Here is a 144,179-nt window from a genome sequence, read left to right as displayed (position 1 = left end):
GGGTCTCTTCCCATGAGCCTCTGGTGCTCCTAAATCTCTTGTGTCTTACTTGTCTGGCTCAAGTCACAGGGGAGCAGGGTCAGCTTAGGGCAGGGGAGGGGTATGTGGAATTGGGGACAGGGGTTTTTTCTTACACAGGTTGCGTGGCAACAGGGAGCCAAGCGTGAGCCACGTAGCATGGATGCCTTAACCACTAAAAATCTATATTAAAAATAAAAAAGATCAGATGGAAGGGGAGGAGGACCTCCCCTAGCAGTGGACTTGGAAAGGGACAGGGAGGAGAGGAGGGAGGGAGAGATTGAGAGGGATTGAGGGAGGGAGCTACAGCAGGGATACAACGTAAATAACCTGTGATTAATATTAAAAAAAAAATAAAAAATAAAGAATTAGCAACTTTGCTTCTGGAAAATGTTTATTGAGGTGAGAAAATTTAATCACTATTATTATCAGTTTTTTTTTGTTTTTATTTTGGTTTTTTTATTTGTTTATGTTTTCTTAGTTTTTTGAGACACGGTTTCCTTGTATAACCTTGGCTGTCCTGGACTTTCTTTTTAGACCAGACTGCCCTAGAACTCTCAGAGATCCACCTGCCTCTGCCTCCCTGAGGTTGCCCCAAGTTCTTAGAATATAGCCCTGGCTGGTTTAGAACTGCATTATAGACCAGGCTTGCCTCAAAGACAGACAGCCTCCTGCCTCTGCCTTTTGAGTGCTAGGATTAAAGGCATATGCCTTTAATCCAGGCCTGGCCCTGAAGTCTCTATCACACATTGCAAACAATCTAAAGACGACGGACATCTGCCCTAGTTCCTTCCTGTGTGATCTTCAGGGATTTCTGTCTTCTTCTCCCTTTTGTTTTTCTGGGTTTCTCAGGATCCCAGGCTACTTCCACAGTCATAAAAACAATACAGATTACAAACACACCCCAGTGTACAGGCCCAGCACACAGCGATGCAGGTGGGCAGAGCCCCAAACCTACACTCCTTCACCCAGGCTCACTTTTAGGTGTGGCCCAGGCTAACAGTGAAGACCACAGCCACAGGTCACCTGAGGCCTGGAGAGTGTGGGCTGCCGGGTTCTCTGGGCTAAGGAGGAGATGGTCTAAATGTGCCCGCAGCAGGCTAGATGTGACCCTGTGGATGGGACCTCTCTTTTGCGGACGTTCACATTGAACATCCCCTCCTCAGGCCTCCGCTCTCCTTTCCCCCTTGGCTTGGGGTGGGGAAGACAGAGCTCAGAGAAGCTAGCTAAGCAGAGGGCAAGGGGCCAGAGGGCTGAGTTCTGGTCCCAGCCTCCTAATGGTTCCATGGAGAGTTGGGCCTTGCCTCCCGAGCTCTCAGGCCAGAACTGCAAAGGTTCTCCTCTCAGCACTCAAATCCACTGCTCCTCCAGGCCAGGTTCACCCTGAGGAGTCCGATAGCCTCCCTTTAACAGGAACAGTTACTGTCACCTTTCAGATTTACTCACAGCCAATCTTGCCTCAATCCACACACCTGGGGTCTCTACCATTGCACTATAGGAGAAGGAGCTAACTTGTGGAGGTAGGGGATAGTTGGCCTCTGGTTGAGGCAGATGAAGGTGTGGGAGTGGGCAAGGTGGTGGGGAAAGTTGAAGGAAAGAGACAGGGCACTCAGTCATCCTAACTCCTACTCTGTAGCGGTTTTTTGGAGTGTGTATATGTGTGTGTCAGCGTCTCCTCTGTAGCCCAGGCTGGCCTGAAACTCACATCAGTCCTCCCTCCTCAGCCTCAGCCTCCCACGTGTGCTGGGACTACAGGCATAGGCTACCACCAGCCTCTGATTTCCTTTTCTTTGAACTCCTCTTCCTTCCCCCTCCTCTCTCTTCCTGAGCTCTCTCATCCCCCACCTCAGTTGCAGATGCTCTGGTTCACAATCCCTCCCCACCCCCCAAACCCATCTTCCTCCTGGGGTGGCATTCTGTTCTCCTCCCTGATCCGGGAGCCTTGGGCTCCACCAGCGGCAGGCAGACCCTGCCTTCCCAGTGCAGAGGCAGAAGGCCTCCCTTATTGGACACTGCCTTCTCTTTCGGGAATGCTTCACAGCAGGCCTCTAATTTACTCAACTGTTCCCGAGCCTCTGCTCTCCTGTAATCACTGGCTGCCTCCCTACCCCAGGCTCTTAGGAGCCTTGCTGTATCCTCCCTGCTCAAGTCCCAGAGGGCCCTGTGAGCTCTGCAGCCCATGCTTCGGCCATCACCGGTGGTCTCCACTCAGGCTCCTTCACTGGGTCCTGATGCTGCTTCTCCCAGTGTGTCAGCTCCTGACCCCATTGGATGCTGCTATTCTAGGAACCTCGTGGAACCAGCAATTTTGTGCTCATAATTGTGTGTGTGTGTGTGTGTGTGTGTGTGTGTGTGTGTGTGTGTGTGTGTGTTTTAAAACAGGGCTTTGGAAACAGAATAAGCTTCAGGGCCCAGAAAACCCGGATCTACCCTGTCTCTTGTTCTGGCAATGGTCACCAAGCTGTTGTCCCATGTTCAGTGTTCCTGCTTCAGAGACCAAATCTGGGGGTCCAGGCCTAGGATGATACAGGACATTTTGGGGTGCATTTGAATTCACCCTTCAAATGGAACCTTTCTCCCTTGAGCAGGGGTGGGCCTCAGAAAATTCAACAGCCACTAAAGCTGCCTCGAGGCAGTGAACAAAATCCACAGACCACAGAAGAGTTTTAGAAAATCTTCTACAGAGAGAGAGACAGAGACACAGACACAGACAGAGACACAGAGAGACAGAGACATAGAGAGACAGACAAAGAGAGAGAGAAAATAGCTCCTATGAGATAAGCGCTGGTCCGCACAGATGGGATGCCCTCAAGATGGTGGTCTGTTTGTGGGACTGACGGCTAAAACTGAGTCAAAGCATGGGGAGGGGGTCAGTGAGCTGCCCAGGTGCTTCCTCTCAGGTCTCCTCCTAGCTCCCAGGCAGGAATGTGAAAGAAGGAACCAGATCTCTCCACATTCTGGCCTCCAGCAAGGACATTCCAGATTAGGATCCCCTCCCTGCCCTACTGGGCCAGTTACTATCTCCTGTTCTCATCAAGGCCAATCTCCTGTCCTTGCTTTCCTCTCCCCTCCCCTCTCCCCAGCCCTATTAGAGGCTTTAGATAAAATCAGAGATGCCAGTGCACAATCAGCCCGGAGGAAGATATTTCTTGCAGGGTGTCTGATTTCCAGGAGACCAAAAAGCCAGATCTGAATGGGTACATCCTAGCCTCACTGCGGACGTGGACCTCCAGGTGGGCTGCTTAACCCCCTGAGAACTGGGCTTAGGGGCTCTGTGCTACTATGGGAGGCCACAATGACAGGTTTCACATAGACTTGTCATTTAGAGACACACTTAAACCAGTCCAGATTTCTCCCCAGTACACACATGTGTCTCACCCAAAGATGGGCTGAAATCTTGACCTTGAATGAGACCTTGTTTGTAAATGAGGTCATTACACACTTAGTTAAGGTGCGGTTTTCCTGGAACAAACGAGACCCCTAATCCAGTAAGATACATGTCCTTATGACAGGAAGTGAGGAGACAGAGCACAGAGGCTGGAGTTGAGGAGCAGAGGTCAGAGAAACACGGCCACACACTGAAAAACACCAACAATCTGCTTCCAGCAGGAGCTAGATGACACAGGAGAACCCCGGCACACACTGATCTCCAAAGGAATGTGGCCCTGCACACACCCTGACTTGGGACCTCCATCCTCCACAGCTGAGGGACAATGCATTTCATCATTTAAGTCATCAGACTATGGGGCTTTGCTCCGGTGGCCCCCAGAGAGTTAATACACAAACGGTTATTGTGACTTTCTGGGACACACGCCCATTCAAATCACCCATGCCCCAAGCACCTCTCTAGCCTGTGCGCGGCTCCCTCCACATTCAGCTCCAAGACGAGCTCACCTCTGGGAACACGGAGTTCCCCACAGCTGACATCCAGCCGTGGACACATCTCTCAAATGGAGATTGGTGTTCTCTGAGGAGTGCATGGCTTTTCTCTGTCCCTCTGAGCACCTGTGGTTCCTTCTTTCATGGGGGCTGGCCTTGGGCCTCCAAGGCCTTCCGGGTTAATGCAGACACGTGCACCACCACTGGCTTTGCTGAACCATGGGAGCCGCAAAACGTCCAGAGGTCTGCACCAGCAAGAAAGCCTGTAATGCTCAGCTCACAAAACTGAGGAGCCTTTGGTTAGAGGTGCTCAGGAATCGAGACAACACAGCCCCATGGAAACAGAAAATGTGCTGTTTGTGCCAGGGTCTGCCATGTTCCTCTCCATATGTAACAGCAGCTCTCGGGCTGTACTCAGCCTTACCTTATATTATCGTCTCTCAACAGACAACAGCAGTGGCCCGAGTTATTCCATTTAGAGTCTAAGTTTCAAGAATGACTCAACATCTTGTTTAATACATCAATCACACCTGCCCAGTGCTAGGAGGCACAAGGTGATAATTGCTAGTATATCGGTAAATAATGGCACCTGAGAATCTATTAAATTGGGTCAGGAATGCCAGGCATATGAGCTTGTCAATCACTAGATGGACCCCTCACCTAGAACATGAAAAAGAAAGAAAAAAGAAAAGTAACAGAACTTACTTTCCAAAAGCCTCAGACCCTCTGTGTCTTTTACTTTCTCTTCCCCTCCTGCTTCTCACCCCCCCCCCCCATCATTCTACCTCGTGGATGGCCTTAGAAGCTAGAATACACCCCACCACAAGGTGAGTCATAAAAAACAAGTGCTTTTCCCTACAGACAACTGTAACGTCTAGAAATAAGACTGGAAGTCTAGAACAGTGGCAGAACACTTGCCTAGTGTTTTCCCTAGTACGCAGGATATGGCTGAAACAGCCACAGGAGTCCTGCTGTCTGTTCCCTGAAATTTGTGCACGTCATTGAACCAAGGCCTTTCCAGTTCCACAGCTGGTACAAACTAGACTGGGTGGGCGGTGGAGGTTCTCACCATATCAGGAACTGTCAGCAGAGTCATCTTGTAGAACATAGGAGACTCCTGGAAAAGGACATCCAATGGGCCAGAATCACCCTGAACAGGAAGACTTGGAGTTCAAAGCCACTGAGAATAAGCGGAAAAGGCACTCACAGTTCCATTCCTAGAACAGGCAGTACAGAACCATTTATGAGGCATAGCTCAATCTTTCCAGGTTAATCATAAACAGGAACGAGCCAAATTTGTTTTTACTCTAAGATGGCTTTTAAGATGGAGGCAGGCTGGTTCATCACTTCCTGTCACCCAAGCTCCTTTCCTTTGGCTTAGCTGGTATGATTGATGTGTGTGTAGTAGTTCTATTGACAAAACACCAAGACTAAGACAACTTATAGAAGGAAGGGTTAACTGGGGCTTATAGGTCCAGAGGGACAAGGGTCCCTCACCATCATGGCAGGGAAGAAGCATGGCAGCAGGCCAGGCATGGTAGCTGAAGCTGCTTAGAGCTCACATCTTAAACCATAAGCAGAAAGAACACTGGGAATTGTATGAAAATGAGGATGTGACCGGTCCTAGGTATGGTTGAGGAGAAGGATTTTATTGTAGATTATGAGGGAGAGTACAGCCAGAGGCATCTGGAAGAATCCAGAGCAGGAAGCAGTAGACTGAAAATGACCAGTAGAGTGAACTGGGCCATGACTGGGGGGGTAGGAGAGAGAGAGAGAGAGAGAGAGAGAGAGAGAGAGAGAGAGGAAGAGAAGAGAGATGAGAGAGAGCCAAGGGAACCTAGAACTGACAGGGTTATATAGGAAAGAGAAGCGGGGCAGTTGGGTGAGGAAAGGGAAGCCCCTGGGCTGGAGAGATTTAGGGGAAGGGGGTAAGAAGAGAAGAGAGGAGACAACAGGTACTGAGCGAGGCTGGCTGACTTTGTGTGCTTTGGTATGCTAAGAGGTGCCACAGTTTGCCACTTTCCCCAGAGCTTCTTTGAGACCTGATGGAAGTGGCAGAAAACTGAAAGCTGCTCCAAGTGGCATATCTCCTCTAGCAAGGCCACACTTCCCAATCCTCCGCAAACAGGACCTCCAATTAAGAACCAAGTATTCAAATACCATAGACTATGGGGGACATTTATCATTCCAGGATAATGTCCATAAGCCATTCGCCCACCCTTGTGAGTTGCTTGTGGGCACTCCGACAGGTAAGCAGACGTGTGAACCAGCTTGTAAACTTGTTTGTCTTTTTCTTGTTGATCTCTCTCTCATCAGACAGGTGGAGGAAGAAAGGTTTTCTTCTCTGTGAATTTGTGCTTAAATGCCTGTAGTGCCTGCAAAAAACAGACTGAGGGCAAAAACAAAGCCATCGCCTCGAGGGCAGATAAAGTGATATAAAATGGCAGAACCAGTCTGTTGTATATGCTGGCAGGGAAGTCCCAAGGGAGTATGTGAGTGGGGTACCACAGTTTATTGTTGTCTTTGCTTATAGATGCTGACTCAGTTTGCTTTTCACTGCTGTGATTAAAGACCGTGACCAAAATCAGTTTGGAGAGGAGAGGGTTTATCTGTGTAACACATCCTAATCATTGTCCCTGAAGGAAGCCAAGGCAGGAACCTGGAGGCAGGAGCTGAGGGAGAGACCACGAGGGATGCTGCTGACTTGCTTGCTCCTTATGGCTTGCTCAGCCTGCTTTCTTACACACACCCAGGGCCATCTGTTTAGGGTTGGCACAGTCCACAGTGGGGTGGACCCACACACATCAATCATTATTATTATTATTATTTTAATGCCTCACAGACCTGCCTACAGACTAGTGTGATAGAGGCGTTTTCTCGGTTGAGGTGTCTTTTTCCCAGATGACCCTAGCTTGTGTCAAGTGGACAAAAAAAAAAAAAAAAAAAAAAAAAAAGGAATCTTAGAGCCATGCCATGTTCAGAGAGCCTGAGATCAAAGAAGACAGTGGGTTAAGCATTGTAAATATCCATCGTTCATCTCATCTCCAGCCAGCATGTTAAAGGTGGAGTAGGAGAGAGTGGGAATATAGTTGGTCATTCTACAGCCCTCTGGCCAGGCGGTCAGGTCAGCCTGGTTCTGAGACCTGTGATGCCTGCATTGCTCCTTATCACTTTGTTGTTGTTTGTTTGTTTGTTTGTTTTCTTTAATTCTGGGGATGGCTAGGCTCGGGCACTCTTTATTTTACTTTATTTTTATTTATGTGTATGTTTGTGTGTCTCTCTCACTATGTGCATGCAGGTAACCATGCAGGCCAGAAGGAAGAATCAGACCCCCTAGAACTAGAGTTATAAGTGGTTTTGAACTACCTGGCATGGGTTCTGGGAACCAACCTCAGGTCTACTTTAAAAGTTAACACCCAATCTTAACTCCGGAGCCCTCCTTCCAGTCCCTAAAACAGCACTTTCTCTTCCTTCTCTTCTTCCTCCTCCTCTTTCTTTAAAAATACATGTATTTTTAAATTTTTCCCAGGTGTGGTGGTGCACACCTTTAATCCCGGCACACAGGAGGTAGAGGCAGATGAACCTCTGTGAGTTTGAGGTCAGCCTGGCCTGCACAGTAAGTACCAGGACAGCCAGGACTATGTAGAAAAACCCTATCTCAAAAAGCCCCCCTGCCATAAATAAATTTAAAAAAAATTATTTTTATTTGTATAGCTGTTTGGCTTTCATGTATGTCTGTGCACCACGTGTGCACCTGGTCCCTCTCCGAGGCCAGAAGATGTGTCAGATCCCCCGAGATACTGGAGGTACAGAAGATTGTGAGCTGCCGTGTGGGTGCTGGGAGTGGAATCTGGGTCCCCTGGAAGAGCCTCCAGTGCTCTTAACCATGGAGCCATCTTTTCAGCCCCTCCTCAAACACTGCTTGAAATGCTGAGTCAAGTCAGTGTATGCTGCTCTTTCAACCTTACAGTGCTCCAGGGGCATCTGGAATTTGGAAATGGCCTCCTCCAGCCCCGCTAGCCGCATGAACATCCCTATGGCCACCCAGAGGGGTCAGTGTCAAGCCAGGTGTCTGGAGGCTTGCAGACACCCAGCTACTTAGAGGGAGAAGGCTCTATCCTCTTGACTCTGGATTGTATGATTGTCATCTTTCTTCTCCAGGAGGTGTGGGACAGGTGGAGGTCCCAGGGCGCACCCCAGAACAAGCCCTTCGGGCCTGGCATCAGCTGTTGGGGCTGCCTCTTTTGTACTTGGCTGCTATACTGTATTAGGCATCTCCAGTTTGGCAACTCTGGCTGTTGAAATCAGAGCTGAGTCCTCCCCAAGGGGTTCTGTGTCATACAGAAGCTTGCCACTTACTTCTAGCAGGGATAGGACTGGCTGCCCTGGAGGAAAAGAAATGTGTTTTCCAGTCACAGCCTTTGCAGGTTATAAACGTTACAGCCAGGCTGTGGGGCTTCCTTGCTGCTAGGACCTAATATTCCTTTGGGGTTTAGCTTTGGTCTGGTGTCTGGAAAGATTTTATTTCTCAAAGTGGCTAGTGGTCTCCTTCCTCCTCCTCCTCTTCCTGCTCCTCCTTCTCCTTCCCCTTCTCTTTTCTTCTCCTACCCTCTTCTTTCCCTTTTTTCCTCCTCCTCTCCTCCCCATCCTTCTTCCCCTTCTCTCTCCTTTTCTCTTCCTTCTCTTCCTCTTTCCCTCCTCCTCTTCTCCCCCCTTCCTTTCTCCTCCTCCCCTTTCTTTCTCCTTCTCTCCTCCCCACCCTTTTTCCTCTTCTTTCCCTTTTCTCCTCCATCTTCTCTTTCTTATCCCCCATTTCTTCTTAGAGACAGAGTCTCACTCTCTAGCCCAAAGCTGGCCTCAAATTCAACTCTTGTAGTCCAGACTGTACTTGAATTTAGCAATTCTCCTGCCTCAGCCTGCCGAGTGCAAGGATTACAACCTTATGTCTCCATGTTGGCTTTCATCCCCTCATTCCTCAAGTTGGGGCTGTTGTTCCAGTTTGCCTACAGCCATTTTGATGTTAGCACCCAGAATCCTCTATTGTGGGAATAACCTTAGGTTTCTGGTCTGGAGGCCTCAGGGCTCACAGAGGAGGTAGGTTGGAGTTGTTCAGTGGATGTGGCTCAGCATTTTCTCCCAATCTTCTTTTTCTGTCAGCAACAGTTAAGCTTTTATGGACAGAGCCAGCTGTCAAATTAAATTTGGCCCAGCTCTGGCCCTATGCATAATTTAAGTTTGGCTTAAAGGTTTCTCTTTATATCACGAACTAATGCAGGCTGAACTAATCTTCCCTAGTGCTGACTTAAGAGACAAACTGTGAACTGAGTCTTTATAGATCCTGACCAGATTCTCTTCATGATTCCAGAATCCAGCAACAGTCTGGACCAGTGATGTCCGAGACTGAAGTCCTTCATCAGATGGACAAGTCTGAAGTCAGAGAAAAGGAAAGGACACAGAAAAGGGAAGTGAGGAGGAGCCTGCCGGATTAGGTACAAACTGCATCTGTCTGCTTGTGCTTGGCCAAGCCTCTATAACAAGAACTCCACAACCAATGAAGACACTAAGAACAGCAGGCTCCAATTCCTGGGCAGCTCTCCCCTCAGCACTGACCCAGTTCAGCACCCCACCATCGCTACGCAGAACCTCCACTTTCCAGGACCTGTCTTAGTCCATCTCTCATTCTGCATTCCCACGCTTGCTCCTGAGGCATCTCCCTGGACAGTGCCCAGGGGAGGGAGCCTCTAAGCCCTATGGATTCCCAGGGCCATAAGAGTATCACTCATGGTGGGCTCTTGGGACCACAACTAGTAGTTGCTGTGAGGTGATTTTCTTAGAAAATTAAGTTATCTTAGAATTCAGGGTGAGGACTAGTACCACAAGAAACCAGTGTGTCATTAGAAGGTTTTTGTTTTGTTTTGTTTTGTTTTGTTTGTTTGTTTTTGGTGGTGGTGGGGTGTTTGAGCCAGAAGAGGGCAAACCAATTTGGAATGTGGGGTAAGGGATTAGTAGCTGAGTTCAGCTATGCCTGTCAGTATGTAATGGAACCACTGTAAAACCCAGACATCGAGGCTCTGGCCGGACATTCAAGCATCCTCATATGGCCATGGTCTTTGCACCTGTCACATTTCAATTTGATGAGACCCTGAAGGCGGAAGAAGCTTCCTGTTGGGAGCCTACTAGTTTCTCCCCAATCTCTTTCTTTGATCAGTTCTTATCTATACCTGTTTGTTACAAAACAAACAAACAAACAAAAAGCAAGAACAAACAGGGCTGGAAAGTTGGCTTAGGGGGTAAAGCAATTGCCTTGCAAGCCTGACAACTGAATTCAATCTCTGGAACCCAAGAAAAGGTGGAAGGAGAGGACCAGTTCCAGAAAGTGGTGTTCTAACCTCCACATGGACATAAAGGCACACACCCACATCCTACATCCCCACAATAATAATAAATAAAGTTAAACCAGCCTGTCAGTATAGTGCATACCTGAGTCCCGTGACTCAGTCTAAGGGAGTATAGGAACTGGGGAAGTCTGTGGAGACCTTTTCAGTAAGTCAGCTGAACTAAAGTGAAGTGGCCCGAGACCCCTGAACCTGTAATTGCTGTGTAAATAAATCATTATGTCTTTAGCCTTGAGTTTGGCTGACTCTAGGTAGCACCGCTTCTCTTGGAGACCTCATCTTCTCTGTCTCACTCCACAGCAACACTGACCATCAGTTTGGCCTCATGCCTCCTCCTTTCCCTGCCATATTCTTTCTACCTATTGTGAGAAGAGATTGTTCTAACACTCTAACAGGGCCTAGTACCTCTGGCTTCCTCTGAAAACTCCTGTTATCCACTGGGTAAAGTCAAAACTGCTTGCCCTGCACATGAAGACCTATACTGAGGTCTCCTGCTGACCTTTCTCTTCCTCCAGGACAGCCTTGGAACTCTACCCTTGATTTCAGTCTTCCCTGGTAGATTCCAGAACCTTGTTGATACAACATAGGTCCTAGCTCCACTTTGACCTTCGAAATTTAGCAACTGGCTTAACTTCCTCTGGGAAGTTTATCTTTGACCCTTTCCCTATGACTTAAAGCCACTTCCCTTGCCCCAGCTCCGCCAACCCTCAACTATATTTGTATCCTGTGATGGAATTTCTGGTTTGCCCTTTGATGACTGAACTGTGAGCTCTCAAGGGCAAGGTCACTGTCATCCAACCTTGTGATTTCAGCCAGGGCACAGTCATGGGATGGATGGACCCATGAGTCATCCTTTCTCAAGGATCCTTCATGATTCAGTTTCTTAACAGAGTAAGGTTTACAAATGTTTATCATGTGGATTATTTCCAGTACCCTCTTAGCCATAGGTCAAGTTAACATTGCACGAAGAAGACTCAGACTTCCACCCACACCTTTTGTATCATCATGTGACATTTATCAGCACGTGTCCTAAGAGGATCCACTATGGAGATACTGGTCATATCACCTCATTTTAAGTAGAGCAACTAAAATAGAGAAGTGACTGGGCCTGGCTGGAGAGTTCACTCAGTCGCTAACAGTGCCGGCTGCCATGACTGATGACCTGAGTTCTATCCCCAGGACTCACATGGTTAAAGGAAAGAACCAACTCCCTACAAGCTGTCTCGTAATCTCTACAGAGATGTCATGCTATGGCACCTGGTGCATACAAGCATCTACACACACATACTTGAACACACACACACATACACACACACACTTCATGTAAAATGTTTCTAAAAAGAAAGTGAGATGATGACTGGGTAAATTTAAATTTTAAAATACAAAGTTCAGGGTGCTTTCAAGTTGCTTAAAACATCCACGTGCCAGGAAAGATGTTCTAGCTCCGGAGACCCTTCTGATCTTGCTGATGAACCTCCTCATCTGGCTGGCCTCTGGCATCCTCTATGAAAGAAAGCAGAGTGTTTCCCTGAGCCCCAAGAGCCCTCCAGTGGGTGAGCCTACCGCACTGAGGTGTGGGGACCGGGACTGTATGTGCAATCAACCAGGCGAAAGAGCGGGACTATGGCAACCCCATGTACATCAGCCGAGGGGGCAGTCTTCACTGGACTGAGGTCTTTAATTTCTGAAGCCTGGGGCTAGCTCCAGATAGTGTCAGGGTTGGATTGAGATGCCTGACATTTAATTGGTGTTGAGAATTGACTGTTGGTGAGTACAAACACAACTCAGCAAAATAGGTAAGCCGAGCTGTGAATCACAGAAACCGTGGGAAGTGAATCAGACACGATGTCAGTCACTTCTATTTCAAGTGTGTGGCTTCAGAGCTGCTTAGCTTGCTAAGGAGTTTCCTGCCTCTCCGTAGGTGCCATGCCCCAGATGAAAGCTCATGGAGCCGCTTCTGTTAGTTAGTTGCATGCCTGAAAATGAAGCATCCAGATCCAAGACAAACCTCAGCATGGCTCCTGTTGCTTGAAGTACCAGGCCACCCAACTCTTCATAAATCTTAAGCATTTAACAGAAACAGTTGAGAAATCTGTTTGGGCTCTTTTCAGCTTTGTTTTGCTTTAGCAGAAAATGTCTAGGAGGCAATGACAGTGGGCAGGTACTTAATATGGACTAAATAACAAGATGGTAAAAAAGGTTGGTAATGCTCATGAAACACCACTGAAGTTGGGGAATTGGCTCAGTAGCCAGCTTGCTTGCTGTGTGTCTTAGTTAGAGTTTCTATCGCTGTGATGAAACACCATGATCAAAGAGCAAGTTGGGGAGGAAAGTGTTTATTTGGCTTACACTTCCATATCCCTGTACATCATCAAAGGAAGTCAGGGCAGAAACCTAGAGGCAGGAGCTGATCAGAAGCCATGGAGGAGTGCTGCTTACTGGCTTGCTCCCCATGGCTTGCTCAGCCTGTTTTCTCACAGAACTCAAGGTCACCAGCCCATCTACAATGGGCTGGGTCCTTCGACATAAATCACTGATTAAGAAAATCCCCTAGAGGCTTTTTGTAGCCTGATCTTATGGTGGTAGTTTCTTAATTGAGATTGCATATTCTCAGATGACTCTGGCCTGTGTCAAGTTGATATAAAACTATCCAGCACACTGTGCAAACATGAGGGCCAGAGTTCAAATCCCCAGAACCTACACAGGAGCGAGGCACAGTTGTATGAGCCAGCAGCCCCAGTGTTGAGAGACAGATTCTGGGAGATTCAGGAGGCTTGAGGGTCAGCCCGTCTAGCTGAAATGACAAGCTTCAGGTCCAGCGAGAGACTCTGTCTCAAAGAACAAGGTGCAGAGCAATTGAGGAACAACACCCCAAATCGGCTCCTAGCTTCCATGCTTTCCCCCACTGGTGAGAGTTCAGGCACACACATACTACACACATACGCACAATACATTAAAATTTGATAAATTAAAAATGAACAAATAAGCTACTATTAAGGGCTAGAAATGTAGTTCAGCTGGTAGAGTACTTGCCTAATATGCACAAAGTTCTGGGTCTCATCCCCAGAACCACCTAAACCTGGGTATAGGAACATATACCTGTAACCCCAAAACTTGGGAGACCTAGACAGAAGGATAAGAAGTTCAAGGGTCATTCTTGACTACACAGGGAGCGTAAGGTGAACCTGAGCCACATGAGACCATTTTTTGAAAAGAAATAAAAACCCACTACTGTAAAAGAGAACAATCAGGGGCTCAGATTTTTCAGGGAGAACTTCTCTAGGTGCTGAGAGTTGCAACTGGAGCTGAAGAGGTTGGCTTTTGTTGAGAGCCACTGAGGACAGACAGGGAGACAAAGCATTTTCTCAACTGTAACTGACTTCTTCAGGTAAAAACAATGTGTTATTGAAACTCTCAGAGTCATTGAAGTGGCATTTGACCTGGAATTTAAAAAGAAAAATACAATCAGGATCCAGTTACAGAGATAGGCCAGGAATTCATGGCCTTGTCCCTGAGGCAGGGGGAAGGAAGGACACACACTCCACGGGGCTGTCCCTGTGATAAAAACAGGAACTTAAAGCAGACATGGATTTTTCCAATGCTTTGAATTGAGGGAAAGAGGGAATAAAATCTTTTGTTCCAAAGATTCACAGATGATCAGGGGACGAAACATTAAAAAGATTCAGTGAGTTTAAGACAAATAAACCAAAGAGTAACCTTGTGGACTCATTGACCTGTCCTCTCATGTCAGTTGGTGTGGGTGGTGACAGTTCCCTAGATTCTGAAAACACACACACACTCAGGCACGCACACACACACATACATATATACACACTCACAGACACACAGAGATTCCCTCAGGGAAAAGTGATGGGCTCGTCCTAAGAAAGTAACCATTGGGCTGAGAATACAACTCAGCCCTGGTTTCATTTTCCAGTACCATAACAGTTTCAAAGTAGAGGAAAGCAACTGCTTTATTTACACAATTGAACATGCTGAAAAATCTGTTAAGAAATATTACCATGCTGTGTAAACAATTAACAGTGTCCAATAAGAAAAATTCATATCTGCACACCTAAAACCTTGAGACCAACAAGGGCAACAAGCTGGAAAGCACAATTCTCTGATTTAGAAGCTATTTCAATGAGGAGAGCAGGTGGGTTTTCAACACAGCTATTAGAAGTATAAAAACTGAAGCTGGGCATGGTGGCACACAGAGAGAGACAGACACAGAGAGACCGACAGAGAGAGGCTGAGAGAAAGATACACACACACACACACACACACACGCACACAGACCCAACCCAAACCTCCATAGTTAATTTGCAAAAACAAAAGACTGATGTGGGGAATGGTAGAAAGTTAGTCACATTTTTAGAGGAAAACAACTGCTGGATTTAAAGAGAAGTTCAACCTGGTGGGCAACTGAGCTCTTTCCTCTTCTCTCATCGGTATCTTTGGCTGGGTAGTTCTCATCTACAAAAGCCATCCAAACCAAATCTGAAATAAATCAAAAACTTAGAAGCATACCTTCAGCTCAGTAAGCAAATTTCCGAAGCTGGGTTCTCTCTAAGGAAGGGACTGTTACCCTCTGGCAGTGTTCCATCACTAAGACTTCACTGTTGAAGAGGTCTCATGCCATTAGTGAGGTCACACATTTGAATGAGTGGAAGGCAGTTACCACTCAGCCCCCACTCTCTGTTTTAGTGTAAATTTCAAAAACAGGTATGAGAACAATAGCTCATGTCCACAGTTTGCAATAAACATACAGTAAACATATAAACATTCCTCCAAGACACTCTTTTATGGCCCATAATAATCTCCATCTCACCTACTTTCTAAAAATTAATTAATGAATTTAGTGAGTGTGTCTGAGTGCGTATATGTGTGCATGTACCTGCAGTGTCAATGGAGGTCAGAAGAGGAAATAGTATTCCCTGGACCTGGACTTCCAGGCAGTTGTGAATTACCATGTGGGTGCTGGAAACCAAACCCAGGGCCTGTGAGAAAGAAAGCATAAGGTGATGTTAATGTCTGGGCCATCTCTCCAGCACCATAGCTGCATTTTCACACCGTGATTCGGCCTGTCTCCTTGGGGAACAGTTTCTCAATTTACTTTAAATGCGGGCTTGTGTGGAGCAGTAGAATGCAAAGAACTGTTATGTGGGATTCAGATCTGTCTCTGATATACTCAGTGTCTGCATTAGTCTTTAGGGAACTCATTCTTAGAGCCATGTAACCATTTAGCAGAGACAGGGGCTATTCCATCCATCCCTGCAATCTGAGTTTACGTGAGTAGATCATCTTGGATGCCCCAGTCTACAAATGACAGCAAGCTAAGCTGTCTTTGTCAGGGTTACTGCTGCTGTGATGAAACAGGGTGACCAAAGCAACTTGGGGAGGAAAGGGTTTATTCAGCTTCTGCTTCCACGTCACAGTTAATCATCAAAAGCAGTGGGGGCAGGAACTCACACAGGGCAGGAACCCGAAAGAAGAGCTGATGCAGAGGTCATGGAGGAGTGCTGCTGACTGGCTTGCTTCCCACGGCTGACTCAGCCTGCTTTCTTATAGAACCCAGGACCACCAGCCCAGGGATGGCACCACTCACCATGGGCTGGACCCTCCCCCATCAATCACTAATTAAAAAAATACCTTATAGGCTGGCTTATAGCTAGATCTTACAGAAGCATTTTCTCAACTGAGATTTCCTCCTCTTTAGAGGACTCTAGCTTCTTTCAAATCAAGGTAAAGCTAGCCAGGACGCAAGCCAACACCACAGGGTACCAAAGACTTTCCCTGCTGAGCCCTGCCCAGGTTCCCAGACCTGCAGAGCTGTGGCAGATGAAACAGTAGCTATTGGGAGACATTGAGCCTTTCAGCAGATGTATGTGCCGCGTGAAATCTTTAACTACAGGGTCTACCTGTGTGGCCTAGGCTAGCCTCAAGCTCGTGGCCCCTGTGCTTCAACCTCCCAAGTGCAAAGATCACAGCCTATATCCCCATTCCCTCCTCTGTGTATGAGTGTATGGTTCATTAAGTATCACATACCTTCAGGGTGTTGTATAGCCATGGTTAGCATCCATACCTAGAGCTTTCTCATCCTGATCTCACGTTCTACACCTCCTCAATACCAACTCCTCATCCTCCTACCTCCAGCTGCTGACAACTCCTACTTAGCTTCCTGGCTCTATGCATCTGTCCACTCTAGGGACCTCAGGTACCTGTTTGTCCTTTTGTGTCTCCTTACTTCACTTTGCCTATTGTCCTCAAAGGGAAGCCATCGTGCGGGTCCCACTCTCCATCTTTTCAAAGGCTTTAATCGTATTTCATTTTCTGTTTCAAATGTCTCCCCCCAGACTATGCCACAGCTTTGTTGCTCTGGCCAGGCTGCGTCACTGTCACCTTCCCTTCTCCCAACATGCCTTGCTTATTCCACTTCTCCCTTCTGGAATGTTCCTCATCTCCTCAAGCCCTGCCCGTGTGTTTGCAGTTCAGCTCAGCCCCAGTTTCCTGCAGGAAGTGTTCTCCCCATGACAGCTGTGCTCCTGGAGTGGCTCTTTCTGTCTCCTACGGTCTCTGAATGACTTCCACGTGCATCTGCTTCCCAGCCACATGCCAGCTCCTGGGAGAAAAAAAAAAAAAAAATTGATGTCACTTTTTTTATACCTCAGCTGAGCTCACTATGAGGCTTTGTACACAGCAAATGGCTGATAAGTAAACATGAAATGCAGGGGTAGGAATGACCTTCGCTTTAACAGCCTAGTCCGTTCTGAGGTACACACAGTACCTGCCAGCCCATTCAGCCAGCCAGAACCGTCGTAGCGTGGAGTACATGCAGTTCAGATTGAAGGGCTAATAGGCACAGATTCAAATTCCTTCTGGGCCATTCAGTGGCCATTTGAGCGGTTGATAGAGACCCTGTAGGAAGAATCCTATGTAGTAATTAGCTGTGAGAGGCTCTGCCGGGTTCCGATAACGGCTAATTTCATGTGTCAGCTTGACTGGACTAAGGGAGACTTGGATAGCTGGTCGAGTATTATTTCTGCTGTGTCTTTAAAGAGATGTCCAGAAGAAACCAGCATTTAATTTAGTAGATGGACTGACTAAATGAGACCTCCCCTCACTTGAGTCTGTAGGCACCCAGTAACAGAGCAGACCAGCCAAGGGGAAACTGCTCAGCCGGGACAGCCATCTTTTGTCCTTGGATGTTGAAGCCGCAGGTTCCTAGGCCCTTAGGTTGAGAATGGACTCCTGGCCTTGCTGATGGAGGTCAGAACCTCTCTAATCACAGTCCAGCTTCTTTTTGGTCCCCCTGTTTCTAGATGTGTCCTTTGGCCCCGCTTTCCTGGAAAACCTGCTCACTGAAGTCAGGTCCTCAAGGTACATGGCCTAGCAGAAGGCACTTCTCTCCCCACTCAAGCCTGGACCTGGGGTCCCACCCAGGAAGTAGCTCCAGAGCCCTGAGGCAGCAGTCTCCTTATGGGAACAGTTTAGTAGCGGGAGAGAAACTCAGCAAAATAGGGTAGTCTCCAGCCCCACCCCCAGAACGTCCATCTGGATCGATTCTCCCGTGCACTGATCAGTCTTCATGGATGGACGGCCAGCTTCAGCCAGCCCCCAGGCTCACACACTCCCCCTCACTAGATCTCAGTTTCATAGAAAACAAAACCAAGCTGTGCCCTTGACTCCTGGTCACATGACAAGGGGTGCATGTTGGGAGCTGGGGCAGTCCTGAGTTCAGAGGAAAGGATCATCTGATGCCCGTTTTGATGTGAACATTTTGCTCCAATGGGAGGACCTGAAGCAGCTGGAGTTACTGATGTTTTTCTTAACAGTGACCTTTTGTCTGGTGAAGCACATGGTTGTCAAGTCCCATTCTCAGGGAAGACAGTAGACAGGGTCCAAGAGTTGGATTTTACTTGTTACTGGAAAGTCTACTTTAAATGATTCTAAATGGTAGGGGTAAGAAAATAAACTTTTTTAAAAATATGGGCAATACTGATGTGTGTGTAGAAAAATTGAAAGCATCTCAACTTCCACCTGGAGCCTGCATTCGGAGAAGAATCAGGATGAGATTCTAATTGGTAGAGAAAAACATCCTCCAGCTTTTTCACCTCTAGATTAGACCCAAAGAAAAGTGACCCTGTGACCCTCATAGATGGTGACCTGTTTATTCCTGTCACTGCAAATGCCTTGCACAAGGGCAAGTGTCGTGCTGCCCTAGGCACCCTTCAGCTTTCAGTGGCTAGCAGGATCTTACACTGCGGCCATCCCACGTGTGGAGGTCTGCGCCACTGTGGGCTCTGCTTCCGTCTTGACCTCAGCCCTTCCTTCCAGGAAGCCTTTCTTTGCTCCCTCTCTGGCCTGACGTGTGGCCTCACTCAAATGACCCTTTGACGTGCAGCCAGTGCTCCAAGTAGCAGCCCCCGGGGCCTTCCCATCCGGAAGATTAGATCAAGAGGTGAGGTCATTTGGGCTTAGCACGACCAGGACCAGCCAGGACTGGGTCAGAAATGAGCTCTGCATCCCTCAAAGGGAGCCTGTTGGGAACTGTCTGTCACAAGGCAATTTTTAGAAGGAAAGAGGAAGGGGTTTTGGAGATGGTGGGAAGTCATTTTTCAGATTTTTAAAAGTGTACATCAAATCAAACCAAAGCGATTACTAGAAGCCATATGCTACAAGGAGTGTAAATGACTGTAAGGGACTGTGTCTCCAAGGAAAACCAGTCAGAGTGGTTAGGCATGGCAGTCTCTAGTCAGAAGATTCTAGAGTAGTGTCATCTCACGTTCAAGAGACTGGGGTTAAGGGACGTAGCTCAGTTGCTGGGGTGCTTGTGAAGCATGGGTGAAGCTGGCTTTACCTCTCAGCACCATATAAAAAAGCAGGCATGATGGTGGAAGACTGTGATGGCAGCTCTTGAAAGGGGAAGGCAAGAGGGTCAGAAGTTCAAGGTCATTCTCAGCTAGGTAGCAAGTTCAAATCTAGCCCAGAGCCATCCATAGAGATCTAACTCAGACTGCCTTTGGAGCTCCATCACAGTGACCCTCAGAATCTCCACACCTCCTGTTTGAAGAGATCCATGTACGGGCACTTGTCACCTGCATGTCCTTGTCTTTAGTTCTTCAGCTTGAGCTCCAGTGTGCCTGAGACACAGCCTGCTTTATGCCAGGCAGGGAGGAGCTGGGGGACTGAGGAGGGTTTGCCCATTCCACTGTCACTGAGGGATGGCGACAAATAAGCCTTTGCCATCCCCAAGGAGGTGTGTGCATGTGTTAGACCTTGAAAAACAGAGACCCTTCTGCGTGTCAAGGGACAGAAACCCCCAGAGAAGGCGGCGCTGTGAGGGGGGTGGTGGAAGGGTGGCAGGTGCCATCAAGGAGAACAGCTGAGGGCTTGATGGCCTGGGTCACTGCTCTTGAACGCCGAGCCATGGGCCATTTCTCCATGGGAAGCTCCACTCTGCAGCTTTCCCACTCCCGCCCTGTCCATTCTACAACCCTCAGAACCCCAGGGGCACACCACAAAAGCACACACTGTTGTAGGCAATGGGGTGTCCCACAGCCTGAAGGACAGCTCTCCCTTTTCCTACCAGACTCCATAGCTCTCTGGGCTCTCCTACTGCAAAGGTGGGATATGGAAGCCCTAACATCACTGCAGTGAGGTGGGCCGCAGGCATGGGGGGTTGGGGCCTGCCACGGCTGTGGCAGGGCAGTCAGACTCTCGGGCGGGCAGGCTACACCTTCAGGTGACCTGCCCAGGCTCTGCCGGCTTTTTCCATATTTACCCATGAACTTTCCTTTAACAATCAAAAGGAAATATTCTCAACCCCAGATGGCCAGGATACACGTGTCTACAGCTTTTTCCAGGGAGGGAGCCGCTAGACCCCGGGGGCACTGGCCACAGGAAGGAAACCTAACCCTCGCCATCAAGGAAGCAATAATCCCACCTCGCTTGCTTGACCGCATAAGGCAGCTCATCCTCCAAGTCCGGAAAGAGAGGCATGGCGGGCAGCCGGCCGGGACTGCAAACCGTGAGAGCTGAGTCCCCTGGGATACTCCTCTCCATGCACTAGTAAGCGTGCTCCTTATATGCCGTTTGAGTGCCCCCAGCCTCCCTCCCTTGGTGCCCGGCGGTTTTGGTTAGGAGGGGGTTTTGGATTCCCTCTCTCTAGACTATTCTTTTTCAGCCTGATTTACAGGGTGGAACTTCAGCCTCATAGGACCACTGTCCTCACGGGATTGAGGAGGAACAGTGAATGCTTCAGGGTGTGGACAGAGTAGAAAGTCTCCCTCTGGAACCACAGTCCCCTTGAGTTAGATAAGTGCTGTGATTAAGGCCTCCAGATTGCTGGCTGGCTCACTGTCACGGCAATGAATCACCACCAACCGATGGCTTGGACACCAGTTTATTTTGGTGTTAGAGGCCAGCGGCCCCGGTGCAGTAGGGCTGGCGCTTTCTCAGGCCAGGAGGAAGGGTCTGCCCCAGGTCTCTCCAGCATCATCCCTTTGGTGACTATCTTTGACATGAGTCAGCTTATGAATTTCTCGCTCTGGTTTCTGCTACCATATCTACATGGTATCTTCATCTTCTGTGTGTGTGTGTGTCTGGGTCCAAATTTCACTTCCTTTTAGACACCAGTCCTATGGGATTGTAGCTCACCTTAATCACAGAATCTTAATTTGATTGTCTCTGTAAAGATCCAGGTGCTGTCGGGATGTAATATTTGAAAGAAGAATAAATATTTGGAGAGTCTAGGGGAACCGAACTTAATGTGCGAACTTGCCGGGGATGGGGGCGGGCAGAGGATGGGACACAATTCAGCTCCTAGTTCATATGTGAGAATCCCAGGCAATAATTGGAATGTGGTTTCAGCTCAGGTTGCTAGGCTTGGTGGCAAGCACCTTCGTACCGTTCATAGAATCCTGTGTGTGTGCCTGTGTGTGCCCTGCTCTCAGGAAAACCTGTGCAGGTCACAGCAGCCTGAGCATGAGGTTATCAAATCAGCCTACCTTCAGAGTTGTGGATTTGAGTTTCATTAAAAAAAAAAGCCCGTCCCTGCCCCCCCCACTCCACCTCCACCCCACTCCACCCACAGCTAAAGAGATGGTTCAGCTTTTGATTTGTATTCATAATCTATATAATCTATATACTATATTTATATATTGTACATACACATACTATATATTTGTATTCATAATGTTATATACTCAAGGTCATGTCAAAAATTTTCAGATAAAAATGGACTGTGATTGCGGTAGGGAGAGCTGAGCCCCAGCAAGCTGTCTTAGCCTCAGTGGCATCTTCTGCAGCTGGAGTCTTGACCCAGAGCCTGGCTGACTGGGCTGCATTTGTAGTTGGCAGCCAGCAGCCCGAGCCTCCTGCCTCAGGCACACTGTGCTGAAGGAGACATTCAACTTGGCCTTGGCCTAGAAGAGGGCCAGAAGCATGAGCCCAAGAACAGTGAGAAGGTGTTCATCATGCCTCCCCATGCCATCATGGAGGACTGTAACACCCAGACCCAGCTGGACAAAGAGGAGCCTGGTGTTGGCATGGTGAGCTTTGGACGTGCCCTGTGAGTGTCACTCTGGGAGGAACATACCTGTGCAATGACCTGCAACCTCAAAGACTATGCTGCCATACATGCCTCCTGTATCTGCCCTAGCTGCTTGCTACCAGACCATGAACACGTTGAGACCATTCTGAGCTGCCATATGGGTACTGGGAACTGAACCCAGGTCATTTACAAGAGCAGCAAGCACTCTTAACTACTGAGCCATCTCTCCAGCTCCTGTTTTGTTTAAAACAGGGTCTCAGCATGTAGCCCTGGCTAGCCTGGAACTTGACGTGTAGATCAGGCTGGCCTTGAACTAAGAGATTTGTGTGCCTCTGCCTCTGGAATAGGATTAAAGGTGTGTGCCACCATGCCTGGCTCACTGATTGTTTTTTTAAATCTTATTTCATGTAGGTAGCAAAGACAGCTTCATTCTTTTTATCTTATTCATTCAATTAAATTTACTATAAGAGAGAGGAGGAGGGAAAGAAAGGAGAGAGGGAGGGAGGAAGCAAGGGAGACAGAAAGAGAGAGAGAGAGAGAGAGAGAGAGAGAGAGAGAGAGAGAGAGAGAGAATGGAGAAAGCTTAGCTTAAAGAACCCTACTCCAGAAAGATACTTGGAGGCCTGGATTCCTTTCGTGTCTGGGTTCTTCCACATCCCACCGAGATGCTCTTAATTTCACAAATGGGATCAGCACACTTTTAGTCCAGATTTTAGAGGAGAAAGAGGGAGTGTAGCAAGTCACTGCTCTTCTATCTAGGCATGTGGACTCTGCTACATTCGGTTGGTGCAGACATGCCACGCTCAGCTCCATTTATTTGCCCAGCTATTCCTTCTGTGGGATGAGAGAAATTCCAGGCAGTTAGATGCTAAAGCACACCTGACAGCATCGGTCAGAGTGAAATGTGAGTGGTCCCCACCACTGGCCACGTCACCAGGCCACTTCTGGCTGTAACTACTGCTAGTTTGGACAGGTAGTTTATGAACTTGCACTCCTACAGAATGGAGATGCCTGCTTCAAGGGCCACCGGAGCGGCTCCACGTGTGCCTGGGATATTCTGGGTGCACCACTATGCCAGAATTTAACAATCTGTTACTTATCCTCACAACCTTGAAACGACCATTCAGTCCAGATGGGTGAATGTTTATTGGGTACATGTTAATATATAAATACGCTGGTACAGGATGGGCACTTCCTTTGTCGGCCTGAAGCAAGGCTCCTAAGACTGTCCCCCCTCGGGCATTCATTCACCACGTTGGTCTTGGGTTAGGAGATACAAAGCAGAGGCCTTCAGTCACGGAACTGACACTTGACTTAATATGGGGTCCTGTCTCCTCCATGAGAGACAGCTACTTACGGTGCCCACTGGTGAACACCCCAGGGCAAGTCTCCCTACCGGGAGAGACTCACTGGTGCTTTGTCTTGGTAGCTTTGACCTTAAAGTCTGAAAGGCCAGGTAGCCTCTGCACTTGCCTGTGGGAATAGGACAGAATAGTCTGCTGTGCCTGGAGGGAGCCAGCCAGAGGCCAGGATGGGAGAAGGAACATGACAATCATAGTGGCCCTTTCCTGGGAGCCCAGTCTAGCTCGGGTTACCGGAAAAATCCTGCAAGCAGCTCTCTTGAGTGATGTCATCAGGGCTGCCTGGGTTGGACAGCCCGAGGATCTGATGGCCTTAGTGGACATGCTGTCAGTTTTGGAAATACTGATGAGTCCATTTATGGGAGCTGGGAAAAAGCAGGCACCAAGTGGGGCACTGTACGCTTAGCTGTCTCCAAAGGTCCTGCCTTAGTTTAAGTTACTACTGCTGTGCTGAAACCCCATGACCACAGCAACTTTGGGAGGGAAGTGTTCGTCTGGCTTACACACCCACATCACTGCTCATCATCAAAGGAAGTTGGGACTGGAACTCACGCAGGGCAGGAACCTGGAGGCAGGAGCCGATGCAGAGGCCATGGAGGGCTGCTGCTGACTGGCTTGCTTCCCACGGCTTGCTCAGCCTGCTTTCTTATAGAACCTAGGACCACCAGCCCAGGGATGGCCCCACCCACCATGGGCTGGGCCCTTCCCCATCAATCACTAAGTAAGAAAATGCCTGACAGTTGGATCTTTTGGAGGCCTTTTCTCAGTTGAGACTCCCTCCTTTCAAATGAGTCTGGTTTGTGTCAAGTTGACATAAAACCAGCCAGGACAGGTGCTCACCAGAGGTGGAGAAGATTTGGGTGGGTTTGACTCTGACGTTGCCCCTTCTATTCCCAGGGGCTCTACTATCCCCAAACTGGGGCTCTAGTCACATGTCCACTTCTGCCCACTCCCATTCTGTGGACTGCACTCTATGCTTCTATGCTCACCTCTAACTAATATGTTCTTGTTGGACTGTTTGCCAGAAATATAAAGAACCTGGACACTGATTATGGGCTACCCTGGAGACTCCCTCTAGTAAGACAGGGAGCAGGAAGTAGCAAAGAAGCCTCCCAGACCGCTCCCCACAAATTTGATTCCCTGTTGCAGCTATAAATGCAAACACAGGTACAAAATAAACACCAGAACAGGGGACAGTGTCCAAAGCATGTAAATAACTTTCATAAGGCAATAACAATAATAAAAATATGAACCATTGGGCAGTGGTGGCAAATGCCTTTAATCTCAGCACTGGAGAGGCAGAGGTATGCAGATCTCTGAGTTTGAGGCCAGCCTGGTCTACAGAGCAGGACAGCCAGGACAGCCAGGGCTACACAGAGAAACCCTTGTCTCAAAAAAACAAAACAAACAAACAAACAAACAAACAAAAAAATATGACCCAACTGGAAAATGGGCAAAAGGCTTGGGGAAAGATGCTGAGCAGCAACAGGAAAATGCGAATCAAAGACACAGGAGGGACCTATGGGGTGGCTCAGTAGGTAAAGGTGCCTGCTGTCAAGGTTGGCAACCTGAGTTCGAGCCCCAGGACCCCTACGGTGAAAAAAAGAGAATGAACTCCTGCAAGGTATCTTCTGACCTACATGTGGACACACAGACATGCACACTAGATAAAAACCACAGAAGCTCTTCACTAAGTTGAACAGCGTTCACAGCTGCGCAATGCATGCTAGCCAGGAGGGAGCAAGCCAGTGTCTCCAGGAACAGAGGGACAGATGGGCAGAACGCGGTATGCGTGCACACACCGGGGTTATTACTCAGCCGCAGGAAGGAGAGACATGCTACCATGCTACCACCGAGATCAACCTTGAAACACAACACGGGTAGTGAAATGAGCTTAGACATGAAAGGTCAAGACTGGATGGTCCCGTGAGATGAGGCAGCTGCTCAGTGAGCAACTAGAACAAAGGTCACCAGCAGCTGGGCTGACTGGCGGTCAAGGAGTGCAGGGTGTGAGTGGGGCAGATAGCAAAGCTTTGGGGATGTGCAGTGTGCACATACTTAGTGCCACAAACTTCATGCTTAAAAACGGTTAAAGTGGGGGCTGGGGGCATGGTGGCAGCTAAAGGTGTTTCAGGAGGACCGGAGTTCTCATCACCCACCTGGGGCAGCTCATGACCATATGTAACTCCAGCTCCTGGGGACCCAGCACCCTTTTTTAGCCTCCATGGGAATCTGCACATGTGGCATGCGCGTGCGCGCACACAAACACACACAAACACACACACACACACACACACACACACACACGTTGACACATACACATATTCACATTAAACATTTAAAAATCTTTTCAAAAATAGTTAAAAGGTCATTTGACCCATACCCCAAGCGGTGGTTAATTTGTCAATTTGACAGGATCTAGACTCTAGGAGACAAACTTCTGGGCATGCTTGAGAGAGACCTTCTAGATTGAGGAGCTGAGGTAGGAAGACCCACCTAAATGTGGACAGTCGGATTCCCTGGCTGGGGTCCTGGACTGAATAAGGAGAATGAGAGCTGAGCATCAGCATTTGCCTCTCTGTTTGACGGCAAATGCTGTGTGTTCAGGTGCTCCATGCCCCTGCTGCCAAACCTTCCCCACCGTGATGGACCCATGCCTTCTTCACCGTGATGGACTTATGCCTTCCCCAGCATGATAGACGGTACCCCCGAACTGTGAGCCAAAATGAACCCTTTCTTTCTCAAGTTGCTTTGGTCAGGGACTTTGTTGCAATGAACAGTGTGAAGTCGCTGAGCTGGGCCTGCTTCCTAGGCACGACAGAAGAGGTACCGCAGTGGTGCGGGAGGCTGGCTACACTTCCTGGCTCTCCCTGGACCTGCAGATCTGGCTCCTTCAGACACTGGCCTTTTGCATGGAAACCACTTAAGAGTCAGGGGGGAAATTCAAGTTGAGTCATTACTTCAGGATGTGCAAAGGCGGTGCAGGACCCCCAAACTTGGCATCCTTGGAGGAAATGATTTTGTTTTGCAGCCTCCCCTGTCACCTAGCTGCTCATCAGGGACAACTGTGTTTCCTAATTTAAGACATTTCCAACTAGGGCGTGCTGGCGAGCACTTCTGCAAACACATCCGGGAGGAGCCTGCCATGCTCCGGCTCTGGGGCCCAGTGCCTCCAAGCTTCCACAGGAAAAGGCTGCAGCTGGCAGGAAGCCTGGGGTCTCCTAGTTTGCTTTCTGGAGTTGACCTAAGCTTTAAAAAAAAAAAAAAACAAAAAACAAAACTAAGTACCAGAATGGAGAGGGCCACCCAGTCCCCAAAGGCTGCTCAGTCTACCTGCTCTGGATGAAATTGGAGCCCCAAGGGGTCCTATTTGTGTTTGTGCTTCAGCCTCCTCCTTTCCCTTCCTAGGTGCCCAGAAACCCACAGATCTGCTGACAGGAGTCCCCTGAAAGTGCCTTCTAGCACAGCAGGTCTACAACATGAGCTACAGCCTCTGCCCCAACCTCTGTGGCATCTTCTCTCCACCCCACTTCCTCATCTCCCTTCTATCTCGGCATTTCCAAGACCACAGATGTCACCTGCCTGACCAGAGCCCTGACAGGGAAGGATGAGGACAATATTCACATGGATTTGCTCACCTCTGGACATTTCCCACTGGTTCCCCTTTGTTCCCCTCAGTTAAATGCAAACCCATGTATCAAACCTGCTCCTTTCCCTAGAACTGTGTGTCCTCATCACTGTTCTTGGGGCTCTGCAGGTGAGGGCACAGGGTGGGCAGTGGCAATGCTGCCAATGGGACCACGATGGTGACTGGGAACCAAAGGGGAAACCATGTCTCCGTAGTTGGTAGCACTCACCTCAGGCAAGCTGATAGCTCCCCCAGGAAGGAGATGTGTTCTGTTCCAGCCTTGCCCATTATCCCTGTGGTCACCTATTATCACTTGGCCAGGAGTCAAGCACACAGAGTCTTCTTCCTGGAACCTGTCAGTGTGGGGAGTGGCCAAAGTGACGGTGATGTCAAGAGCCAGGCCTGTCAAGAGAGGGGCTAAGACTTTAGAGTAACATCAAAAGGAGAGCAGTGCGGGATGGGCCACTCTGGGGTGTTGCCCCGTGCTTTGAATGGGGCCCTGAGAACTCCCAGCCTGAGGGCAGTCAGGGGAGATGGGGGTGCAAGCCATAGTGGGTTCACAGTGCAGAGTCCCCGGCCCCTCCCCTCTCCCTGCCTCTCCTCACATGGAACTCTGCTTGGTTACACGAAAGGCAATGACCCTACTCTGTGAGGCCAAGCCCTGAGGGGAAAAATCATTATTTTTCAGCAGAATCGTCTTCAGTGACTCTTCAAAGAGTAACTTGTTCTCTCTTCCTCCATGGGTGAGAAGCTCACAGCAATGGAGCAATAACCTACTCCAGGCTTGAGACTCTTCCACCAGCTGGTGCCCTAATAAAGAAAGCTCTCTCCACATGTTACCCCCCCCCCCCCCGTGAAACCCCTCCCCTCTCAGGCCTCGGTTTCAGCCTCTGTTTCTTGCCTGGTGCTCTGTAGCCCCAGGGTTCTGTGCTGGCCTCAGTCAGCTCTCTCTGAAACACACCTTCTCTGTGGGTCCTAGCCACACAGGGACTTTATTGCCATTGCTTTGTCCAGTCCCCAAGGACTTGCCCATTTGCCTCACGGCTGGCTCTCAAATCCCAGCTCTACCACTTACCTGCCAAGATTTCTTTGTTCCCCATCGGAGTTCAGTTTCTTGGCACAGCCACTTCATAGACTGTGCCAGGCAGGGCCCAGCTCTGTCTGCTCCCTCCCTTTTTTTTTTTTTTTTTAAACTTGTGAAGCCTTAGTTCTGAATCTATGACAATTTGTGACACCCTAATGTCTTCCCAAGGTGCGGTGGGGACCTCAACCCACGGATCTGTGTCGAGAGGAGTGCTGCAGGTGCACAGATGCTGGTGTTCCCTCCCTCTTTCCAGGGAGCAGGCAGATGTGGCCAAGTGCCACACGCAGGAGCCCAAGACCTGCACACCTGCTTGTGGTGAGGGCTCTGCCTGTGGTGAGTGCTCCGCTTGTGGGTGCTCTGCTTGTGCTGAGTGTTCCCTCCTGGCTTGTGATTAGGACTCTTGCTTTCAAGGCTTGGGAGGAATCTGTGTAACCCCATGAAGTTCATGCAGACAGAACACATTGCATAGTAGCAAGAACTCCCAGCCTGGACCACACCAGGATCCGAGTGGGAAGGGAGAGCAGCCCTTGCTTTTCTCCGGTCCTGACCTCACCGTTTTCCTCAATGTCTCTGAGAGGGGTGCTTTCTATTCTGAAATTTTGCTTCTAAAAACCCAGTATTGAGTTTTACAGCTGGTTCCCAAACCTACTTCACTGAGGTACCAAACACAGCCAAAGCACTGGTACCTGCTGAAGCCGGTAGGCAGGCTCCCCTAGGTCCATGTGCCAGCCGATTGACAGACTATTTCAAAGCTGGAGAGAGAGAGAGAGAGGGAGAGAGGGAGAGAGGGGGAGAGAGAGAGAGAGAGAGAGAGAGAGAGAGAGCACTGTCTGATGCTCTCCCCTGGGTCAGCACAGCACCTGAGGATAGCTGGAGAAGGTTGCTGACATCTTGTTGCCCAGAATAGGCAGGCAACAGGCTAGGTGCCCCGTGGTGTGGGCTCAGAGAGGGTAAATGGGTAAATGATGTCCTGAGGTTTTTTGTTTGTTTGTTTGTTTGTTTGTTTGTTTGTAACAGCTCCAATTATTTTCAGACTTGGCCTAAAACTAATGCAGGTGGTTGCGGGGACTCTTGAGGGCGGGTTGCAGACACTTATCTGCCTCCATTGGTGGTGGCTGAAGGGTTGCCTAGGTAAGCACTGTCCACCAAACTCACAGCAGCTCCTTCGCCTGACTTAATTTTCATGGACTTTCTCACTTTTTTTTTTTTTCCTGCGGCATCAGGGAACCGAGGGTTGTGCCACACCTCTAGCCTCTGACTTCCATGCGCTCACATAAGAGGATGGTTTTGTACACTGTGCACTCAAATGCTGATTTCTATGTGCAGAGCTGCTGTAGCAGTCTGACTTCGGCATTGTCATTTTTATGAAGCATCTCCTAGCTTGGTATATTGTAAACATTGCTCTCCATCGCCTTCTGATTGGTTAAATAAAGAGCTGAACAGCCAATAGCTGGGCAGGAGAGGATAAGGCTGGACTCTGACCCAGGGAGAGGGTCTCATGTGGGGACCAGAGAAAGTCACTATCCGACAGGGATGGAGAAGGAGTAGCCAGGGTGAGAGTAAGATGACAGGTAACGGGTCACATGACTGGGGAGTAGGCCAGGTCGTTATTGTCAGGTTAGAATAGCTGAATTCTGCCCAGCTCTAGTGCCTGGAGTTTTTCATAAATGTAACAGGTCTCCGAGGCCATTACTCAAAGCGAGGGTGTACCTAGAAAAGCCATACATTCACACTCCCACATTCCCTTAATACCAACTGTGGAGACTGCGGGGCCGCCTACCTCAGTCAGCCTCCCTCCCTGTGTGCCCCACCAGCTATGTGCTCACTGCTCCTCAGAGCCTTACTGCCTCTGTCTGCTAACCTAGGCCTAGTCTTGGAAGCTTCTAACCACCAATCTAACCTAGGCCTAGAATGTTTTCAGCCTCTGAGACTAACTACCGAATAAGCTCACCCTTCTAATTCTCTCTGAACTGTGGCTGGCTGGCTCAATTCAGCTATTCTGGCTCAAGTCCTCCTCAAGCTGACTGATTCAATCTGGGCTTCTCTCAGTTTCTCACTGAATCTCTCTGCTTGGCCTCAAACTAACTAGCAACCTGCTCTAATCTTCTGGCTCCTTCTCATTCTCTGGCTCTTTCTATCTTCACTTGTGTCTAGCTTGTTCTCTTTTCAACATTGTCTCTGTAAAACTTGCTGCAAAACTGCCTCTGAATTCCACAAACTGAGCTGCCACAAACTCAGCTCCACTGCACTGTCCCTCTACTCACTGACTCAACTGAACTGATTAGAACTCAGAGATCTCCATAGCTCTGTCTCCCGCATACTGGGATTAAAGGCCTGTATTACCGAACCTGGACCCAAGCTTTTCTTTAACTGAAACTTGCTCTCTACCAGGCTGGCCTTGAGCTTAGAGATCTTCTTGCCTCTTGGATTAAAGGTATGTCTATATTCCAGCTGGATCACACAGACCTAAAAGGTCTTTGGATATGATCTCTTGCCAGAGCAGCCATGTTCTAAATTAAAATTCCTCTACATCCCGTGACATGCAAGGGTGGTGAGCTGGCTAGCTGTTCAGTGACAACTCTAAGTATAGATCGTGAGGCAGAATCTGTTCTTAGTTTCACCCTTCAGGTGAGGAAATGAAAGTCCAGACAGAGAAGAACCTTGCCTCAAGCCAATGAGCAGGTAAATGAGCTCAGCTCCAACCTGACCAGCGTCAGATGAAACAGCATGGAAACCATTTAGCTCCAGGTTTGTCATATCATTGGCTATGGCACACCTCAGGTGACAGGCAGTCTATGTCAGCATGACTGGGCCCCATCCATACACTGAATAAGATGATGGTTGTGACCAGTGATGCCAGACTCAGCCAACCAAGGTGTGGGTGGAAAGGAAGGGTGCTGTTGACCACCGTCCCGCCAGGATATCGGTCCCCTTAGGTGGGGTGTGTCTGAAACACCAGCTCCCCCTAGGCCTGCAGCCCGTGGCCAGTGGACTGCAGTTTCTATCATCAGCTGCCCTGGACCTGCAGCTTGCGAACTGCAGACGCTGGGGGCTTCCCAGCCTCTCAGAACTCCACGGAACAACTTTCTAGCAAATTCTGTTTCTAGCAAAATTGGGACGGTATCTCCTCCATGCAGCCAGCAGCCACCCTGAGCCTGCGGCATGTCGGGTGCTGCAGACTTACTAACCGACTAACGTTCATTAAGAAGCGCCAGGTGCTCAGGAGGGGTACCGTGGTTCCTGCCATTCATCAGCGTCAGTGGCTGTCACAGCGCGAACAGAACAGTCCTTAGCTGTGAGACTCTGCCCAGTCCCCAGACCCCTGGCTGTGAGATTCCGGACCCCACTGTGACAAAAACTAACAAAATGAAATTCACTTCTTACTGCAGACTTACTGCCTTTGAAACTCAAGTTTTTAAAGCAAACCCATTGTCATGGTAACCCTCTTAAAACAAGATGCGACCTGGCTTGGAGAACATGCAGGGTAATTACAATAGTGCTTTGTATTTAGCTCCACCTTTCTTCTGAGGGGTTTAATGGACCTCACTCATTAAGCTCCACAAACACTCTCTGAAGTCTTCAGGGGACAGATACTATTAAACCCATTTTACAGATGCACACACCAAGGAACGGCAGCTTAAGTGGCTGTGCCACTAACTGGCAACTTAGCTGTGAGCAAGTCTAGACCAGACCCAGGTCTCCTCTTGTTTCCTCTGTTGTCTTCACTAACAGACTCCATGCTAGCTTTGGAAAGCCTTCCATCATTAAAGGATTACAGTTTCTCTCAGCCTGGGCTGGGGATCCCCGACTCTGCCATCTGCGTACAAACCGTGGTGGCGTGCAGGGGGAAAGGGAGGAGCAGGGGCTGTGACCCTGGGACCATAGAGACGGGAAGGTCTGCAGAGGGCGCACCCACCCGAGACTGTGGAGCATCGCTCATCCTGGTGTGGCAGGGGACACAAAGCTGACACCGAGCCACACCTGCTCCAGTCTGAGTCCTCTGTTCTGTGCCAGTCACAGTGGCTAAGGCGCTGTCTGTCCTCCCTGAGCCCCACAGCAAAGCTCACCTTAGCCTCTGCTGCAGTGCTTGGATTCCCCAGGCCAACCCCAGACATTAGAAACGTGTGTTTTCCGGCCTCAGAACTGTCCTATAGTCTTCCGTGGGGGCCTCCCGTGGGGGCGCACACTCTGACTTCATTCAGCTTTACTCTACAGAATAATTCACTGTAGTTGCCTGCATCTTTTTTGGGGGTGGGGTTGGGAGTCAAATCTGCAACTGCAAGAGCAACCAGGGCTCTTAACCACTGAGCCATCTCACCAATCCTCAAACTATTTTTCTATTTTTTCCAGACAGGGCTTTTGGAACTCGCTTTGTAGAGCAGGCTGGCCTCGAACTCAGGGATCTGCCTGCCTCTGCCTCCTGGGCTGGGACTACAGCCCGGCTGTATTTCCTGTGTTCTTGGGACTCTTCAGTCTTCCCGTGCAAACAGAAGCTGCACAAGAGCAGGGCTTCCATTTGCAAGGAGCAGTCAAAGAATCCACTGAACAAACCATGGTTTTGCTGTTAGGTGAACAGAGAAGAGGAAGGAAGGACAGCATGGGGCGGGGGAAGTGATGAGTTTTACTCTGGGTACACTGAACTAGAGAAACCAGATGGCTACAAATTTGGAAGGTGGCTTCAGAACATTGGGAAGAGATGACATGACAGACACTCTGTAAAGGAAGGAATGAAGAAGGCTCGAGGAAGGGACCCTGGAGCTTGTCCGCTGCGTGAAAGAGAACTGCAGGGGCCAGGCAGGTCCAGACTAGAAGGGACAGTCTCAGAAAGAGGCAGCCACTGACCAGGCAGATGAAGCTTGGCAAGACCGGGGGGTGGGGGGTGGGGGAGTGGGGGAATGGCGTTCCGATAAAGGAGCAGAGGTCACTGGGAGTACAAAGGCAGGAGTCAGCCCCTGGGGAGGAGAGATTCCAAGGCTACCCTGTTTTGCTAGAGAAAGAGAAGCTGTGGACTCTGGGTCAGTATGTGAGCAGAAACTGCGCAGTGAGCTGAGGGGGGGTGGTGGTGGCTAGGGACAGCCAACTGGGTAGGTGTTCCGGCCAGCTGGACTTGAAAACCCCTCAAACCCTGATTCGAGGATTCAGCACTTTGTCCTACATCTGAGAGAAACTCAGGGCTACCTGGGAATATAGCTGGACGCTGGACTCCTTCCCATCTGTCAGCTTTGAAGTCCTGTTTGGGTTGGGCTGGGAGCAAGGACCATCAGAGAAAAATTTCCTCTTCCATGTGGGGTGTGTGTATGTGTGTGTGTGCGCATGCGTGTGTGTGTGTGTGTGTGTTGGGGCAGGGGGTGTTGACAGGCATCTCACTGGTCCAGAAGTCCGGGAACAGCAGGTAGGACCTTCCTGTAACCCCTACTCCGGGCTGCCATGCCTCTACAGAAGCCCGCTCACTGGCCACTGCTGGGCCCTTTCTCACCTGAGGTTCCCTCTTCGAAAATGACTCTAGTTGACAGAAAACTAGTGAGCACACCATCCACTTGCAGACACCACCCCAGGAACTGACTTCTGTATTGCATCATGTTTTCTCCTTTAAGTTTTTATTATAACGCATGCACACACGCATGGACTCACCCACGCACTCACCCACAGTAGGTTAAGGTTTTCTCTTAAGGTTTTCTCTTTCTGCCATGTGGGTTTCAGAGCCCAAACTGAAGCATCTCACCAGCCAGGCCCTCACCTTTGCTTTCTTGATTACTCCTAGTGGCGTGCTAACACACTGCCACTTCTCCCATCTTACAATGCTCTCTTGACCTATCTCATACAACCCATTTTCTGTTCCCTTCTATCACACCCCCCCAATTGTTATTTATTGATAATGGTTATTCCCGATTCCCTTTTCTAGTCTTCCTCCAACCTTTCCAATTTAATCTTTTTAGCATCCCACCCTCTCTGAGAGCTCTGGTGGGAACCACTCCTCAGGCATAAGGTTTAACTTCCGACATTAAGTACATGGTTTAATGTTCAGTTCCATCCAGCTCGGTCATTTGTGACAGGACAAGACAATGCAAGGGTTCCACCATCTTGTATTTTTCCCCTGAGGCCACTTTAGGTTTAACTAAAATTTGATCTCCTTGATGGAGAATCCCCTAGAAAATAATTACCCAACTCTAAGAACCCGAGGTCAAGATGCTCCAGCTAATTTATCTTGGCTTCCGTTAAACTGCTTTCTTGTGCAAACCTCCCTGGCAGCTGCCAAGCAAGATGTCAGGATGTGGTTTTGCCTTAAAAACACTCCTTATGCTAAAGGCTTGGTGCTATGCTCGGGTCCCAAATACCTGAGTGCAGTCCCAGTTGGCTGGAATAAAGACTTCCAATTGGCTACAGACTATGTTTGAGTGGTCTTCTCTGATGGGCACCCCATAACAGCTTAAGTAAATAGCCGTGATGGGCAGACATTGTTCTAGAAATTAGATACACAGCCACAAACAAAACATGGTAATTAAAACATCCTCTAAAACCCTTACATTATGGGAACAGGAGCCAACACTGGACAAGACGGTGAGGGAGCTCCATGGTGCTGGGACATGCTGGTTCGTTCAGCTCTTCTCCCTCCACCTTTATATGCATTTCACATTTCCCATAATAAGGTTATAAATTTATTTTTATATTTATCTGTGTGTACTCGCACATGTGCGTGTGCCTGTGTGTGCGTGTGTGTCAGAGGATGATTTACTGTAGTTGGTTTTCTTCTCTCAGTAAAGTCGGCTTGGTCTTTCCTCACTGAGCCATCTCCGTGGCCCCCACAGTCAGGTTTTAAAAGCGTCTTTACATGGAGTACCATCTGTGATCTTGGCGTGCTGGCACAGGGTGTGACAATTTAAACAGGGCAGAAGTGACCAGACAGGGAGAAAATAACCTGAGAGGCCTCGGGGAGCATTCTGAGCTGAGGGGATGGAATGTGTGAAGGCCGAGAGAATGCCTGGAATGTTTTACAAAGAGGAAGGTCAGCGTGGTGACAGAACACAAAGGGAGTCTGTGCCAGGCAAGGGTCCTTCGGGGACTCAGGATGTTACTGATTGAGGAGACAGCCACGGCAGGATTCTGAGAAGAGCAGGAACAGGATCTGGACTCTTTCCAGGAGCCCTTCTTGGTCCCTCCCCTGGGCCTGCACTTTCCGCAAGCTGCCCAGTGTCAATCATGTCCCTCCTAGCTTGCCTCCTCCTCTCCAAAGACCACTGTTGAAACTACTTGAAAGGATTTAGGCACTGGGTCTGGGATACCAAAGTTCTGAGAGGGACCTGAGGCAGAACTCCCAGGCCCCCAGACCCCCAGGCCCTGGGGCTGCACTTCTCACTGAGAAGGAAAGCTGCTAGCAGGGCTGGGAGGAACAGCACCACATCCTAGGGCTGGTGCCTAACAACCATAGCTTAGGGTTTGAATCTGAAATGTCTTGTCTTCCACAGGCCTCTGACCTGAACATCTGTCCCTAGACAGTGGTTGGGAGGTGCGGGGTGTTCTTGGAGGTGGGGGCTGGCAGAAGTCAGCCACAGGTTGCTCAGGGAATTTCATGTCCTTGCCCACAATGAGGTGAAAAGCCTCTGCGCATCAACACCCTCTGAAAACGAGCCAAGATGAATCCACCCTTAAATTGCCCATATTGAGCATTTTGATGACAGCTCTATGAAAGCAACTAACATAAACACAGAAAAATGACAGAATGGGATACCCAGCATGCACAGAGAGTTTAAAACAGGGAAACTGCAAGGAGGGGAACAGAGGACGCCTGGGCCTCAGCCCTGGAAGGGATCAGCTTAAGGAGTTAACAGGTGGGCTGGGTGTGTGCGCGTGCGTGCATGTGTTCACGCACGACCAGCCAGCAAGTTCTTGAGGCTGAAGAGACAAGGGGCCACACTGAAAGGAGACAGTGTGACATGTGACCACATCCCTAACACTGCTGGGTGGGATGCTCTGAGGCCACCTGACTGTGTAACAAATGTGTCCCACCTGTGGACACACCACAGGTACAGTCCAAAGAGCTCCTATTTCATCTGTACCCACAGGAAAGTCCAAACTACGCAAGCCGAAGTGGATTTTTAAATTTCCACAGGCAGGAGACCTCCTTAGAGAAGCCATCCAAGTGAAAGCGTCCCCTTTTATAAGCTTTGCCCATCTCAGTACTTCCTCAGAAAACAACCACGCAATTTTGTGACAAGTTAAAACAAATAGCCAGTAGCATCCATTTATTATTTATTACCATTAATTTATACTCTTGGTACAAAAATAGTTTAAAAAGTCTACCAAAGGGATATAAAAGCAAGCAAGTACGCCTGCCAACATAAGCTCATGGACATAAACAGGGTCAATCAGCAGACACCAGGCAAATAGGGTGGGCCTTCTGTGCGGCTTAGTCCAGAAGGGAGGAGGACACTGAGAGAAGACATTCTGGCTGCTCAGTGGTGGTGCAGCCCTTTAATTCCAGCACTCAGGAGGCAGAGGCAGGCAGATCTATATGAGTTCAAAGCCAGCCTGATGTACATGGCAAGTTCCAAGACAACCAGGGCTACATAGAGAAACTCTGTCTCAAAAAACAAAAAACAAACTAGCCAACCATGCCTACAACATGACAGTCCCTGTTTGCAGCAGAGGATAAACTTTTCATTTCATGTGGACCTTCCCAATATTAGAAATGATGCCTGCTTTCCCCAATCACCAGTGGGGAGAAGACAGTATCTAAGGGGCAACAACATAGAAAAAGCGCTCGGAACTCCTGGAGCCGGGTGGTTGCCTGGGCAACCAAGCACCATGCACATACATCTGCATCCCTAGCCTGGGTATGATGCCCTTGTGAGAATCCACAGGGAGGAGCGTTGCTTCCTAGCCGCACACAGGCACACTTCTCTGGTCAGTGAAAGGGCCGGCCTCTTCTGGGTCTGGACCTCAGGTGGCCAGCAGACCTACGAAGCTTTTTCCTCTCTTGGCGATGCAGTTTCTCAGCCTCCTGTTGCTTCTTTTGCTGTTCAGACTAAAAGAAAGTAGGATGAGTAGAGGAAAGGAGAAGAGAAGGGTTTGCTCTACCCCTCGGTATATAGCCAAGGGCGGCCAGTCATGGAGTCCTGGGACCCACACCGAACATCATGCTCTGACTGCTGGATAACAGCCTTCCCTGGTGTTGGCAGCTGGACAAAGACCAATTTCTACTGTCAAAGGAGAAATTTTGAATCCCTGGGCAAAAGGAGAAGCACCCCCACACACCAGCCTGACCACAAAGTAGGGGACTCCTGGGATTCTCTAACGGGACTCAGGCCTACTTGTGCTTGCACACTCGAACTGTGAGCTCATTCACACAGACTTAAAGGCAAACAAATACTGTAGTTTATCAAATACATATCAAACATATGTATTTTATCAAACACATGTAAAAATGTGTTATGACCTACACCTGTTAAATAGCTCACTCATTAGGATTGGCTCTAAAGAGCTTTTGGGTGCTAGTGGGAGAGGGAGAGAGAAAAAGAGGGAGGGAGAGAGGGAAGGTGGATGGATTGAACCTCCCTGGAAAGAACAGACTTGCTATTATTAACCCCTGGCAGGCTTGGCAGGTGGCTCCAGGCTCACAGCTCTGAGATGCACCAAGCTGATGGATGGGACAGTTTCCATATGAGTTTTCTATCCTCATTTGCCTACCAGACTCCACTTGCTCCCCGTGGCGCCCGTACCCTCGGCAGCCGATTAGTACAGAATCCACTCAACAGAGGAGCTATGGAGTCTGAGAACACATTGAAGCTTGGTGGCTAGAGGCAGGCTGTTGGGTGGCTGGACAGGGTGAGGCCTGGCCCCACAGACCCCAGTACCCGCTGCACGTGGAGCTTTCATAACATTTGATACAATGCAGATATTCAGCAGTGTTTCCCTTTTGAAGAAACTCTCTGAGTGCAAAGAGTGGGTGCGGGAAGTGAGGGAAGGAAAGCAACTCCCGAAGCCAGAAGAGCCCATCTCCACATTCTGGGGGCTTTCTGCCTGGGCTTCTAAATATCACTCCAGGACCATTCCTGATGATTGTGTCTCCCGTGCATTTGCAAAGTAAACCCTTCCAATTCAGTGTGGAAGCCTCTCTGTGCTCTGAGGCTCCCTTCTTTACTGGGTGGGGGTGGGGTGGGAGCCGCAACCATATCCTCCTGGTTCACTCCTTCGGTCACAGCCAATATGTGCTTTTAAAAATAAAAACATTATGTCAGCCTGGTGAGGTGGCTCAGTAGGTGAAGGTACCTGTCCCCAAGCCTAATCTGATTCGATCCCCAGGGCCCACATGTGGAGAGGAAATGACTCCAACAAGGTGCCCACTAACTTCCACATGCATGCCATACACAAATAAATACAATCTATAAAAGATGCTGTACATCAGCTTGGGCATCTGCTTCCTGACACTGATTAGCTTGCTTGCCATGGGCTCACAGGCACCTCCTCCTCTGGAGTACTTACTTGGGCTGATTCTGTAAATGTGTCATTTGCTCTGTTTCCTCAGCAGAGAGAACTGCAGGGAGACCCAGGGCAGAGCCCCGTGGAGGTTCAGAGCACCACACTGGCTTCCTGTGTTAAGGAGACCCCAGAACCTGGGAGCTGCACCTGCCCTGCAGACCAAACTGCACATCAAGACCCTTGCAGAGATAGCACAGCCTTTTAATTCTGATGAGTTTTGTTTGTCTAGGTGTGCTCTGGTGAGCATTGGGAGCAGGAGCAGAAGAGGGGGGGGAATATTCTGCAGCTGTGTATTAATAAGTTTCTCTCAAGAGCCTCCCCACTCCTGAGACAGTGTCTATGTAGCCTAGACTAGGCTCACACTCATGCTCTTCCTGCCTCACCCCACGAGCCTGGATTAGGGTTAATGTTTGCACTATCATGTCTGGCTTACAAGACACATTTCTTTAGATACTTTTGGAAATGATATGCTGAATCCAGATAGATAGGATGCTAGGAGCTGTGAGGTAAGGGCTTTCTGGAGTCTTCATGTGCAAGTGTGGCCCTGTTAGAGCACTCAGCAGGGCAGCAGGCAGCTCTGGGCCAAGAGCAGCCAGAGGAGCTGGGAAGAGGCCTCTATTGTTCTGCAGACAAAGCTCCCTGCACACAAAGGGCTATCATTAGCCTCTCTCCCCAAGGCTGCCCTGGGGGACCATGCCACTGTGTCACCCACTAATCAAGATTTATGGGGCAATTAGCTCTTCTCTAAGTCAGCTTTTCCTCCTTCTCCTTGTTCCTGCCAGACTACCCTACAGCCCTCCGAAGGAAGGGGAGAGGACATTCGCTAGCTGCTATCACATAAGCAACAGCTCTGATCTGAGCATTCCTGCAGACAGCCTTCCTGAGAATTCTATCGGCACTGCAGAAAGCACCTATGGACAATACTGGGAAGCTCCACGATTTTATCTGATATACAATAAACATAGAATAAAAAGAAACTCATGTAAACAAATACACAAACATGTCCCTAAACAAATTAAAGCAGATATACTTAAGTAAGAGCATTCCAATCAAGTAATAAAACATATAAATCAAACATTAATTGACTTAGTATATTCTCCCAAAGAGTATATTCTCCAAAGCCTCCATTTGATTCAGCTCTGATATCACTTCAAGCAGTCCCCCACAAATTTACAAAGTGACATTCAACTTGGTGCCTTCTGACTTAAAAGTTCTGTGAAGTGGGGAGGACTGTGTTTCTCATTGTCCAAAGCCGGGGCCTCTCCACCAGCATTCTCCCACTGAGCTATCTTCCTAGCTCGGAGACAACAGTTACAGTGAGATGGTTACAGACTTAGTGAACATACTAGAAAGCCCTGATTGGCTTGTTGAATCTGGGGATGCAGTTCAGTTGCAGGGTGTTACCTAGCGTGTGCACGGCCTGGAGGACCAATATGAAGCACAAAAAGGAGAGAAAAAGAAAGAAAGAGTGAGGGAGCAACATGGGTGTGGATGTCCTTTTCTGTTGTGTTTTCCAACCTCACTCAAAGATTTAAGCCGATTACCAGCTCAAACGGCTCACGGCTACTGCCTGTCTTACCCTGTGCTTGGAGTGGGGGTGGGGGTCTACACATGGCTGTAATCACGGAAGAATTGCAGTGCTGCACTGCAATCAGCCGGTCAGAGCCACAGCGAGAAACTGTGGGTCTATTCCTAGAGATGGGTCCTGATCAAAGGTGAGATAAACTTACCCTTTAGAGATCACATACAAGAAAATTAACAATAAGCCTTGTCAACGTAGGTCGTACACTGTTCATTTGATTTCAGAAAAGAAGTCCAACATATTAAGTAGTTTTAGCTTAAAAATTCTGATAATATTTAAAAGGACAAACTACAGACTGGCAGAGTTTTGGAAAACTGCAAGAAATGCACTGCTAAGTCTGTGTGCCTGTGTGAAACACACAGCTTCTCCTGTGTATACTGTTAAAAATTACAGAAATACACACTTAAAAAAAGAAAAACTAGGGGTGCTTTATGGCAAGTACATGACATGTCAGTTTAGAAAAGAAGCCGGCAGTGGGACCGCAGCTGCTGTTGTAGTCACTCTTCTTACCTGATGACTTTGTTGAGGAGCCTGACTGCAAATGAGAAAATTCTTTTTGAGAAGAGACCATGTTGTTTTACTTATGAGCTAAGGGCGAATACTTAAGCATCTTAGTCCTCCCACAATGTGCAGAGGCATCATTGCTACAGCCAGCATAAGAAATGGATCTTCAGGACAATTTAGAACAGAGTACTGCTGGCTGAGAAAACATGCTTGGAAATGGCAAGCCAGATGGGACCACAACAGAGCTAATCATTTTCTAGTCTTTTCTAGGTAACTACTGGGTTGATCCCCTTTCTTAGTCCGGGCTCTTATGTAGCTAGGCCACAGAGACCCGGAGGAACACAGGTTACCGAGCAGCGCTGACCCCAGCATGAGGCAGCCTTTCCCCATATCTTCTCTGATCCACATCACCACTTTCTTGGCTGTCACCCAGCAGGGGCTCCAGCTAAAGGGAAGCACTGGAGTAGGAAACAGAGCTTCCTCAAGGGGAGAAGCTTGGGAAAGCCAGACACATACCCATAGCTTTCCAGCAAGACACTACTTACCTTCCTGAGAGTAAATGTCAACTGCTTGCTGCCAACAGTGGTGTCTGATACATTCAATGTCCCGTGCTTTGCTTCAAGTTTCAACCGCTCTTCAAGAGTCTTGCTGTAGGAGATTTAAAAGAATGACACATTAATTAACATGCTTTGACTTACCGTTTGGAATAAGATTTAATTAGGATAGATCACATGAAGAAAAGTCTTTCATGCACATGGTAAACAGTAACACTAACAGAACCGAGAGAGATAGACACAGAGAGAGAGACATGGCTGCCCTCAAACTGTCATTCTCTATAAGTACATTTTAAAAACAATGGCTGACAAAAACACTAATTGGTTCAATATTTAAGAGACTAGACCTCAATGGCTGCCACTTATCTCACTGAATTATATTTTTGAAGCTAAAATGCAAGGCGCACTGTGTCTGGCCTGTGGTTTCCTGTGATAGTCTGCAGCAATGGCGACTCTAGCGTCACTCTGTATTTGAGCCAGCGAGTGGACGTGCAGGCCCCTCATTCACCTTCCACAAGGCACTGGGCACAAACTGAGTTCCCAGCCTGAGGGCTACTGATACTTCCGGTTTTTCCTCATCAGCCTTAGTCAATCCCCATCTTCTGCACAGTCAACTGAACACAAATCCATTTTTTCTTACTGGCAGTGAACAGAAACAATTTCACTTTGGTAAACTCTATATGATTTCTTTCCACTGAGACATCTGCTAATATCTTTAAGTTTTTATTTATTTATTTATTTATTTATTTATTCATTAGTTTATTTTATCTATATGAGTGCTCTGCTTTCATGTACACTGGAAGAGGGAATCAGATCCTATTACAGTTGGTTGTGAGCCACCATGTGGTTCTGGGAATTGAACTTAGGTCAGAGTTTTCCAAAACTCTGCCAGTCTGTAGTTTGTCCTTTTAAATATTATCAGCCAGTGCTCTTAACCACTGAGCCATTTCTCCAGCTCCTATCTTAAGGTTTTAACACACTTTATTCCAGAGCTGAATCTCAATTCACTTCCTGACCAGGTTTTTAAAACTATTCTAGCCTCTTTATACAATAGCTGTCTGTTACTGCTGACTGATCTGTGATTAGTTTTCTTCTTTATAACTAAAAATCCTTCCACTGATCTCCAGTGCTGGTGTGTGCGCGTGCATGTACACCTATACCGAGACAAAGACTTTCACTCTTTAGTACAAGCTGGCCTTGAACTCTAGGCAATCTGGCGTCAGCCAGCCTAGTTCTGGGAATATAGGAATGCACCACCATGTCTAACTCTCCAGGATCAATATCACACTCAAATTCCAAAGCAGCGAAGATATACACATTACCTGCACATTACTGAAATGGTTTATCATAAATCAGAACACCACTCCCTCTCCCATTAACTTGTTTTGTAGTGGGAAAGCTGAAGTAAGCCTATTTATGTGCAGTAAGGTTCAGACTGCCCCAGAGTGGATGCAGCACACATCTGCCCCTCTGATGAGACCCCAGGAGCACAAAGAGGGAACCGGACAGGAAGACACTGGATCCTTTGCAATTCAGTGTCCTCCTCTTCAAAACAAGCAAATTCGAAAAAACAAAAGGAAACGCAGGGACAACCTCCCTTCCCCACCTTCCCTCCTCAAGGGACCATACTGAGGACCCCTTACTGACAGGACAGAAAGCAGAGTCGACTGTGAGATGTGCTTGCTCCCTGGAGTGATCTCTGTGACTAATTTTGGAATGGAACCCTGCTCCTGGGGCGCTGCTGCACAATGAGGTTCCCCTGAGACTTTGAAGCCGATGTTTGATGTTCACACCCCGAGAAATCGACCTCACTTTATAACTACACGTGGCATGCAAGGCACACCTTCCCCACAGTCTGAGGCGTAAGTGGTTAGCATAAAAGTGGTGCTCTTTTCTAGGCGATAATGTTATTAAGAAGCACTTTTAAAGCACTTTTCATCTTCAAAGTTCTTTACAGACTAACTAATTAATCCTTTCAACATCGCTGAGACAGAAGTATTTATCCTTTATAGATGGCAAAAGGGAGGTAAATGTTAAATGACTTGCCCCGGGCCATATGTGGATCAAGTCTGAAATCAGGGTTCTGGGAGGGAGTCTGCCTTTCAGGTGTGTGTCAGAGTCCAGATTTATGCACACCTCTCCAGGAGACATGCCCAGCAAGTGTTCTCAGTGACAAGTGTCCACATGACAAACTGGAAGAAATTAAAATCCCGTTTCACCTTTTTAAATAACCCCAAAGTGAGGCGTAAGCTGACTGCACTGCAGCCAACTGTCCACCTAGGCAGATTCCTCAGCCTGTTCACGTTTGTTCTTTTTACAGCTCTAAACGGTGAGCTTCAAAGTTAACAAGGATTCTGTACAACCATGGAGCCACCGAGACAAAGTGGGCCACAGAGAACCTTAATTTGGGAAGTAAAAGACTTTTCAAGTCAATTGTGGGAAATTACTACTCTTTTAAGAATGCCCTGACTTCCTCCACTAGGGCACATAACTGCCTTTCTCCCAATGTTCTCTCCTCCTGCGCCTGTAAAAACTTGTTCTGTCTAGGCTGCTCCGAGAGGCAAGCTGAGTTTTAGGATGAGCCATGGCAGAAGATCAGAGACAGCTGGGGATGGTGTGCAGACTTCTACATTAAAGCAAGCGCGGCGCCCTCCCTTTGAACATCGGCTTGCTGAGTGTGGCTGCCACCCAGCAGGTCAGTGTCTGCTTCTGGAGTGTGATGGTCAGAGAGAAGGTGAAGGACAGACACAGCTGCAGCAGCGCCTGGGACAGGATGAGGAGAAGCTCGCAGGAAGAGGATGGACTGGCTTCCTTTCAGGCCCACCTTACATCCTCCTCCCCAGGCACTTTCTAATTGGTTTAGTTATGTATTTCAGGAAAGAAAATGTAAGCAGGACAAGGTAAGAAAAACACTATGGTGGTGGTTGCAAAAGGAAGACACAGGAATTAAGATTAGAAGCTGAAATACCCAGCTTCCCAGGGTAGGACATAAGGGCCTATCAGGGGAAGAACATAAACGATTAGCAAGGACACCTTAATATAAAAAAGAAAAACGGACATAAACTACAAGGGGGGGGAAATCAAATGAGATACTTATTAATTCCCCCGGGAAAGGAGAACGACTTACTTCTTTGAGGTTTAAAACACACACATACTTTATAATTTTTTTAATTAGCAACATTTAATTAAAAATCATTCCTCAACCAGGTTTTTTAATCCCTCTGCAGGGGAGGGTAGGCCGAAGAGCAGAAGGCAATGTGCCTCAATGTTCCTCAACACAGAATCCATGGTAAATGGAACCAAACATACACAGTGCTTTAGTATTTTAAACAATTAATTTTAGGTACCCTGAAACAACTAATTTTAGGGGCTCAGTGGCTAAGAGTATTTTCTGTTCTTGCAGAGTTCAATTCCCAGCACCCACATCAGCAGCTCACATCTGCCTGAAACTCCAGTTCCAGGGGACCTAACACCCTTCAGCTCCCACAAGCATTGTGCACATAAACTTGTACAAGCACACGTACTTACAGACTAAATAAGTAAAAATTTTAAAACAACTGACAAATCTCTGCTTTTCCTATAAAGGTTAAAAACACTCTCAAAATTGCTAGTTTGCAAATGGTGCTTCAAAGGCTCCAGTGAGGGGGATCAATTCTAGCAGCCAAAAACCAGGATGCCCCATTTCAGCACACTTAGCACTCAGCAGCTGCTGCAGCCATGGGAGAGCATGCACTCTGCTAAGGACAGCCTGGCAGGATCTGTGTCATGCACAGCTTTTGATCCAACACAGGTCACGGAGAATATTCTGAAGAAAAACACTCTGAAGAAATACGTGAGTACATTCATGCCCATGAGAAATGGAAAGGCACAACCAACCTACAGACACACCAAGCAGAAAGGCTACATAGAGAGCCATCCTAAGGGCTATTATGCAGCCACCAAGTGGGCTGAAGATACTCACAAGCAAAATTTCCAAAGCACACTGTGAGGAGAATAAGTTAAGCAACATGACACATGACCTGTGCATGCTGAAGGAGGAAGGCACTACTCATGGGAATAAAGGAGGATGCTGTGAGCGCACTGCAGTGCTTCCTGATAGGTGCACTCTTTGAAGTTACAGTTTGTGCTCATGTATATGACTGGCACACGCTATCACACAGTTCTTAAAATATGGGACTAATGTTAAAATTACAGCTCTGAAGCTGGTCCTTGTCAAGAGTGCCTGGGATTTCAGCACTTAAGAAGCTGAGAAAAAAAATAAAGGAAGAAAGAAAGAAGTTGATGCTCTAAGTGTTTTCATTTGCGGTCAGCTCTCTTTCACTATCAGTGAAGGGAAGCTGGCTAAAGGGTGACAATGTGCTACAGACAGATAACGCGATCACCCTGTTAAGACACTCACTAAGATCTGCTAAACATTGGACTGCAGATGAGGTCCTCAAAGGCTGGAAACACTTTAGAAAATCTATGAATTCCCCAAACCCACCCCAGAGCACCAATTCAAAGAACAAACACCTACACAGTGGAGAAGTCACTCAGCAGCTTCTGTTCCTCTGTGTTGTGTCCTGCATGTCTTGGTTGCCCCACACACCCCAAGTGGCCCATGTGCCTAGACCCCAGCTGAGGCCAGCAAACGTGGTTCTTCCCATCCTCTGGTCCCCCAGCTCTAAGGACGCACACCTGCTCTGAGGCTATTTTCTTGCCTTGGCCCTGCCCCATTGCTACCTGCTTCTTTAATAACCCACTGTCAATCAACTTCCTTTTCTCACTTCTCTACTACCCAGTTCCTGAGGTTGAGTCTTCTGCCTGTAACAAACACCCTTTCAAGCCTAAAAGATCTTCCCCAACAAGCTATGCGCTCTGAATCTTCATCACCACACCTTTTGGGATCAACCTCACTGTTTATGCTTAAGATCGACTGGGCACTAACCAGTTCAGTCCAGTCAGTCATTTGGTTTGAGAGAGTCCCAGAAAGCAATCCTCAGCATGACCCTATTAATCTCTGCCCCACGGCCTCGCTCCTGGTTTTCCCTGAGATCTGCTCTGTTCCCTTCCTACCTCACCCTTGTTGCTCTATGAATTGCAATCATAGACCTATACACAATTAGATGGTGGCATCTCTAAAAGTCAATGCATTACTCTGCACATATTATGTTTTCTAAACAGATGTATGACTTTTATCAGAATCACAAATGCATTTTCCCGAGGGTTCTACTCTTACCACATTATTCTCAACATAATACAGACTTTCATGTCACACAAAAAGGGCTAGTGTCTCTCAAACCAGCACATGCCATGAGCCCAGACTTATGTCTCCATTTGCCCACTGGACAACACCAAGAAGACAGAGGCTCCATAGAATTCATATCCGGAAAACCCAGCTCCATGGTCTGACTGTTAGATTTGCTTCACTTCACAGGGAACTCGCTAGACACGTCAATGCTACCCTCGGCTGTTCCATTCTGTTTTGGGGTGGAACAGTGCTGTAGTTGGCGTCTGGCCCCCACCCCAGGGTCTTCTGTGTAGCATCCTGACTCTGAATCTGTCAGCTCCTCCTGCCTCTCAGGTTTGGCTCCATCTCCTCTCAGACTCTCTGACAGTTTGAGTGGCTCCTTAGGAGAACTCTCCCATACCGCTGTTCCAGAGCTGAGGTATTTTGCTATAGGCTTATGAATAGGGGCCTCTTCTGCTTCTGGGCTTTAATTCCACCACAAACACTCAGTGTTGTTAGAAAAAGTGTTTGTTTATGGAGGGGCTGACGTGGATGGATGTGGTGATGTTAATCTCGGCTGGACAGATCTCCATGGCTCTCCAGGGCCTGGCAGGACCAGTCCCCACTCCACTGAGTATTCAGTACCTTTCAAAAAACCAGTTCCGACATGACTCTCACAAAGACTTTCTTGGATTTTCCCTAAATCAAGCCCTTTCTTTCTTCTCTGTCTTTTGCACACATCTCTGACTCAGAGGACACCTGCTAGGATAGGAGCAACACAGACATGTGTCCTTCCTTCCTGTCCTTAGGGTCTAGGAGGGTCTTAGCTCATTCATACCAGGCACTCCTTAGATGGTTGATGAATAGACATTGGGCGGGAAAGCTGATTAGTGGATGAATAACTCACAAATATAGTTAGCAACGTGCAAAGCTGAAAATTTGTGTTATGGGCAGGTGTATTTATCTAAAACGTGCTGACTACTGACTGCATTTACTTTTTCTGTTATAAAATAATTTTCAAGTGGCCAAGTCTAAGTGAATACTCCATTTTGATGCTGTCTCTTCTGGACTGCCTGTGGCGACTCGCAGAATTAACACAAGGAGTCACTTCAGCTCTCTGAAGGGTAATGGCTCAATGCTCTATTAAGCAGTGCTAAGATCTGCAAGACCAGGATTTGCCACAACAATCCAGTCCAGACTAGCATTCAGTGAGCTGCTTTCGCCAATGCTAGCCAACTCCAGGGGCTTAGTCCTTTAAGTACCATGGCCTTTTTAGGATCATGCAAGCACTCTTAATTTTACCAGCTCTTCTCAGAGTGACTGTTTTACTAAGAATGCTTTACTAAGAGCTGAGGTGCTTCCCCCCACCCCCGACAAGAGTTTCTTTGTGTAGCCTTGGCTGTCCTGGACTTGATTTGTAGACCAGACTGGCCTCGATCTCACAAGTGATCTGCCTGCCTCTGTCTCCCTAAGTGCTGGGATTAAAGATGTGTGCCACCGAGTCCAGCTTATTGTTTATTTTTTGTTTAAAAAATAGTTTACAATATTTTTTTAGTGTGCAGAGGGAGCATGTGTGATACAACTTATACTAGCCAGTTCTTTCATTCCACCACATGGGACCTGGGATCAAACTCAGGCTGTAAGCAAGTGTCTTTACGCACAGAGGCATCTCGCTAGACCTGCTGTTTATTCTTAAATTTAAAAATGTATGTGTAATCTCTCTGTATGTGTGCACGCACACACACACACTGTGTATGGAGCATCTACAGAGGCCAGATGAGGAAGTCAGGTTTCCCCAAAGCTGGAGTTACATGTGGTTGTTGAGCCTCCTGATGTCAGTGCTGGAAATGAACTCAAGTTCTCTGAAAGAACAGTAAGCACTCTCAAGCATGGAGCCAATTCTCCAGCTCCATTAAATAAAAAATTAAAAAAACCTTTAAGAATTAAAAAAAAAACAATTATTTTGTGAGTCTCAGTGTTTCACCTTCATATATGTATGTGTACCATGTGCAGGCCTGGTTCTGCAGAGGTCAGAAGAGGGTTGCAGATCCCCTAGATTTAGAGTTTCAGATGGTTGTGAGCCACCATGTTAATTCTAGGAATTGGATCCCTGTCTGTTGCAAAAACAACACGAGTTCTTAACTTCTGAGCCATCACTTCAACCCCTAAATACAAAGTTTTATCCTATTTGTTTTTCACATTAATGTCTAGCTCCAGGCCACAGGAAGAATGTTAGTGAGCTCAGTCACAGTCCCACCCCCAAATGTGGCCAAATTCCAGTAGTGACACTGAAAAAAACAAAAACAAAAAACAACAAACCACTGCAGTTTCCTATCAGTGGTTACCAGGAAAATCAGGTCTTCTTGAGCAGACCACGAAGAGGAAACTGGCAGTCCGTCTGCCCATCCAGTGCCTATTCTGGTCCAAGCACTCACTGGGAGCACACGAAGCAAGACAAACCCAGCAGAAGGCCTAACAAATAATGCACTCTGCAGACACTTCCCCAGTGTCTGTCCAAACACACGGCCAAAGAGGAACATCTAGACAAAGTAAGCTGCACAGCTGTGTACCCGCCCTACAAAGCTATCTAGCAGCTTCTCAAAAGGCTAAGCACAGAAGGCAATGGGACTGCACTTCTGCTCAACGTAGCTAAAAACATATTCCAGCCTGAGCTACAGTTAAGCCTGAGCCAACCTGGGCTTTCTGTAGAGTGAGACTCTATCTCTAAAAAACCAAAACGAAACAAACAACAGCCCCCAGACAAAACTCTATGTGCGACTGTGTATGTGTGTGTAGTATCACTAGCTTCTTTACAATGCACCTTTATTAATTAGAACACAACACATGTGCTCCTAGATGCTAAATGCTGTCCCAGGCACATGTAGACAAGCTGTTCAAGTACAGAGATGAGAAAGGCATGGCTGAACCCCAGAAGCAACACAGATGTCATCCCCACCTCACCTTTTCCTCCTGCTCTCTCTCTTTAGTTTTTGATTTTTTAAGACAGGGTTTCTCTGTGTAGCCTTGGTTGCCCTGGACTTGCTCTGTAGACCAAGCTGGCCTTGAACTCACAGAGATCTGCCTGCCTCTGTCTCCCTGAGTGATGGGATTACAGGTGTGAGCCACTGTGCCAGGCCTCCTGGACTTTCTACAAACCATCTTTTCCTAAATGGAAAACTGGGTACTGGAGAAGCTCAAGAGATGGGGTACTGCCTCTGCCTAACTACCCTGGCTGAGTCCTCTTTGGCCTCATAGCTGCTCCCAAGGGCATCCCAGCTCTTCTCTTCAAAGACCATTTAGAGCGCCCAACATTATTTCAATGATCTGCTTACAGAGTATCGAATGGAAGATGCACCATTTGATACTTGACAACTGAAAATTGCTCAAAACAATACAACTCTTCTAAGGGTTGATGTTTTTCCATTATGGTCAATATTTATAACACAGAACCATCTAAACCATGGAAGGGGGACAGCTGGGAGCACTCGGCCTATCACATTGCCGCACAGCTATCACAAGCAGCAGTATCTCCAGGACAAGCTGTCTTCCCATGCTGAAACTCTGCACCCACTAAACATTCCTCTTTTGCCTCGGCTCTGCTTGGCAGCCACCACTCCTTCTGTCTCTCTGCAGCTGACTAATCACCTGAACTTTTCATCTTTCCATTCAGTTGCAAAGGGCTTACGATTTCTAGCAAATTTGTGAATACTTTTCTAATCATCAGGTAACTGCGATAGAGTAAACATGACAGGATTCTTATATTCGTTTGGTGTATTTGCCTATGTGTGTAAGTGCACATATATAGGTGTGCACATGTGTGCACAGGCTGGTGGCCGAAGCTGAGTTTCTTCTTCAACCACTCTCCACTTTACTTTTTAAATTTTATTATTGTTATTTGGGTTTTTGGAAACAGGGCTTCTCTGTGTAGCCTTGACTGTCCTGGACTCTCTTTTGGTGACCAGGCTGGCCTTAAACTCACAGAGATCCATCTGCCTCTGCCTCCTGAGTGCTGGGATTACAGGCATGCACCACGCCTGGCTTAAATAAATTATTTTTGAGATGAGGTCTCTCTATATAATCCTGGCTGACCTGGAACTTACTATGAGCCCAGGTTGGCTTTGAATTTGTAGTCCTCCTGCCTCTGTCTCCTGACTGCTGGGATTAAAGATGTATGCTGCTATACCTAGCTTCTTCTCTCTCTCTCTCTCTCTCTCTTTTTTTTTTTTTTTTCTTTTTTGAGGTATGATCTCTTACTGAACTCAGTGTTTACAGATTTGGCTAGACTGACTGGGCAAGCTGCAGGAATCAGTCTGTTCCCAGGCACAAACAATTGCACCCAACTCTTTTGCATGGGTGCTGGGAAATCAAATTCAGCCCCTCACACTGGAACAGCAAACACTTTTCCAATTGAGGAATCCCCCAGCCCTTCATCCGGTTGTTAAAAATAAATTCTGGGGCTGGAGAGATGGCTCAATAGTTAAGAGCACTGACTGCTCTTTCAGAGGCCCTGAGTTCAATTCCCAGCAACCACATGGTGGTTTACAACCATCTATAATAAGATCTTATGCGCAATTCTGGCATACAGGTGTACATTCAGACAGAGCAGTCATATACATAAAAATAAATAAATAAATCTTTAAAAAAATTTTTTTTGTTAGCTTATAATTCCAGGACTCAAAGTGAGGTGGAGAATGGAGAATGCAAAGTTTAAGGCCATCCTGGCCTTCATAACAAAACTTTCTCAAAAGAAACAAATTAACTAAACATCACTTTGGTTAAAAGGCAAAAAAGGTGTTGCCTCTGCTACTGCTGTCTGACCTGGAACAAGGCAAGTGCCTAGAGGTCGGGCATCCCAATAGAAAACTAGGGGCAAGAGTACACTTTCTGGAGGCTAGAACATGTTAATATATAAAAACTTCAAAAAATTGTTTAACAAGTGGTGAGGATCCAGCGGCTTTACCAGTGAGTTTCCTGCTGGGTTGGGGGTGGGGGGCTTCCCTATTTTACATCCCCACAGTCTCCTCTGGCACCTACCACCCTGAGAGAACTGTTGCCATCTTTGGGGTGATGTGTGAGGAGGGAGATCATGGCTGGAATCCACAGTGCTACTCACTTCATCAGTCTCTGCTTGGTGGCGGACTCTTTGAAGCTTCTGAACTCTTCTCCTGCTTTGATCTCATAGAACTGGGGCTTCAGGACTGTCTGCTGGTCCTCCTTCAGCTGCTCCTGCCGCTTCACTCTTTCTTCTTGCTGCAGGAGTCTGCGTTGCTTCCTGACTTCTTCAACCCAGTCTTTTTCATCATCTGAGCTCTCTGAACTTTCTGCATCGCTGGGTTTTCCTTCTGGTTCTTCCTCCTCTTCCTGAAATTAAGAATAGCGAGAAGAGCTCTTCCCCCAGCCAAGCACAGTCCATTAGAGGTATCAGCCCATCAGAGTATGTGACAGCTGCTACGTAGCACAGCAAAAGAACTGCCTTTAATTAATAAGATATACTCCAGGCTGAATGTCAAGCAATTAGTATGCAACTAATTACTTCTCATGTACAATCAAAGGCTTTGTAATTCACAGAAAACTGTATGTTAAAGAAGCAGTAAACATATCTGTCTTTGTGAAATGTCATGTTTTCGCTCATTTGAAGTCTTAGATTTTATATGGAATACACTTATGTGCACACAGAGAATCATGTATGCACATATGACATTAGAGTAGAAATATAACTTTCTAGTGGAATAAGCGGACTCATAGGAGAGGAAGGGGTGAGAAAGGTTGGAGGTATGGGGAAGCCTGATCAATGGAGACTTGAGTCAGAGTGTCCTTATGTGACACAGTGCATGTACAGTGCAGAAGAAAGGACTTTAAAACAGTCCAGCAACAAGAAGAGGCCACCCGAGCACAGCGAATGGTGAGCCTTACATTCTTGGGAAGCTCCTGCTGCTCCAGGAGTCTCAGCTGCCTCTTCCTCTTCTCACTAATCCTCGAGACAAGCGGGTTGAGAAGCCTGAACTCCTCACTCTCCTCATCCACCTGGAAGTCGGGGTTCTCAAACATGACTTTAAATCGGTCATCTGTGAGGATGTTAGGGAGGCTCTGTGAGAGAAAAAGGGACCAGTTTAAGTCAGTACCCAAATAAGAAAAAAAATCTCATTAGAAGATGGTTTTACAAGACTTATTCCATAAGGTTTAGACTATTAACATTATAAAATGTCCAAAATTTCTTTAGAACTGGTTTCGAGAGCTTTCTAAGTGATTCTAGATTTTACTTTCCACCAATAAAACAAATTCTATTGACATACTTAACAGCTGATTGATAATTCTTGGCCATTACACATAATGATCTAAGAATGAACTGTTGAGCTAATGTTTCTTATTATATAAGAAAGAATTTTCTTGGCTTTTGTTTGAGTCAGAATCTCTCTGTGTAGCCCTGGTTATCCTAGATCTCACTATGCAGATCAGGCTGGCCTTGAACTCACAGAGATGTGCTTGCTCCTACCTCCCAAGTGCTAGGATTAAAGATGCATGTCACCACTGCTAGGCTAGATATGGCTTTTAAACTATAGCTACCATACTGATCTAAAATAGGAAAGCTTTCCAACATCACACTCACAATGTAAGAAGTTTAAGTTGTCAGCTAGCATGGTGGCATAGCTGGCTGTAGCAGTTTACTGACTCCAACTAAGGAACTATGAAATTCCCAACTATGAAAGCTGGGACACAAATTATAAGGATAACTCATTGGCTTTTTTGGACCATGGATTATTCTAAAGGGCACAGTACAATCTCTACATAAGAAAGCTTTGGCTACTTAGATTCATTTGCATAACTCAGAACTGACATTAAATTCCTTTTTATTAGCTGGGCATAGTGGCACATGCTTTCAGTCCCAGCATTTGGGAGGCACTGGCAGAGGCAGGCAGATCTCTGTGAGTTGAGGTTAGCTTGGTCTAAAAAGCAAGTTCCAGGACAGCTAGAGCTACAAACAGAGAATTCCTGTCTCAAAAAAAGCAATAAAATAAAATTTCCTTTTTATTTGCACTTTTTAAATAGGAAGCTTTCTAACATGTATAATAAATACAACTGCTCACTGACACAGATAAAGGTCATCTCACACTCAGGGCCTGGAAGCCAGTAGAAACCAGCCACCCAGGAATGACTGATTATAAATCAGAGTAACAGCTTGGAACTGAGGAGGGAAGGCTAGTGTGTTTGTGATGGCTCTCACTTCACCAAATAGACTTTATTTCACTGGTTGATTCTCCATTTCTGAACTAAATTCTGAATGACACACCTCTATGGCAGAGCTACATAAAAACACGGCGAATCACAAGACATGGAGGAGTGTGGCCCAATTACTACCTGCATGAAACTCTAAACTGATAATCCCTTAAGTAAAATTCCAAGAGAGACCAAGTCCAAAAGTCTTTCATGAGTAAATATCATTTCTAAAATAAAGCAAGGAAAGAAAAGATATAGTTTTGGACCCCAACTTCAGAGGCACAATGTGTTTGCTAAAAAGCATGGGTGAAAACATGTTCAGAATGTACAAAGGGTGTTCAGAATGTATGAAGGATGTTCAGGTGTGTGAAGCATGTTCAGATGTCTGAAGCATGGTTAGGTATATGAAGCATGTTCAGATGTGTGATGAACATTCAGGTGTGTGAAGGATGTTCAGATGTATGAAAAGTGTTCAGGTGTATGAAGCACGTTCAGAGGGAAAAAAAAGGGGGGGGGGATCCAATAGAAATATCCAAGATGGTATCCTGAAGACATGGCATGGAAGAAGAGACTGGAAATTTGAAGAGAGGGACTGGATGGCTTAGTGGTTAAGAGCACTTGCTATTCTAGCAGAGGATCTAGGTTCTGTTCCCAGCACTCACACTAGGCAGCTCACAACTAACTATCTGTAGCTGCAGTTCCAGAGGATTCAACATCTTCTGGCCTCTGTGGTTACATGAAGGCAAATAGTGAATAAGTGTGTGTGTGTGACATATATACATACACACACATACATACGTACATACTCAAGCACATACATAAACACAGTATAACATTTTTTAATTAAAAAGAAATATGAAAAGAGCATTTCAACTGACTGAGAAGTAGTGAATCATCTGACAAGAGCAAACCAGCAAACAACCAATGCCAGACTATAAACACTCTCAGTACGCTATGACTGCTCTTCCAAAGACTCTATTCAGAGAAAGGGGCAGGAGAAAGGAAGACACGATGATAAAGCTAGAGTGCTTTGGGGACTGCGGCAGGCACGGAATTGTGCTCTAAGAGGCAGCAGCCGCACAGCGGGTGGCACAAGGCTAAGGAATAGACTAGAGCCATTGGAAGATTCAGAGGCATCCTAGGCAATGATGAAGAGAGGCAGGGCCTGAATTAGGGTGATGGAAATCAAGGAGTGGGACTGACACCAGCTAGGGAGCAATCACTGTGAAACACATTTCTACAGACGCAGTAGCTGGTGAGATGAGCGTGCTAAGGATTAAACACAGGGTTGGAAACAACTCCTAGCTGTCATCTTTTAGGATAAAAGATGTGGGCTAGAGCAAAGGGCAAGAAACGACGTTCACTTCAGTCTAAGTATGACACACACATCATCCACATTCTGACTGACACTATTCAGTCTTGGGAACAGTGACTCACACAGGGTCTCAGGACACAGGAGGGACTCCCAGGCAAATTTTGGAGTCACCTATGAATGTGCGAAACATGATGCTGGCAATAACCAATATTTCAACTCAAAAAATATGTGCCTATTTTTAGGTTAAAAAACAAAGAAGGAAGCCAGATGTGGTGGCACATGCCTTTAATCCCAGCACTCAGGGAAGCAGAGGTATGGAAATTGATGTGAGTGACAGCCTGGTCTACAAATCAAGCCAGGATGTTGTGGATATAAACATCAAATATCCTGAAACAAAGGACTACACAAAAAGAAGCCCTATCTCAAAAAAACTAATCAGCGAACCAACCAACCAACCAGGCAAAACAAAACAAAACAACCCCCCCCCAAAAAAAACAAAGAAAAATATTTTAAAAGATATTAATATTAAAATGTATTTATCAAAATTATTATATTTAAAATAAGAGACTGTTAAATAGAACATGCTGTTGGTATTTTAAAGATTTTCCCCCATAATTTACAATTAAAAAAACTATCTTAACTAAAGACAAGAGTGCTTTAGATGAATGATTATAAAATAAAAACTCCTTTGACCCAGCTGTAAAAGTATTTCCCTAGGGACTTTTTCTTGTCTAATTGCTTATTTTCATAGCTGTCTTAAAAGAAAAAAAGAATAAGATAGTGGTGTTCTTGAAGAAGTTTACAAGTGTCTGGCTAGTGATCTGCCTTGTAAACACACACAAACACATGCTCAACACTAGCTTCAGTGTTTGGAAAACACGTACGTGTGGTGTTCAGCACTGCCTCAAAGACTCACGTTTGTAGATCTGAGCAGACACTTATTATTATCTTGTCCCAATATAGAAACATACAAAGACTGTCTGCTACTTAGAGCCCTCACTCTCTAGCCCCACCTCTGGCCAAAGAAGGAGGGAGGAGAGGAGGTCTAGTCCGAGTGGGCAGCACTGTGAACAGGAGAGGAAATGAATGCTGTCACCCTAGGGGGAGGGGCTCTCCCAGGCTGTGGTGACAATCCTCAGTTTGCTGAGGCTAGAGCCTCACCTTCCAGCAGCTTTACTGAGTTGCTGAGGAATTTTTCATGCAGCACTCTAGTCCCTGACCCCAACTAAGAACAAATAATAGTAATTTTTCCTCAAGAGAATTCCTCCTCTCCCCACTTCCCCCCAATTGCTAGGTTTCTAGGCTGAGTGGACCACGAGAGCTTTGCCAGGTCATTGCTTGCCCTATTTCAGGAGTAACCCCTTTTTTACTGCCTGGGGAGAGACCAACGGAGTGTGAAATTGCTGTGAGATCTTGCCTCTTGTATTTGGCCTCGTGAGCTCTCTCTAGGCGCTCATCTGGTAACTGGAATGTACTCAGGTAGAAAAATATATTCCTTCAGAAACCAGGGCTCTTCCAATTCTTTGCCCAGTCTAGAGGACATGTACATAAAACAGAATAAACCCCAGAATTTGAAGGTCATCAGTCCAGAGAGACTCAGAAGTGAGTTCTTCATGAACAGTGTACAGACAAATACACCTGATACACAGACTCTTGCCATGAGGTCCAGACTTGTACAGAACAAGGGGCTGGCTGAGCAGTGATTAACAACACAGAGACTTGAAAGGATTCCTAACTCTAGAGGAAATCAAAGCCATGTGAGGTGACTCGGCTACAAAAAGCATCTGCATAGTTATAACACTGTAAACACTCAATATTGACTTAACCAAAATAACTATCTGGCTTCAGCGGGAAGGAAAAGTCAGCAGCACAGCCCACAGCAGGAAAAAGTTTTATACCAAAATAACCAGCTAAAGAGGTGGAAGCATGTGTGCAAGCAAGGCAGGAAGGGGAGATAGGATGAGGCATGATGTCCAACCCCACCTGTGGGCCCTGCAGAAACAATCTAGTTTTAAATGTTCATATCACTGTCATTAAAAAGAGCACAAAAATGGCAATAAAAAACTTTAAATGATAAAATTCTGTTAAAACTGTTTGATTTTACCCAGTATGTCCTCACATAATCATATTCTGTTCTGAGTGACGAATTGTTACTTTACTATAGTCTTAATGGTATTTCTTGATCCCTGAGACTGAGACACCTCTTCTGAGGTTGTCGAGGCTCAGCACATGTGCAGCCTCCCCTCCACAGAAGCCAGGAACAACACAGACTATGGCGACAGAGGGAGACTGGGTAAAAAGGGCTGGCATGTACAAGATGCTGTGGGGAAAATGGCTCTACCCACCTGGACCCTTAAAAGCCTAATGGGGCACAGGTGCCTACGCATCTCAAAGCTGCTTGTGCATGCGGCAAGCTCCATTTGTATAAACTGAGAGGCCACTGGAATTGATGCCACAAGTTCTTCCTTCCGACAGCACCCAGACAGTGCTCACTGACGGTCTACATGGTACACTACATGGTTCGGCACTTCCGTTGTGGGCTCAGCATCAAGTGTAGGGTGAACAGCTTGTTACTCTATGACATTATCGGTGGGAGCAGTAACTGGGAACAGCTCTCACCGTCGGCTCCATTAGGCTCCAGCAGCAGCCACGACAGTGATGCTCTGGAGGTTCTACGAGCCCTGCTCACAGGTGGAACTGATGGTCTGCAGTAGTCTGCAACTCTTTCAAGCATTCTGTACTGATAAGGAGGGGTCTTTTCCTTAACTTGTGAGCAGTCTGGTTTGCAGATAAAACCATTAGATGACAAGTTATACAACTGTCTAAGAACAGATTTTTGGGAGAGAATATATTATGTCTGTATTTCAAGAATAAGCCTGTACTCTCATAATAGGGCCTGATTTAGACTAAGTCAATAAAAAGCAATTCAGGGCCCATTTTACTAATAGAGCTTCCTAGAAGAGTTTGGTGACTGGGTGAGGTGGCTATAAAGAGCCAGGAAGAAGGCACTGCAATTGACAAAAGAATGTAACATTTTTGAAGCTTCTCTTCTCTGAGTCCAGCACAAACAGTTCATGCCCAATAATTATCCATTTATGCCAGACTCTAAAGTAAATGCATGTATTCCTGGCTGTGAAGTACAGAACAGGTGCTAGCAGGAGTTAATGCTGAGGGAACACAGGGAACAGGTTGTCTGGAAGTAACATCCGGGAAGCTGGAGCCCACAGATTAAGTTAGACACCACCAGGCCCTTAACAATTCAAATTTCAGTGACCTCCTGTGGTATCGGCATGAAGTGTAAACTCCCACTCTTCTGTGAACAGGAGCCAGGCTCATGACCAGCAGCCATGATGGTGCTTCTTTCACTCCTCTTGGTGATGTGCCCCCATGGTCACCACTTTACACTCTACATGGCATGCTGTTGTCGGCACTTGCATGCCAAGTTAAACCCACTTCGCAAAGCTGATAATTAACGGAGAGGAAAAGAAGAAAATCTAGCAGGGGGAAGCAAGGAGGGAGGGAGGGAGGAAAGGAAGAGAAGGTACAGGGGAAAGAGCTAGGAGTGGGAAAAGGGACATTGCTACTGGCTAGGACTTTAGACGCAAACTGAGAAAACAGTGTGAGGTGAATGTCTCAAAATAAATCAGAAAGCACTCCTAACAGAAGGTAAGTATCTCACTTGGAATAACGCCAGCAAAACCCTTCATATTAAAGGACTCTCAAAATGGCTAGAATGGGGCTCAGTGGCGCAGGGCTTGCCTGGCATACATGAGACCCTTGGTTTAATTCCAGCACTGCAGAAACAAATATGCTCTTAGAGACAGTTAATGATATTAACAGTGCCAGGGACAAAATTTTGTAAAGAAACAATTTACCAGGACAAAGAAAACACTAGGTCCATACTGAAAGTGTAGGAAGAACACAGCAAGCATTTTTCAAATTATTCTTGACAGCTTTTACAAAAGTTAAACGCGAGGGCATTTTCTACTGTTTTGATTAACAGCATAGCAAAAAGGCTTCAGTTTGCCTACTTTCATTTTCCTGGACCAGGAAAGAGTTCCTGAAGTTCTGATAAGACCATTGGGGGAGGAGCAGTGGTAATTCTTCACTGATGATGAACACTTCTTTGTGTGCTTCCAGCTTTCAAGGTCATTTCTACCATTCTGTATTACACTGCCTCCACCCAACCTCAACAAGAGACTTCCAACCCAAGTGTGGAGGAGATGCTTCAGTTGGTCAAGCGTGTCCCCCAGCACCTACATGAAAATCTGGGCATGGTAGTGTGTCCCTATAACCTCAACGCCGGTGAGGTAGAGACATTCAGAACCCAGGGGCTCACTGGCCACCTAGCTTATCATAATCTATGGGCCCCAGGCACCAGTGAGACAAGAGTCACAACCATCAATATGGATAGTGTCTGAGGACTGCCTGAACAGTCAGTGTGTGGACACAGACATAACGACCCTGCCCCGACACACAGTCTCCCAAAGGGGATGATCAACTTCTGCATCTTCATCATCAGTCTTGTTAGATTGCTCTGCCATACCCCATGCTGCTCAAAACTGCAAAACTGAATTTAGTCCAAGTATTCTATGACACTGTTGTGCCGAGGACTCTGATCACAAAGAAAGATGTACATCTATAGTCTAAATTTGCTCCACTCACTTCCTCTAGGAGCTTGAGGCCAAGAAAGTACAATGATCACTTCCACGTGGCCTGTAAACTAACATTGTGAAGCTGAAAAAGTCATAGGCCAACCATCCTCAGGGTCAGCTAACAAGACCAGCGTGAGTACTCTGGGAGAACGCCAGCAGAGCCACATATTTGCACCCTGGGTATACACACTGGGCACACACTCTGGCGGACATCAGGAAAGTACACAACTACAGTACAAAAATGTAAATTTAAACGAGTAAGTTCAAGTCATTGTTCAGTGTTGGTTTATTATTCATGCAGTAGAAACGGAAACATAAAACCATCTATGTGTTTTACTCTAAAAAGGCTTCTGAAAATTTAAATAATTTACTTGAAGAATCTAATAGGCCTGGATGAGAGGCTGCTGGGAGAGGCTAAGGAAGAGAAGGCACCGAAATGAAGTCTAAGCTCCCACAGAAATCACAGTGCTAAGGTAGTCCCTACCTGTGCTTACATGTTACAGCTAAAAGGGAGGCTGAGGGGGGCATCTAACCTCAGAGGCAGCTCAAGCCAGCCTCAAATAAGAGCCTGTGTTCTGAGGAAAGGAGAGAAGCCAAAGAGCACAGTGGGACTCACGCAGCTGTACCTTGCATTCACCCACCTGGTCGGAGAGCAGAGAGGACAAAGAACAAGCTGCCAGACACAGGGCCTCCTGGGAATCCCCAAAGCTCAGCCCCAGGCCACAAGGCCAGGTCCTCACCCCAGTCCTGAATGCTCTCAAGGTGGGCAGGGGCTCGGGGCAGTATGCATACCACACTGGCTCTCTGCTGCCTGCCTCTGCAGATGAGGGCACAGGGCTGGGGAGGACCCCAGAGTCCTCACAAATCTGGGAAAACTAGGCACATCTCCCCACCTCAGGACAATACTAAAACTGTGCTAACTTTTATTATTTTATGGCTATTCCCTGTCTACTGTCAACTCAGAAAAGGCAGTTACTTCTAGAATTAAAAAACTCTTGACCCAGAAAAAATGTACAAAATCAAGCAATTCAGGAGGTTCACATTGTCAGAACACCCAGGCCAGGAAAAGCCATCAAGTATCTGAAAGGTGTCACTTTAAGAAAGCAATGCATGCTGTTTCACAGCAGAATGGTGGAGTAATGAGGGGTGATTGGGCCACAGTGGGGTTGGACACAAGTCAGTGGTACAAAAAGAGTGCTGGGTTCAGAGAATAATGCTAACAAAGCGTTCATATTCTCAGGTCACTGACCACACAGAGGGCTAGTAGAGATGCACTTCTGAGCATTGAAAGCTCACAGTGGGTTAACCCAGATGCCAGTTTCCCTGCCACATGCAGACGGTCCTAACCTAAAGAAGGTAACTGTTCCTGAGCACAGAAATAAGGTCGGCATAAAATAAATGCAGATAAAAGTAAAAAATAAGACCAGAATAAACCCAGCTGGTACAGGAAAAAAAAACCCACAACTATTTAAGCAACAAAAGGCTTAAGTAAATTATAACATAGAATATGTAGCCATTTAAATACATAGAATTTAACAACCTGGGAAACTACCACTGTTATCTTCTAGAACCAGGACAGTTCGGCATATACCCGGTGATCTCCCTAGTATAGTGTGTAACTTCAAGAGGATTAACACAGGGAGGAAATAGGTCTAATACTAATGCTTTCCCCCTATAAAAGATTATAGGAGTGTGGCTTTCAACTTGACTTTTTTTTTTTTTCCTATTTTCCAAAGTTCCTATATTGAACACATTTTATCTCAAAAGCAAGGGGTGGGGAAGCCCAATAACAAAAAGATACAAATTACTACCAATGAAATGCAAAGCAACTTACTGATACTTTTCTGCCTTAGGACATCTTACCTTAACTTTCTTTTTCAGTGTAGACTTTTGTTTCTCCTCTTCCTCTTCAATTAATTTAAGTGCCAGCTCCTTGTTAACTTTCGGCAGTTTCTGGTAAACAGATGGTAATGAGATGCATTGAGATGAACACACTCTGCACCAAAGGCTAGCAGCTCTGTGTGTAATGTAAGTTCACAAGGGCAGCTCATTCTGCTTCTTAGTGTATCACCCACGGGAGGAGAGGACACAAGGAACAGCAGCAGGTGTGCCAAATGGCGCAGAATTGTGGGCATGGTCTGTCACTGGCATGTGCTCTCTCCATGCCTCTTCCCACCTCACTGGGAAGGGGCCTGGAACCCTTAGAATTACAGCTACCAGCCCTGCTTTCTGCTACAGTTGTGGGCACCTCTGAAATGTGGCTGAAAGCTCACTACAGTGCTTCCTGCTCCCTAACGGACAAATTCCCAGAGAATTCTGGATGGGAGCTTAAGGACTCTGGGATAAGCGACAGGCTACCCACTGTCTTCTTTCATATCATGGTCCATTAATGTACTAAGTAAAACATAACCATGGCAGGCACACGCACACCCCCTCCTGCTAAAACACACGCACACTCACAATCTCTGCTATTGTAAATTTTCAATAAACTGTGGAAAATGGAACAAGTATTGAGGTAATCTCAGGAAAGTCACTAGTTTTTTGTTGTTGTTGGTTGTTACTGAGGGTGTGTATATTACATATATTCAGTTATAAATATTTTATCACTCAGTGATTTGACTTAATGGATAGGATGCCAAAGAGCCAGGAAGGCAGGAGCAGGCAGACAGGAAGCTCTTCCCTGTCTACTCATGGTATGGCTGGAATTACCCAACAGCAGTTTTTTACCGTAGGAACAGCGGGTGGCTCTGGAAGCAGTGGTGGACACCAGTCTATAGTTTTCAACACACCCAGGACCATCCTCAAATCCCAAGAGCACAGCCTGCAGCCCCTTAGCAGTCTGGGTTCTCCTCAGCCCACACCTTTCTTGCTGCGTGGATCTAAGTTACCATCCCTCTTTTCCCCACCTCAGTGTTTCTGTCTTTTGGGTGGACACTAAAATCTCTCCATTAATACAACTGGTGTTGTTTGTTTGTTTCCTGTCTCTGTCTACTAAGCATCCTGGGATGCAGAGAACCTGAGAACCAACCACATTAGGATGAGAAGGAGACAAGTAGATCTCTAACATCTATCAAACGGAAAACCTCTGGAAACTGTCATTAGATGTTATCTCTGAAGCCCACAGCAGTAGCTGTAGATCATAGCCCAGTATGTATTGGTCATTTGATTAAAATCAAGTATGTATTCCCCAAACACCTGAACACCCACCGTCATGACAAAACATACCAAGAAAGCAAAAGATGTAAACTAAAAGATGGAGAACTATGGACCCAATGGCAGACTTCTTCAGAATAACACTCAAAATGAAGATTAACTATTTTCCTCTGGTAAACTCAATGCTGAGTAGAATCGTTACCTTTAATTGGACTCTCTGTGCACGTGTTTCTTCTATCTTCTGTCGAATTTTATCTTTCCTATATTCTTCATAAGCAAATGGATTTACCATCAATTTCACCTTTTCAAAACAAAACAATGAAATTAATGAGAGTTAGTATTTGGTAGCATGTATATACCATGATTACTGTATAAAAAAAGCAGACCCCTCACAATGCAGAAGTGTGCTTGATGAAGGCAAAAGCAAAGCAGAGGCAGCTATGGATGTTCTCCATCACCTGAAACAGCTGTTGCTTGTACTTACCTTGTGGTATAGTCTGATATCCATGAAAAACCCATGCATATACGCGCGGAGGAAAGGCGATCCAATGAGATGCGTGAGCCCTGCCAAAGTTAATCAGAAGAGGGTAGATTTCAAGAAGTCGTCATTAAGATTTAAGGTTTTCTTTCTTTCTTTCTTTTTTAACCTTCATTTTTGCTTTATGTGTATAGTGTTTTGCTTGTATGTGTATGTGTACCGCATGCATGCTGTGGCCATGCCATGGAGGCCAGAAGAGGGCGTTGATCCCCTGTGACTGGAGTACAGAAGGTTGTGAGCAGGCACATGTGCTGGGGATTGAACCTGGAGAGCAGCCAGTGCTCTTACCTATAAAGCTGTCTCTCCAGGCTTTAAAGTTTTTCGTAAACAACACTTTAATTATGACACAGGTTTCTTCAGAATAAAATAGTTGAGGACTGTTAATCTTGAATATTCAGAGAGGTACACCTCTTGCCAGCCTTTTATTTCTTATTCTGAGATAAAGTCTTATTAAGCATTCCAGGCAGGCTTTGAACTTGTAATCTTCCTGTCTCAGTCTTTCAAGTGAGTGACACTATTGGCCACCAGGGTATTTCACTATTGTTCTGAGGGATATATATGTCTGGACTGACTTCCATATTTAGACCTGAAAATTAGACTGGGGGGAAAAAGCATAGCAGTTTAAAGTAGTATGCATTTTGGAACAACAAAAAGTGGCAAAATTAAACTTACGGTGCTTTTTTATTGTAACTATAAGAATTAACCAGAAAATAGACTTCAATAGGTTAATGCAATTACCAGGATGGACTTTTGCAGTGGAGCTGTAACTGTAATGCAATGTAAAAGCACACAACTTATGTGTCTGCATGGACTTTGCATCTGAAATCTCCTCAGAGTATTGTTAATGATGTAATGTGGAAGGTCTTTAGGGAATTGGGGATCTTGCTCTTTAGTGATGGGCCTTACTCCAGGTCTAAAGGCCATGAGTGTGCCCACACCCAGACTACAAAATCTAAGCACCTTGATCCAAAATAAAGCTCTTTGATTAAGTCAGGTGTTTGCTACAGTGATGGAAAGCTGTGTATCTTTAATTTAAACATTCAGGCTCGAAACCCTGAAACATCTGAGTGTCAAGTCAGTGCTCAGAGTTCTGAACTTTGGGGCACTTCAGATTTCAGGTTGGAATGTTTAGCCTGCATTAAGGGTCTTCTTCTATTGGAAGGTTTGAATCCTAAGTTTTGTATTAGGTCCTTTATGCAAGATCCAAGAACCATCTGCTTACAGCCTGAGAAATTTCAGAGTTCTTACACTTACATTTCTCTCAAACCCACCCTCTGCTCACACAGCCCTGAGAAACACCAAAGCCTGGGGACAGGCTGTCAGCGTGCTAAAAGGGAGTCTCTTGTCTCTCCCAGCTAAGGCACAGAGAGCTTTAGCCAGTTGAACTTACCAAAGCTTCTCTGAGCAGAGATTATAAATTTGATCCATTAGAACATTTTGATATCTGCTTTGGCAGAAAATGGACATTTAGAAAATCAGGTACAAATGGCTCAGTTGATTCTAATGTTCAAAACTCATAAAAGTGAAAATATGACAGTTTCATAAACATTTTATCATATCTTACCTAAATTTTCAAGGTCTTTCTTGGTGACAAATTTGTAATCATCATACACTGTGCTCTCTGGGTTCTCCTCTAACTCTTCCGTCAAGTTGTCCAGGAAGGAACACCACCTGGGAGCAGGACCCAGAACCTGGGGAGATAGTAAAAGGCCAACCACACTTCACCTTCCCATCAGAGTTCTTTAATCACAGTTGCCAAGTATTTGTTTCAACCAGAAGAAAGATAACTACAATATGTGTAAACATGGCAGGGAATATAATGGAAAAGGAATAAACAAAGCAGAAGAATTTGGACTTGAAAGGAGAAATATGCCAAGAATTGCACAGTTACATTAGAACTATCAAAATGCAGACAAGACATTCAGATTCTTATAATAACTTCTGTCCATTTGGCTGTCATGTCCCTCATTCAAAACAGTGCTGCAATTCTACAACATATATTTAATATCCAGATTTTTAAGAAGCTTGTCAACCCCAACAGGCAAAAGTAAGAAAATTACCCCCTTTAAAGATTTCTCACAAATTACTTGATAATTTCATCCTATTTTATGTGGCCCACTTAATTACCGATAAAGTGCTTAGCCCACACAAGCATAAGGATCTGAGTTTGATCCTCAGAACCCATGTTAAAAAAGCCAGGCGTGGTAGCACATGCTTGTAAGTCCAACACTCAGGAAATGGAGAGAGGCAGACCCCAGCGATCACTGTCTGGACAGCCGAGCCTCATCTCTGAGCCCTAAGCCAAGCACAAGTGTATCTCCAAACAAAACAAAATATGGGTGGAACTTAAGAATCTGTATTTGAGGTTGACCTCTGGTTTTTACACATATGCACACACATGTGTATTCAGCACCCCCAAACACATATAAAACTAAATTCTAGATTATACTTAATAGCAATGTATTATACGCTCAAAAACAATTGAGAGCTTAAGAGATTTTAAATATTCTTACTAAAAACTGTATGGGTCTAGCTAGTCTTTAATAAATAAACAGTATAGAATGTACAAAGAATGTTATATATAATTAATACACCATACATTTTTCAATTTTCAATGAAAATTTAACATTTTTCCCCTACAGACTCCTTCAGACCTAAGTCCTGGCCCATTAGGCAGCCCACTAAAATGCTAGACCAGTGCACAGAGCTTACAGCAAGTTACCACAACAAACCCCACTCTTCCCCACAATACTGTGATTGCCAGGTAGCCTTTTTGTTAACAGTATCTTTCCCTGCACCACGCCACACCCATTGAGGTCAGTCAGTGCTTATTTCAAGGGAAATTTGCTCATTCCCTGAGGATACTACAGACAAGAGAACCCGAGGTCAGCATAATGGGACTCCCAATGATAGCTTGCCTGTTTACTTCAGTGGTAATTACACAGGGGAGGGGGAACAGTCGAACCTTTTTTGAGAAAGTAGGAGGAAGATGCATAGCAAAGGAAAATAGCCCCTGTTAACACCTTCTTCAATTAAAGGGGAAGGGGGGGGGAGCCAAACCACTACTGAAGAGGCCGTGGGGCTACGAACATGAGCATAGAGGAACCTTACCCATCAGTTTCCTAGCACCACAATTTATCCTACTACTTCAAATGATAAATGAAATGGTTTGACTCCAAACACAGACAAACTTTCAAGAAATGCAAGGCATTTTAAAAAATTCATAAGGATCCTCTTAAACTGCTGTGGTTTTAGGTAATTGTGGGGTGTTGGGGTAGCAACTTGAAATCAACAGACACTTATACTCAACATTACAATATATAAAGCACTCTTTGGCCATGATCCCTCTGAAGTTTGAATTCTACTCCCAGAAAAAAGACATAGACGGTGTGAACCTAAGTACACACACACACACACACACACACACACACACACGCACACACACATTTGACTGTGCCACATGAAACCAAAGCAATGAACCAAGTCCCAAAAGGAAATGCATCTGCAGGGACTTCAGCTGACATAAACAATGTGACAAGTTAGAAAGCTCAGGATTCCCTGGAAGAGCAGCCGAGAACTTCTGCACTTGCGAGCACAGAGACCTGGAAACCTGGAGGAGCAAAGCTTTCCCCAGCAATCCTTTCTTTTTTCAGACACAAGAGAAGCACTCCACGGTTACTTTTCTACAACACAAGGCCCCAGATACCAAGATGGGAGGCCCTCCTCAGTTTTGTTACTGCTGCATCTAGACTGCACTTAGGACAGTCTTCTAAGCTGCAGGAAGCATGTATAGATTTTATACCCATGGATGTTACAATTTAAAATGTCTTTGGAAAACTATTTCTCACTATCACCTGTAAGATCACTTTTGGGTGAACACCAGAGCTGTTTTGACTCCAGTGCAAGGGACTGTCATGCATGGGACAGCAAAACAACACAAGGTTGTACCCTGGTATCACCAGGAGACCAGTCCCTAACACTCATGCCTACAGCAAAAGGTGCAGGTGCTGAAGAGACAGCCCAGCTTCTGCTTGTAAACTATATGTTTTAAATCACAGTACAAGACTGGCTGAGCAGATATGTGGCCTAGGTTTAATCCTCATCATTGTAAATATACACGTTTAAAAAAATTTTCTTAAAAGCTAATAAGTGCCATGTAAATAACTATTATACCAAGTTGCTTAGGACAAAGTGATCCCCCAAAGCTCCCAAATCAAAAAACCAAGTGTTGTAAGTTTCCTCTGAGGCGTAAACATTCCATCTTTCAGGGAAGCTCTACAACTCAAAAGAGTTTCAAGAAATCCCTGAAACTAACCAGATTCACTAAGCCTTCCCTGCCAGAGTAAGCAATAGAAGCAGAGAGTCCCTCTCAGACAAGCTGAGCTGCAAAGAAGATCCTCACACAAGCTGCAAAGACTGAGACCAGACCAGCTACCTGGGAAGAGGTTTAGCCCTGGGACAGTCATCCTTCAACCTGTTAAGCTACCTGCAACCTGGGTAGTATGCTCTTGGTTCCCAGCTTTGTGAACTGTCACTGTGCTGAGTTGGGCTTTGGGGATGCAACTGTCTTGAGTTGTTTCTGTTCCTGTAGGTAACCCTAATAAAACTCATGGTTCACCAAGTTGGACTTTGATGGTATTTGTACCTTGGTCTGTTGTGGGTAAGTGGACATGTGTGTTGCATCTCCCCAGGAAACATTTTATCATACACCACGTCTGTATTCAGTATGTAGATCCTATTTTTGCAAGTATTTTCAATCTGTAGCTCATTGACTGCAGGAGAAAGAACTACAGATGAGGCCAGATAGAGTTCTTGAAGGACCAAGAAAAGAATGGATTTCATGCTCTAACTTCCTGTAGGGATGGTGGTAGAAATACCAAAATGTCAGACCAGATGTAAATCTATAGTTTTCTATAGTCTTCTTTAAAAGAATTATTATTACATGTGTTTATTAGCATGTATGTGTGGAAGGGGCAGGTTGTCATACAGAGATTAGAGGGCAACCAGCAGGAAATGGCTCTCTTCTTCATCATGTGTGTCCCAGGGATCAAACTCAGGTCATGAGGCTTAGTGGCAGGCATGTGCCTTTACCTGCTGAGCCACCTTACAGGACCTCAGGTGTCTTTTAGACTGTCTTGTGACTATTCTTCTGATTCGTGACTTGGATTTCCATGAAACTGTTTTAATTTGTCTCTTAGGAGACAGACATACTTATAGTAAAGAATCTCTACAATCAGATTCATGGCCATTAAATTTTATAGGAGGAAATATTTCCACCAAAACCAAAATTAAGCCTAGTGGTGGCTTTACTGAGCACATTTCCTCCTTCCTTTCCAGAGAGATCTCACAGCCACTGTAGCAAGTGGGACTTACTAAAGGCATTACCTGTGTGCTTCTCCACGCCAGAGCTTTGCTCACAGACCTACCAGTAAGCTGCAAAAACTGTGGTCACGAACCTGCTGTGTTTATGACGACTGCATATTATCGCATCAGAGTCCCTTGCTGTCTTCCAAGGCATAATGTTATATGTCAGTTAATCTTAAAGACACACTAATTTACTTACGTTTTTGTTTTGACAACTGGAGGAAAACTTATGTAACAACTGACGGGCTGTTACCTTTCCGTCAACCATGTCATGTTCCCTGAGCTAGGAGCTGCACTCAACACATTTCAGATCTTGAGGATAAGATGGTGTGATGGGAAAAGGTGCCTGCTGCCTACCCTAACCTGGCAGCCTGAGTTCAACCCTTAGGACCTACATGGTGGAAAAAGTTGTCCTCTGACCTGTACATCCAAGGAGCCATACACATACACACTACACAAATAAATAAGTAAATGCAATAAAAAAAATAAAAAATAACTATATTTGCTGACTACCAGCAATGCCGAGGTGGACTAATCTTATCACTTGGCAGCCACATGAGGTAACTATTAAGTTATTTTAACTATTTTCAGGACATTCTAAAACCAGATAGAAATATAAGTTCTGGGATTAGAGCAATAAAACACCACCATTCCTAGTTAGTCCTTTGAATGTCAGAGGCCAAGCAGGCATTGTTGTGCTTCCACCTCAGTGACCACTCCAGCACTAGTGACCACTCTAAGGGGTAAGGGCTGACCCCTGTGGGGTTTAAACCAAACAGCAAGCTGCTGGTCTCACTGAGAAGCATTCGTCTTGATCAGAAACAACCAGACCCAGGCTTTATAGCACAGAATTTTTGGCATCTTAAAAAATAATGATAGAGTAAACATTCCACAGGTTCTATGAAATCTCTGGTGGAATCTGGGTTAGAGGCCCATTATTAAAACCATTAAGAGTGTCTACACAGAATCACATATACTCATATCACTGATCTAGGGCAAGAAAGAGCCTCATTAATGTCAATCCAGTCAAGCTCGAGTCCTAAGGAGTCAGGTCAGTTATAAAAAAGAAAAAGTAGGGTTTTTAAAAATATAAAAATCATAGAGATGATGGCACTGTACAATAGAAATGTAAATACTAAATATAGCTTCCTGTAGCAAATGTATACCAAACTTAGCTAAGCTATGATATAATATAATATTGTGGGCCACTATTTTGATTCATAATAATTTCTATGCTTGCACAGCATGCATCTTTAGGGAGAGAACATATTTTTGTAAAGTAAGATGTTCAACTCTAAGACAAATGCAAAAGAAAACTTCCTTCTACAACTAACTCCATGTTGGCTAAAGACCCACTAGCACCGGCATGCATTTTCCAATTCTGACAGCTGAGACTTACTAATGAATGATCACAGACTGGGTGAGCCAAAGGGAGGGGCTGTCTTTGAGTATGTAATTGCATTTGCAGCATAATGAGCTGCCTAATTGCACATCCAAGTTTACATGCATTAGCCTGAGTAATTATGAGTCATTCAAAGATGCATTGCTCTACTCTAGCCTTTTGTCCCCTGTTCCTAAAACTCAGATTAGCATCACTACAATTTAATCTCAGTGCTTAAGACATATTTTATTTTGGGAGAACAATTTGAACCCAAGCTGGTCTCAACTCACTATGTACAGGATTACCTTGAACTCCTAATCATCCTACCTCTGCCTTTCAAGTGCTGGGATCACAGACATACACTATCACCAGCAAGGTTTACTTCTGAAGAGGAGAAAAATTATCTTCTATGATTTCACTCTGACTTAGTTTAGACACTGAAATAATAAGAAAAATGAGGCTAAATGAAACAAACTGTTTACGGTGCTTTTTCCCTGTCAACTGATCAAGGAACAGTTGTCTATGCAAGGCTCAGAAAGTAAAAATGAGCATAGGACAGCACGTCTACACTTAAGGTCCAGTGGAGACTGGACATCCCAAGCAAAGAGTTAAATACAAAATTAAAACCAGTATTAAGAACTGTAGAGAACTTTCAGCTACTAGTGGCAGCTTCCACCCCCAAGCCTTGTTAAAATGACAGTGAGCAAATATAAAAAGGACCTAAGTGTGAAGGACAGAGGGGGGCACACTGGTGTGGGAGAGCACACTTAGCAAATGCACACACAGAGGTGGGCAGCAGTGAGAAGGGGGGAGACACAGACAGTCCCTCACAGGACATCTTTGGTAGTCTGTTCTAAGATCGGGGCAGTGGAGTGCTACCTGTAGACCCTGGGTGAGAGAGAGACGGTGTGGTGGGCTGCACCTGGGGTCCTGTGAGAGTGAGGCAGAAACTCTCTGGAGGAGAAATCCAAGCTGCGCCACATGGCTATGGAGCTACAGAAAAGAAAGGAGCAAGTGACTCCAGCTGTGGGGCTAAAATGACAACTGGTCTAGATGTCAGATCCTGGGCTCCCCTTTTCTAATCCCTTGAGTGCCAGAAGCCAAGTGTGTACTGTTGTGCTTTTATCTCAGGAAGAACCCAGGGAATATTCTCCGAAGAAAACCTAAGGTCCTGGAAGATCCTGAGGCACTGGTATCTGGAAACAGTGGCTCAAAGGGTCAATAGGAAAACTTCCAGGAGGCAAGACAAGAGGCACAGGGATTCTCAGGCAGCAGCCCACTATCACAGGATCCCCAGGTGCAGCCCACTGCCTCACTCTCACAGTATCTACAGGCAGCACCGCACTGCCTCATTCTTAAACAAGAATAGACTGCCAAAGATGTTCTTATGCAACCAAGACCATCAAGCAAAACCATCTTCCACGGTAGAGAAAGTGAGCAGAGCTAAGCAAAAACTGCCTTCCAGGAGCTGTAATTCCGTTGAGAACCATGGAGGAAAAAGTTATTCTGTAACAGGCACTGTGGGGAAAGTGGTGGAAAAATGTGATGGAGAAAAGGTAGGCAGGCCCACCCTTACTGAAGTGACTGGACAGAGACCCAGACAGGGAGAGAGTGCAGAGCACAGCTGGCAACTGCAGAGGCTGTGTGGTCAGAACTGCTTGACTTGTGTGAGGTCAGCAAGAAGACCTGCCGGTACAGCCAGAAGGGTCCTTCTTATAGGCCGCTCACCTCTCTTTTCCTGAGCGAGACAGAAGCCATCAGAGGGCTCTGGCACAGGACTGACATGAGCGGACTTGCATGTATAACACCACTCTGCTAGAGGCTGGAAGACTTGCTGGTTCCAGGTTAAAGAAATCTCTGTTCAATCATTAACTGATGATTAAGCAAGACAAACAGAAACTTCTGTGGCTCACTGTGGCAAAGAAGTCAGACGTTATAGTTGGTCCAGGAGTCCTACCACACAAACAACAGCAAACTCTGGATGGGGGAAGCTGAGTTCCACAATTCCCACATTATCTTTAAAGTTTCTAGTTTTCTACAACAACAAAATGACAAGATATTGGGGGGGGGCACGATGTGCTGGAGATGGAAGAATAGAAACTGCCTTTAGAAACAGCTTCCTGCGTAAAGTCATAGATAGTCAACGATTGACAAATGGAGGGTGAGTGCTGTACACACAGAATGAACAATAGCTATTTCTCAGGAGAGAGGGGAAAAATGAGCAGAGGAACTTACCAATACATGCCATAGCATGGACAGACCCTGAAAATGGGTTAAAAACCAAACCATCTCTTATACCATTCCATTTACAAAAATGTTCAGAAACAGCTCTACAGTGATAGAAAGGCGTCAAGCGGTTGGTGGGCCTGTGGGTGGGAGAGGAGAGAGACAGCAGGGAGCTTCCTTTTGGTGTGAAATACCCTAGAGTTAGACAGTGGTGACAACTGCATTATTCTGACTATATGAGAAGCCACTACATTATACCCTTTAAAGGGCAAACTCTATAGAGTTCTCAACAAAGTTGTATTTTGTTTTATATCTAATTAAGGACTATACGGTGCAATTATCTAGAAGACTCTCCTCTACCATTCCTGCCTCTCATGTCGACACTCTCCAGGGGCTCGGGCCAGCTTAACTGTCCAGGTTCCCTATCCTGAAGCTCGCCTCTTGTAATGAAATTATGCAGACTGCTCCTCATAATCAGAACCAGTTAACAGGAATCTCAGGGCGAATGCCAGGAGTACCACTGAAACACTTCTGCTTTAGGTGTTCAGCTTCATAGGACTTATATTTGCATCTACCTTTATGTCTTTTCATTTGTTTTCAAATTATGGTATTAAATTGAGTGGGAGGAAACAAGCTGGTTCTGGGGCCAACTTCCAGGAGTCATTCCTGGCAAAGCTGACCCACAGAGGAGGCCAGAGAGACCCAAGGACGTTCAAAGCTTCACCCTGCACCTGAGATGTCTCAGCCTAGAGAATAGTTTCCTAGCTTATCAGATGAAAGGACACAAAATCAGCCTAGCCCTTTTCCTTTCTAATTTTCACATTATTGAAGGCTTAGACTTTGTCAAGGAAGCTGTTAAAAAAAAATAAAAAATTGCTGCAGGCAGTGTTAGGTACCAAACAGCATTCAGAACATGTGAGTTCAGCAAGGACCAAGGTTCCTGCTAAACTAGAATGTGGGGAAGCAGGACACTCAAGTGAACACTTAGATTGCTAGAATAAATGCCTTATTCAAAAACATGAAATGCTGTGCGTGGGGGCGGATGCTTTTAGTACCAGTGCTTGGAAGGAAGAGGCAGACAGTTATCTATGAGTTCAAGGCCAGCCTGGCCTGCAAAGAGAGAGAGTTTTAGGGCAGCCAGGGCTACACAGAAATGCCTTCATCAAATCATCTCTGTCTCAGGTATTTAAAGTTAGATATATTTAGGACCAGGCATGGTGGTACAGGTGTTTAATCCCAGCACTCAGGAGACAGAGGCAGAGGCAAGCAGATCTCTGTGAGTTTGGGGCCAGCCTGGTCTACACAGAGAGAGTTCCAAAATACCAAGGGTTAAATAAAGACCTTGTCTTAAAACGACAACAACAAAAAACAACAACAAAAAAACAAAATCAGAGAGATTCAAACCTAACTCATGAGGTAAAAATGAAAAGTTTTACATCTCTATCTGCTTTACATTAGAAAAATATGAATGGCATATAGTTTGTTAAATTAATTAAGTGTGGTGGGGTGTTGCACACATGAGTATAGTATTTTAGAGGCTAGAAGGAAGCCTCAGAGCCTCTGGAGCTGGAGGTACAGGTGGTCATGAGCTGCCCTATGTGGGTGCTGGGAAACAAATGGAGATCCTCTGGAAGAACAGCATGGCTTGTAACTGTCAACCCATCTCTCCAGCCCCACAAACAGCATGTTAAACAACATGCACACTCCTCAGCCTCCATTTTTCTTTAACATTGATGGAGAGACCAGACAAGGGGGAGGAAGGTAATGTTAACATGGCCTCATTCACTGTCAGCTAAGTAAGAACAGATCTTTTAAAGGTCTCCTGTCCACTCTTTCCCAAGGAGCCTGGCCATGCACCTTGGCTACAGACCACAATTTGATGTTTATCACCATACTGCACTTGAATTCCAGAGCATTTCCTAGAGTTCACACCCAGAGCCTGCAGTAACAAGATGCTGAGCACTGAGTGCTGTCCTCTGCTGGAAGCTTTTTCCTCCCTACACTTTCCTAACTGCTCCAATTCAACTTTCCAAGCCCCATGAACAGGAGAGGCACCAGGCCAACTTTACGGCCAGGAATGGCGTTATCTCTTTGATCATGCACCTGGAAGTGAGCACTCCCCGTGATCTCGCTTTGTCGTTGTATTCTGCCAAGAATCACAGATGGTTTAGTATGTTGTCCTTGGTTGTCAGCACACCAGTTGCTTCCGTTCTACCTGACTTCCTTGCCAACAAAGGATATGCTAATAAGTTTTCTTTGTGCTTTCCGAAACTATTCTGAAGTTTATGTAAAACCAAGGGTACTATAATATACAAAAACACCCAGGGAAGGAAATTTCACAAAAAACAAAGGAAGAATAAAACTATTAGAAATTCTAAGGCACTTTCTCAAAGTTGTACATTTTAACAGTGCTATCCTAGGAAGGTCAAAAAGTCTTGCCACTTTAGTGGCTACTCATTAACTCCAGGGGGACATGGATGGAGAAATCTGGAAGAAGGCATTCCAAACCCACATAAATGTCCTCCAAACAAAGCCAAAGGAAAAATGGGAATTAAAATAATAATAATAATAAAACCAAATCAACAAACAACAAAAACCCCACCAATCTGGACTCAATCAGATAAACTGTGGCCAACTTCTAAAGTACTAGAGAGCTGCTATATTCACATTTCCTCCAAGGTTAACTGACCATACAAAGGATCTGAAGGTAGGACGTGTGTATGCAGGGCTGTGAAAAGGAAAGAATGTGCTCTAATAATCCTTTTTAGTGATGTCTTAAGATAGAACTCAGGTACCATGTAAAGCCTAACCATCACCACGGCTATAAAGAAAGCTTTACAGAAAAACAAACAAACCAACCACCAAACCTCATAATGAAATCTTAGACTAAGAATAAAAAGAAAGGAGAGGAAGAAGGAAAAAAAGGAGGGCGGAGGGAAGGATGGTGGGGGGAGATCTTGGGCAGGGAAGGAACCATGCACTTTGGTGGGAAGCAGCTGTTCTGGGTGAAGCAAGGATTTAGCCCTGGAGTGCTTAGCAACTAAGGAAAAGGAGACAGCAATACGGAAGAGGATCAGGGGCCTGCTGGAAGGAAGCACACTAACAGACACAGAAGGAGAATCCCACTTCTGAAGCTGAGCTGAAGCAGGCTACCACAGACCTGTCGGGACCTCTCAGGATATACGGCACCCTTTACGAGAGGTTTACAGAAACTTTATCTGACTGTAACTATCATTTATCAAGATGGCAGTTAAGGAGTCTAAGCTATGTGGCTTAAAGTTGGGCCTGATTCTGGGATGTTTAAGGCTGTATTGCACAATGTTCCAGCATGGTCACTGCTTGTCACATGTAGCTACTTAAGGAAAATTTAAAATGAAAACAAAATTTAAAAGGTCAATTCTTTAGGTATCCTGATCACATCCCAGGTAATCCTGGGTACAGTAAGAACCAGGGCAGACCCCAAAGGTACCCTCAACACAGACTCGTGTGTGTGTGTGTGTGTGTGTGTGTGTGTGTGTGTGTGTGCGCTCATGCACGTGTGCTGAGAAAGATCCACACCCTGAATGTAGGCAGCCCTTCCATGGTAGAGCTGAGTAGTGAGCAGTCCCCAGCAGTTCCCTCTGATCCTTGACTATGGATACAATGTGACCAGCCTTTTTGTCACAGCCTTGGGTAAATAAGGAGATAGTCAGCAGGTGTTAACAAACTGTTGCACAGCCACATATCAGGTTTTGACATAACAAAAAGAAATACACTTGTAAGCCGCAAGAAGGAATGCAGGAAACCTAAAGGCAAATTACTATGGAAACAACTATGTAGCAAATGGTGCTCTATAGTCTAGAAAAAAGGCAAACTATAAGACAATCAAGAAGTCAGGGACTCCTGGGAAGCTGCAAGGCTGAGAAATGAAGGAAGAGGGGAAACACACAAGGTTTTAATAGGACTCCATCATGGTAGACAATGGCACAGTACATCTGTGAAAATCCACCCATGCAAGATACACACAGTATATACTCATTCATATAGACATATAATATAGGATAAACCTACTAAAATCTGTACACCTAAAGAAACTAATCAAGAGGGAGGACTCTGGCTAAAATGCTCAATCCCCATCCTGAAAGGCAAAGGCAAAGGATGGACATCAGAAGAAGAAAACAGGAAACAAGTTAGGAACCTGCCACAGAGGGCCTCTGAAAGGCTCTGCCCTGTAGACTATCAAAGCAGATGCTGAGACTTATGGCCAACTGTTGGGCAGAGTGCATGGAATCTTATGAAAGAAGTGGGAAATAGTGAGATCTGGAGAAGACAGGAGCTCCACAAGGAGAGCAACAAAACTAAAACATTTGAACACAGAGGTCTTTCCAGAGACTCATACTCCAACCAAGTACCATGCATGGAGATAACCTAGAACCCCTGCACAGATGTAGCCCATGGCAGTTCAGTGACCAAGTGGGTTCCATAGTAATGGGAACAGGGACTGCCTCTGACATGAATGGATTGGCCTGCTCTCTGATCACCTCCCCCTGAGGGGGGAGCAGCCTTACCAGGCCACAGAAAATGACAATGCAGCCACTCCTGATGAGATGTGATAGGCTAGGATCAGAAGAAAGGAGAGGAAGACCTCCCCTATCAGCGGACTTGGGGAGGGGCAAGCGTGGAGAAGGGGGAGAGAAGGTGGGATTAGGAGGGGAGGAGGGAGGGGTTTATGGGGGGATACAAAGTGAATAAAGTGAATACAAAGTGAATAAAAATTAAAATAAAAAAAATCCACCAATGCACAACACCTGGAGTGGCCAACTAATGCAAGTTGTAGACTCAGGCTGATGATGGTGAGTTGGCCTAGCTTCAGCAGGTGTAAGAGAGGTGCCACTCTGCTACGGAACACTGATAGGAAGGCAGCAAAGAGTGATGTCCTCACTGTTCTGCTGTGAGCTAGAAACTGGTCCAGAAACCGTAGTGATGACCAGATGAAGGAGGAAATGCAAGGCAGGCACGTGATCATGGACAGACAAGCAAGAAATAGGGGCAAGCACACTAACCTTTCCTTCAGTGTCTTATCACTTTGTCCCAACCAAGAATAGCATCCTGTTCCCCAAGAAGGTGACAATACATTAAGCTGGGTGTGAGGATGTGCACCTCTAGTCACAGCTACATAGGAGGCTGAGACAGGAGAATGGCTTCAGAGCTCGAGTTGGTCAGCCTAGGCAACACAATTGGGACCCTATCTCAAAACAAGGAGAGTAACTCTTTGGGAGGTCAAGGTCAGCCAGCCTACACAGCAAGACTCTGCCTCGAAAATTAAATAATAAAATTCACACAATTAAAAATAAAAAAGCAAAGCCACATAAAGCAGCTCCCTCATGGGGACGATTCTCAGGGAAGGGGCTCAGAAGTCAGTCTCTCTTACTTTTTTCTGTATATGCTTAGATTTCCCTCTGCCTTCTGTTTTTAAGAAAACACAGCTACTAGGCAAATTAATCAAAGAAAATGCCACCTGTTTTCAGTCTGACATTCTGAATCCAAGCACTGTGCAAACACTGTACCAAAGTGACCTCACTCACAGGAAACTGGGATACAAGGCTCATTTCCAAAGAATGACAGAGAGACCAGCCCGGAAAGGTCCAAGGTGGAGGGAGGAACAGAGCTCGAAGGCAATGCTTTGGCTGGTCAGATTCAAACCAGTGTCAGACAGGAAGTCATTCATTTCAAGAATGAACAGTCAAGACATGCACCCGCTAGCAAAAACAAGAATCATATGAAATATTAACACAATATAACATATGCCATGTGTGCATCAAATATTCCCACAGGTAAGTTACATATTTTTAACCCAATCAGAATGGAATTAATGTTTGAATATGTGGCAGGATGCTTAGAAAATTACTTCCTGATTTTCACACATTGATGCCTTAGGTGTGCCTGCTATTTTTGTGGCCCAATAATTGTGATGGGAAGTGGAGAGGGTTTCCTCTGCTAAGAAAAATGTCACAGATACAGTTACTCAGAGTGTTTAGATTAGAATAGGAAGCTCCCATTTCCTCCTTGTAAAGTCGAAAACAACACACACTGCCATCTATACTGTGTGTTTCCTGTCACTTCACAGTCATAAACATAAACGAACAGCAGTATCAAGCAAAGAGCACTGCCTTGGATAGCAATCTCACACACGGATAAAATTCACTTACATGAGAAATGCTATGAGCTTGGGTTAGTAAGGAAAAAAAGAAAGAACATTCCTCTCCTTTCCTTAGTTGGAAAAGTCAGTGAAAACATTTAGGACTTAGACTCCAACTCCTGCACTCACCTAGCAGTGTTGCTCATAAACACCTCCCATTTGTCTTCCCTTAAGTTAGCAATCACAAGATACCCCGTCCTCCAAATCTCACAGACTCAGCTTTACCTTTATGCCTTTCTCGGGGAAAAAAACCAAGCAGATGTCTTATTCATACTTACTACGCAGCAAGACCCTGCACACTACCCATCTCTAAACTGCTGACGAATGTGAACTCAAATGAGAGCAAAGCATGTCTTCGCATTCAAACTCGCCTTCTCTTTGCTCTGGTGTGCCAGTCCTTCTCATGTTCCGAGAGCTTGTCCTACACAGTCAGTGAAGGAAGAGTTCTTCTTTAGTCCAATTCACTGGCTTTAAGAGCTCACTTTTTATTACGTCTTGAGAACATGCTTCCTGAGACGGGACGCACCTGATAACTCCTGAACTTCTGAGTTTCACCAATCCACAACTGCCAGAGCTACATCTCGATGAATACGAAGAATCTCAGGAGGACCCCTCACTGTCCCACCTTGTCATGCATCTCATGTCATGTAAGTGAGCGTCTCTAAGGTTCTCGGACTTCACCAGCTGATCAAAGCCTCCTGCTGATTTTACAGATGTGGTTGCTAAGGTTTTCCTTGCCCATTCTGAACTTTCTAACTGTATCTTATAAATCTTCCTCCTTTTGTATTCTAGTCTTTATACTTAGTGTTTCTTAACTTTAATTTCATTGGTTTAAACTCTTACACAGGCAGCAGGTTTTAACGTGGATACAAGTAGATATAATCAAATGGAACATAAAAATTAACTTTAAATGTCATGGGTAATGTGGGAGCATATGCCTGTAATGCCAATGCTTGGGAGGTGGAGGCAGGAGGATCTAGAGCTGGGCTACATGGTAAGACCCTGTCTCACAAAGAAAGACAAGCTGGGCCTGGCAGCACAGACCTACTGTGCCAGCCACTTGGCTGACTGAGGCAGGGGCAACCTTGAGATGAAGCCCAGCCTGGACTACAGAGTAAATTCATCACTAGCCTGGACACCTAGCAGGAATTTAGCTCAAGATAAAATATGGAGAGGGCTGGGGCTACAGTTTAGCAGCAACAGGCTTTGTAGCAAGCATAAAAGCCCAGGGTCCATCCCCAGGACTAAAAAAAAAAAAAAAAAAAAAAAAATCTAACCTAAAAAAAAATCTTTGGAGCATTCCCTCTGTTGGAGCAACACTACACAAGCAGAAGACTTGTATCCAGTGATGAGACATGCCCCAAACCCCATTATTTGAAATGACCAGGGGCCCTCTCAGTGCGACATCACTGTGAAAATGCGGGCAAATAACAGTATTTTTCCTGGTACTGCTGCTCAGCTCAACCCCAGAGAGCAATAGAAATAATTATGTGGCTACTTTCTCCAGATGCCAATACTGGTGCATCACTAGCACTATCCAGATGCAGAGGGGAAGGGAACTGGGAATCGAAGCTGAATACCCTTGGCTGAAAACGATCTCCAAGTTCAAGGTTAGTCCAGGAAGCAGCAGAAGATTCATTCAGCTCTACCTAACTCGGAAATACAAGCTCCTTCCCTTGAGTGATACAGAATAAGGAAAGAACCCCTAGATCTAGCTCTGCTGGCAAATGGTTATCCGACCTTGAACAAATAACCCGATGTCTCAGCTATAAATCAAGGCGCTGGTGTAGTCGACCTCAAAGATTCCTTCCTGCTCTCTGTTCTGGGCTTCAAAAGCTTCCTCCTCCCTTCAAAGCACATTCAACATGCCTGTAGTGGGGAGGGCATTTCAGCAGCTACTTGTCTAGCTTGTGTTCTGTCTTGTATATCCTCTGCTTGCTGGCAGAGTCCCTGGGGGATAGTCTTTCTTTTTGCTTATGGCACTACTTCCCCAAACCAAAAGAATATGTTGCTACTAGTCTTATAAAATAGCGATTTCTAACAAAATTACCCCTGTTACCGTGTCAACAGTTCTCTGATTCAATAAGCCTTTTATAGGAAACTGTCATCAATCATTTCCAAAATTTATGTGCACACTAATAGAGTAACAGGAATTCAGCACATATTCTACTGTGCCAATAGAGCTCACCTGAGGAGCTCTCTTGGACTATCAAGCTAGTGCTCACAGTGAACTCGCACTACTGGCAGTGAGCTAAAGCAGCTCCACAGGGCCTATCAGGCAGACTGAACTCCAGATCTGAGGAAGGAGCCTGAACAGAACCTTCAGCAACTCCAGTGAGCAGCACAGGTCCACACAGAAAGACGAGCAGACACTACGTCTAGTCTTTCACACAAGGCCATTGTGCCCTGCACATAAAGCAACTTCTGCAGAAATTTCAGTAAACACACAGCCAAAGCTACATAATCCTGGGCTTTCACAGTCTCCTTTTATAGTTTTCTAGGAAAAGGGATGACCCAATCTGCTCTACAGAGTCACCATCAAATATGTGCAACAAAGTCCTAGCTGTAGAAATCTGTGAGCGCTCCCGAATAAAGGTGCTACATCCCATCAAGCTGCTCTGTGATGGTGGATCAGAATGTCTCCTGAGCACAGGAGCCGAGGCTGCAGACCCCAGGAACAGGCTCCACTTCTCTATTTCAATACGGCCACAGAAGAAAACTACTGCAAATGGCCAGTCTGGTCTAAAGACAGCTATAGAACTACAGACCATCCTTACACACAACCACTGTCTAGAGCTCCCAACATCTGCTTGTCAGACTTCTCACTCATTCTCAACAGAGAAGGACCCAGAGTGAGACAAACCTGCTCTGGGTGCCGGGGAGAAGTAACAACTTCCCTTCAAAACATGTTTTATGCAGCAGGGGAAGCAGATAAGTTAGCACATCACGGTGAGTGAGGGCTTGTAGGCCATATGCTCTATGTCACAGCTACTCAGTTGTCATCGGTGAGAACTCTGCAGTGTGCTGCTTTCTAATAAAACCTTGCTTAAAAAAACAGGTAGCTGGTACTCACCAGGTCCCTGGTCTACAGTATAGCCTTCAAGATTATCTGATTCTGGATCCATTTTATAACTGACACAGGTAGCTAGAAGCAATGGAAAATGGCTGCCAAAAGATGTCTGGTGGCTAGTTAGCCCCACCCCCTACCTCTGGGGAAAAGCTTCCTCTTTGTCCCTGCACATCTTCACCCAATGTAACTTTAGTCCATGTGAAATTCTACCTTTCTAGACTTCTTTTAGGATCTGGTTATGAAATATGCCTGTTTTCCCTGCTTAATAAATTGCTAAAATTTCCAAATCCTGTTTATTTTTTTTCTACTACGTCTGTGTAAGAGTCAACCTCACAGAGTTTTGAAAAATTATCCTTTAGCAGGATAACTATTTTGGAGGTCTCTCTGAGATGCCACACAGCTGGGATGTGGAACTTCCTCCAATGCACCTCACTCTGGCTAGTTCAGGCTCCATGTGTGTTGGCTCCCACAGGTGAATCCAAGGAAGCAGCAGAACTCGGCTCTTTGTTCCAACTTTTGCTTTTCTGTGCAGACTGCTGGGGATGTAACACAGTGGTAGTGGGCTTAGCTAGCATGCACAGGCCCTGGGTTCAACCCCCAAATATCCTAGTTTACTTTCTGTTGCTATGATAAACACTACGGCTGAAAGCAACTTGGGGAGAAAAGGGTTTATTTGGCTTACATGTCCCAATCATAGTCAAACATCAAGTCAGGGCAGGGCTGAAGCAGAAGCAGGGGCAGGAACCACTGAGCAATGCTGTTACTGGCTTGTTTCTCACGGCTTGCTCAGCTAACTTTCTTTTCTTCACCCTCCTCCCCCATCCTTCCCTCTTACGTTCTTTCTGAGACAGTATCTCACTGGCTAGCTTAGAACTCATTATGAAACAAGATTGTCTCTGAACTCACAGAGATCCATTTGGCTGGTTCTGCCTCCCAAGAGCTAGAATTAAAGGTGTGTGCCACCATGCCTTGCTGTTTTACACTATCCAGGACCACCTGACTAGGGACAGCACTGCCCACAGTGGATTGGATCCTTCCACATCAACCATTAATCAAGAAAATGGCCACAACCTGGCCTATGGGCATCTTGAAAAAGGGTGAGGCAATTAATGCCTCAATCAAGGTTCCCTCTTCCGAGATAACTCTAGCTGTGTCAAGTTAACAAAAAACTAACCAGCATACCAGTAGCCCCCCTCCCCCATAAAAAAAAAAAAAAACCCAAATTGGTTGGTATAATGTTCTTTTGGAGTGTATACAATTTACCCTTGTTCATTCAAATTCTGATTTCTCTCCCCTACTATCTGGTTTCAATCTGTACATTGCATCGTGATGCTTATTCTAAGCATTACCTGTCTCAAGTTTGTGTAAACATGCCACCATTTGTCCTCTAAACTGTCAATTAAAACAACCAGCCATAATGTTGAGCAATGGAGAGGATAGGGTGGGACATTATGGTCTGGAGTGGGAGAGGGAAGGAAGCAGGAGGAGAGCAGAGGAAGAGAATCTGGAGGAGAGGTCTGGGAACCACGTGGAGCTGGACCTAAGATATCACTAAAAGCAAGTATAATAGGTGAATCTGAATGGTAGGAAACTACACAGGCTTGGAGGTTTAGGATGGAGTGGTGATATGGTTATACAGTTATTTAGGAATAACCCCTGCTTAACTAAAATATATGTCAATAATAAATATTAATGACCTAATACAATACAAATTCCTCTCTAATAATTTCATATTTGGGTTTTGATTAATATATGGCTGGCTTGGCAGGCAATCTGGTCTGGGCATGTCATGGGTCTTGTAAGTAGAAATGGTTTTACCGAGCTCTATTCTCAGCAGGGTGAGACAAGACAGAGAACCTGCCTATCATGCAGAATATTTAAAAGTGTGCACGGAGTTAGGACAGTATTGTGAGGAAATGGATTGGCTATTGGACCAGTTTTAAGCAGAGGATTACAGGTCTGATTGTCTGATTTAAACTTGTTTCATTTGTATTTTTACTGTTTGAGTCGATCTAGACATTGTAAGAAAAACAGACTGCAAAGCCAGTTATGGGAATGCACACATGCAATACCAGAATACTGGAGGCTGAGGTAAGGACAACTGCAAGTTCATGGCCAGCCTAGATGGCACAGGAAGACCCTATCTTAGAGAATTAAAAAAAAAAAAAAAAAAAAAAAAGAGGCAGACTGAAAGTGGGACAAAAGTAAAAGAAACGTGTTAAGAGGACAAAGAGGACAAGATGATGATCCAGGCAAGCCTGTGCGAGCCACACACAGACGAAGGGCTACCGCCGAGGTTCTGCACGGACACATGATACACAGTTAAGACATCCAAGGGGAAGAGCTGAGGAGACCAGGGGACCCACACGTCAGGAGAAGAGAAGGCTGGAGGGGGATCTGGCAGTGGGTCATAAAGCATCGGGGCAATGAGCTTCCAGGAAGTGAATGCAGACAGAAAGGCAGGCGCTGAGCCAAGCACTCTGAGTCTTTAGAGGAAGGGATGAGAGCCAAGAACACATCAATGGGAGACGGAGCCAGCAGAGAATGAAAGGGCTAAACAGGAGAATGTAGTGTTAACATGCTACATAAAGCTGCATGGTCACCATGGAGAAAGACTGACATGTGACATGCACATCAAAAGAGAAAGGGACCTCGACTGCTTGCACACCAGGCTGTCCAGGAAGAGCCAGCCTGGACTGCTGGCCACCTTCACCCTGCTGCTATTGTGTTTCCAGGCATTTACGATACGGACCCAGCTTTGTGTTGTGATCACAAAGATCGAACCTCAGGCCTTAAAAATGTGAAAGTGAACATACCACTTTTGAAATATATGCTTACTATCTATAAGAGGGACACGGACGAATATCCAGGTATGACAGAGACTGAGACAAGGTTCTGCTGCTGAGCACCCTGTCTCCTCTAAGTGCCAAGTCAGTTTCGGCTGGCCAGGTTCAAAAGCTATTTACGAGGAAAAGAAGCGCCAGTGCAAGTTAGGCAACAGTCTCTGGGTTTAGTTTTATTTAAGAGAGTTGTGTACTTTCTAACCATTAGCGGTTGTATGTGTGTGTGCATGTGCAAGTGCACAGGCATATAAAGGACAGGGGGCAGTGCCAGGTATTCACTTTCCACAGTGCTTCTGGAGTCTCTTACTGAACCTGAAGCCTGAGTTTCTGGCTAGCCAGCAAACTCTTAAAATCGGCCTGTCTCTGCAACCCAGCACTGGGATTACAGGTACATACCACTGCACCTGGCATTTATATGAATTCTAAGGATCCGATACTTGCACAAAAGCATTTGCCAAATGAACCATCTCCATAGCACCCCGACTCTATCTCTCATGCTTCTTTCTTTGTTTTTGAGACAAGGTTTCTCTGTGTAGCATTGGCTGTCCTGGACTAGCTTTGTAGACTAGGCTGCTTTGAACTCACAGAGATCCTCCTGCCTCTGCCTCCCTGAGTGCTAGGATTAAAGGTGTGCACCACCACACCCAGCTAACTTTCATGCTTTTAACTCTGCCCTATTTGTAGGGACTAGGTATTCCAAAAATACCTTCCAATTTTTAAATAAAATAGTAAATGTTAAAATATTTAATCAGTATATTTTACAGATTTATGATAAGCAATCAAAAATACAGAAAATACAGAATATGTTTTTTTTCTAATAAACTGTTTTGAAATAAAATAACTGTCAGAATTGAAAAGTAGGTAAAATGGGATTTCATATAATCTTTATAGCAGCTTAAATTTATGTTTCAAATAAAATTGAAAACATATACTTTTAACTAACTGAATTTTGTTTTCTAAATTGAATAGCCTTTAAAAACAAGTAATAGTACATTTTCCTCTGATAAACAAGCACATCCATTATGGGACAAGCAGGCAACTTGGGATCCAGGGCTTCCTGGCTGTGGAGTCCAGGGACTTGAATGCCAACACTATAGGAGCTTGCTGTACAGAGCCTTGGAGGTCAGGGATATTCCCACAGAGTATCAACCTCAGGGCCTGGTTCTGAGGTGGCTGCACCAAGCACTCAGACTCCCTCAGGAGCTTGCAGCTGTCAAATGTGTTCACCACGTAGAACTAACCTGAGAATGAGTCACAGCTGTTCTTGCCCTTCCTTTCTGGAACTACTGATAAATCAGACACTGAAGCAAGTGAGGAAACGAACACCACAGAACTCTCTTGAGAGAGAACAAAGGACTGGGAAAGTGGAGTGAGGACAAGGGGAAACCCACTTGGTCTCAAAGGACTAGCACACACGGCGGGAGGGCATGCTAAAGTCAGGAGCTGAGTTAGTCTCCAGAGAGTCCGAGTATTCAGGAAAGATGGTATTGGCTAGAAGAGCAAAAACGAACAAGCCGAGAGAACACGGTGCTGCCCTCTCCACAGCACAGCCTGCAGGGATGTGTGGGACGGCCGCACTGATTTATAAGATGTTCGTACAAATCACAGGTCAGACCTCTGAAACTTGGCACAAGCCATGTACTAAACACACAGTTCTCTGGTTCTATAGGCCTCAAACGAGCCTTTGAGCCAAATGCAGCTCCTTAGGTTTGATATTAATCTTCCGGTAAATGGCAAGCTTTCAGCCCTGGGGCTTGCTCTTTGCTTTGAAGGAGCAGTGAAAAGCACAGGTGCCAAGTAAAGACAAATGGCGCTGCAGAATATGACTTAGTGCAAGAGCAGCAGGTCAGACAGGAAGGAGGGTAGAGGGCAAGCTGCAGCTTGGCACTCTGTCTAGCAAGGCCTCCATGCACATGGGCCCCACATGTGCGGGCACCGGGGAGAGTTCTGGACACATTTCACACCTGCCTGTCAACTCTTAGCTCCAGCTCTCAGGGGTCTTGTGAGTCAAGAGAGCAGTTTCTTACCATCTGGCCACCGTTAGCCTTCTTGCTCTTGCTGCTCAAAGTCCCCACTGCTTGGAACAACAAAACCCCAACTGTTGGCTGGAGTGCAGCCTGGGGGCAAAGTGCTTAGGCAGCATGAGGTGGAAGACTCTGGTCTGGTGTGATGACCAGTACAGGAAAGGACAGGGAAGGAGGAAGCAACCCAAAACAGAACCAAAGAATTACATGTGAATCAAGGGTCTCCTCAATTCTAAAATAGCTCACATATGCCTAGCAATAAAATGCATCGGAGAAACCAAGCAAGGAGACATACAGCTGCAATCATAGCATGTAGAAGGCCAAGGCAGAGCCATCGGGTGTTGGTGACACACACCTTTAATCCCAGCACTCAGAGGCAGAGGCAGGCTGATCCCCGTGAGTTCAAGGCGTCACAAGTTCCAGGACAGCCAGGGATACACATAGAGAAACCCTGTCTTGAATCAACCCTCCCCCACAAAAGAAAGATAGAAAGGAAGGAAGGGAGGAAGGGAGGAAGGGAGGAAAGGAGGAAGGGAGGGAGGGAGGGAGGAAGGGAGGAAGGAAGGAAAGAAAAAAAAAAAGGAAGAAATGCAGGAAGAAAAGAAGGCTGAGGCAAGAGAGAAAACCAAGAGCTTGAGGCAGCCTAGACAACATCGTGAGATCCCATCTCCAGAAGAAAAAAGAAACACAGTGGAAATGACTGCCACGTAGCTCACACTGTCCTCCTGCCTCTGCTCCTAAATTCTGGAGTCGCAGGTGTGCCCACTGTTCCTGGCTACTTTAGCTGACTTTTTTCCTCCAGCGTTAGCTATTGAACCCAGTACCTGTGAATGCTAGCTTTAGGTGATTTACTACTTTGGAATTGATATACCAAAGATTAACTCTACAGAATTGAATAGAGTCTACTCACAGAACACCGTATCACCAGTCATAGGAGAGCGTACCTGTTATCCTACCACCTAGGAGGCGAAGCTAAGAACAGGAGGGCTCCAGGACAGCCTTGGCTACATAGCAGATTCCTGGCTTCATGAAACCCAACCACAAAAAAACAAACAAATCAGCAAAACTGAAAAGTGAAAAAAGAAAATTCACATATTTAACAATATAACAAAAGACCACGCTTCCAAATATTAATAACAGCTATGATACTATGGGGGCAGAATATGTGATTTTTCTTTCCTCATACTTTGTAAAACACTTGAGAATAAAGATACAGCCGGGTAGTGATGGCACACGCCTTTAGCCCCAGCACTTGGGAGGCAGTAGCTGGTGGATCTCTATAAGTTTAAGGGTGGTTTGCTTTAAAGAATAAGTTCCAGGACAGCCAAAACTACATAAAGAAATCTATCAAAAAAACACAAAACAAAACAACCCCCCCCAAACAGATACATTATTTGTATAATTAAAACATTTGAGCCATTTCTGCAAAAGGTCATTTCACATGTAAAAAGAACATCAAAAGAAAAATATTCACCCACCCCTTCCTGGATAGGAAAGCCATCAGCACACACACATTTGTCCTGGCAGAACCTCATGTTACCCTTGTTTCTTTCCTCTTCCTCACATCACAAATCTAAGCTTATTACCAAGTCTGTCTTCCAGCCCACACCTGCACCTTTACAGCCCACAGGGCCCAGGCTCTTGGCCTGTTCTGTCCACTGCGACTCCAGCCTGCAGTCTGGAGCCTCCCCACTGATGTTGCATTGACTGACGATGAACACAGAAAACTCTCCCTGGAGGAGGAAAAGACCACCTTGACGGTAAGGTGTAGAACAGGCCGTGTTACTCTCCTCACCTAACTGTGCCCAGGACACGGGGAGAGTTTCTTACGGTCTACCCACACATCAACAAGGATTCCAAGCCACATTTGTTCTTTTCTCAAACTGTCCCAAGACTCACCAAAGTTCTAAGGCTGAAAAGGACAGGCCAGAACTGCCTTCCAACGTGGGGACTGCCACAGCCTGTTCTGCCTGCTTCCAGCTTAGATCCTATCTCATGTTCTTTATAGCAGCTAAAAGCCCCTTTCCAAAGGGCACCCCTGGCTCTCTCTCACTTTGCTGCTCGAGGTGTGCCAGGCTCCCTGTGGCCCCCTTGCACACCCTTAGAAATGCTTCCCAATCTGGCTCTGTCGCACGAGATTCTCTCCCTGGGCTCTCCACAGGTACTCTCCTGCTGCTGAGATGCTACTCCCATTCTGTGGTCTGTCCCGCCCTTCCGTGAGCCCACAGACTCAAGCTCCAGTTTCTCCCTGAAATCACCCTGGGCACTTTACTGAGTTTCCCACAGGCACCTAGCCCACGCCAGGGGAAGGGTCTGTCCTCCTATAGTTCTAGAAGCAGACCTGAAACCACCTTTCTTCCTGTTTTGGTCCTGAGGCTAGAACAATGGCTGTGGGCTGTGATGCTGCAGGTGTCCAGCTTGGTGCCTGACACGGCTGAGGCAAACAACAAATACCCATTAAACTATGGAAACACGGGGAGATGGGTGAGCCGGCATCTGTGAGGCTGGGGGAGAGGAGCATACAACAATTCAGGTAAACAGCAGTTTCCTGTTTGAACAGCCATCATTTTATTATCACTCAGAACAAACACTACAAAGTTTGCAGCATCAGCTCCCTAAGCTAGCAGAAACTCAGCAGCAGGTGGAGGCTGGTGAAAACCAACCAACACACAGCTGGGCTACTCCAAGGAGGACTTCCATGGCAGCAGGAGTCCACTGTTCAAGTCCTCCCATTAGCAACTCCCGTCAGCCACTTCTCCCCCCAGATCTCAGAAGAATGGCTAATGGCAGCTCTACATGAAGGCTGCCTTCCTGAGAGAACACATCCCTGTTCTCTCCTTCTACAAACTAAAAGGTAAAGTGTGGGGGCTCCTGGTGTAGAAGAACAGTTCACAGACTCTAAACTATATGTTATCACTGATAATACCAATGATCCAGCTTCTCTCATGTACAAATTACAATGAGGTAACTAAAACAACACTGGGTATGTGTTCTCAACCTGTGGGTCATGACCCCTTTAAGGGGTCCAATATCAGACAGCCTTCATAACAGATGTTTACATTATGATTCACAACAGTAGTAAAATTACAGTTCTGAAGTAGCAACGAAATAATTTTATGATTGGGGGTCACTACAACATGAGGAACTATATTAAAGGGTCAGAGCATTAGGAAGATTGAGAACCACTGGCCTAGACTCTTAGTTTTGATTCAGATCTCTGCTTAGTTAATAGCTTAAAGTTCTAAATTCTGAGATACTTCCCAGCAAAACAAACAGCAAAGCATATCTGAAGACTACTAGTTTTCCAAGCCTATGCTAAACGTCACAAAAGAACTGGCCAGAAGAAAGCTGAGTAACACTCTGCTGGGCCACAGAACACACTAAGTCCACAGTCTGCGGTGCAGCAAAGCCACACAGAGTCCAAAGGCTATCAGCACAACCAGTTCAAACACAGACTCTGTGCTGGCTCCTGCTGGCTCTTACCGGAATGTAGTAGATGCCCATCTTGGGGGACTCATTGGCAGTAAGAAGCATCCCTAAAAATAAGCACAATGAACAAGTTAAACATGTGATAAGAAGTACCCTTTTCTACTTGCTTTACATTTTGAAATGCTTGAGTTGCCAGTACCTGCAAACTGACCTTTAGTTGGTCTTGCCTTTCTAGGCAAGGGACCTTAGTGCAGGAACTGCTGACTCCCTGAGTGTGAATTATCCAGGCTTTATGAGCTAAGGCCATGAGCAGGCTGCAGAAGGTACTCAGTTCTACACTAGGTCTGAGAAGTTTCCAGCTTCATGCACAAGACAAACAATATGAGAATAATAATGGAGAGAGAGAAAGGCTCCCTTCCTGGAGGCAGCAAGTCAAGGAAGCAAAAGGTCCCAGAAACAGAGATTCTGCATTAAACTTCACAGCTGACTGCAGACCACAGTGATTTTGGGAGCACTATATAGAACTACTCCCCAAAGACCCACGTGTCAGGGCTGAAGAGATGACTCAGTAGCTAAAAGCACTTGTTGCTTTTGCAGAGGCGCCAGGGTTCGGTTCCCAGAACCTACACGACAGGCCACCATGATCTGTAACTCAGTTCCAAAGGATCTGATGCCCTCTTCTGACCACTGTAGGCACCAAGCACGCATGCTGTGCATATACATACATTCAGGCAAAATATCACACATTAAATATTTTAAGACCCACGTATCATTAAACAGCCCTAAGAGAGCCACAATAATTCAGAGAAATTTAAAAGAATGAACCACTAAAGAAGTTAGTTAATTTGGTCTCTGCAGCATTCACATTTCAAGAAAGCAAAACCAGGCTGGAGGTAGCTGTCATTCAACAAAGAAGACCCAGCAACCTAGAAATCCACAGTTTGTTGGCATTTAGCTACTTCATATTGAGTATTAGATGGTTCAGTTGCCAGCAAGTACCCCTGAGTCTTCTGAAGCACCTCCAAGGTGGCAAGATGTTCCACAGCTAAGCCTCTCACGACTACACATGAAATTGGCCAACATCTACCTGACCCTTTACAAAGTAATTCATGATCCTTTATCAGCTCGAATATGATCTCAGTGAGCACAGAAGCCTTTAAAATAAACAGCATCAGAACCCCTATAATGTGGAGCATAAAAACTCCACTCAAAACAGATAAAATGAAAAGGCTTCTTACATCATCAAACAAACCATTAAGTAGTCTAAATACCACCCAACAAAATGAAAAACAAATCCCACCATCTTCTTGGAATCTACCCACTTGCCTTCCTCAGCCTGCTTTATATGTAATGTCAAACCAAATAGCAAAGGTGACTCCGAGAGCAGCACAAGGACCACTTAAAACTTAGGAGCATGGGGTTAATGCACCCACTTTCTCTAAGGAGCAGCAGCGCTTCTTTTGAGGAGACTGGCATTATGAACAGTATTTCCACTCAGTTTCTCAAAATGCTGTGCTTACTGCTCTCAAGAGAAACAAAACTGTTCAGAGAAAGAAAAGACACCAGCATCTGGAGTCAAAGACACTCTCTTCCAATGTGAGCGGTACGACAGAGATCTGGTGCGACAGTACTCCCCCCTCTGCCCCCCTCCTCCCCCCGGGGACACGCGCCTACACCAGAACTCATCCAGGTACTTCAGGGAAAGGCTCACCAAAGCTCAAAACACAAAACCAGGAACAGTGCTTTTCAGCAGGTCTGCTTAGGGTGAGCTCCCTAGACCATCTGCAACATGCGACCAGGCTGGGAGATGAAAGTACAGAAAACGGAAGGCACTTAAAAAGCCTGCAGGCAGCTCAACAGAGCGCTGTCAAGAAAGGACAAAACAAAACCACAGGGCAGTGTTATCCCAATGTGTGATCACTTTGCTAGCTGTTCATCCTTACTGTAGTGTAAAAAAGAAAAGTGCCAATCTGCGAACAGTCAGAAGGTTGAAAGCACAGGGAAAAAAGGTAGGCAGGCAGGTGGCTGGCCAACCATGTTTGAAAAGCACCACACTAAAACACAGAGCTTCAGTGGCACACTGCATGGCTCTGGGCAGCCATTCTGGAAAGAGAGGCCGCAGGCACACATCCACCTGATCAACTTCTCACTGACAATGTGAAGCAGTAAGTTCACTTTGTGAGCTCTATGTGCAAATGTCCCGTGGTTATTCTCCACACCATATGCTGTTGGAGGGTGGACACAGGAGCTACTGGCATTTCCTGTTGTACCACACTCTTGCAGCAGTGTGGTGGGTGAGAAAGCTGAGGGTCCTAATGGCCACAACTACGCCTGAAGCAGGTCTTTCCTGAGTCCAAAGGCCACCTTCTTCTCTTTCTACCAATAGCTCTGAACCTAACCCTGCTTTTGCAGGCTGGGGTAGGACTCAAACATGCATCATCTTTACGTGCTTCTTGGAACTGTGCCACCCCTGACAATGCCCTGACCTGTGCTCGAAGTATGGAAGACATAGAACGGGCTGCCTGAGCAGTCAGACAAGGGCCAGGAAATGAGCCAGGAATGCAAAATCATGTCTCAATATTCTGAGCTGTCTTGCAAATAGAAAAAACATTATGAAACAAGTGTCATGACTGTTTGAATTACTGCAAAAATGAGCATATGATAAAGAAGGAGGTTTTCACTTCTCTGAACTATGAGCACATAGTGAGACAAGGCAGAGTGGAAGGGAAGAGCAGGGAGGTAAAGCCAGTCAGAGTAGACCCTCTGAGCACAGCAAGGAGCCCAAGCCAACCATGAGGCCAGCACCCAACTGTGAACAATCACTGGCCGGCTGGTACCTAACTGCTTCTTGTACACTGTTTGACAGAAAAAGCTGTTCCTTTTCCAAAGCACACATATAAAAGATTCCTGAACACACTGAACCAACCTTATCCTTCCCACACGCATGGTCTGCTGGAGTGAGGTCTGACTTAGGTTTGTTCGTGATCTCTCCCCACCAAATTTCTTCTGTGTAGCCATGGCTGTCCTAGAACTAGGTCTGTAGACCAGGCTGGCTTCAAACTCAAGAGATTTGCCTGTCTCTGCTTCCCAAGTGCTGGGGTTAAAGGCGTGTTCCACCACATCCCTAACCTAAACACACCATCAAGCTGGTAGACCTCTCTGGAGTCTATCAAGTTGGGAGACCTCATCTTTACGTTCAATCAGTCATTCAGTGCTACGTTAGGTCTAGCACAGGACAGAACAGCACAGGATAAAAAGCAAGCTGAATGGCACAGGAGGAACAAACACAGATCCAAGAGACAGATACTACCAAGACTGGCCTGACTTCCTAAAAGTTAACACCACGAGGAAGGAGGGAAACACGGTGTGTGGGAGGAATTCTCTGGAGTGAAGGCCCCTTGTCACTCTCTGCCACCCTTTCCGACTTTCCTCCACACCCTAACCCGACAATCTTTCCCTTCTCCTCTTCCACCCTCTACTTCACTGGCTTCACCGAGCTTCCTATGCAGCCCAGAATCCAAGTGAGTACATTGGATTCTGTGAGTACTTCAATACCTCAGTACCTTTCCCTACAGTGAGTCTTTCCAATCTACAGAAGTGACCACACAAACCAGTGTTAAGAGCCTGTGACTCTTATAAATGAAATGCAAATGATAAGGTCCTCCAACCCCTGCTTCTCCTCCCTAGTAGAGTCCATTTCAGGAGGTTCTAACCAAGGCCTTGCCATATACCAGTCAGGAAACAAACCCAACTCTTTCGACCTCTCATCGAGCAAGAAAGAAAAACAGAGAGCCCACAGATGTTCTATCGCTATCACTAGCCCACAATCCCAGTACTCAGAAGGCTGAGCAGGAGGATCATGAGTTTGAAACTAGGTTGAGCTATATACTGAGCTTCAGCGAAGCTCCTGGAATATATAGGGAGGCTGTTTCACAAACACAAACAGTAAATAAACCCAAAAGCTAGACAGAAAGAAAAACACTTGTGGGCCACTGACTATATAGGGTTATGGTAAGTGACAAACTTAGATTTCACATTCAGACTGCAAGTGTTCCACTGACTGCTTTTTCCTCCAGGCCCCAACTGCAAGGCTACAGGCTCTGTCTCAGGTTCTACCTGAGGGCCCATCATGAATGCCTGGTCCTTCCCTACTGTTGTATCTAATCCTGTGAAGTTTCTCCATTCACGCGAGCTGTCTCCAGCCTTCCATGTCCACTTTGGTGATCATATCTGCTCCCACTTCTTCAGTGATCAATCTGTTCTTCTGAAAGAACACTGTCTCAGCACACCTGCTTACATAGTGACACATATCCTCCAGTGCACCAAGTGTTCCCCTGTGCATCAGTTAGGCCACAGTGCACCAGGTGGCTCTAGCTGCTGGCCTGTGGCGAGCAATCACTGCCCCTCTCTGTCACTGCCTGATACTTACATGTAAGAGGCATACGTGTGCTCGCTGTCTCAACTCAGAACAGCACTTCCTGGGCACTGCAGTTCCAAGCCAGCCCACTCTTTATCTGTGGGGGCCGGCTGGTGACAAATGGAGCCCAGCCACTCAGGTGACCATCTGCAGCCACCTGTCCTTTCTCTTCAGCCCTCCCACAGCCTCCTATTAGTCTTCTGACGTTGTCTTCTCAGTGAATTGCCTCGTTCACAAAGCCACTCTAATCCCATTCAATGCTGCCCTCCACAAAGGCCCTGAAAGCCTCCTGTGCTCTGCCCTCACCTCTCGCTCATGACTCCCTGGAACACGCTGGAACAGTACTGTCTACAGGTGTGCAGTGGGACATTTCAGGATCTGCAGTGTATCCTGTCAACAGAATTATCTGTGTATGCCTGTCCTCAGAGGACCCAGCTTGAGAGCGAGGGGTGAGGGGGAAGGTCTCTCATTTTTCTCGCAGAGCCCACTCGGGATCTGCCCTGAATGTGCTGCTCAATTCTGAAACCTATTATATAATTTGCTGAACAGTACTTGATGTAGAGTACCCCAAACCTTTAGGATCAGGTGACTCCGGCCTCCTCCAATCCCTGACCTCAATTTCCACAGGTCATTACTAATCACATAAAAGAATGCACTAAAATAGCACTTCACCTGCCGCCTACCTGTGTTTGTTACTCGTTTCTACTAACAGTAGGCGGGCTGAGCATTGAGTCATGAACAGGGCCCCTTTCTGAATCATCCACACCACTTCCTGTTCTTTCTTCTTTTAAGTCAGTGAAAAACTCAGGAATTGTCCTGACCAAGCCAAATGTTATCTGATGAAGTAAATGAAGTTTACTCCCACACAGGAACGTGAGCGCCTACCTGAGTTGGGATAGAGGCAAACATCATTAAGGTCATGTTCTGGCTCCAATGAAGTAAATATTTTCCCCTAAAATGTTAAGCAAAAAATGAATTACTAAGATCACCAAGACAGCTTTTTAGCAACGGCACATAAAGAAAATAAAATGGAAACACAACCCTCCTAGTGCCACATAAAAGAAATAACTTATACTAAAAAATCTTATTTGTCTTATCAATATATCAAATATTCTCATTTTAGAAATGAAGAAATTGACATGGAGAGTTGACCTGTTCAGAACAAAACAGAAGACTCAAAGCCTTACATGTGCACAGTAGAAGATGATAATTTTTGTTTTTTGTTTTTAGTTTTTCAAGATAGGGTTTCTCTGTGTAGCCTTGGCTATTCTGGACTCACTTTGTAGACCTCGAACTCAGAGCTCTGCCTGCCTCTGCCTCCCAGAGCACTGGGATTCCAGGCGTGCGCCACCACACATGGTTGCTATACTGTGAGGGCTATGACATTTTCCTCTAAATATAGGAAGATGTCTACTGTACTACTAAAAACTAAGAAGAAGAAAAAAGGCCCAGAAGGAGGCAGGCATGGAGAAGGACAAGGAGAGAGAGAAACAAGGAAAGCAGGTCATGTGGAACCAGGTAATGTTAGTCAAGAGGAAGCGTTTAGTCTTAAGAAACAAAAAGGGCCGAAGTAAAATTGATTGCTGTAATTATAGCGTGGTGCCTTCGAGTGCCGATGCTGACAAGTCCTGCCAGCTCTTGCAGCCATAAGTCATTACCAGAAGACTGACACCAGGATGTGGCGCTCCCAAGACAGAAGTGGGAGGAGCTGAAGCCCAGGTAGGATGCTTATTTCACAGTTCACAAACATCAGTAGCCAAGTTCTCACAGTAACAGGGAAAGTCACCCAGCTACCTCCCACTGAAGTGGGAAGGAGAGAGCAAGGAACAGGAGGAAGAGAACAACGATGATGATGGCATGGATCCACAGAGACAAAAGGCACCACAGGTCACAGGAAACCAGAGCATGGGAAACACAGCAGTAAGGGACCTGGGAAAACACATCCTAACTGAGTTAGTCCACTAGCTTAGGTAGGATGGGAGACAGGTCAAGGCAACAATTTCTTTACAGTACTTTGGGAGTTTTTAGAAATAAGAGCCAGTGTGGTGGCACATGACTACAATCCCAGCACTCAGAAAGTAGAGATAGGATGGTGAGTTTGAGGCCAGCCTGGGCCACATAGTGAGTTCCAGGTAAACCTTATCTACGTAGTAAAACTATCTCTAAATAAATAAAATGTATGTACTTATACAATGAAAAATAATCAGTAAGATTCTTTATTGTCAATATTTTTTGATCCAGGGTCTCACTGCATTGTCCATGTTAGCCTCAAACTCTTGGTCTTCCTACCTCAGTCAGTCTCTTAATTGTGGAAGTTATAGGCAAGTACACCCTGCCCATGTAAATAGTGTTTTCCCATCAATTAGTTAAGATTGTCAGAAAAATTACTGGTTTAAGATATGCAAAGTCCCGCAAGAGTCCCTAAAACGCCCAAACCCAATGCCTACGAAGCAGAAAGAATAACTCATGCCGCTATAAGCATCATGGTAATGTTCCAAGAATTTAGAAATGCTGTGAGCTTGTCCCCTGCTCTTAAGTTAAACAGTCACTAGAAGGAATTCATCCAAGGAAGGCTGTGAACACCAAGACAGAACCAGAGGAATAAAGTAAGGTCACCACTTCTGGAGATAAAAGTGCAAAACTTATTTCAAAGTTTTGAAATAAAATCTTGAGAACGTATTTTTATTTTATGTGCATGAGTGTTAGCCTGAATGTATGGCTATGCAACATGTGTGTGCACTGCCTGGAGACGTCAAAAGATGTCAAGAGACGTCAAAAGACATCTGATCCTCTGGGGAACGGAAGTTACAAAAAGTTGTGAGCTGCCATGTGGGTGCTGGGAATTGAACCTGGGTCCTCTGGAAGAGCAGCTGGTGCCCTTACCCACTGAGCCATCACTCTAGCCCCAAAATGCAAAAGTTAAGAAACCCGAAGTATTGGCTAGAAAAGCCAGAGTGATGGGTGGCTGGACTGTACCTGAGCTGCCTATAACGCTACACCAAGCACAGCAGGTGCCTGTAGAACCCAGCACCCACTCCAGGCAGTAAGTGCAGAGGGCATGGGCCTTATGCCCAGCATCATCTCATGATTATTTAAAAGTTAACTTTTTAGCCTACAGAATTAGTGTATATATTGAAAAAAAAATTATTAGACGTCTATAGGGCTAGAGAGATGGCTCAGCAGTTAAGAGCACTTACTGCTCTTCTAAAGGACCTGAGTTTAGTTCCCACCACCCTGGGCAGGCAACTCTCAAATGCCTGTAACTCCTGCTCCAAGGTCACCCAAATCATGACAGACACACAGATACACAAATAAAACTTCATTTTTTTTTTCATTTTTAAAAAGAGAGTAAGAGAGAATAGCTGTACCGAATTCTTTTTACTGATGTAATGAAGTTATCTTCAGTCCTCTCAAAATGGTTTTAACAGTCACTCTAGCCCAGGCTGGCCTTGAACTTGACTTCCCTCCCTTACCCATAAGTACTGAGATGACGGGCATGAGCCATGACACCCAGCTAATACTTTTTTTTTTTTTTTTAATGAAAAAACGAGCCTCAGCATGGTGGGACTCATTGTAGAATCCAGGTACTCTGGAGGCCAAGAAGGAGGGCCAGTAGTTAAAGCATATCTAATGCTATCCTAAGCTACAGAAGACCCTGTGTTTAAAAAAAGAAAATTTTTAAATAAATTTTAAAAAACTACAAAAAACAGAAGGCAGATTAAAATCAGCAATACAGAACTGTGTTATTTTTAAAATAACATTTGAAGTTGAGAAAAAAAACATCAAAATATTCTTAAGAAAACACTACCTGAAAAAAACTAAACAAACTTAGCTAGGCTTTGAAGCACAGGCATGTACTAGCTGGGGAGACTGAGGCAAGATGATCACGGGTTGAAGGTCTGTCTGGGTTACAGAATGAGTTCAAGGACAACCTGGGCAACTTACTGAAACCTTCTCTTGAAAAAAAAAAAGTAAAAAAACCACTGAGGCTGTACCTCCATGGTACAGCACTGGGTTCAATCCCATTAGTACCACCAAGGAAAGACAGACAGATGGACTGACTGACATATGAAATTACTGTAAAAGCATTTATTCTCTCTAGACCCGACTTGTTTGAGATGGAGACAGGGTATAAACCTGGAACATGCAGTGACACTGGCTTGGAGCAGCTCTGGGAACTCTGCTGGGGTGGCAAGTGAGCTGTAAGGTCTCAGGATGGAGCCAGCAAGACAGCTCCGCAGGTGAAAGCATTTGCTGGGCCACCCTAAGGACCTGAGTTCAATTCCTGGAACCCATGGTAGAAGAACCATCACCCAACTTGTCCTCTGACTTCCATGTCCACTGTAGCACACAGCCATCCTCACAGGCAGTAAGAAAATAAAATAAGGAGGGTGTGTGTGTGACCGAGAGGCTCTTTATTGGCACATTCTCTTTCACAATGATTTTTTCTCCATCTAACACACATCTAATAATATATGTGCTGGGGTGTGGCAAGAAGTCTCAGAGGGTAAAGACCCTTGTCACCAACCCTGACGACTTGAGTTCAATCGCCCAAGTTGTCCTCTGACCTCCTCATGTACAAGTACACATAAATATATAAGTTAAATAAACAAAAAAAGCATGCCAGGGAGGGCTAGCAAATCAGGATGCTCCTTTGTTGTGGCTATAAACATGTTTTCGTTTTAATCCCAGGTGTGGGGTGTGGGACTGATTCAGAGTCCACAGCAGCAAACTATTTGCCTCATGTGGGCTCTGAGGGAAGCTCTTTGCCAGCTGCAGATAGTTTAAATCTGAGGACTCTGGAAGAGAATAAAAGTGAGGGCTCAGAGCGTGTAAGGCTGCTTCTGCTTCCCCGTGCGGCTCCCGGTTGCTGTTGTTGCACAGAGATAAGAAGTTGGAAATCTCCTGAAACAGGGATTGGACTGGCTCCAAAGAACCTGATGACCCTAACCCACAGGAAGCAGTGAAGAGAACTATGCCCCCCTCTCCCACTAACACTTTCTCTCTCCTCCCTGGTGTTGGGGTGGTGGAACAGACTGGGATGGAGTAGGGAGATATAAAAAAAAAATGTAAATAAAAGCTCTTTGAAAAGTACGCCAACACTTCTTATCTGGAGATAGGCTCATGTCAGCTTTACTAACAGACAAGAGCCCTGACCTAAAGTAACTGAGCTGCTGCTCGTTTCTAGATGTCTATTCAGCACCCACTTCTCAAGGACCCGCACAAGCCTCAAAAGACACAGAAAGGAAAGCTTTGAGACTAGGCGAGGAAAACAGAGAGCAGAAAGTACGTACTGAGTCCTTGTTCCACATTTTGACAATTCTGGAGTCTGCAGACAAAACCAAATCTAGTGAATCCTGGAAATGAACTGACTTAATGGGCAGCCCATACTGGTGATCCTTAACCAGCAACGGCTTATCCGAGCGAAGATCATACAACAATACCTAAAAGAGAAAACAGTCAATTCTAGTCAAACAAGCAATTCCAGAACAACATGTTTAAAACTCAGAATAATGGGAGCTGGGAGTAGCACAGCTAACCAAGTGCTGACCTGGCAGCACAAAGCCCCAAATTCATTCCCCAGCATGGCCAAAATAGGCATGGTAATCTCAGCACTTAGGATATGGAGGGAAGAAAAGCAGAAATTCGAGGTCATTCTTGGCTACCTATCAAGTTTGAAGCCAACTTTGGCTACAGAAGACCCTGTCACAAAAACAAACAAATTTACTCAGAGCCTAACACTAAAGTCAGCTCTTAGTTAGGACTTCAACTCTAGGAGTAGTTTTTAGGTGAAATAATTTGACAATGGCTGATCTATTCTAAAAAAGAAACAGACCCATAAGAATGTTTGACTTGTTAATTAGCAATCTGTGGCTTAGGACACAGCAGATGTTGCTGCAACACGTGACCTTGAGTTGGCATAGTGGCACACACCTTTAATAACAGCAGTTGGGAGGCCGAGACAGCCAGATCTCTGTTAGTTCAAGGCCAGCCTCTTCTACACAGAGTTCCAGGCCAGCTAGGCAATATATAGTGATCCTGTCTCAGAAGAAAAGGCTCCTTGCACACACATATCTTAGAAATATATAGCGACCACTTGCAGGAATTTCGAGGGCCTTCAGAATGTACTTAAATCCACTATAACTCTCCAAGAGTAGAAGGCTGGTGGAGTTCCAAACTTTGTGGACCACAGAACCCTGCTCCATATACTCTAAAAAATGCTGTTCCAAAACCCTATCAAGAATGTCTGAGGACTACCCCACTTCAACTCCAACTCTGAAGGACTAGACCAATCTTCTGAGGTGCCAGAAGGATCTAGCATTCTGGAGCACCTTCTCCACTCTGGCCAAAGGAGCACAGCCTCACTCGCTGTCCCAGGTATGGGTCTCACAATATACAGCCAAAATACCAGTTTACATGTAAAGTTTACCTGCCCTGTAGATGTTCCAACTGCCATGCTCAGGGCGCCATTAAACTTCAATGCAGAGATGGTGGGTAAGCTGTTTATCCTGAAAGGCAAACATTTGTCCTTTGTAACTGTGTGACTAAACCTTTCACTAAGTAACAGACTCATTTATCTTCACTTCAGATCTAACAAGGAAAATCATACTACTACTTAATTGTTGATAGTCTAACTGCATCCAAACTTTCATAGTAAAAAAAGATACTTCATATACAAATGTAACCCCACAACCCACCTTTATCTTCCATTCTGTTCAGACAATAGAAAGTTGTTTTCTGAAGCATACCTACTCTGTGTACGTGTACATGCATGCGCACACGCAGGGTACCAGGGGTCAACACCTAGTACCCTCCTCAACTGTAACCCATGTGCACTTTGGAATAGGATTATTCAGTGATTCTGGAGTTTGCTAGTGGGGAACCCCCAGGGATCTTCCTGTCACCTCTCCAGCTCTAGGATTCCATGTGTGCTATTGTGACTGGCTTACATGGATGCTGGGGATCTGAACCAAGTCACGCCTTGCATAGCTAGCACTTTATTGAACAAGCCATTTCCCCATCCTCAATCCATCCCCATCTTTAGTCAGAGAAACAATTTTTCTTGGGCTATAGGCATGTGCACGCTTACTTCTGATGTAAAAATCAATCTCACTGAGGCAGGAGAGATGGCTCTGTGGTTAAGAACATGGACTGCTTTTGTAGAGTACCCAAATTCAAGTCCCAGCACCCATGGCATGTGGCTCGCAACTATCTATAACTCCAACTGGAAGAGATCTGACACCTTTGACCCCTGCAGGCACCGGCAAACATGGCACATACATATACATAGCCATAATTTAAAATTGTTTAAAAAATTAAATAGACCAACTTCATCCATTTAAATAAAAGACTAATAGCCAAAGGAAGACCTTAGGATCTCTATAGTACTGAAAGTAGAACAAAAGAATGGCTACAATTCTAGAACAAGCTTCTAAAACACCAGCTATGAACACTAGCACCAAAAGACTGAGGCAGAAAGAATGAGAAACATTCGGTCAGAAGCAGACAACAGCTGGCTATGGCGATGCATGCCTGTAATCCCCGCACGCAGAAGGCTGAGGCAGGGATACATAGTGAGAGCACATCCCACAGAAAGAAGTAGACAACACCTCTGCTTCCAGGCCTCATGGGCCAGATACTGCGGGCCAGGTCAGGCCAGGACGATGCCCAGAGCATTATCAAGCCTCTCCTGCCACCTACAGCTTTGGCCTGGAGCTGTGCTGAGCAGAGGCGGGAAGGAGGCAGCTGTTCCACTAAGCCTCCTCACCTACTCTTCAAAATGAGTTTTAGAATAACTTCTCATAGAAAAATATCTTCCTATTCCTCCAAGGCTTATTTCATAATGTAATTTTATCAGTTTCTTCAGATAGGTAAAGAGGAATCCTTCAGTAATTGTATGTTATGAGAACTTTGGTCTACTGCAATGTTGCTAATAAATACCAAATTCACTGACTTGTGCACATTTTTTCCTAACCATCTTATGTAACTCTCTTATTAGTTCTTCGTGGTTTCCAGTGAGTCTGCTGACTTCCTCAGGCAGTCAGTCAATAGCCTCCTCTGTCCAGTATTTGTATCTTCTACACCTTCTAGAATTTACTAAGTAACACAAGTGACAAGGCTACAAGTTTTATAGGAAAACCATAAAGCTAAATGTAAAAAATAAAATACAGGGGCTAGAGAGATGGTTCAGAGGTTAAGCTATTCTAGAAGACCAGGGCTTGATTTCCCAGAACCTGGTTGTAACTCTGGTTTCAGAGGACCTAACACCCTCTTCTGCCCTTCATGGGTACCTGCACTCATGTGCAGATACAGACACACATAATTCAAAGTAAATCTTTTAAAAATAATAAAATAAGATCACTTGAAACTGAATCAGCAGAAAAAATTAATGTTTAAAACTTTGGTATGCCTCTGGGTGTTTTTATGACAACATACATATGTTGTCATTGTCCTTTTATAACAATGTTACAAAAATTTATAAAACTATGACAACTGTGTTTTCCTTTCCTATTGAAGTGAAAATGTGCATTTATATACTCTTCCCTACATGAACATACTTCTCAAAAGCTGAATACTGAGGATGTTACTGATCAAGAGTTTTCTTCTACAAAACACATCAAATTAAAGTACCTAACAAGACATCACTTTCTGTACATAAAGAACTCACCAAAGTCTCTGGCAGATATATAGTACTAAGGAGGGAGTGGTGGTGTAATCCCAGCATTTGGAAGGAAAACCATTAGTAGTTCAAGGCCATTCTCAGCTACCCAGCGAGTAAGGCCTGCCTGAAGCTACAAGAGAGCTTGTCTCAAAAAACAAACAAGAGAAATGTTTTAATATAAAAAGAGAAAAACCAATCACTATCTGTTAGGCAGTCAAGTAGCTTTAGTTAACTGCTACCCTCCTGTTTTCTATTAACAATAAACTGATACTTAGGAGACTCCCTTAAACTCAGGAGTTACAGCTAGCATGGACAAGCAAGTACCTAGCTTAAAGAACACACAGGGGATAGAGAGATGGCTCAGTGGGGCCAACCATGGGACACTTGCTTCCAAGCCTGACAATGGGGCCCACAGGTAGAAGGAATGAAGAGACTTCTGAAAGTTGTCCCCCAATGTCCACATACATGAAGCAGCATGGGTGTGGCCAGGCCATAAAAAACAAACAAATGTAGAAGAAGAAGAACGATGAGTACCTACTAGGGAGGAAGGAGCCTAAGCTGAGGATACTGAGGGAGGCAGTGTCCACTCAACAGGTTGGTACATTTTTACATTTATACTAGGTTTTCTGTAAAACAATTTAGCATGAACAGGAATGCTTTAGCCTAGAAACAGGAATGCTTTAGCCTAGAAACTCAGGTTTTTTTCTATGTTTATTATTTTCTATGTTTAGAAAATAATCACTGAACTGTAAACACTGGAGATGCTTCTGGAGACTCTGGTTGGCTAAATTCTGCTGCATAGCAGGTGGGCAGCTGCTCGTCTTGCTGTTTTGGAAACTGCTCAGTGTCTTTTGTTACACTAAATATAATTATTTTCAAAACAATTGCTTTAGCAAATATAGTCGACCATAACACTGAAAATGTGTTACCTCTAAAGGACAAAAGAATTCAGTACAAAATGTGAATCAAGTTTTATTTTTAAAAATATTCCTGTATTTTAACCAGATATGGTTGCCCACCCTTTAGCATAACAGACTTTCTTTCTAAAAAGGCTAATTATTCTGATGCTTTCTTTTTTTAAAACGCTGATAGGTAAAAACAATATTGGAACTAGCAGTGGCACACATTTGTAATCGCAGTACTCTGGGAGGCAGAGGCAAGGGGATCTCTGAATTCGAGGCCAGCCTGGTCTACAAAGTTGAGTCCAGGACAGCCAAGGCTACACAGAGAAATCCTGTCACAAAACAACATCAACAACAAAAAAACACTACCACCAACAAAAACAATATGGGAACTAGAGATGGCTTCAAGGGAAAAGCATAAACTGCTCTGAGAAGAAATAGATTTTGGTTCCTAGTACCCACACGGGGCTGCTCACAACTGCCTGTAACCTCAGCTCTAGGGGATTCAGTGACCTTTTTAAGCATCTATACTCAAGCACATGCATGCACTAAATCTTAAAAAACACAAACAAAAAAACCTTAACATGCATTTTTGCATTAGTTTATTCTATGTGGAAATGAAGTTCCCACCTTGAAAATGATTAATATTCTCCACACCATGTCATGATTCATAAAGTTGATTATCACTTTGAAATATACCCCAATAGTAATGAAGAAAAATAAATGTTTCTATTATCACTTTAAAAATAATAGTTTAAAACAAACGAACAAACAAAAAAGGTTTTGTTTTTTTGTTTTGTTGTTGTTGTTTTTCAAGACAGGGTTTCTCTGTGTAGCCTTTGTTGTCTTGGACTCACTTTGTAGACCAGGCTGGCCTCAAACTCACAGAGCTCTGCCTGCCTCTGCCTCCCAAGCGCTAAGATTTAAAGGTGTGCTCCATTACACCAAGCAAAAGTTCATTTCTTTTTTTTTCTTTTCTTTTATTTTTTTTATCAGTTACATTTTATTAACTCTGTATCCTAGCCGTGTCCAGATCCCTCATTCCCTCCCAGTCCCTCCCTCCCTCCCTCATCTCCACCGTGCCCCTTTCCAAGTCCACTGATAGGGGGGACCTCCTCCCCATTCATCTGATCCTGTTTTATCAGGTATCTTCAGGACTGGCTGCAAAGCCCTCCTCTGTGGCCTAACAGGACTGCTCCTCCCTTCGGGGGTGGGGAGACCAAAGAGCCAGTCATTGAGTTCCTGTTAGAAATAGTCCTTGTTCCCCTCACTTTGGGAAACCAATTGGTTACTGAGCTACCACAGGCTACATCTGAGTGGAGGTTCTAGGTTATATCCATACATGGTCCTTGGTTGAATGTCAGTCTCAGAAAAGACCCTGTGCCCAGATATATTTGGTCCTTGTGGAGCTCCTATCCTTTCCCCATCAGACTGACTCCCCTTCTTTCTTATGATTCCCTGTACTCTACCAAAAGTTTGGTCATGAGTCTTTGCTTTGAAAACACTGCTAGTTAGAGTCTTTCAGATACGCTCAGTAGACTCCTGTCATACGTTCAATGCACATCCCATCTGTCTTTCTAAACGAGGATTGATCATCTTACCCCATGTCCGCTCTCTTGACTAACTCCATCAGACTAACTCCCCTTCTTTCTTATGATTCTTATGATTCCCTGTACTCTGCCAAAGGTTTGGTCATGAGTCTATTTGCAGGCAAATGGTGGGATCTAGAAAAGATCATTCTGAGTGAAATATCCCAGAAGGAGAAAGACAAACATGGGATATACTCACTTATATAGACCTATAAGATATGATAAACATAATGAAATCTATACACCTAAAAAAGATAATCAATTGAGCGGACATGGGGTAAGATGATCAATCCTCGTTTAGAAAGACAGATGGGATGTGCATTGAACGTATGACAGGAGTCTACTGAGCGCATCTGAAAGACTCTAACTAGCAGTGTTTTCAAAGCAAAAGTTCATTTCTTAAAACATGCAGTAAGAGTTATATATCTTACTTAAAACATACAGTAAGATGTATCTTTCTAATTCTGTTCTTCCTGGTTTGTTTTATACTGGATTGCTTGTTACTGAGGTATTGAGGATTGAACCTGCAGCCTTGCATGCTCCACAGGCACTCTCCCAGAGCTGCATCTGCTAACTTGAGTCATTCTTAATTTTTGTTTTTAGATCAAAGATGCTCCATATAAATATCTTTCAAAGGAATTATGAATTCCCACCCTAAAAGAAATCATACAACACTTTGTAATAATTTAAAGGGTCCCTAGTGACATTGTAGCCTGTCACCATTAGACACTTCACCCTCCTCCACGACATGTCAGTGGATGGTGTTTAAGGTTCTCACTGAAGTGCATGCGGATGTACGGGGGAAGCAGTGACTACTAGGAGCCCAGAGGAAGGCAATTCTGAACTGAGTGCAACAGAAATGCCAGGGACAAGGGTCTGCCTGAGAGTAGTCCGTCTTTACATCCCCCAGCTAACACCTGGGCAGTGGTACCAGCCTGTGCCAGGCCACGCTGGTGAGTGGATGACACACAAAGATGCTTTCTTCTTACTTAATTCATGCTGCTACTGGCGTTTTCTCTCTCCAGTATGTATTAGTCTCAAAATGTTTTAACTGTAGAAATTAGACCAACAAGAACAACAACACAATCATCACTCCTTGCTTCCTTCACCACAGCACTCAACGCACTTTCTTGCCTGATAACTGAAGCAGTGGGTCCTGCCCAGTCACTGGTCCTGCAGAATTGAAATATCCGTTCCTACAATACACACAGGACAAATCCCACAGTAACTAAGGAAATGCAATGCCCAGCTCTGTGCAGTGCTGAAGAGAAGGCGTCTCCCAGGCTTGCCCACGGCTTTATAGGAGAGAATTTTTAGTTACAACACTCACAGACATCGGTTTCACATGTGAGTCAGAGAGAGTTTCACCGTCTAGCAATTAACGTCACACTGACATGTTGACTTAAATCAGAAGGCTCATTGACAGTTACGCTGCAAACTGATTGCCACTCACTCTGAGTCTGCCGTGACACTGTTTAACGCACAGTCTAACACTCCGACTCTGCTTCTTACTCTTGGATCCCAGCATTCCACTCGGCCCTGAAGGAAGGAAAATGATTTTAAATAAAAGCTGCTGGTAGAAAACTTTTCAACATTTACCAAAAATAAGACCACTAATTTCATGCAGAATCAAAGCTTAGCTTTCACCTATAATCTCAGCATTGTTGTGTTTTACCATGAGGTGATTTACTTTCATAATTAAGAAAAGAAACTAGTAATTAAAAAGTCCCAACTATACACGCTATATGACCTTTGGATTGCCTCCTAATGGAAGAAAGAGCAATAAAGATATTTACATTTCATAAAAAAGATCTTTATAGTTTTGTCTGTTATTGTTTGAATAGGGACCTCAGTCTGTCGTCCAGGCTAGCCTCAACTGCCTAGACTTCAAGTAATCCTCTATGTCAGCCTCCTGAGTACGTTAGACCATAGAGTAAGTCTTTGCTTTGATCTACATTATTTTTGAGTTGTTTACTTGGAGACAGGGATTCTCTATGTAGCTCTGGCTGTCCTGGAGCTCACTCTGTAGACAAAATTGGCCTCAAACTCAAAGATATGCCTGTCTCTGCCTCCCACGTTGGAATTAAAGGTGTACACCACCACACCTAGTTTGGTTTTTGGCATTTTAAGACAAGGACTTTCATCATAGTCAAGACCAGCCTGTACTCACTGTGCAGCAAAGGCTGGCCTCCAGCTTCTGACGCTCCAACACCCACCACCAAGAGTTGGGGGGTAGTATACCTTTCTCAGCGTGAGTCCTAGTTTTTAAGAATTAAATTCAAGCCGGGCATGGTGGCTGAGTGATCCCACACTCAGGGAGGCAGAGGCAGGCAGATCTCTGTGAGTTCAAGGCCAGCATGGTCTACAAAGTGAGTTCAGGACAGCCAAGGCTACACAGAGAAACCCTGTCTCAGGAAAAAAAAAAATTAAATATTTTTAAATTAAATCACAATTAAAATAAAATTTTAAATATTTAGGCATGAAATATAATGTTCATGACTTATTTTCAAATGTCTCAGAAAAAAAGGAACATATAGACTGTAATTACTGAGCTATGTTTTCAACATTTCTAAAGGTATAATTTTTTAAAATAGGTTTAAAGCTGAGGATTGATTAATTGGCTTGACTGGCTCACTGATTTAGGGATCACAGCTATCACAATTCTAGGCAGGTCTCTATTTGTAAGCACACATATATGTACTTCTAGGTCTAGGTACAAGTCTGCGGGTGCATATGTCCAAGGAGGCCAGAAGATGCTTTCGGGCTCCCCCAGAGCTCGCCGCAGGCAGCTGTGGGCTGCCCTACCTGGGTGGTGGAAAGCAAACCAGATCTTCTACAAGAGCAATACATACTGTACCTGATAAACCATCTCTCTAGCCCCAGAAAACCTTTTTTGAAATGAAAAATAGAACTGCAGGTCTGGCAAAAGGCAACTTGCTGCCAACCCTGAGTTCAATCCCCAGAACTCACATGGGAGAAGAGAATCAACTCCAATTAAGTTGTCTTCTTATCTCTACATAAGCACTGTAGCAAGTATGGCATACAATTGTATTTGTACACACATGTACACACACACACACTAAATAAATGTGTAAAAAAAAAAGAAATTTTAAAGAAAAAATGAAATGGTAAACAAATGAAACACATTTACAAAAACGAAGTGAACATGTGCTAACCTCTATTGTTCCCGTGGCGAATAAGCCATGCACTGCATTTATGTCACAAACGTTGTTCTCCCTAAACGGCAAGGCAAACACAGGAAAAGGATTAGGGAGCACCTAGTCCAGGGGAAGAGGCACTCAATGAACACGCTAAGTCTGTAGCCCATCCAAATCCTGTGGACAGACAGTATGCAGGCTCTCATCCACAAATGTAATGCATCAGGGCATAAGTGAACTAAGGGCCTTGCTCACGGTCACCAGATCCCCCGCTACCCAGGGTGACACTACCTGATGGATGCCAGAAAAGAGAGGCCCTTCTTTTGAAATACTATTCCACCATGAGAAGAAAGGTCCTTCTATTTTCTTCCAAAGCAAGGCAGCATTCTTAAGAACACAGGCCATCACTATGGCAATCTCAAGACCTGGACGTACAAACAAAGCCTCATTTTCTTACTCACTGAAATGAATTTTGACCTACCTCCATGCGTTACTGTGAGGATTAAACTAAAGAACAAAATGCTCCACAGTGTCCAGAGTACAAAGGATATGTCGTAAATAACATAGGTTATGAACAAGAAATTAAGCAGCTGAAGAGCAGGTAATTTTTCTTATTATGCAATAATGTATTATGAAGTTGTAAGTTTTTAAACATAAAACTATTTTAAGCCAGGACAGAACAAAATCAGGTTGCCAGCTCAGGATTTTTACCATCCCATGTTCTCCTTTCAGAGTCCTCTCATAGAGACAAGGCAAAGTTAGTAAGCTCCGTATGTACAGATGGGCAGCAGTCCAGCTTCCATGCTTGCCTAGCTGCAGGGCTCTGGGCAAGCCACCCGTCCCAGTGTAGCTACTCTCTGCGAATGGAGAGAGCACAGGCCCTGCCAGGACCTGCTGACACTGTTAGCTGATACAGGTAAAGGGCTGCACTGCACTTGGAATGTAAGAGTGCATCTATTCTTCTGCACATTTGCTATTCATCATTGTGAGGAGGTAGATGGTAGGGTCATTCCTGAAAATGTTCTCTCTGAATAAAAGTGTAGCTGAGCATGGTGGCACATGCCTGTAATCTCAGTACTTTGGAGACAGAGACAGGAAGACTATTACGAGTTGGAGGCCAGCTGGTCTATATAAAATGCCAGGGAAGACAGGGCTACATAGGACCACTGCCTCAAAAGGAAAAAGAAGGTAAAATACATGCAAAAGAGCAAGGATAAGTCAATAAATTTACCAAAAAGTCTTTTTAAAAGGAAAAGGAATGTTATAAAAGGGCAAAAAGGACATTTAAAAATTTAAATGTCTGCTAATATGAACATCAAAAATAAAATTAGAAAATTTTCCTCAAATTGAGTGTGGGAGCGCACACTTTAACCCCAGCACTTGGGAGGTAGACTCAGGCAGGTCTCTTAGAGTTCAAGATTAGCCTGGTCTACATGGTGAGTTACATAGGACAGCCATAGCTACACAGAAAGAGACCCTGTCTTATAAAAAGGAATTCAGAAGAAAAAAGTACCACAAATCTTGGATGAAAACTTAATACTAAAAGTAAAAATAATAAACTGAGCTTTTAATGGTCGGTTAGAAGTTTTGTTATTGTTGTTTTAAGAGAGAGTCTCCACGTTTCTGGCCTGAAACTTGGTATGTAGACCAGGCCAACCCTGAACTCCGAGAGCCATCCAATTCTGCTTCCTGAGTCTGGGATAAAATTACAAGTCTTTTTGTATGAGAACTTAAACTTTTTGGGTCAGGTTGTGGTGGCCCAGAGGCAGGTGGATTTCTCAGTTCAAGGCCAGCCTGGTCTACAGAGTGAGTTCCAGGACAGCCAGGGCTACACTATAAAACCCTATCTAAAAAAAAAAAAAAAAAGAAAAGAAAAGAAAAGAAAAAAGAAAGAAAGAAAAGAAAAAAGGAATCATTGGGTCGTTTCAGAAAAATTAAAACAAAACAAAACAAAAACAAAAACCCTGATTCATCTGATTCCTTCATTTATCTGCTGAGGATCAAACCTGGGGCCCTGTGCACACTAAATACACAAGATAGATGGATGGTATCAGGAAAAGGAACTGCACAACACTTTCAGTTCTAATTAAGCACACAGTTAAAGATATTCTTTGAAACGACAGCCCAGGATGGTGGTTGAAGGAACTAGGTCATTTGATGAGCCTCTGGCTCCATCTTCTGGGCGAAACAAAGGCGGCAGTAGGACTGAAGTACTCACGCGGCATCCGTTTGCAGAGGGTTCAGGTACCGCCCTTGTTCTAAATTTAATCTATAAACTTCCGAGCTGCAAGTGACAAAGAGAGTCTGGTAAATCACAAGCATTTTCCTGTGCGGAAGTACTTGAGCAGCACATGCACAGTTCATCCACTCACTTCTCTTTAAAGGCTGATAAAAACTCATTCTAAATACATACTTTGTTCACAATTTGCCACATCTTGGTGGTTAAGAGCTGAGACTCTTGCAGGAACTCTAGTTCAGTTCTCAGCACCCTCTCATACTGCTCACAACCATCTGTAACCCAGCTCCAGGGGAATCTCCCCATGGCCCAGCACTGGGGTTAGTGGCGTGCGCTGCCGTGCCTGAGGATCTTAACCAGGTCCTCATGCTCACAGAGAAAGAACTTTACCTACCAAACCATGTCCCCAGCCCCCCAGTTAGGTTTGAATAACTACATATGGCATTAGTGACAAAATGGCCCACAGAGAAATTCATCATTGATTCTGAACAAGCTTGAAACAGGAACTATAAACTTGGGAGGTAAAGAGATAAGTGAGGAATATAAACAAGCAACAGTATCTCATCAACTGTAGCAGTTGGGCTTCCCTGTGAGACTTGCATGAGTTCCGGCTTAAATACTTGACATGTGAATATTTTAAAGTCAGAAAAGATCATATTAAGCCAAACAGCAGGTGCTAAAACATTACAATAGCTGGGCAGTGATGACCAAGCCTTTAGTCCCAGCAATCAGGAGGCAGAAGCAAGCAGATCTCTGTGAGTTTGGGCCAGCCTTTTCTACAGAGTGGGTCTACGGGACAGCTAGGGTTACACAGAGAAACCTTGTCTTAAAAAAACAAAAACAAACACCATTATAGTAATACCACCTACTAGAAACTACATATCAACACACAGACTAATCCCTTCTTCTAAGATTGATTCCCTTTCACAGTAATGACACATCACTTTCTTGAGTAAGGAGACTTAAACGGATAAAGTTTACAGGTAACCTAAGAAGCCGTATGGGAGGTGGAAAGGAGAAAGCAAAACATAATCTGATCAGTACCTCGCCCCTACGAAGTACAAGTCACAGGATGGATAGTGGTAAGAGAAGTCTCGGCCGAACTTGGGAATTCTGGTTTTGTAGTAGAAACCTGATTGTGAGTGAAATTCAATATATCTGTCGTTATGTAAGAAGACAATCTGAAAAGTAAACAATCAAAGTTAGTTTGCTTGACTTTCATCACCACTATCCAGGCAAGAGAAATTCTCATCTCTCCCCCGGTCACTCTCTCTATGAATACACAGATACACACATGCACTTTTAGCATGCGACAGAGGTGTGTATGACAAGTTTACATAGAATTTAAATGCCAATCTATCAGTACTAGAAAAAATAAGTTAAAAGATCACCATACCAAAATCCTAGATAAAAAGCTAGTACAGATGAAAGGATAATTTCTACTTCACAGATATGAAGCCAGAGAAGAAAGCTATGTTAACTATGAAATTCAACTTTCTCCCAAGAGGACATTTCACATAAAAAAAAAAAAAAAAAAGTTAATTTGTTGTTGTTGTTGTTGAATTGGTTTTAACTGGTGAATATTTAAAGGGCACAATACTGAAAATGAGCATAAGAAGTCAAAGATGGACTAATTAGGAAAAGGGATAAAAGTCTATTCAGTCGTGCTTAGACCTGTACCAGAGCATGTCACAACCTCTTGCTGAGTTACAAGAACTGAAGAAACTGATGGCTTCCTTATCTTGTATAAACAAGGAGATGATAACCTGGTGAACATGCCTAGGCTAATATCAATATCAAAACCACAGATCGAGACCATAAGATACCTAGCAAAGGGTGACTGTTACCAACTCCTTAAAATAAAGGCAAGGCCCCATGATGCTGAGAACCAACTTGATATTAGGGTGACCAAAGGTTCTATCCCAATGTTGTTTTAAAAGATAATACACATCATACATGTACCTGGCCGAAAATAATAAATTACCTAATATTACCCAGTGATTTTAAGTTTAATACTGGGAATATCATAAAAATATGTATTAGAAAAATAAGTTCCAGGGCTAGAGGTATGGTTCTGCCATTAAGAGCGCTTGCTGCTCTTTCAGAGGGCCTGGGTTCAGATCCCAGCATTCAGGCAGCAGCTCACAATCATCTGGGGATCTGATGCCCTCTTCTGGCCTCCAAGAGCAACTGCAACATGTGGCATTCATTCACACACACACACACACACACACACACACAAACACACACACACATAAAAATAAAAATTAAATGTATTTTTAAAAATTAAGTTCTCCTCACTCAGTTCTTGAGCACAGAAAGAACAAACCAATACTACAAAACATACCTTTGAATAGTCATCTGATAAAATCTCAAAGGTGACAACTGAAAAATAATAGAAAACAAAACAAAACAAAACGAAATTATCAACCATTGTTCTAATAAGGCCACAAATTTTGTGTGAGGATTTTAATTGGTTTTAACTGGTGAATAATTTTACACAAATGCTGTGTTTGTCTTACCTTTATATACAATAGGAAGAAAAATCCAACAGATACTAAATGGAAAGTTACGTGTTACTTTTGTCTAGATTTTTTACAGAACTAAAGTAAATTTTCAGTGATTCCTAAAAAATTTTGCCACCATTTTGCTGAGATGTTCTTACTAATTTTTAAAACTTCCAACTATCAAGTAAAGAGCAGACTTTCAAATGCTGCTTTTAAGAAGGGCACCAGGCTGGGTGCTCATGTGGTGGTGTAGCCCAGCACTCGGGAGGCAGAAGAAAGAAGATCTCTGTGAGTGTGAGGCCAGCCTGGTTTACATAATGAGTTCTCAACCAGCCATGGCTGCAGACAGAACTCTGTCTAGACAAAAAACAAAAACAAAAAACAAAACAAAACAAAACAAAAAACACAGTAACTCTGCCTATACAAAGCTAACGTCTACAGAAAAATGGGGTGAAACAGCTATTATTAATGGCATACCAAGTTTCTGTGTTCTCTAGAAACAAGAGTAAGACTACGATGACAAGCTGGTGATTCTACAGAACACTGTATTCCATAACTTCTTTCCTATTTATGCTAAACACGAGGCTGATAAAAGCTAAATTTTGCCATTATAACTTACTTTCTATATTAGATGGAATTCTGGAAATGACCCGTGTGCCCTCTACAGGGTGCCATGGCCCTCTGGTGAGAGTATTGGTAAAGCCTGTGAGACACTGACCCCTGGGATTATGTTATAGAGTGTCACCAAGGGAAAGATTCATTTAATCATGTGAATCCCATTCCTTAAAAGAGGTCTCTCAGGGAGGAGGGATAGGGCATAGTGGTTAAAAGCACTGTTGCTCTTCCAGAGAACCCAGGTTCAAGTCCCAGCACCCACATGCAGCTCACAACCATCTGTAATTCCAGTCCCCAGGGGATCAGACGCCCTCTTCTGGTTTCCTGTGACATCCGGCACATGCATGGTATACAAATAAACATGCAGGCAAAACACCCATACACAGAAGATTAAATAAACACGTAGGCAAAACAGCCCAGACACACAGACTTAAAAAAAAAAAATAGGCGAGGAGGAGGAGGTGGAGGGAAAAAGGAAGGAAGGGAAGAGAAGAAGAGGAAGAACAAAGAGAACAAGAACAAGAAGAACAAGAAAAAAAAAAAAACAAGAACAAGAAAGAGGTCTCTAGCTGGGGCAGAGGGCTGACATCCTTTATAAAGCAAATGGAGTCAATTGATACCCAGCTAGAGAAAGGAGATCCCACCATCCAGTCCCATAGTGAGGCAGGAAGCCAACACCTTTACCAGGCTACAGAAGAAGACAAAGCAGCCAGTCCTGATGAGACCTGATAGGCTAGGGTCAGATGGAAAGGGATGAGGACCTCCCCTATCAGTGGACTGGGGAAGGGCATGGGAGAAGAGAGGAGAGTGGGATTGGGAGGGGACGAGGGAGGGTGCCACAGCTGGGATACAAAGTGAATACATTGTAATAAATGAAAAATAAATTAAAAAATAAAAAAGAGCCCACCCCCACTGGCTGGCCCACTGAGGGCACCCCTGTGCAGAGCTAAGAGGCTGGCCAATGTGGGGTGCAGCCTGTTAAATACAGCAAACATATTTTACCACTTAATCTACAGCAACCAAAATCTACTGCACAACCTATTCCTGTTTTAAAGAGCAGTGCCAACGGATAAATATGAAAAGCTTTCTACAAGCTCAGGGCTAGCCTCTTACCTTCTGAATCCAAGCACCTTTCAAACTTCAGGGATAACTGATAGGTGTCATAACACCGGACCCGAGGCTTATATGTTCCTATTTAAAAAAAAAAAAATCAGCATGATGCAAAACTGAAGGCTACACTTTGCAGAGTCATACCCTACACAACTGCTGCATGTCCTTTCTGTCTTGAGGTAAGATAGTTATCCCCAAATCAAAGAAAGGGTTTTAACAACAGTCCCACACAACACATCCCAAAGGGGACAACAAGCCATACTGAATGAAATACAAATACTTAAGAAGACTCACGGTAATTCAGTAAAAGAAGACAACAACAATCAAACAGCTTAACAAGATGAAAAAAGATGCTTACTATTTGTGCCCTGAAAGGGTTAAAAAAAATACACAAATGAACACAACTTACCTGATAATCTCCAATACCTATAAAGTATGTGATAGAAATTCACCTTGAAACTGTATTTCAACTTACACAAATTGTGGACTATAGAAACCCAGCCACAAGCACACTGGCGACAGGAAGAATGTCCCCTGTAACTTCTGCCACACATGGCCACTGACAGAGCAACGCTTAAATAAACGGCGGTAACCCGAGCCAGGAAACACGGAGCACATAAAGATGAGAAGGGATGTAGCACCAATCACAGGCTCCCAAAGTATGCTGCGCTGTCAGTTCTTGCCTTCCACCATGTGGGTTCCAGGGATCGAACTCAGGTTATCAGGCTGGGTAGCAAACACCTTTATCTGCTGAGCCACCTCAGCAGCCCCCAGAATGATACAAGAAGTGAGTTCAAAGACAGGCGGTGAGGACTGCAGCACAGTGCATATCCCAGTTCTGTAGAGATAAAGGCTGCTGCATAAGAATGGAGGTAGAGTGAGCACAGACACAGCAACTATCTCTAAAGTGCAATTTGGGGATGCTCACATCTTATGTCCCATTCTTTGCCACACCCACTCCAGCGTCTGGTGTAGCATATCAATAGATAGCACTATTCAGACTGAGAGATATGTGTCCTTCAGGATTATGCTCTCTGGAGGTCCCTGGCAGACCCCCTCCCCCCCCCCCCCCCCCGCCTGGCAAAGAGATGCGTTCTGAGATTTCTACGCTTTTTCGGTTGCGGTTGTGGGGCTGGATTAATGAGTTTTTTGATCTTTCTTTATGATTCCTGAAACAGCACAATTAACTATTCAAGGAAATATATTCTTGATGGATTATCAAAAGCTTTAACAAGAATAGGACGGAAGAAAAGTAGTTTTAAAAGAAGTAATGAATTAGATTTAGTATTAAGAGCATTATAAGAATAGTGAAAAAAATAATAGGCTCCTTCTTAGGAAAAAATAGCATGAGAAGTACAGCTGGCTCGAGCTTGCCCCCCTTACTGTCTTGTTCCTAGGGAAGATCATAAATCTTTAACAGGACATATGGGAGGATGGTTGACAAAGGTGTGTTTAGACTTTGGCAGGCATCTGACTTAGCTCCTGACTTTCCTCTTCATTGGTTAGCAATAATGAAACTGCATTTGAGGTTTCTTTCCCTTTGTCTGCTTTGATCAAAAGTTTTTAGGCCAAGATTTCTTGTGGGCACTCCCCTATGTTAAAATGTAAACTTTGTATTCTTGGTAAAAGTCTAAATGTTCTGGGAAGTATGCCAACTCTAAGGTGCCTTTTTGTAAGATCATTATAAAAATATCAGCTTGACTTCAGTAAAATCACAGCAGATTCCAAAGCCTCACTGGTCTCTGTCTGTCAATTCGCCGAAACCGCGTCTTCCTGTCCAAAGCCTTGTTCTCCCGTGGATGCCGGGAGCCCGACTGGGCAGTCCGTGGCATTCTTCTATAATGTTTGCATTCCATTTAAATGTACCATGCTTGCCACGAAAAAGAAAACAACAACAACAACAAAAGATTTTTTCAAAAATTAATTAATTATGGGGAAGAGTGTAGAGGAAATACTGTTTTGTAGCATGAATCAAAAATCTATGATTTCAGTTAAAAAAGAAAAGTTTAAAAAGAAAAAAAAAAACTTATCTAGCATGGTGATGCATGCCTATAATCCCAGCGGCTAGGAGGTTGAGGCAGGAGGCACATGTGCTCAGGCCAGAGAAGACATCCTGCCTCCCAAAGCAACAGCACAGCAAGCCCTCCCAGAGCAGAAAAGCGTGCAGACTTCGAGCCCACTGTTGGATGATGATATCTGTGTGGTGGGCCTTAGGAAAAACTATTAGATACACAGGACCTTTGCTCCTGTTGAATTTGAGTTTGTTTTTCCTTTGTATTTCTACATGGTCTACAAGGTTTTCTTGCATTAGCTTGACTCTCAGGAGAAAGAAATGTGGCAAAAACATACATTTGAATAAAATCAGCACCCCTGTTTCCGTTTCCATCATTATGTACCAGTAACAGCTAACAAGGACACGAAGAACAGACATTGTTCAGCCGCTAGCACTCAGGAAGCACTCACTAAGCACTGGGTTTGGTCCCCAGCACTGAAGGGAAGGAGTCTGAATCTGGCCTGACTCTAAACTGAATGAGTCCAAAAGAAATCCTGAGGCTGCTTAGCTCGTGACAGATCCATAGTCCGCACATACCCTGAACTGCATCCCTTGGGTAGTCATTGCCCCATCTAGACTACATCACCAAGGACAAATGGTAGCCAAATTGTTTGTAGCCACAAGTCCTAGAACAGTAACAAAGAGGGAGGCAATGGCAGAAGACAGAGATGAAAGGACTAGACAAGACAGCAAGTGGCTCCCTAAACCCACTTCCTCCAAGAGTTCCAAGGAAAGGGCCAGAGAGGAGGTAAGCAGGACTCTGCACCCATCTGCATTGCCCCAGGACAGCCACCAGCTGTATATAGAGAGATTTTAAGTAAAAAGCAACTAATCTTCCAGGAGTAGAGAATGATTTCATTTAAGAAAGCGTAATTTTACACTAAGCCTCTCTTGCCAGGTGTGGTGGTGCACACCTCTAATTTCTGCACTTGGGGGGCAGAGAGGCAAGTGAATCTCTGAGTTTGAGGCCAGCCTGTTCTACACAGCCAGTTCCAGGACAGCCACAGCTATATAGCGAGAACATCCCTTAAAAAATGACAAAAACAAAACCCTCCCACTTGATCTACACCCTGGAGCACTGGACACCATCATTTGGTATCTCTGGATCTAGAAGACCTGAATTAAAGGTCTAGGTTCCTTCTAGCTCTCCAGAAGTGTGTCCAAACATCTCAGATCTTCTCAACCTTCTTTCCCAGTTTCTCAAAATAAAAGCAGAGGCTAAGGGGCTGGAGAGATGGCTCAGTGTTGAAGAGCACTGGCTGTTCTTCCAAAGGATCCAAGTTCAATTCCCAACACCCACATGGCAGCTCACAACTGTCTGCAACTCCAGTTCCAGGGGATCTGGCACACTCACACAGACATACATGCAGGCAAAACATCAATGCACATAAAAATAAATAAATATTTCTTTTTTAATTTTTTAAAAAGCTGTTTTCTGTGACCTACTCTGAAAACTCATTTAAAAAAATATGTGGACTGATAAACACAGTAAACTATACACTACAGAATCTAGGTCAGAGATAATAGGTGCTCATTTACTCCTTCTGAGTATTCCCATATGTCTGAACATGTTTATAATGAAATGCTGGGGTTAACACAGAGGGTGAACTTTCCTACCCGAGCCATTTCCTGGTAGGGAACACATGCAAATCGTGACCACAAAGAACTTACCAGTTGCTAAAATATACTGTCCATCTTTTGACACCTTGATAGTGGTACACACAGTAGGCATTTCAAAGTCCTGGATAAGTTCAATTCTCCTACGAACATCTACAAAGAGAGAAGGGGGAGGGCTGAATTAGTTCAGCATGGTCATTGGGGGAAGCCAGAACATGGCACACAGGCATAGCTACCACAGGCAGCAGAACACAACCCAAAGGCTCGCGGCCCTGAGAATGACTGTAACACAGCCCTCCCAGCTTTCTGCGTAGCTCCTACCTGTTCTGTTAACAGTCTGGATCTGAAATGACTCCAGAGGCCCAAGTGTCAGAAAGTCTAGTTCCTGGGCTCATGTTTTAATTGGGAGGTGGTAAAACTTGGGCGGGGGGGGGAGCAGTGAGGTCTTAGGCCACTGGGGTCACGTCCTCAAAGACTATAGGACCCTCATTTGCTCCATCTCCTCTTGTTTCCTGGATGTTGAAGAGTGAGCAGGCCCTTCCACCAGGAGCTCCCACCACCATGTGCTGCCTCACCACAACAAAACCAATTGCACATGGACAGAAACCTCCAAAACCATGAGGCAAAACAAAACTTTCCTCCTTTCGCATTGTTTATCTCAGGTACTCTGATATAGTGATGGAAAGCTGACACTTTTTTTTCTTTTCACTTTTTTGAAAGAAAGAGCATCTTCTTTTACTGAAAAGAAAAAGTCCAAAATACTAATCAGAAAGTTTTAAGACCTAAGTAAAGTCAAGGAGGAACAAGGAAACACTAAACCATCACTAGTCTCAGATGCAACAAAAATCAGTGTCTTCACCTAAACATTTCTAGGCTGCAGCCTTCAAAATCTTAGGCTTATATAAGAAATTAGCATAGAGCTGTTGTTTGCCTGCTAGCTCTGCCTCTCTGTGGCCAGGAGGGTCCATGCTAGAGGAAAACCTATTAATGCCTCTGTGAACCACATCACTAACACCTATTTCCCCCCCTTAAAAAAATTTCTAGCAGGGTAAGGATTCTGACTGGTCCCTATCTGAATGTGACTACTGTAAACACTGCTTATCTACCTGTTTCTACCTTGTTTATAAACACAAATATTAATTAAGATTAGAAGACGGTGTGGGGGCGTGGCTCATGCTTAGCACGTGTAAGGCCCTGGGTTTAATCACTGGCACACAAAGGAAAAAAAAAATCAAAGACTGAACTACTTGAACTGCTAGACACTCCTAGACACTTATCAGTCCTGAGCACGTCAGAAAACAGTTTCTTCCCATGAATAACCTGAGTCCATTTTGTTACACATGAGCACCCTAGAAGGGGATCAGATAAAGTCCCAATCTGTAAGCTCTAAGCAGCACGTTTCCTCCTGAGTTAAAAAATTTCATTTTCTACCTGACTTTAGTACTATACAAAGCCTATTTTTCCAAGAAGCTTGCCAAAAGATCTCAATCTTATAGCTGGAACCCTCCCAGTGCTCGGTTTTTAGAGATTCAGCAAGAATCCAAAATCTACAAGAAGGTAAGCCTCCTTTCATCGGCAACCTCAACTGGAAAACATTTAATGGGAGTAAATTCATCAAAGCCAGTTTGATCTCACTGCTTACATCCAGACATTATACACACCAAGATCTTCTGTTTATAAAACAAATGTTTACTGTTCTATTGCAAAACTTACAGATAATGATTCTGACACACTACCAACAAACAGTTACGGAACTGTTGGGAAAGACGGTCTTCTGGTCCTCCTTGGGCCTTTTGCGTTCCTGTGCATCTTGCTGAGTATGGCACTCCTGCAAGAGTCTGACCACTTTTACCTGAGCTATGTCTCAGGGTTACTGGCAGCTCAGAACTCTGACAGATGAAGTCATGGAAGGGCAGGCCCGTGTACTGCCTGATATCAAAGCAGTAGGCTACCAGCTCTGGGATCCACCCTGAAACGTAGACCCACTGATTGTGTACGCCTCATCTGAGCCGCTCAGAAGCCCTCCCAAGGGACTCAAGGGGCAAGTGGGACAAACATGGCATTCGTGCCATCCTTGCCATGTCATGAGCACTAAATTCTCTGCTTCTGACGCAAGAGCCTTGCTGCCACCCATGAAACAGCAAAAGGCTAACATGTTAGCGTGAAAGGGAGGGAAACTAAGTTCCACACCATCAGGAAGACAACCTCAACATCGTCAGAGAGAAGAGGTGAAATGCTTGTTTCCCACACCCCACCTTCGAGAGCCAGATGGCTGGGGACACTGTCTCACAGGCAGTTGACACAGCTGGAGCACTGTGAATACTCACCGACATCCTTCTTCTGCAGTGCTCTCTTCTTCCTGTCAGAAAGCCACTATAAGAAAACAGACAATGAGCTTTAAAACACACCTAAATTGTCCTCTGCTTGCAAATTAATGTTCACTAGAAAATGCAAGCTTGCAGGAAAGAATAAAAATGGAGAATGGGACTATTCTATAATCTTTTTTTTCCCCCCGAGTATTCCTGGCTGTCCTAGAACTTGCTCTGTAGACAAGGCTGACCTCAAACTCATAGAGAGCTGCCTGCCTCTGCTTCCTGAGTGCTGGGATTAAAGGCATGTGCCACCACCGCCCAGCTAATTTCTGGACTTTTAAAAGAATATCTTTATATATACTAAACAAAATTTTGGAACAGCTGTTTTACAAATAATTAGGTATAAAACTAATCCATCTAAACTAGGCGAATGCAAGCTCAAGCTGATGGGTTTTATTCTCTCTTTGGAGTGTGCTCCCCAATGTGTGTGAACACTCAATGAGACAGAGTCACACTGTGCAGCTGAGGCCCAGACTAAACACAAGCTCACAATCTTCCTGTCTCAGCCTCCTAAGCACTGGCATTATAAATGTGTCTCCTTGCCAGCTAAAATGTATCTCTTACAAAGAATGGAAACAGATATATGACTGGCCTAAAAGGTGGCCCTGGATAAGAAGTGGCGCATTCAACTTGAAAGGAGATTTTGTTCTATAGGCAACAACTGAATGAGCAACAATAACGAAACACTTGTCAGTTATAGTGATATTGAATTGATGGGTCCCCAGAGCTCTTATGGCAATTCTTGAAGATTCAGTCTGTCATCACAACCAGTAGGTGTCATCCTGGTATCTGGTGGGTAAGGGCCAGGGATACTGGCAAACATCTATAAAGCAATATCAGCAACAAGGAATTGTCCAAATCAAAATGTCAATAAATACGAGGTTAAAAGTCCCCCCCCATTGAAAAAAAATATCTTTTCTTTAAAAGGCCAATGCATAATGTTTACTAGACATGGAAGAATACTCTTTAGAAGTCTCTAGCCATGCAGACTCACTCAAGACCCTATGTATACACAGAGGCAGTCTGCATATACAGGATGGTATTTTAGGTGGGTGGGGACAGAGTTTTCCTCCTCTCCGCAATAAGTGAACTGCCATACAGCTGTTGCTAATCTCTGTAACTGTATTTTCTCTGACTGTATTTCTGTCAGTGATATTTCAATTCAAGGATGCGACAGTAGTTTCTAGACAGTCAGCATGTCCAATTCATGTCTAACACATGAACCTAATACAGGCAGGTATCAATGCTGTGATAAAACAACATGACCAAAAGCAACTTGGGGAAGAAAGAGTTCATTTCAGCTATATTTACACATCACGGTCCATCACTAAGGGAAGTAAGGACAGAAACTTAAACAGGGCAGGAACCTGGAGGCAGGACTGGTGCAGAGGCCATGGAGGGCTGCTGCTTACTGGCTTGCTTCCCACGGCTTGCTCAGCCTGCTTTCTTATAGAGCCTAGGACCACCAGCCCAGGGATGGCAATCACTAAAAAAAATGCCCGACAGCTAGATCTTATAGAAGCATTTTCTCAGTTGCGGTTCCCTCCTTTCAGATGTCTCTAGCTTGTGTGAAGCTAACATAAAAACAGCCAGCACAGTCAGGCAATGGTAAATTAAAGACGTATCATTAGAGCAAAGAGAAGGGCGGCGGCGAGGGGACGAGGACTCACCTCAGGGAGAGACTTGCCGCAGCTGAGGCTGTAAATCTTCACCTCGTTGAGGCTGGAGACCTGCATCGCGGGCCTGAGCAGCGCGCGCAGGCACAGTCCGCCGGCCACCCGAGTACTCCAGCGTACAAACCCTAGGCGAACCGGCACGGCGTGCGAGAACTGGCGCCATCTGATGACGCATTTCCGGCGCCGGAAGCGCACGCTCCGTCGGAAGCCCTGAGAGCTGGGGCGTCAGAGGGGAGTGGAGCTAGTCTGGAGAGGCGTGAAGTGGCTCTCGGGGCGGAAAAAGCTAAAGCGAAAAGAAAAATCGTACGGGAAAGCATGAGGTGGGGAAGTGAGTTTGAACCCGACAGAGCATGAGACAAGTATGTGACAGGTATAAGCACTTGTCGGTTTTGGAAAGTTCGTAAATTGTAACTGCTCTTTCAGTATAGTTTGCCGCTGTTGTCTACATCCGAGGACAATTGAGAGGACCTTCTCCAGTCTTCCTCTGTGTGAAAAGAGGAATCTGGGAGAGAGGCAGAAAGGTTAAGCAATGCTTTCTCCAAAGTCCTGTGAGCCATCACCAAATCCTTCTGGCTCCACCCGAGAATCTTTGGTAGAAGAGGTAGGCCTTTAAGCTCCTATCCTCAAGGTCCCTCAGGTCTACCTCTTGACAAGAGTGGGGTACTTTCGTCTTCATTTGTCTTTGGACCGTGGCTCACTAGTCCCTGTTGGGTTCAAGAGGACATGCACTTTTGTGTATGCCTTTTCTTTCTGTGCAAGGCGGATCTGCTGCAGGACTTTTCTGTGCTGCTTCTCCATCAAAGCAGTGTGGCACATGCCCTGGACTCCCAGTTCTTAAGATAATGCCAGGTCGATAGCCCTATGTCTATTGCCACTCAGACCACCTCGTGCTTCAGTTGCAGGTCCCTGTCAGCACCTTTGAAACTTGAAGTATAAAGAGCTGCTTCTACTCCTTTATGGGACAATTGGTCTTTCCTCTGGGAGCACTTACAGGTTGGCCCGACAAGTCTTGACTCAGCTGGATGAAATGAGGCTAACTGCTTAGTCAGCTTGAGAACCTTTTGAAATTGGGACAGAGTACCCTCTTATGCTTGCATTCTTCCAAATTAGACTGGGGAAGTTGCCAATTTTAAACTCCCTCCCACCTAAAATTCCAGTATCTGAAAGGCTGAGACTGGAGAATTACCAAGAGTTCAAGGCCAGCCTGGGTTACAATCGCAACAAAATAAATAAATGATTTTAAAAGGATTGGAATCCCAAAACTTAGCATGTTGTGCATCAGTTCATTCAAAGGGCATTTTATGTCTTCAAAGCTATCAGGGCCGACAAGGCCTTCTAGACCCTGGTTATAGTCTACTAATCACCACAGTTGCTTGCCAGCGCCATGACTTCTCACATGTAAATTCAGTGGCCCACCATTCTCTTTTTATTAGTTCACTACTGTCTTAATAGTCACCTAGGCTGCATCTGTAGAGTAGCCCATTACTGCCTCTGGTTCCCATATTCAAGATCTAAACCTTGGCATTTCTAAGTCTGTGGTTAAAAAAAAAAAAAAAAGGAAGAAAGAAAAAGACAGGACATGGTAGCATATGCATACAATATCAGCACTTCTGTGCTATATAAATGCCATTAACAACGGATTTTTCCTGACTGGTCCATTTTTATAAACAAAATGTGCAATTATTTAATAATACCCTGAAATTTCGATAGTATTGACCTCAAATGTAATGCTTTGTTTTGCTTCTAAACTTGGCTCTTTTTTCCTCATGCACTATAGTTTCCTTAGGATGATAGTCCATTAGAAGTTAATGAAACTTCTTTTCTTTTCTTTTCTTTTTTTTAATTTTAAACTAGCTTTTAGTCTCAGCACTTGGGAGACAGAGGCAGGCAAATTTCTGAGTTCATGGCCAGCCTCGTCTACAGAGTGAATTCCGGGACAGCCAAGGTTACACAGAGAAACACTGTCTCGAAAAATCAAAAATAGATAAATAGATAGATAGATAGATAGATTGATAGATTGATAGATAGTGTGTGTGTGTTTCCACAAGAGTGCAGGTACCTACCCAAAGACATTGAATCTGCTGGAGCTGAAGTTACAGGTGGTTGTGAGAGTACTGGAGACCAAAGTTGGGTCCTATGGAAGAGCAGTAAATGCTCTTAACCACTGAGACATTTCTCCAACTCCAAAAATTATCATTTTTAAAGGACTCACAAATCTTTTGTTTTGTTTTTCCAGGCAGGGTTTCTCTGTATAGCCCTGGCTGTCCTAGAACTCACTTTGTAGACCAGGGTGGCCTCATACTCATAGAGATCTGCCTGCCTCTGCCTCCCAAGTGCTGGAATTAAAGGCGTATATCCACCATGCCCAGCTGGACCCACAAACCTTCATTCATCCTGGGATGGCTCTACTTTAATGTATTTGTCACTAAATATTAAATAGCATATTAGATCTGTATATGTCATGCAGCTTAATCCACTAGGAAACGTACCATCCTTCAATTATTGGATATTTTGAAGCAAAACTATTATTAGCAACAAGGATTGTAGTCCTCTGGTCTCTCTCTCCTCAGTGACATCTTTATGGCCCTTGTTGGAGCCAATACTGGTATACAGGACCCTTGCAGTAAATATTTGTTGATAAAAATGAAACAATTGATCACTCTGGATGCTGTAACAAACACCTTAGACTAGGCAGCTTATAAACAACGGAAATTTTTCACAGTTCAAATGACAAGTAAGTTCAAGATGAGTGCCTTTATAGGCATTTCTTACTGCTGAGTGAGGCACAAGGAAAGGACAATGAGCTTTCCAAACCTACTTTATAAGCTGGTTGGTGAGGGCACACACCTTTAATCCCAGCACTCTGGGAGGCAGAGGCAGGTGGATATCCATGAGTTTGAGGTTGGCCTGGTCTATAAAGCGAGTTCAAGGAGAGCCGAGGCTACATGGTGAGACCCCGTCTCAAAACAAAACAAACAAAACAAAACAAAACAAAAACCCCAAACAAAAATCATGAGTCATATCCATAAGGATTGCACCCTCAACTCCATCATCCTCGACTATGGTTTCAATATGTACTGTCACACTCCCTAAAAGTGTTTGTGTGTTAAGCACTGATCCCCAGCTGCTGATGAGAAGTAATTGAATCCTAACAACTCCAACTTGATCAATAGATAACTGAATAGGCTCTTAAGAGTTGGAGCCTGTGCTCAGCAGGTAATAGACCTTGTACCAAGCCTGGTGATCTAAGATTGATCTCCAGGACCCATGTGGGGAAGGAGAGAGATGATTCCTGCAAGTTCTCTGGCATCCAGACACTGTGTACCCAGGTTCATACAAAAGAAATAAAATGTAAAGAATTTTTTATTTTTATTTTTTAAGTTGGAGAAATTTTGAAGGAAGTAGGTCACTGGGGCATGCCTATGAAGGCTCTCCCTCTTCTTCCTCTTTCTCTACCTTCTTTCTCTCTGTCTTTCTATCTCACACTCCCATGTTCCTTCCAGGAACATGGGCTACATGTTCCTGCCACCATGGTGTTCTACCTCATCACAGCTCTGAAGCCCACAGAGCCTGCCAGCCATGGACTGGCACCTCTGCAAATAAGAACCAGTGTAAACCTGTCCTCTTCAAGTTGCTTTCTTGTGTATTTTGTCACACAGAAAGCTGACTGGCAACCCCCCAAGACCCTTCCCCCTAATGTCATCCCCTTGAGGAGTAGGATCTCAACATACAAATTTGGGGGAAGAGACATACACAGAACATAGCACTTCTTGCTGGGAATTTATTTCAGCAGTAGAGTGCTTGCCTTCGAGATTGAGGCTATGGGTGTGATCCCCAGCACACACATAAAAAAAAAAAAAGAGGGGAAAAAGGTCATCCTGAAAAGTCGTTTGATGCTGTATGCATGTCAGCCCTTGTTGATACTCTACAGCTTCAGGAATATGATTTTTTTTTTCCTTCAGACACATCTACTTGTCTCTCTAACAAGAACAGTACAATTGAGAGCCAGCATCTGCACACAAGAGAGCACAGGCTTTGCTGCAAAGTCAGCAAAGTCTGCACACTCACACCCCAAGGGTCTGACCTACTTCACACTGGAGCCTTCTGCCGAAGAAGTAGCTGAATTCAGAGTGGCTGCTCTGGTGCATGCAGCATCTAGTCTAATGAGGTACCCAGTCCCCAGGTAGCAGTGAATGTGGATGGAAGGCTGTGTCATTCTTGAGACTAAGAACATAGACTTCTAAGCTACACTGTTTGGGCTTTAGTGTTGGCTCTAACATGTGTCCTGCACAATCAAGAGTTAACCCCCTGCTTCTGGTTCCTCCTTTGAAAAAAATAAGGCTTCAAACCATGCCTACTGCAACTGGTTGATGTAAATGTTATTGTGTTTATGCCATGAATCACTGATTCCAGAATGGCTGTCACTCAGACCAGGTTGGCCTTGAATTCAGATATCCACCTGCCTCTGCTTCCCTAGTACTGGGACTGAAAGTGTGTGCTACCACACCAGGCTTGAGCTGTTTAATTGTAGAATCATTTGACTAAGGCCCAGAGACGTAGTTCAAAGGGCAAAGGCGCTTGCTGCTAAGCCTAATAACCTAAGTTTGATCCCTAGGTGGGAGGAACAAGCTGAGTATAACAAGGTGTCCTCTGACCCCCACATGTCTGTCTTCCAATTCCTTTCTAACTTAAAATGTTTTAATATGTATTGTAAAAGAACCTTTTGACTAAAGACTGTCCAATAAGAACAAGCATAAGCCAATTAGTTACATCCGTGGACTACAGTCTGGCCACAAGACTGCTGTGCATGAAGCTTCCCCAACCCCTATCTTATGATGAAATTGGTGCCTGACACTGTGGCCACATCTGAATTCATTCCTCAAAACTTGGAGAGCCTGACAACAGTCATTGCCTGTTCTGTACAATCAAAAAAAAAAAAATGGCCTATAATAGACATACTTTGGGTTTGGGATGAGTAAGTTTATTAGGTATAAAGCAAGCAGAATTAAAACAACAAATAGCAAGTAGCAGACAGAAGCATCAGATAAATGAGAAAACATTAAATTGGGTATTCAAAACACCTGGCAGAGATGACTGGAGTGGCCCAGTGGGGAACCAAGTGTCACAGTATCAGAGGAGCCTCACAATGTTTGTGTACTTACAAACATCCAACAGAACTCAACTAGGGAGGGTAAGGCTATAGTCAGCTGAGTTTGCCTGCTGAACTGGCATGGATGAGCTCTGGGCCTCTTTTTCCCACTGTAGCTGAGATAACAGTAATATCTGTTGAAAATACTTTACCTTGTAGCTAGCTGTTGTCAACCATACAAATTCCTTAAGATATTTTATTATTTTTTAGTTATGGTTGTGACTGTGTATAGGTACATGGGTATGAATGCTGGTGAAGGATAGAGGTGTTGAATCTTGCAAGACTGGAGTTACAGGCACTTGTAAGCTGCCCAATGTGGGTGCTAGGAACCAAACCCAGGCCTTCCACAAGAGCAATTTGTGCTCTCAATCGCTGAGCCCTCTCTCCAGCCTGATACACTGTTTTTAGTTCTCTTAGGTGCTTGTTGTTTTCCTCTTCTACCCCATTACAGAGTCAGGTGGTCAACCTGACCTGGGATAGGGAGTTTGGGTGGAGACAAGGGAGGGCCTCCTTGCTCCCAGTGTCAACTTGCAGCAAGTTTAAACAATGTTGGCAGTTTATCAGTGTAATATGCATAACACTGGTACCTCGTCACCATTTAACTCTGGTGGTCAGATCTGAGGAACTGGACCATGGTACTGTGAATCTTTAGCTTAACAAGCCTAATCAAGGTGAACACATTATGACAAAAAGATAGTTGTTTGAGAACACAATTTATTTCTTGGATGATTTGGTCATGTAGAGAAGATAACGGGGCCTACTCACAGCTTAACACTCTCCCATCACTATTACTGTAAAGAGAGGTGATAGTTATCACTGAAAGACTTATTTAAGAAAATTAATAAAGATGTAGCAAGACTGGCACTGGAGAGATAGCTGGGGTGTCAAGAGCACTAGCAGCACAATCATGAGGACCAGGGTTTCCATCTTAGCACCTGCCAACAAACCGGATATCCTATAAACACCCATGACTCTGGTCGGGTGTCAAGAGCACTAGCAGCACAATCGTGAGGACCAGGGCTTCCATCTTAGCATCCGCACAACAAACCGGATATCCTATAAATACCCATAACTCTGGTTCCAAGTGACCCAGCGCCTTCTCCTGATCTCTGTGTGCTCAAAGACCACCCACCTGCACAAACACATACCCATGCACTCAGGAAGATACATATATAAACAGATGAAAACAAATTGAGAAATGATGTATCGAGGGTCAGAGAAAGTATTTACAAAATACACTTCTAACAAAAGACTAGTTAGTATTTGAGAACTGTGAAGAGCCCTTAGGGGCCATGGTGGTATAGCCTGTAATCCCAGCCCTGGGGAGGCTAAGGCAAGAAGATCATGGGTCCCCATGGCTAATTTAACTCACCAGGGAAGGCTGGAGAGATGACGCAATGGTAAAGAGCACTTGATCTTGCTGCTCCTCTGCTCCCAGCAACTACACATGGCAGTTCACAACTGAAACTCCAGCTCCGGGGATCTGATGCCCTCTTGTGGCCTCTATGGGCAACTATCTCAGGCACACATCTCTTCCACATAGCCAAACATTAAAAATAAAATTAAGCCAGGTGTGGTAGCGCATGCCTTTTATCTCACCTCTCAGGAGGAAGAGGCAGTTGGGTCTCTGAGTTCAAAGCAAACTGGGTCTACAGAGTTCAAGGACAGCCAGGACTACATAGAGAAACCCTGTCTCAGGTGGGAGAAATAAATAAATATTAAATTGAAAAAAGAAAAGCCAGCCTTGATGACATAGACCCTTATAACTCAATGACTCTGGAGGCTGGAGCAGGAGAATAGCAAGTTTTAGGCCAGTCTGATATACATCGTAAGTTCAAGGCCAACCTGGCCAATTTAGGGAGATACTGCCTCAATGTTGGAAAAAAAAATGTAAATGGCAAGCCAGGCATGGTGGTGCACGCCTTTAATCCCAGCAATCAGGGAGACAGAGGCAGGTGGATCGCTGTGAACTTGAGACCAGCCTGGTCTACAAAGTGAGTTCGGGACACCCAAGGCTATACAGCGAAACCCAGTCTCAAAAAAACAAACAAACAAAAAATTGATGTAATCGAGTCACACACACAAAAGAATTTTATTTAAAAATTAAAAACGGCTGTAATTGGTGGCAGAACACTTGCCTAGTAGATAAGATTTTGGGCTCAAGACTGTAAAGAAAATAAATAGAACTTATAAAATCAAATCCAAACAGAACTCCAGGTACTCAATAAAAACAAAACAATCTAATAAAATATACATTAGTATTTTATGACCAATAAAAACATGCGAATGTCGGCCACATGAGTAGTCACCAGGAGAGTTGGAACCAAACAACGACTTGCACATAAATATCTGGTGGTCTAAACTAAAAAATTCTGGGCCAGTGAGGGACTCTGTAGGTAAAGGTACTACTGCCAGCACGGACCACCTGGGTTCAATCCCTAGAACACAAACAAATAGAAAGAGAACTGACTCCACAGATTTGCCCTCTAACTTCCACATAACAGTTACATGCATGCTTCACCTCACATGCATACATAATGCATGCACACATCACATACTTACACACAAATAGCAATAACATTAAATATTTCTTCATTAATTTATTTATTCACTTTACATCTCCCTCCTCTCCTCCCAGGTCCATCCTCACACTTCCCTCCCCCCACCCTCCTCTCCCCTTCATGGGTACCCACCTGCCCTGGCACATCAAATCACAGCAGGACTAAGTGCATCTTCTCCCACTGAGGCCAGACAAAGCAGCCCAGCCAGGGGAAGGGGATCCAGAGATAGGCAACAGAGTCAAAGATAGCTCCTGTTGCAATTGTTAGAGGACCTACATGATAACCAAGCTGCACATCATCTGCTACATATATGTAGGGGCCTACGTACAGCCCATGCATGCTCTCTGGTTGGTGGTTCGATCTCTGTGAGCCCCCATTGACCCAGGTTTGTTTGTAGTCTGTCTTCTTCTTTTTATTGGGAGGGGGGTTTCGAGACAGGGTATTTCTGTATACCCTTGGTTGCCCTGGACGCACTTTGTAGACCAGGCTAGCCTCAAACTCACAGAGATGCGCCCCTGCCTCCTCAAGTGCTGGGATTAAAGGCATGAGCCACCATGCCTGGCTATTCTGTAGGTCTTCTTGACCCCTCTGGCTCCCTCAATCCTTCCCCCCAACTCTTCCACAAGACTTCACAAGCTCTGTCTATTGTTTGGCTGTGTGTCTAGGCATCTGTCTTTATTAGCTGCTGGATGAGGCCTTTCAAAAGACAGTTATGCTATGTCTTGTCTGCAAGCATAGCAGAGTATCATTAATAGTGTCAAGGGCTTCTCTCTCCCATGGAGTGAGTCTCAAGTTTGGCAAGTTATTGGTAGTAACATTAAATATTTTTAATTACAGGAAGCCACTGTTATGTTATTTGTTGAAATGCTAGGGATCAAGTCCAGGGCTTTGGCCTGATATGATAGTTGATGTCTATAATATTAGCACTTAGGAGACTGAGGTAGAAGAATAAGGAATTCAAGGTCATCCTTTGCTGTATAACACTTTAAAGCTAGCCTGGTCTACCTGAGACCCTGCCTTAAACAAAACAGGGCTAGAGAGGAGAGATGGCTCAGTGGCTAAGAGAACCTGCTGCTCTTGTGGAGGACCCAGGCTAGGTTCTCAGCACCCACACAGAGGCTTACAGTTGTCCTTTCACTCCAGATCTGGCGCATGCAGATGGTCTTCTTGGGCACCAGGCATGCAGTATGCATATGTGCACGTAGGCAGAAGATTCGGAGACATAAAAAAATAAGCCAGTTTAAATAAATAAAAACAGTGGATGGTGGTGGTACATGTCTTTATCCCAGCACCTGGGAGGCAGAGGCGAGCAGATTGTGAGTTCAAGACCGGCTTGTCTACAGAGCAAGTTCTAAGATAACCAGGGCTGTACATAGAAATCCTCTCTTGAAAAAACAAACAAAAGCCCAAAAACCACAATTGCCGGAGGCCGTTGTTCTGTTGTTACCATGATGAGATCAAACCCAGGGCCCCAGCCTGACATGATGACTTATGCCTAGAATCCCAGTACTTAGTAAATGGGAGGCAGGAAGGTCAGCAGTTCCAGAAATTGGTGTATTCAAATTAGAGATGTCCTCCCTGTCAGGCTTGTAGTTTGAGCGTAGTCTCTAGCTTGTGGCATTAGTTTCAAACCTTAGGGTATGTGGACTGACTGGCAGGTAGAGGTCGCTGCAGCCTGGGCCTTGAAAGTTATCCTTGACTCTGACTGCTTCTTGTTCTGGTCAGCTCTTTAAGCTTCCTGGTCCTCAACAAGAAAGAAACCGTGAGGGTTGGAGGGGTGGCTGGGTGTTAAGAGCACACTTGTTGCTCTTGTAGAGGGCCAGGTTTGGTTCCTATCATCCACATGATGGCCAACAACCATTTGTGACTCCAGTTCCAGGAGCTACAACACCCTCTTCTGGTCTTCTTAAGCACTGCATGCATGTGTTTCACAGATAATGCAGGCAAAGCACCCAGACATATTTAAAAAATAAAAGAAAAATAATTGTTAAAAAAAAAAAAAGTAAGAAGCCTCCACCACAGACTCCCACTACTACCCAGACACGCCACCATGCCTTCTGCATTATGATGGACTAAATCTCTGAAACTGTGAACTCTCCTCTCTCCTTTTGTAAGTTCCTTTCAAACTTTTTCTTATGTATTTGTTAACCACTGAACGACATCCCTTAATTCTTCCCCGTGTTAACAATTACGCATCTATTTACAGCCTCTTCCATTGAGGGGTCAGTCCCGAGATTCCCCAGTCTCAGTGCTGACGCAAAGCAAGTGTGCAGTGTGTACACTTGCTGAATGCAGAAATAGCCAAGTGGCCAAAGGAAAGGGACAGCTAGGGAAATGTCCTGTGCCAAGAGTGGGGCCACTTGGCCCAGCAGAGTGGCCCATTCTAGCTTGGCTGAGATGCAGGAGGAGAGCTCTAAATAAGATGCCCTTACTGGACCAAGGCAGGTGACTAGCAGAGGAGGTTGATGCATGGAATCCATGTTCTGAGGGTGGGTCAGCCAGCTAAGGCTCAGGCCCAGCTGGAAGGGACAAGCAGAAGGTGACAGAATCCAGAGCTGTGTGTGTGGGATAAAGGGAGGTGCAGAGGCGGGCAAGCAGAGGGTGGGAGGAGCAGCAGGTTGTGGTGAGAGAGTGGGATACTGGAATTCAAGACTTCAGAGGTGGAGCAGTTTCAGCTGATGATGAAGCACAGGGTGTGGCCACAGAGTGGGCAGCTGGAAGGACAGGAGGAAAAGGTTCTTGGAGAATGCAGCTCAGATACAGTGGGGTCAGGTGTTTGTGGGAGCACACAGTCTCCCTTTCTTGGGTTGGAAAGAAATAATTGATCAGTGCCAGATACCTGAATCTACAGTGAACAGAGCGAGTGACTGGATGAAAACCTTTCCTTCATTCATTAACCATTTCTTCATTCAGAAAACATGCTTATTAACTTCAGCCCACAGTGAACCAGGAAGCCATGGATCAATCTGTCTCAATTCCAGAGCACCTGTCTTCACAGACACACACTGGCTTTCATGCATCGATTCCTAGAGGAATGGAAGGGGTAAGGAGAGGGCAGGATTCTTGGTAAGCAGAGGCTTCTGTGCAAGCATGGATGGAACTGTGGTAGTCTCGTTAGCAGGTGTGAGGGGCCAGGATGTGCTGTCCCCGTGGTGCTTCAGGCAAGGGCCTCACCAGGAAGCAGAGGCTGGTCGAAGATAGAGTGGAGTCCGCCTACCTTGGAAGTTGGTCCATGGAGCCCTGGTCTTGGGATAGCACCTGGGAAGAATGAGGGTGAGGAAAGCAGAGTGGGGAAAAGGCAGGGATGACTGGAAAGCAGGCAACCAGACTGGTCTAGGGAACAAAACTTCCCCAAACACCTTTCCTACCTCTGTAGCTGAAGATACAGGGCTTATGATCAGGCCCAGTCTGATTCCAAACACCTTTTATTCCCATAGGAGAACTGTTCCTGTTCCACTGATGTTGCAGGAGTCTGTTTTTTATGTTGGTATGCTTTGAACAGCTACTTACCTACACCCCCAGCAGAGTAAGAAAATAGTTGCTATTCCATGACCTTTTCTTCCCCCTCCTTCCTTCCCTCCCTCCCTGACCTGTCTCTCTTTCTCATAGTTGTAATCAATCCCAGAACTTTATGTGTGCTATGTAAGAGCAACAGTCTTTTACAGAATTTTTAGGAATTTGTTTTTTGTTTTGTGGACTTTTTGTTTATTTGCTTTTGATACAAGGTTTTCCTGTGTAGCTCTGGCTGGCCTTGAACCTCCTACCTCAGCCTCCTGAATGCTGGGATTACAGTTATATGTAGGGGGTTTTTCTAACATCTGCATTCAAAGTTCCCGTTACCACAGTTCCCATTTTCTGAAAGGACACCCTGGGAAATGATGGTGTGCTAGGAGAGAAGCTGCAGTCCACAGCATACATGCACCTGGGTGCCGCTGCTGAATGAATTAACAGAGAGAAGAGGCTCCTCGTCTAGAAAGAGGCTCACAGGTGATGCCAGCAATTCTAAAAGGGATCTTGGAAACTTCTTTAAGGAAATAGTGAGAGAGCAGGAGAGATGGTTCTGTCTATAAGTGCTTGTTCTGCACCATGAAAAGCTGGGATCTGTAGCCTATGCCTGTAATCCCAGCACCTGTAAGGCAGAGACAGGAGGATTCTGGGGCCAGCTCCAGATTTCAAGAGAGACTGTCTCAGGGGTAATGTGGAGAGCAAGCAAGGAGGACACCTTACTTTGACTTCTGATCTCCACACAAATTGATCCACACGTGAGTGCCACATATGAATATACACAGATAGAGAGAGACAGAGACATAGAGACACACAGAGAGATTTGCCACGAAGAATTTTTTTGTTTTGTTTTTGAGACAGGGATTCTTTGTGTATCTTTCGCTATCCTGGACTCCCTTTGTAAACCACACTGGCCTTGAACTCAGAGATCCACCTGCTTCTGCTTTCTGAGTGCTGGGATCAAAGGCATGTGCCACCACACCTGGCATATGGAAAAATCTTATCCAGCATCCTAAGAAGCTGCCTGAGTTGTCCTGCCAAGGTGCTGGGGTGAGGGTGTGTGGCCTCCCCTTCAGTGGAACAGAAAGACAAGGATGACAGGACCTGCTACCTCCTCCCCACCCATGGTTCTTGGCTTCTGTCCATAGATTTCCTCCCATTGGACCTTGGTCAAGTGGATGTCTCCTTCTATCAGGACAGGTGAAACAACCCACAGTGTGTGCATTTCTGGAGAGCCTGCTCCATGTGGGATGCTGTGCCAACACCAGGGCCCAGAGACAATTTCAGAAACAAGATTGGGAGGAGCTGGCTGCAGGGAGGGAACTAGAGAGTAAACAGGAGAGTCCCAATGGCCTAGCTCAACTACTTCAGCCACCTTCATGATGCCTGGCTGCTCTCTAGAAATGTTGGCCACCTGTTTGGAGAAAATAACATTCCTGACCTCTGCAGTTATTAATCGCAGTGTGTTCAGAATTATTTTTCCAGCAATGTTTATCAGTGCCTTAGTTAGGGTTCCGGTTACTGCAATGAAACATTGAAACACCATGGCCAAAAGCAAGTTGAGGAAAAGGCTTTATTTGGCTTATACTTCCACATCATAGTCCATAGACAGGGCAGGAATATAAAGGCAGGAGCTGATGCAGAGGTCATGGAGGAGTGCTATTTACTGGCTTGCTCCCCATGGCTTGCTCTACCTGCTTTCTTACCGAACCCAGGACCACAAGCCTAAGGGTGGCACCACCCAGAATGGGCTGGGCCCTTCCCCATCAATCACTAATTAACAAAATGCCCTACATCTGGATCTTACGGAAGCATTTTTTTCTCGACTGAGGTTCCCTCCTTTCAGATAACTCTAGCTTGTGTCAAGTTGGCCTAAAACCAGCCAGCACAGTCAACTGATGGCTCATTAGGGCAATGAGTAATATGGATTTGTTAAGTGATTAATTTATGTTTATTAAATGATTAACTATTACAATATTCAGCAAAACTGGGATAAGAATTTATTCATTAAGCAAACATATGCTGCTTACCAGCTTTGTGCCATGCACAGTAATGACCTAACTAAGCAGGACAGAGATTAGTGATGAGAGATTGGTGGCCACATGGTTCCCATTGCACTCACTCACTACCTTATTTTCTTGAGGCAGGGTCTCTCACTGAAACTAGAGCTAAATTAGCAAACCCTAAGCAATTCTCCTGTGCACCCCCGACACTGGGGTTACAGATGTGCAGCCACACTTGGCTTTCTAAGCGGGTACTGGAGATTTGAACTTGGGTCCTTACACTTATGCAGCCACCAACAAGGATTTCTGAATAAAGTTCTTTTTATCTTTTTTCTGTTGTTTGTAAATGGTGAGGTCATATTGAAACTGTTTGTTAATCTAAAGTCACAAGTATTTATTTCTATACCTTTTGTAAGAGTTTTATTTTTAGACTCTAACAATTCAGCTTAGGATTATGGTGCCAGGCTGGGGAGGGTCTCCTATGACTTAGTTTTTCTCAGAGAGTTGTGAACAAAATCCTCTACTGAGGATGGAGACAGAGAAGGGGCCAGCATACATGAGGAGAGGAGGGGGTTTTGGGAGGGTAGAAACAGAACAGATCAGAGAAATTCTGTGTAACTTATTTATGAGCTATACCAAAGGCTGGACATAATCCCAAACCAAAAACAGATGAGTGCATACAGAGTTATGGCTCCCCTAGCCACAGTAGCATGCCTGACAGCAGATAAGCAGATAAGCGGGTTTCCCCAGGGCTGGCTATGGGCCCATGAAATAAACCTCGGAACAAAACAAACTAGGATAACATGCTTGGGCAGACCTAGAAATGAAGGCATGACGGGGTGACTGTCTAAGGAAGGTTGAACTTGGGTCCTACTGGGTCTGAGATGGTTGGTGGTGAAAATAGTGTCTGTGGCTTCCTGTGGAGGCCTCAAGGTGGAGAGGGAGGCCAGCAGTGGGTAAGGGTGCTTGCTCTGCACACATGAGGGCTTAAACTTGAATCCCCAGCACCCATGTTAGAAACCAAGCATGGCTATGCATACTGGTAACCTCAGGGGAGTGGAGATAGGCAGGTCTCAAGCACTCCCGGGCCATCCAGTCTGACACAGTGACCTCTTGGTTCAGTGAGAGACCATATCAAGGCCATACTCTGATAATCTGGAGAGTAACAGAGGAAGACATTCAATGTCCTGCTCTGGCTTCTCCATGCATATGCAACACTAACATAACACACACACACACAAAACACACTCACACATAACACACACTCACACATAACACACACTCACACACACACTCTCTCACACATAACACACACACACATAACACACACACAAAGTAAAGAAAAACAAAGCTATGAGTTGGAGGGTGGAAACAGGAGAGAAATCAGGTAATTTCATAGCTCTACTTGCTGAGAATGTAGAAGCACATATTTAGCAGTGACATAAATGCTCCAGGAGCTCAGTCCTGGTTTTCCAAACACCGTTGCTCATGAAAATGGTCCTTGATAACCTCACCCACTTTGTCTGTATTTCTTTCTTTTTCTTTCTTTGCTTCTTTCGTTCTTTGTTTGTTTCTTTGTTTCTTTCCAGCCTTCATTCCTTCTTTCCTTCCTTCATTCTTTCTTTTTTCATGCTTTTTAAAAATTTTTACTGATTGATACTTTTTGAGAGGTGGTATGGTTTTTTTCTACCTCAGACCTGGAAGCCAGAGCCCTCTTGTCTTTATTTGGTCTTCCAAGGTCTAGTTAACCTTCCAAGTGATGGCCATGAAAGATAGTTAAAGTGGCTGAATTCATGCCTGACAAGCATGCATTATGTTACACCAGGGCAGATTCAGGAACACCCAAAAGAAGAGAGGAGAGAAAGAAAGGTGGGGATGAGAAACAAAAGGAGGAAAAGACACCAGGAAGGCTGGAGCTCCTCAAGGTAGCATATGCTAAAAGAATGCCTTGTTCATTCTGAGCGTGAACAGTTTATCCAGTTTCATTTAGATCATTCTGAGTATGAATAGTTCACCCAGTTTCATTTAGTTCCTGGGGAAATGTCAGGGGACAGCTTGTTGATTACTTCTGCATTCTGTGACCAAAACATCAACAGATACAATTTTAGGTGTATTGGGCAGAAGGCATGGACCTTATTTTGATTTATGGCTTCAGAGGTGGAGCAGAGAAGCCTGCATCACACACACACACACACACACACACACACACACACACACACACACACACACACAAAGCCGGGAGTGGCTCAGTCCTTTATCCTTTAATCCCAGCACTTGGGAGACAGGGGCAGGTGGATCTCTGTGGGTTCAAGGCCAACCTGATCTACAGAGTGAGTTCCAGGACAGCCAGAGCTATACAGAGAAACCCTGTCTCAAAAAAAAAAAAAAAAAAAAAAAAAGAAAGAAAGAAAGAAAGAAAAAAGAAAAAGAAAAAATTTACATATCCCCGGTCATCGGTCATTAAAGAAAGACCAAAACTTTAAAAATAAATGTTAAATCCTGTAGCTTCATGTCTGGCCCTCGGCCACATGGTGTCATGATGTGACTTCTGATTCTAGCCACTTGCAGGAGCCACTCATTCCCTGTGGTTTCCCTGGCCAGTTGTCCTATGTTCCTGGTATCCCCACATCTCCAAGTCTCCATTTTAGCTAAGGCTTCACATCCACAGCTTTACATGTCTTCCTGGGACTGCCTGTAGAATCCTGACTCTATCTCATACTGCCTGGCCTCCAGGCCTTTCTTTGAAATACAGGTAGACATCTCCATGACCTCACAACTCATGAATTTTGCGTGTTTGCAAAACAAGTATAATGTGGATGATACATACAGTGGTCTTCCAGGCTTTCTTTGAACCTTAACTGGAGTTGCCTCTGAGTGCCTGAGTGGCTAAACCTTGAGGAAAGCAGGGACTACTGGATCTCTTTACTCAGAATCTTTTCTTTTTGATACCCATGAGCCCGCTACTGATGTGGTCTAGTGTGGCAATGTTTGAAGTGTCCTCAAGGTGTCTTTTCTATTTTCTTAATGTAGTCATTGGTTTCTTTTTTTCTTTCTTGGTTTTGTTTTGGTTTTATTTTTTTTTTTCAAGATGGTGTTTCTTGTGTTTCAAGATGGCTGTCCTGGAACTAGCTCTGTAGACCAGGCTGGCCTTGAACTCAGAGATCCACCTGCCTCTACCTCCCAAGGGCTAGGATTAAAGGTGTGTGCTACCACCATCCGGCTCATTGGTTTCTTTTTAAAGGCAGTAATTTTTTTCTCACAACCATGTCCTCCTTGTCTATAATTTTATCCTTTTTTGGTCAAACTGCTAGTTTTTATTTAATATTTATTTGTTTAGTTTGTGTGTGTGTCTGTGATTATGTGTGTGTGTGTGTGTGTGTGTGTGTGTGTGTGTATGTATGTCTCACTGTGCATGTGTGGGGGTCAGAGGACATGTGGAAATAAATCTCTTCTTTCTTGTTGCTATCCTGAGGATCACACATGTTAGTAGGCCTGACAACAAGCACCTTTAGCTAATAAGCCATCCTGCTAGCTTCAAACTGCAATTTTTAAAAATCTTTCTGTTCTTGGGCTGGAGAGAGATTTTAGAAAAGCACCACCCATGCCTGTTAGCTCACAACTGCTTGTAACTCCAGCTCTAGGTGATCAGATGCCCTCTCCTGGCTTCTGAGAGCTTCAAACCCACTCTATAGCCAAAAATAACCTTTAACTAACGCCCCTGTTTCCACCTTCTGAATGCTGAGGTCATAGTCTCACACCACACCACACCCCATTTTATACAGTGCTAGAGACTGAACCTCAAGGTTCCTGCAGGGTAGGCTGAACTAAGTTCCCAATGGCTTCACATTAAATCCAGCCTTACAAAGCCTCCAGACACAGATTAAGTATAACTAAAATCTTTGCCAGAGTGTTACCTGAGTGGCCTCTGTTCCTAATGGAGCAGAATGTCTGTTCCTAATGGAGCAGTCATTTCCATATGAACCTTCACGAGCACTGCATGTTCCTACTTTCTGAGTTACCAACCACTTACATGCTTATAGTATTTCAGGACTCCTTTAGCCTGCATTTCCTAACATTTCCAAGTTCCCCCTTCAAACAAGTGCCAAGGCTCAAAAACCACATGGGTAGGTAGGTTTAGTAACAGCAACTACTCTGGCTACTAATTTTCTTTCTTAGTTATTTTTGCCTATCTGTCACTAGAGTACTGAGAACACTATAAAGTGAGGAGTTGTTTATTTGGTTGGTAAATACAGGAAGGGGCCTGAGCAAGATTATAAGCCCCAAGGGCGTGCCCAGCAGGGACCTACATCCTCCAAGTAGGCTCTACTTCCTACTTTTCATCAAGTCCCAACAATGCCATTGAATTATGAATCTATGCCCTTAATCCCAGCACTCAGGAAGCAGAAGCAGGTGGATCACTGTGAGTTTCAGGACAGTCTGGTCTGAAATGAGTCCAGGACAGCCAGGGCTGCACAGAGAAACCCTGTCTCAAAAACAAAACAAACAAACAAAAAAAGATTGTGGTTCCCCTTCTGCTTGTGGTTCTCCCACCAACCCACAAAATCAGGAGGGGCATGAGACAAGAAGTCTACCTAAAATGGCCAGCAAGCACTGCACAGGGATCATACACCCTGGGAACCACTGCAGGGAGCTTGTTCAACTTTAACTCCAGAGAACAAAGGCTATATATGCCTTGGGGAGTGGGTGAGGGTCTCCAGGGATAGATCTACACAACTGTTAAAACTAGGCACTTCAAGGATGCTTGATTTGCATTAAAAAGCATGTTCCTATCATATGAACGGGAACACAGTACCTACTTACCCCATAGGCACAGGGAGGGGAGAGCTAGCAGAGAGCTGTGTCAAAGGCCATATATCAAATGTGGCTAGGGGTATCTGTGTCTACACTCTCCACTCTCACTGTGTGAGATGAAGTCAGGCAGAGAGCAGGAAGCCCTGCTTGGGAGAGAGAGACCTATACCTTAATGCTGAGCTCAGAATGGGTCTTTGAGAACTACAACCTCAAACAGCAAGGTTCTTCCAACAAAAGATTAATCCATTCATTAGGTTTACTTGTTTCTAGAAACTTTACCACAGACATACTTAGTGGTGTGCTTCATAATGTCCCAGGAATCTCAAATCCAATCAAGCTGACACTTAAGAGTAAAGATCAGGGTCTGAAGAGATAGCTCAGTGGTTAAAACTTATGTACTACACAAATGTGGGTATGGTGGCACAGGCCTTTAACCCCATCACTTGAGAAGCAGAAGCTGGAGTACTGTGAGTTCAAGGCCAGCCTGGTCTACACAGTGAATTCCAGGATAGCTGGAACTCTATAGAAACCCTGTCTCAAAAATAAAACAAACAAACAAACAAATAACAAAAGCATGCACTACTCTCACAAATGTCTTGAGTTCAGTTCCCAGCACCCACATTGGTTGGCTTCCAATCACCTGACACTGCATCTCCAGGGGTATCTGATACCCTCTTTTGGCCTCCATAGATATCTGCATTCATGTGCACATATTCATACCCAGACACATACACACTTAGAACCCACTGCAAAAGTCTACTGAAGTCAAGAGAATTAGTGAGTGTGTGGAAGAGCTGGCACCTAACTGCAGACAGAAAGCAAGTAACTAGTTCTTTGGACAGAGCTAGAGAAGGGAATTTTAGCTGTCCTCCCCGCCCCCATGTGGTCTCTCTGTGCAGCTGTGACTGACCTGGAACTCACTTCACTTTGCAGGGCAGGCTGGCCTTGAACTCAGAGATTGCCTGCCTCTGCCACCTGAGTGCTGGGATTATGGGCATGTGCCACCATATTTTGGCTCTTGTAGAACAAGAGGAGCCAGGAGGTAGAAGGATGAATTCAGGTCCTAGGTGAACCACCATCCGTGCCCCAGATCACAGAGAGACCTTAATCTCTGTGAGCCTGTTCCCTCATCTGTGAAATGAGGATCATGGCATTTCTTGAATATTTATACCTCATTTTTATGCAGGTATTACTTCCTACCTGGTGTTCAGTGTTCATACCATAGAGAGCTGGGGCTGCTCACTATTCAGTTACCATGACTGTTCTGTTCTGTTGTAGTCTGAAAGCTGAATTACTTGTGTATGCCTCCGCTATGAGGGAGGAAAACATGTTAAATGGGGATCTGAGGAGAGGACTCCATTGATACTTGGGAGAAAAAAAAAAAACACAAGACTCTGCAGGCATTATATGTGACACTGGGGATATGGTTCAGTGGTAGAGTGATGCCCAGAAAAAAAGTCTCCAGTACTAGAGGAAAAGATGAAGTGATACCAGGCTTGGAGGCACAAGCCTTTTATTCTAGCACTTGGGAGGCAGAGGCAGGAGAGGATTTCTGTAACTTTGAAGCAGCCTGGTATACAGAAGAGTCCAAAGCCAACTGGAGCTACATAAGAATACCCTGTCTCAAAAGGGCAAAGTGAAACAGCATCAAATGACAGCAATACATGGTGGCTTTCTTAAAACCAAGATGGGGTTTGGCTGAAAGAGAAAAGTTGAGTCCTTGTAGTTTTTCAGGCATAACCACAGTGTGTCACAATGTGTGAGACATGTAAAGCACTGCGAGTTTATAAGGATATAGAAGGGTGATCGGTGTGGGGACTGTGACAGGGGCGTTCTTGTCAGAAATATGCTCTTACAGTGCCCAGGATAGGCAGAAAATGTGGGCATAGCAGAACTCCTTCCTTGAGTGGGAAATCTGAACTGCTGCATTGGTAAGCAGTTTATCCGATTGTCTGATTCCAAAGCCTGTGCTCGTTTGCTAGATCCACTCTTGTGGGTCAGTCCCACTCCATTTGTGGGCAAGAAAAACTTCCTAGAAGGGTCCACGAGCCCACTGAGATGCAGTTCTGTCTCTGTGTGTTTGTAAAGTTCATCCTCAGGTCTCAGATACTGTCTGTATGAGGAAATAAAGAAGTCCCCAAGCCTGTCATTTGGGAGTGGCCAGAGAACAACAGACTAAATAGGCCAGCCTTGTCCTTCTGGTTCCCAAACCTGAAGGGACTGTTCAATCTTGCACAGACTTTAGCTGGCTCAATGCATGATCCTTGCCAACGTTTCAGGAATATCTCACCAAAGCCAAATTCATAGCAGGCTGGAGATGATCAAGGTGGGTGACTGACTAGCACATTGAAATGCCCCGGGACTAAGTAAGCTGCTGCAGTTCTCACAAGCCTATGTGTGCTCCTCATTGTTTGCAGCCTGTTGTGAAGTTTTTCTTGCCCACAAATGGAGTGGGACTGACCCACAAGAGTGGATCTAGCAAACGAGCACAGGCTTTGGAATCAGACAATCGGATAAACTGCTTACCAATGCAGCAGTTCAGATTTCCCACTCAAGGAAGGAGTTCTGCTATGCCCACATTTTCTGCCTATCCTGGGCACTGTAAGAGCATATTTCTGACAAGAACGCCCCTGTTTGCAGGAGTGTTGTGAATGCAGTGACCAGGAACTCCCAGTGCATTAGTAATAGATTTCAGACCCTCTAGGGACAAGTGGGGAAGGGGAGAGAAAAGGGGCCATTGCAGGCATAGAAGAGAAACACTTTGCTTGTAGAGCAGGAAGGCTATACTTCAGCCTCTTAGTGTAGCAAGGAAACAAGACCCACAGCGCTTAGCTGGGCTCTTATTTCTTTGTTAGAGTGATAGGGAAACTAGTGATACAGACGTGTTTGCCCTAGAGAATCAAAAGTCAATGCCTCTTGAGCAAGATTAACTGCCCCGCAATATAAGTTCTCTGACAAGTCAAAACCTCAAGACTCAACCCCCCTCCCCCACCAATATAAGTTCTATGACAAGATGTCATTTTTGGCTTTGAAATCTGACTCAGGTTCTCAACTGTGGTAAGTGCTGATGACATTGATTATCCTTCACTGATAAGGATAATCAAAAGGATATGATCATATGTATCATAAGGATACATATTACCATATGTATCCTATTATGTATGATAATTTTTTAAGCCTTAAAAAGCACAAGGCTCATGCAATAGTGTGCGAACTGCTTGTCTTACAAGCCTGAGGACTTGAGCTTATTTCCAAGAACATAAGTTTAAAAAATAAAAAAGCCTATTGGTGGCACACTTTTGTAATCTCAGCACCAGGCAGGTGGAAATGAAAAGCCGCTGAAGGACCCTGAGCAGGTAGCCCAGCTGAATCAGTAATGAGTCTGTCTCAAAAACCAAAAGTGGATGGCACCTGAAGATGACATCAAAAGTTCATCTCTGGCCTCTGTGAATACTGCATACGCGGGAGAACATCCCTTTTATACACACTCACACACACACACACAAAGGAGAGGAGGGAGAGGGAAAGAGAAGACAGAGGGAGAGAGAGCAATCAATAGCAGGATGCAAGAATTTAGGTACAACATACAAACTTAGTTATA

General features: G+C 45.1%; 1 protein-coding gene across 1 annotated transcript; it reads right to left on the bottom strand.

Moving 5' to 3' along the window:
• Positions 1–36,149: 36,149 nt before the first annotated feature.
• Positions 36,150–122,707, bottom strand: Nol10 (nucleolar protein 10). The gene is made up of 21 exons (XM_060366196.1): positions 122,544–122,707; positions 120,829–120,874; positions 118,556–118,654; positions 114,835–114,912; positions 112,947–112,984; positions 111,644–111,780; positions 110,582–110,647; positions 108,382–108,442; positions 106,659–106,744; positions 100,483–100,561; positions 99,347–99,496; positions 94,938–95,004; positions 89,690–89,742; positions 64,685–64,811; positions 63,067–63,146; positions 62,785–62,883; positions 61,293–61,382; positions 52,158–52,331; positions 51,358–51,605; positions 41,027–41,129; positions 36,150–36,941 (listed from the first exon to the last, which is right to left on the bottom strand). The coding sequence occupies exons 1-21, from the start codon at positions 122,607–122,609 to the stop codon at positions 36,822–36,824; spliced, it is 2,067 nt and encodes a 688-aa protein (XP_060222179.1). The 5' UTR covers positions 122,610–122,707; the 3' UTR covers positions 36,150–36,821.
• Positions 122,708–144,179: the final 21,472 nt, after the last annotated feature.

Source organism: Meriones unguiculatus, chromosome 1, assembly GCF_030254825.1.
Source record: "Meriones unguiculatus strain TT.TT164.6M chromosome 1, Bangor_MerUng_6.1, whole genome shotgun sequence".
NCBI classification, from domain to species: Eukaryota; Metazoa; Chordata; class Mammalia; order Rodentia; family Muridae; genus Meriones; species Meriones unguiculatus.
This window is presented reverse-complemented; position numbering and strand designations above follow the sequence as displayed.

Coding starts and splice junctions, on each gene's coding strand:
- Nol10 (XM_060366196.1), bottom strand. CDS start 122,609: ATGCAGGTCTCCAGCCTCAACGAGGTGAAGATTTACAGCCTCAGCTGC. Junction 99,497..100,482: donor TTGGAACATCTACAGGGCAG/GTAAACTTTACA, acceptor TTTCTCTTTTAG/GTATTGTTGTATGATCTTCG. Junction 95,005..99,346: donor AAATGTGGAACAAGGACTCA/GTACGTACTTTC, acceptor TTAACATTTTAG/GGGAAAATATTTACTTCATT.